This window comes from Lissotriton helveticus, chromosome 10, assembly GCF_964261635.1.
Source record: "Lissotriton helveticus chromosome 10, aLisHel1.1, whole genome shotgun sequence".
Taxonomy (NCBI): Eukaryota; Metazoa; Chordata; class Amphibia; order Caudata; family Salamandridae; genus Lissotriton; species Lissotriton helveticus.
Window position 1 is genome coordinate 894014907 of NC_136071.1, and position 144179 is coordinate 894159085.

A 144179-nucleotide genomic window follows, 5' to 3' on the forward strand; every position below is an offset into this window, starting at 1 on the left:
TTAAGTATGGCATGGGCAGCATCAATGCTTTACCTTGGAGTTCTAAATACTGAAGTCTATCTCTTGTTCGCTTTTACTTCCTTCTCTCAACAGGCTCTGCATGATCAGGCAATTAATTTTAGTCCTGATGATGATCCTTTACCTCACATAGGATGGAAACGCCGTCGACTGTTTTTGTAGTAACACAATAATTTAAATTGTAATGTGCAAACTACATGAGGTCAGCTTGCTGTAATCGTTCTGACTAATGCTAGCGCCTCCTTCTTTTGAATTGCCTGTAAAACATTATTTTCCCCTGTTCGTATGTTATGTTACTTGTACTGGATAAAGGACTGTATCCCACTTTGTATTTGTTTGCTTTAATATCCTTTTGTCACCTTCCATTGATTAAATTAGTGTCCGGCTGGACACGTGCTTCCTTATAGTAGAGACTGTTGTCTATAATTGTATATTTTGTTTAACTACCGTATATTAAGGACCACTGTTGCTTTATATACTATACCCCAGGTCCTTGATTACCTTTAGGGTTCCCTTGTTTCTTAAAACTGTGTGCCTTGTTTATTGGAAACATATTTTTCTAAGAAGATGACTTTCTAGCAGACACGTTCCCTATTTAGAAAGAACACCTACTCTAATATCCTTCAAAATATTCCCATATTCAATGTTAAATGCTTGCTCCATATTCCTAAATAATTGTTTGCATTGATAGTTGAACCACATATTGAATTGAATTCAGAATTTCATTGTGGAGCAGTGTTTTACACACAGGCGGTCCTTTTACAGGTGTAAGTTGCAGTAGATCTCCAAAAGCAATCAAGTATTTCCCTCTAAATAGGACATCGTAGTCTGTTTTATAATCTGTTCCATTCTTAAATGTACAAAGGGAAGCATTAAGTTTGAGACCATGCTCACCTCATCAATGATTGAAAGCTTTAAAGTTTTTAGCACTCTCAACACTAGGCCTGGGCGGTGAACTCCACTCCATTCATGGAATTTTCTGCACTCCATGCTCCATGGAGCTCGTGGAGTACTGAAAACTCTACTCTACATAGTGCAGCAGAGTTTTTTCCCCGCTTGCTCTCGCCAATAGTAAGTTGGCAAGCACAAGCTGCCGCTCATGTAGAATTTCTACCCAAGCGGCATGAAAATCAGTGCAAATGGCAGTTCACAATGCACTCCGCCGCGTGTGGAACTCCGCAAACTCCCCCAGGCCTGCTCAACACTTCATGACAAGATTCACCAGATACATTTTGGTATTCTTCATTGTTTTCATGCTCTACAGGCAGCATCAAAAGTCGATGTAGAGTAATTTCTTTGATATTTTACGCAGCTATTCCAGTGGGTGCTGTTACTACACATGACAAATTACACTCTGTAGTCTTCCTTCAGAGAGCAATGAGAACCTGTATCAAACAGCCTTTCCGGTGCCAGCTTGACCACTGACTACAATAGTATAGGCTTAAATAATGTGCATACTTATGAAGTAATCCATGCTCAACTTTGTCTTTCACCTCCATATATAATTGTATTTGCTCATCATTTAATTGTGCAACTAACTGTTCCAAATCAATAGTTTGCTGTCTTGCTAGTTTCATTACAGTCTCCACCTCATTCATTGCACAGACACCTTCATTTTCAATTAATGACTGTCCAAGAGGATCTTGACTTAGAGGACCTGAACTTTGGCTGCTTTTAGAACTCTCCATAGCTATCTCAGCAGCAATTGTTTCTTCCTATTCAATTTCATCATGTAACATTTTCAAATAGTTAGTAAATACTGAAGACTGAATACTATCCTTTGCAGCATTGAAAGAGTCTTCATAGCAGTCAAACTCTCTTAGCAATTCTGATACTGAACACCGAGGCTTAAAGAGCTGTAGAAGTGCCAAATAGAAAACTCTCTTTTTTCAGAAGTCTGGCGCTCAATATTATATGATTAATAGGACTACCTTTGTTATGTCGTGCCAAACAACCATCACAACCAACTACTGCATATTTACCCACATTATTTCTATATCTGTAGTATTGGAATATGTTATACAGACATACATGTTCAAGATGTGGACTCCTTTTTTTGAATAGTAGGTGTCCAGAATGTTTGTTTTCACAGTATAGGTCCTTTCAGGGTCAAATTCTGCAAGGTACTGAATTTAGGAAAAGACTTCAACACTCTGCTTAGCGTGCATGCTAGGCCTAGACTCACCCAAACAATTCCTCTCGACTTAGAATATAAACTAGCTGAACTCAACCAATCACTGCATTGATAATATCTAATTTCCCTGTGTGACGGCATCTTCAAACTGAAGCTGTACAGTTTCTGTGTCAGGGGTCTTTCAGCAGAAATCTCTTCCCAAATAGCCTTCATCTCTGTCTTTTCAGATTTTGTGATGTATAAATCAACATAACAAGCAACAGCTATGGCGTTGTATGTCACAAACTGAATTTTCATATGGGCAGTCCACATTTTGGGAATGACAGCATTGTAGTTGTTGATATCTTTTAAAGCTTCTGTTCTCCTAAGGTTGTTGGTTTTTTCGGGTAATTTTCAAGTAAGTGTATGTCTGACTGCAGACAAAAAACGGTTGACTCTTTCTTTGGAAATAACTGGCTTTGGAAATCCAAAACAACATTTAGTATGAAATTTTCTTTTTGCTCTGTACTTCCGCTGACAGTACTTCCCACATTTATGTGACTGAAAACACAGAACTTGCTGTTTTAGACCTTTTCCATCACTGTCTTTTGGGATGTTACCTATAACATACTGCTGAATGAAAGAAAGTACGGAATCACTTGAGTCTGTCCAAATTTTGGTGCATCTTTAATCCACAACAATATCTGAATATGAGGAGCACCTCTTGATTGCTACTCTTTATGCCTAAAGAAATCAGTGACTTCTACAAGAGGTGGAATGTTTTGTTGCAGATGAAGGTGAGCATTGCTTGAAATATGTGGTTAAAATATCTACAAACCTTTGCAGGATCCGAAGAATAAAGTTATCCTGGTGTCACCAGATGGATGGCCTTAAAACTATAGTTGGCTTCTCTCAAAAAGTAATGTAAGTCATCCCATGCATACTCTGCACAACTGAGGATCACAAACCAAGTTGGTGCACCTAAATTTTGCAACATACATTTTAATTCACCATGACGATGATACCAATATTCATTGGTGCCAAATTGACATGCCATCAAATTTATCAAAATACATGCCAACTTCTCATCTTTTCCGTGAATGTTGTCAGCAATTTCCCTTCTGTAAATATTTTGTAGATTAACTCCTGTCTTGAGAATATGGTTAACAGCGTATGGTAGTCCAAACAAATCACTTTAAAATAACAGATGGAATATAGATGGAATACTTTCACGAAATCTAGGGTCCTCTGAATGTAATCTGGTTGATCTATACTCAGCGGTGGCATTTGCATTGGGCCGTCATCATACTGTCAACCAACTCCAGTAGGAAATAGTTGTGGAAAACAGTGAGCGTCTAAACTTTCTTCCCAGATGCTCATTGAGCTCTGTTAGCTGGTTTCATCTGGTACAGTTCAATCGCATGCCCCATAACTTGTATTGAATGCAGTGGATGCATACTATAGTGCTCATAGATTTCTTCAGATTTAGGACCTCATTACGAGTTTGGCAGTCCGACTGCTGAAGGACCGTGTTTGTGACTGTTAAGAGACCGCTGCGCCTGTGGTCTTCTGACCACTCTATTCCGAGTTTATCAAGGTGCCGGCAGTGTGGCTGTGGTGGTCTTGTGATGGACAATGTATTTCCATATATATCGATGCCTGTGTGTACATTTTGACTGCATACGTATCGAATGCACACATATCCATGATGTATGTGGAAAAATACCACCTACCCATTGCCAGAATCTGACCCATAAGTAGGCAGTCCCGGTAATGGGTACATGGTACCAAAGGAATTAACTGAATTTTGCCAAAGACTAGGTTGTATTCCTTGGAGTTAAGATTGTCCTGTGTAGGGGGACCTGGAGAAGGGGATCCACATTTAAATCTGCTCAGGAGAAATGGAAAGGGGTGAGTGTGCACCCCAATTCTTTCATCTCTGCTGACTTTTAGGCAGCGCTCCAACTGACAGTGTTCGCTCGCTGGGAGGCCAACTTGTAGTAAAGACGGCGGTGTTGCACCTCTGTACTGCACAATGGAATCTGCCTTCACCCAACCGTGACCGAGGTGGTCGGCGGTGTGCTGGCAGTGCCGGCAGTCTAGTCATGGTCTTTGCAAAGGCAATCTGCCCAACTCGTAATATGGCGGGCGGTTCACCACCATCAGACCACCACAGCAGCAGCAGTCCACAGACCGCTGAATTCGTAATAAGCCCCTTTGTTCTATCCACTTTTTCTATCTGTGCACTTGAAGGTAACCTTTCTTCCTCCATGTAACTTCCATCTGTGAAAACATCTATATATCTGTAACACACATTATTCAGTTTCAGCTAGATTGTAACATTCTTCACCTTATTTATATCCACTACTTCTTGTAATTTTATTTGTTTCTGTGGGCATACCATTCACTAGAATAATAAGCAGTTCATCTATATCTCTCTCTCTACACCCACAGTTTCAACATTACATTTAAAATGGAAAGGTAAGTACACAACTCTATCTTTAAGATCTTTTTGTAGCTCAGTCGGTGGCAGTTTCCCTATCTTTGGTTCCATATGAACTATTACTTGAAATGAGTGTATAGATTGTATCAATATTGTTTCATAAACATTTAGACGTTGAAGTTCCTCTGGAATTTCAACCACCTTTATCTTATTATGTATTGCTCTTGAAGGCATTTTGTTGTCCGCAAATTCGTCATAGCAATACTTACACATGATCTGCCATGTCAACAAATCGAACTGTTCCTCCACAAATAAATACACAGCATATTTTAGATTCTTTTTTCTGTTTTCCTAGTCACTTTTTTGAGGGCACAACAACATTTGGTATTTGGCCTTTGTAGTGAGTGTGCCGACAATATATACAAACATTGGTTGGATTTTCTGTAGAAACTGCATGAAACTTTACTATTTCTCATTCAAAGTTATCATTACTAACATCTGTGTTCTCTTCCTCTACACCTAGACATACCAACTACTCATTTTCCCAGACTTTATTTCTGGGCCAAAGAAACGGAATTGCATATAATCACAACCTTTTCAACCTCTTAAGTTTGAAAAATAATTGTATTAGTCATAAAACAAGGTATCAGTATACAATTATTGAATAAATAAGGAGGAAACAAAAGAAGGAAAAAGAAAACAAGGGTAATCAGGGAGGATAATACAGCGAAGTCAATGACACAAACTAATCATGGGCAATACAATGAGCAAAAAGCAATACAATGGCGATATATACGTTCGGGTAAGAATAGTAATAAAGCAGATAATAATGAAGAAAGAGGAAATGCAAAGGGTAATCAAGGTGGTTTAGGAACTTCCTGTTGGGCAGGCTGTGGGCGGAAGGAATGCCTAGCACAATTATCCAGGTAAACCGTAATAGGAAGCCATAATTCTGTGTGTTTCACAGCCATTTGGATAGGGAAAACAAAAGTAGTGTTCAGCCTGTGGTTGTGACAAACGTTGTACCACCATGCTTTGAAGGAGATGTTAGATGAAGCCTTCCAATTAACAGTAATTTGCTGAAAAGCAACAGCCAACAACATGTCAACAATACGGACATCAGTTTTGACATTTACCCAACAAGGCGAGAGGCTTCCCAGGAAGATATGAGCATGAGAGAAGGGAATGCAAGTACGAAAGATTACATTGATTTGAGCCCACTCCTGTATCCAAAAGTCATATATGGATTTGCAGAAAAAACAACATATGGAATAAGGTTGCTTGTGGGGAGGAACAAGACCAACACGTATCCGGAGTGGTGGGAAAGTTCTTATTAATGGTAGAAGGTGTATGGAGCAACCTATTGTAAATGAAAAACAGAGATTGCGTGAGGGTTGCCGCTCTGGACGATTTACGAATCTTAGTCCAAATCTTGTCCCAAAGAGAGGTTGACCAAGTTGTGATAAGATCTCGCTCCCACTGCTCCTCCACCTTGGACTTGGGTCGGACAGAATTGTGGGCATGGAGGTGTTTGTAGAGAGTAGAAGCCTTGGGATTATTGCGAAGGAGAGAGTGAAGTCCTGCAATGGGGGAGGGGGAAGAAGAAGGTGGTTGTGCTTGTAAAAGCTGGGTATATGTAGCCATCACCACTGTTTTGAGTAAAAGGTATTTGGCAGCAGAGGATGCAGGTAAATCAAAGGAAGATCGAAGAGTCGAGAAGGGTAGAAAGGTAGAATGGGAGAATAATTGTGAAACCCAGATTAATCCCTTATGTCTCCAGGATTTCCAATAGAAAGGCTTATTGTGAATTAGGAGATATGCGTTATGCCAAATGGTGGAAGAGAGGTGGGTCCAGATTAAGCCCCTCCCCTATTCCTATAGCGGAAGAGGTATGGACCACTTACATCCGGGACCTTTATGCAGGGAACTGTACTTCTGATACTATCGCCTCTGATGATATTTTAGGTGATGTTAGTACTATTGGTCTGATTGCGGATGGCCTTACGAACTATCCTTCAGTAAAGGAAATTGAGATGGCCATAAAAAATATGCGTGTCTCTGGGGCAATGGGACCAGATGAACTCCCCATGACGGTCCTTAAACAGGACCCGCTCGGGTGGAGTAAAATTTTGTACCCCTTGTTTAAAGTATGTTTCATGTCTAAAAAGGTACCCGCCTCGTGGAGGGGGAGTATCCTGGTCCCCATTTTTAAGAAGGGAACTAGGGATTGCCCAAGTAACTATCGCTTGATTGCTCTCCTCGACTCAATCGGGAAGGTCTTTGCGAAATGCCTTCTAGGATTCCTCTCTGCTTGGGTTGAGGAGAACAATATCCTGCCGTTTGCACAGACTGGTTTCCGCAGGAATCACGGAACCCTGGATAATCTTACTGCTCTACATGTGGTTACGGACAAATATGTACAGGTGAGACGGGGGACGGTGTATGCAGCTTTTATTGACTTCTCCACCGCATTCGATAAAGTGGACCGTGGAATGCTGTGGAGAAAATTGGCTGCGCTTGGTCTCCCGTCTCACCTGTTGGAGTTGGTGCGGGCCCTCCATACAGAGACCTGGTGTAGGGTCCTGTTGGGGGGTGAAGGGGGGCTTTCTGACCCAATTCCATCGGGTAATGGCCTTAAACAAGGCTGTTTATTGGCTCCCCTCTTATTCTCCCTATATACGGCTGATTTGCCCGCCGCTTTGTCTGCCACAGAGGGCATCGCCCCCTTGGTGGGGGGGACCCCTTTATCTTGTTTGATGTATGCCGATGATGTCCTCATTCTTGATCTAACTCCTAAAGGACTCTCAAATCGGCTACATGCTCTCCATAGTTACGCTGTGGCTCATTGCATGAAGATTAACATAACCAAGAGTAAAGTCATGTGTATAGTAGGTAAAAAGAGGTGTCGAGCTGCAGATTTTGGTTGGTGTATCGGGGGGCAAAAATTGGAGGTTGTAAAGTCATATATTTTTTTGGGGAAAATCGTTACGGCTAATCTGAGTGAGAAGCCCCATATAGAGCATTGCTCTCGCAAAGCTCTTGCCCATGGCAAAGGTTTAAACTTACTATACCATGCAACGGGGAAACGGCACTTTCCGATTTTATTGGAGGTGTACAGATCTAAAATCCCCGCAACAATTCTGTATGGCATAGAGTTAATAGAGGTGAAAAAGTGGGACTTCTGCCACAGGATTGAGGGGAAACTCTTAAGATCTCTCTCTTCACTAAATACTGCCTGCTCTCTGGCCGCCTGTAGGCTCGAATTCGGTCTAAGGAGCAGTTGGGTACAGGGACTCTGTGCCCTAGTAAGATGGGTGGCCTGTCTTGCAAGAGCGGAAGTTGGGACACTGAGAGCACTCCTTAAAAGTGAACTATTAGGTAATTTCAATGAGTTCTCTCAACTTGTTCGTAATTTCAGAAAAGCCGTAACTCTTTTAAAATTAGATGAAACTATTCTTTTTGTGTATTCCCCTACACAGTTAAAACTTGTTTTAAAAACAGCCTCCTGGGACCTCTGCTTTCAATCGGATAAAAAATTAATTCATGGGAAAAGGAATGTAGATATCTTTCTTGACACTTATCTGATGAAGCAGCCACAACCTTATGTGCGATGGTCCCTCCCACACGGTATACGTAGATTTTGGTTCCTGCTACGCTACGATTTAATACCTTTAAATCTCCTGTTATCTAAATGGTATGGTTCCACCTCTTTGTGTAATCTATGTAATCTGAATATTCAGGATTGTACGCATGTTCTACTGATTTGCCCGGCACTATGTAAATTGCGCTCTAGATGGATAAAAGTTATTTGTCTCCGTCTCGGCATTTTAACCCTGAAAGACTTTTTTCTTGCACTTTATTGTCCCCCCAATGAAATGTTCTGCTTCCACATTTTTAACTTTTTTAAAGGTTTTTTAGCTATTTATTAATATTCCATGGAGATCCTCTTTTGACTTGCCAATTTTCTATTGCTGTGGTGTGTAAGTTAGTTTGTATGTAATTTAGGTACCTCTTGGGCGGACATTTGCCAGCATTTGTATTGCTTTGTACTGTATTTCTGTATATTTTATGTGGCCCTCTGTTGAGAGCCAAAACATAATAAATACAATTGTGGAAGAGAGAAAGTCAGCAATGGTAGCAGGGGGAGGAGGATTGGAGGAGAGGAGGAGTTTGGTGGTATATTTGTGAATAGGAGTGGGAATCGAAGAGGGTTTACCGGAAAAAGAGATGTATTCAGCAAAAGAGAAGGGGGAGAGGAAAAGGCGCTCGACCTTAGCCCATAGAGGACATGGAGAAATGGGTTCCTGCAACCAAAAGGAAGCTTGCTTCAGCAGTAAGGCTTTTTGGTAGGCTGGAAAATCAGGGAAGTTGACTCCACCTTCTGATGGAGGACGGATCAGTCTAGCAAGGGACATCCTGGGTTTTTTGTTATTCCATAGAAAGGAAGACAAGATCGAATTAATTTTCTTAAAGAATTTGGAGGGGATGGGCACAGGGATGTTGGAAATTGTGTAAAGAATTATGGGGGATAACATCATCTTAATGGTGTCGAGGCGACCCCACCAAGATAAGTAAAGAGGGTGCCACCTGGTCGCAAGGTCCGATATTTTTTGAGTACATTTGTTGAGGCAAAGGGAAACAGTGTCAGAAATAGAGGGGTTGATGTGCAGGCCTAAGTACTTAATATGAGAGGGGCTCCAAGTGAAGTTGGAAGCACTGAAATCAGGCTTAAATGTGTACTTCGTCAGGGGCAGAATCTTGCATTTATCATTGTTGAGTTTATAGCCAGAGATCTGAGAATAGCTCCGTACCTCCTCCAGGAAAGCCGGAATGGAATCTGTAGGATTGGAGAGGAAGAGCAAAATATCGTCCGCGTAAGCTGCGAGCTTAATGTGGGAATTCTCGGTCTGAAAACCATGAATGTTGGGATTTTGGCGAAGTTTGGACAAAAAGGGTTCCAAAGCCAAGTTGAAAAGAAAAGGGGAAAGGGGACAGCCTTGGCGTACACCCCTACCCAGGTCAAAAAAGGAGGAAACATGGCCATTCGCACAAACTGCTGCATGTGAACGGGAGTATAAGAGGGAAATCAGGGAAATACATTTCGTACCAAAGCCAAACCAATCTAGGGTGTGGAATAGGTAAGACCATTCAACCCTGTCAAATGCCTTTTCGGCATCTAGGGCAATCGCAGTTAGAGGGTGTTGTAGGCGAGGGGATTTTGAAAGGATATTAAACAGTAATCTGGTGTTGTCAGTGATAAACTAGCCCTTCACAAAACCAGATTGCTCCTCACCTAAGAGGTCAGGAAGTAGAAGGTCCAACCGTGCCGCAAGGGATTTGGCAAATATTTTGTAATCAATATTTACTAGGGAGATGGGTCTGTAATTCTTACAATACTTGGCATCCTTGCCTTCTTTAGGGATCAAGCAAATATGAGCATCGGAGAAGGACCCAGAAGAGCTTCCCAGGGCAACGAACATACCTAGAAGGGAATGAAGTTTTTAAATGAGAAACTTGGAGAAATGAAGGTAAAATTCAACAGTAAACCCGTCCGGTCCAGGAGCTTTGTTCAGTTTGAGGTGTTGAAGTGCAGTCAGTAGTTCTCTCTGAGAGATGTCAGATTCTAGATGGGAGAGGTCTAGAGGAAAGTGTTCAGGTTTCTGGATGGTGGAAAAGAAATGTGTGAGAGAGTGAGGAGGAAGCTGAGTTTCAGAGGCATATAAGGTCTGGTAAAAGAGGGAGAACTCATTGAGAATATCAACATCCCTGTGTTTGAAATCAGAGTTGGTATCGTAGATAGACTCAATGTTCATCTTATTGTGCTTGACCTTGAGATAATTGGCGAGACGTTTCCCAGCCTTGTTTCTTCCACCATAGAACTTAGCACTAGACTTCAGCAAATATAAAGAGGCATCCTCTGTGGATTTTTTGTTAAACTGCATTTTAGCGGCCACAAGAGCAGTTAAACTATCCTGCGAGTGAGAGGTAAAGTAGGCGTGCTCCAATCTCTTAATGTTACAAGGAAGGTCCGCAGTGAATCTACGAGCGACTTTACGCTTCCTTGCCACAAAATTAATAATAAAGTCTCGAGCTGCAGCCTTAAATGCGTCCCAAATAGTGTGTTCTGGGATAGAGGGAGTATCATTAAGCAAGAAAAATTCGTCAAAAAAAGTGGTGAAGGAAGTGGTGAACTTGGGATCCAAGAGAAGAGCGTTGTTGAAACGCCACCTTCTAGGCCCGGTAGATTTAGGGAGAACATCAATGCTGACCAAAACAGGGGCGTGGCCTGAGAGTAAAATCGGACCAATGTCAGCGGTAGTAAGGGTTTGAGCAAGATCACGGGAAGCAAAAATGTAGTCAATCCGTGATTGAGAACGGTGGGAGGGGGAATAAAAAGTGAACTCCCTTAGAGTCGGATTACAAAGGCGCCATGCATCAACAAGCTTATGCTGGGAAATGGCTTGGGCAAAGAGCTTATGAGATTTGTTAGGAACGTAGCGGGCATCAGAGTTCCTGTCAACAAAAGGATCCAAGGGATGATTGCAATCACCAGCCAAGATGAAGTTATCATCCATGAAACGGGTAATATGTTGAGAGAGTTCAGCCCAAAAGAGAGGCTCACCCACAGTGGGAGCATAGACATTGAGGAAAGAGATTGGAACACCCCTAATAGAAAGCTTGACATATGTCCATCTGCCGTTGGCATCCGACTCTTGAGAAATAGGTGAAAGGAGAAGAGATTTGCGACACAAGATTGCTACACCATTACGCTTACCATCGCCCTGGGAGTAAAAAACCTCACCCACCCCTCCTCTCTTAAGTTTTACAGACAGAAGTGAGACAAAATGCGTTGACGTTTGATCGGAGAGTTAATACCGTTAACATTCCACGAAACTATATTCAATGACATATCATACAAAATAATCTGTAGAAACAGATAGCAGCCAAATCATAAAAGAAGCCCAAAATAAAGTATGAAAATAAAAGAAGAAAAGGAATACTCAACAGAAGTAAGGAATACAGAAAGAAAGAAGAGGACACCAGGTATATGATGAAGGTAGGGTAAAAGAAGTAGGATAGGAACAAAGAAGAGAAAGAAGAACATTGGAATATAAGAAGCAAAGATGAAAAAATGAAAAGAACCTGAGAAAAGAAATGTGTCACACATGCGAAAACGAGGAAGAAGAGGAAGAAGAAACAACACAAAGGGAAAAACGTGAAACGAGAAGGGAAACAGGGGAAGAAAAAGGAGAAGAACGTACCTATGGGAGGAGAGAATGAGAAGGAACTGAAGGAACTGAAGGAACGGAGGGGGGATGGGACCACACGGGTGAGGCAACACATCCGAGGTCAGCTAGGCGAGGAACCAGGGAGACATCATCAAGCGGGGAAGGGTTCCTGTGGAGATGAAGAAGGAGAACAAGGGATTAGGAGACGAACAGAAGTGAATCTTGAACAGAGATAACAGTAAACGGCAATACAATTTAAGAAGGTAGGAGGAAAAACATTAAAACTTGACCAAGAGTAAGAGAGGCAAAATGCAACGTCACAATAACTGTGATGAAACTACAGCTCAGCCAGGAGCAAAAGATGAAGGTCCGGAGGAGTCCATGGTGGAGGTCATGTGCGCATTGATAAAGCTCTGCAAGCGGACTGGGTCTTGGTAGGTGGTTGTCTTGTTGTTGTAGGTGACTTTAAACAGGCAAGGATGATAAAGACCATATCTTGCTCCCATGGAACGAAGGGCATCTCTCATGCCTAGGAATGCCTTGCGGCGATTGGCAGTAGCTTTTGCGTAGTCCTGGGCAAAGAACAAAGAGGAGCCAGACCATGTCAGCTTGGGAGAGGATTTAGCAGCTGTCAAGACCATCAGAAGATCAGTGTACTCCAAAAAATAAAGAATGACACCTCTAGGTCTCTGCACGGGAGAAAGGGAAGTAGATGGACGCCCCAGTCTATGAGTGCGTTGAATATTGAGAGTTGTACCCTCTGGCAGGCGAAGTAACTTGGGAAGGAACGATTTAAAAAAGGCGAGTGAATCTGAGCCCTCAAGTCCCTCTGCCAGACCATAAATGCGGAGATTTTTCCGCCTATTTCTGTTTTCCAAATCCTCCACTTGCCGCTGAAGAGTAGATACTTGAGAATGCAGATGGGACACTGTGGAGCAGGTTTCCTGAAGAGACGTGATTGAATGTTCAACAGAGGACACCCTAGTTTCCATTTGCGACCAGTGGTCCATGAGAGCCTGAAGTTTGACGTTAGTTTCTTCCATAAAAGGACGGAGTGACCTAATTTCTTCCAGTAATAACTCCATAGAAACAGGCGTAGACTGTTTGAGTGGCGAAGGGGGATCTTTTTTCAGTATCTTGGGATTGGGATTGGTTTTCCCCAGTGCAGGTATTGCGGTATCCGGACCAGACGAAGTGAGGGAATCCTCTAGTTTAGAAAGAGCATAGAAGACTTTAGAATTCTTAACAAAAGCAGTTTTTGTTGTATGGGGTAGGTGCGTCATGGATTTAAGCCGACCCATAGAGCACACACTGCAACGTGGCAGTCACGCAGGATGCACGGAATGCGTGGAGAAGTAAATGATGTCACATAGGAAGTCCAGCAGTAGCAAGGAGAGTATCTTAAAAGGAAAGGAAGTCAAATATAGCAAAATGAGAACACATGTATTGGAGGAGACGTCAAGCGTGTACTACCGGCAGGACATCCATCAAGCTGAGGAATTCACATGTGGCACAGTCTAAAATAAGGCTGAATACATCTTCAAAAAGCAACAAGGACAGCGTAGAAAGATGTTGAGGGGCAAAATTAGTATTCATTATGTCATCAACATGTCTAAGGCATTACGAGCCAATAAGAAATATTGAAGAGAACAACTGCCATCACCCAAAAATTGCCAATACCATAAAAACAGTGAGGAAACACAGGAGGTGCCCCAGGGCAATAACAGCAATAACACTAGGGCAACATGTATTCTGTTGCAATCACCTGGCTGAGGAGAAAGGCTTGAAATTTTGAGGTGTTAGTGAGGAAAGCTCTTGTGCTACGGTAGAAAAGCTGTGAAGAAGGCAGACTGCAGCGTCATGGAGACTCCGTGCGTCGGTGACAGGGGAGAAGAAAGAGAGAAGTGTGCAACGGGTAGAAAATGGCAGCCGCGAGAGTAGCAGACTCGTCAAAAACTCACTGCCACAAGAAGCATCGTTTGTTGAACTCACAGGAGGTTTCCAAGTGTCTGTGAAACATCCGCCGTTGTTGCATCCCACATATGGCTCCGTGCGCAAGTGAGGAAAGTGAAGTGCACCAGCTCGTATTCAGCATAAAATGGTGGCCGCACTGACAGCGGGGCCGCCGGAGCACACCACAGCGAAGTGCTTCGTCCTTCAGGTGCAGGGAGAGGTCTCAAGAATCACAAAGCCATCCGGAAATGTTCCGATGTCAAAGCATCACCTCGGAACAGGAATAGAGCGTCTTGAAGCAAGAGTCTTCTGGAACCTCAGCGGAGCCTCACACGGACGCTGCCATCACCTCGGGCGCCAAGCCACGCCCCCACCTTTTCAACCTCTGATACTGCAACAAACAAACATGCTTTGTTTATTTCTCTTAAGCACAATGCTGAACTTTTTAAAAAGTTAAGTCTTCTAACGTAATTTCAGCCAACATTCGGTAATGATGAAAGCTGCTTGTGCACATTTTCTTGGACAGACACACCTTCCTTATTTTTCACAGATCTAAACCTTGCAATATTTCAATTTTCCACTTCACATATTTACCTGGAAAATGATGTAGAAATGTTTTAATATATTTATTGATTCCTGGCAAACACTAAAAATACTGCTACATTCCCATTTATACACAGGGGCATGTCAGTGCCTTCCTTGTCCCTATTCAGCCTTCTCTTCCTCTACACTTCAAGGAATCAGCTCTTATTTGGCAATGGGAGTACCATCATTTTACCTCATAGCATTGACCAGTTGTTTCAACTGCATGCACAAATATATTGTCTTGCAAGCAGCTTTCTTCATTGAAGAAAGACTCAGTATTAAACGTATGCTTCCATTCTATTCTGAAAACTTTACAAACTTTACAAAAATTACTTCTATTAATACGTCTTTTTTTCTGGCTGGCTTTTTCTCTTCATAGACAACACTATTTTGTCCAGTGTTCTCATTCTCTTCAGTATCAAAATACATAGTTTCCACTTCTTTAGTGTTTCCCTTCTCCTCTTACACTGCTTCATGTTTTGTACCAAATTCTGTTTTTCCCATCTACGAACCATTCTCACTCTTATTTCCTTAAATTGATCCTGTCTCCTTGTTGAACTAGTTATTTTCTTATAAGATTCCTCACTTTGAATATAACTTTCTCCATCACTTATTATTAGCATGTTTTTGTACATTTTCCATTTTTCCACATACTAGTTTTAGAAACTTTTTTGTTTTCTTATCAGCAGCTCTTTTCTCTTTAACCACATTTACAACATTATGTCCCTTTTCACCATCAGTTGTGACAGATAGTACTGTTTCCCTTGTTGTTTTCTTGTTTCTGGCTTTGTTTTCAGCATTGATAATCTTCCTTTCTAAATGCAAGTAGATGTATGAAAAGCAAATAAACAATACATTTACTTTTACATTACACACTATTAAATTACATACTACTAGCAATTAACTACATACATAAGTAGTTATATCAGTATGTAATAGACAGTGTAAGTCTACCACTTTGGATGTATAATTACATTTATTAGTTAGTGTATGGATGAGTGATTTGCCGGCTGTGATAGAGTATGTAAATGTGTGTGCAACTGTCTGGTTTACTGCGGTTTACAGAAGTGCTGTGTTGTGTGTGTGTGTGAGACTGAATATGTAACTGCCTCTATCACTGTCTGAGTGGCAGTGTGAATGGCTGCATGCTGTTCTACACAGGAATGTGAGTCACGGTATGGGTGGGAGACTTAATGTGTAACTGAACCTATGGGTCTGTAATTGCACGTGTGACTCACTAAAACTTCTCTTACCTTTTAAACACATAGCACCCTGCCATATGGCCTACCTACGTCCTAACTTAGGGGTGACTTATATGTAGAAAAAGGGGAGTTTAAGTCTTGTCAAGGGGTTTTAAAGGCCAATTCTACCTGATGGTAAAACTGCACACACAGGCCCTGCAGTAGTAGGCCCAAGACATGTTTAAAGGGCTACATGTATGATGGATGGGTCCCTTTATAGTGTCAGATCCTCAGTACACATCTGAATGAGTGTGTCATTCCCTGTGTGGGTGTGTTAGTGAGTATTGGGGTATGTAACTGTGTGTGCAACTGGCTCTGTTACTGCTGGATACATAAGTGCTGTTTGGGTATGTGAGTGAATGTTTAAGTGCCTCTGTCAGTGTCTGACTGGGTATGTTAATGGTTCTATCCCTTTGTACATATGTATGTGAGTTGTAGTATGGGCGGGGGACTGGATATATAACTCGGTGTGTTGTCTGTAAGGGTGCGTGTAACATAACTCACTGAAACTTTGCAGTACGTATCTTACCTTTTAAGCAAATAGCACCCTCCCCTATGCCCTACCTACAATGTACATTAGGGGTGACATATGTAGTACAAGGGGAGTTTAAGGCTTGGCAAGGGGTTTTAAATGCCAAGGTGGCCTGGCAGTAAAACTGCACACACAGGCTTTACAATAGCAGGTCTGGGACATGTTTAAAGGGCTCCTTGTCTAAATGGATAACTAGGAGTCTCAAGTTGATTACATATGAGAGTGATGGTATCAGATCCTGTGTGGGTGTGTCATTGGATGTGTAAGAAACTATGTCGCAATATGACTTGCACTCTTGGTAAATCTATGGGTCTGTAAATGTGTATGTAAGTGGTTGTATGGATTGCTTACTGGCTGTGTTAGTGAGTACTGGGGTATGTAACTGTGTGTGGAACTGGCTCTGTTACTGCTGAATACATAAGTGCAATGTGGGTGTGTGAGTGAATGTGGAGCTGCCTCTGCCGTTGTCTTACTGGGAGTTTTGTGGTTCTATGCTTTTGTTCCAAGGTATATGAGTTGCAGTATGGGTGGGAGACTGAAACTTCAAAGTACCTGTCTTGCCTTTGAAGCACATAGCACCCTGCCCTATGGTCTACCTATGGCCTACCTTAGGGCTTACTTATATGCAGCAGAAGGGGAGGTTAAGGTTTGGAAGGAGTTTTACATGCCAAGCTGACCTGGCAGTAAAACTGTATACACAGACTCTGCAGTAGCAGGCCTGAGACATGTTTCAAGCGCTACTTGCCTGGATGGGTGACTTGGCAGTGTCAGTTCTTCAGTACATATTTGAAAGAGTGTAACAGTCCCTCTGTGGGCATGTCATTTGCTATATAATTAACTATGTGAGCATTTGTCTGGCTCTCTTAGTAACTCTATGGGTCTGTAAATGTGTATGTAAGTGATTGTATGGATTGAATATTCTTACTCTGTTAGTGAGTATTGGGCTATATAAATGTGTGTGCAATTGCCTAAGTTACTTCTGGATACATAAATGCTGAATGTGTGTGAGTGAGTGAATGTGTAAGTGCCTCGGATGCTGTCTGACTGGCTGTATGAGTAGCTCCATGCTTTTGTACATAGGTATGTTAGTCAAAGTACATGTCTTACCTTTCAGGCACCTAGCACCCTGCCCTTTGGCCTACCTACAGCCTACCTTAGGGGTGACTAATATGTAGCAGAAGGGGAGTTTAAGGCATAGCAAGGGGGTTTAGATGCCAAGTCTGCCTGGCAGTAATACTGCACACTCAGGTTGTGCAGTAGTAGGCCCGAAACATGTTTAAATGGCTACTTTGCTGGATGAGTGACTTGGTAGTGTTAGTTTTTCAGTACATTTCTGAATGAGTGTATTAATCCCTCTGTGGGTGTGTCATTGGATATGTAGGTAACTATGGGCCATATGTATCAAGCCTTTTTCACTTTTGCAAACAGGCCAATTCTCAGAATCGGCCAGTTTGCGAATTGGAAAAAGCCTTTTGGGATGTATCATCCCAAAAGGCCATCACAAAATAGAGAATTGCAAAATTTGCGATTCTCTATTTTGTGAATGCAATTAAGGAATTGCAAATTGCAATTCCTTAAATACAATTCTGGAAGCACCAGAAATTTGCTATTTGGCCTTAAGGAATTGCAAATTACCACCAACTTCAAGTTGGTGGTAATTTGCAATTTTATTAAAAAAAACACTTTTTAGATTTTTTTAAAGTGCCATATGTCGCACATACATGCCCTTAGGGCATGTATGTGCGCAAAATGTGCACACATGCATATTTCAGGGGTGCAACAGGGTGTCCTTTTGGCACTCTTGCAACCTTGAAATCTCATTCTCAATTTGCGATTCTCTAATTGGTAATCGCAAATTGAGAATGTCTTCCCATTCATTCCTATGGGCCTCCTAGCCCATAGGAATAAATGTAAAGGTATTCCTGAATTGCGAATTGCAATTTGCGATTTGCAAATAAGGAATAGAGTGGATTTGCAAAATGTTTAGCAAATCGTCCATACATTGCATTTTGCGATTCTCTACTTGCGATTCGCAAAAAAAACGTTATTTGAGAATCGCAAGACACTTTTTTGATACATATGGCCCAATGTCACCAAATGACTGGCTCTCTTAGTAACTCTATGGGTCTGTAAAAGTGGCTGCAAGTTGCTGTATCATTTGCTTACTGGTTGTATTAGTGAGTTTTGGGGTATGCAACTATGTGAGTGAATGTGTAAGAGTGTCTGTCGCTGTCTGACTGGGTGTGCGAATGACTTTATGGTATTGTAAATAGGTATATGATTGGCTGTGTTGGAGACGAATGCATATTTAACTGGGTGCATGGCTCTGTACAACTCTCTCTAACTGAGTGAGAAATGGGTACATGAAAAGCTTCAAATGTATCTGAAAGGAGATGACAGTGCCTGCATATCTGTGAGAATGAGTATGTAAGTAGATATGTAGGTGAATAAATGGTTATGTCAATGATTTTTTTATGTCCCTCTCCGTGTGTCAGTGTCTGTCTATATGGATGGTGCATACACAACTACCTTCTTGGCACTGTAACTAACTGTATGAGTGCCTACCTCATTGTGTGTGTGGGTGCAAATTATATGCTATCAAATTACATAATGTAATTGTTAGACCTGGTATCATTGGCGTGAGTCTCCCTCCCATTTTGACGGATTGTCTCCTCTGTTTTGATATGTTTTTGCTGGATTTATGCTTTGGGCACTGTGCCACTACTAATCAGTGCCACTGTGCAAGTGCTCCCTATGTTAAATTGATGTACTAATTGGTTACTCCATGATTGGTCATTTGATTTATCTGTCAGCCCCTAGTACAGTGCACCATGTGTGCCCAGGGCTTGTAAATCAAATGCTGCTGGTGGGCCTGCAGGACTGGTTGTGCCACCCACAGAAGCAGCTTGTAAAGTGTGTCCCAGGCCTGCCATTGCAAGGCCTGTGTGCAGTCTAGCACTGCATTGTCGACTTGGCCAAGTGCACCCACTTGCCAGTCCCTAAACCTTCCCTTTGCTTTATATTAGACACCCCTATGGTAGGCCCAAGGGCAGGGTGCATTGTAAGTATAAGGGAGGACATGCTCTGATGTGTGTAGCATGTTCTAATAGTGAATTACAGCCATTTTCGTTTCTCACTATTGAAGGCTACCTGTTCTCATAGGCCAGAATGGGCAGTTCGATTATAACATTCTTATAATCCTAACTGACTCAGGGAACACAGTAGAAATTCAAATTTATTATGCCTGAACTCAGAATAATAAAATACATATTTTAGTAAAGTTTATTTTAATATTCTGTGTTTGCAAATACCACTTTTGAAAAGCAGGTATTTGCTTGCCTAACCATTTGAGCCTGCCTCTGTTGGGTTGTGTATTCCTTGTCTGGGTTTGTGAGTGACAGGGCTGGGGATTCCAGGAGACAGGCTGGGGCAGCCCAGTGGTCATTAGAGAGATCTGCATCTATATGGGAGGCAGGAGTGGCACCTGGGACCTGAATAGGGCTGGGCCTTCCATCTACAATGCTGGCTCCACCCCCTGTGGCTTGTCTGATGTCTCTGCCCTGCACTGTGAAAGGAGAGGAGGAATCATGTCAACAGAGTGCTCCAGAGCTGTATCGTCCCTCCCATGTGCTGGCTCCACCTCCTGTGGGGTGGCTGATGTCTCTGCCCTGCACAGTGAAAGGAAGAAGAGAGTCATGTAAACAAAGTGCTCAGGAACTGGTTTGGACTAGGCAGAACCCTCTCTTCCTTCAGAGAACAAAGGATTTTGGGGTATAAATATTGGGACCCTGATCCCAAGAAATTAGATCACTTCTGGAACAAGAAACCTTTTTGCCAAGGAGAAGAACCAAGGAAGCTGCAGGAGTTTGGACTGCCCCTCTGCCAGTGTGCTGTTTGCTGGGTTGGCCTGCAGTGGTTGCTTCATTGCCAAGGGAAAGGAGAAGGAACTTTGTAAGGACTTTCATCTACAGAATATTCTCCAAGGGCTTGAACTGTGCTTGCCTCCTGCTGAAGTCTCACGGACAAAAGACTTCACCTCCAGCTCCCTCCTGAATTTCCTTGCTGGGAATTCTGACTCCAGTCACTTGTGTGCCGCTGGGAGCTGGAAGCGTGACACATCGAGAAGAATCGTGTCGCCACCGCAGCTGAAATCATCGCAACACCGGAGAAGCGAGCCTTTGTCGCATGACCCTGGAAGTGTGTGTTCATCGAACCTGCCTGCTGTTGCATCACCGGAGAAGCGGGACGCCATCGAGAGATTCGCGATCCCATCACCGGAGAAGCGTGGTCCAGGGCCTGTCGCGGTGTCGTCGCAAGGCTGCCAGGTAAGGCTCACGACAACAGGACGCAACCATTCCTCCCGGTTCACGGAACCGACACAGCTCCCCTTTTGCGAGCCTTTTGTTTACTTTGCGTATTGCATCCAGGTACTTTGTTGAGAACCTTGTCGCATTTACGAGCATCTTGAACTAAGAGACTTTAATCATCTTTTAAGTAATCTTAATAGGCCCACAAGCCGAGAACCTACGCATCACCTTCACTCCGGTAAGACTCACGACGAGTCCCCTACTCTGCGCAAGCAATGAGGCAGGACGCAATCGTTCCCCCGGAACACATCTCCCCTTTTGCGAGCCTTTTGTTTACTTTGTGTATCGCATCTAGGTACTTTGTTGAGAACTTTGTTGCATTTACCAACAACTTGAACTAAGACACTTTAAACATCTTTTAAGTAATCTTAAGTGTAGTATTGAGGATTTTTGTCGTTTGTGGTCTTGTGTTTAAGTCTATATAAAGAATGCTTATTTTTATAAAACCTGTGTTGTGTCCATCTGTAGTGTTATCACTGTATTACTGTGTATATTTACAAATGCTTAACACACTGCCTCTGAGATAAGCCTGTCTGCTCGTGCCAAGCTACCAAGGGGGTGAGCAGGGCTTTTAGGGAGTGTAATCCCCTTATCCTGACTTAGAAGTAAGGGTCCCTATTTGGAGAAAGGTGAATACTATTGCCAACTAGAGACCCCCAGATCTAACAGTAATAAATCACCCACATCTACTTGCAAACACATTCATTCATTGGAGCTTAACAATATAACTATATTTTCTCCCCAGATATTGTATTCCTCCTTTGCTGTTCCCTATGGTTTTCCTTAATATCATTATCTACCCTCCCTTTTTATTGAAGTGTATAACGTTCATAGTTCATTGCACCTTATATACACTCATAGCTTTTATTTCGTATGAAAATATTCCAGTTGGAGTGTATTCTTAAGATCTGGGCAAGTGTGAGGAACACAAATACAAGGCCAGTCTGGCAGTGGAGATCTGCACCACCCGTAAAGAAAGGAGGGTCTGCAGGTTTGGAAAACCTTCCAAGCCTAACAGCGGCACAGAGATGCAAGATTTCAAAATCGTCCAGTTTTTTGGAGGCCCACTGGAGGACTGTGAATATATTAAAGAACTGTCAGAATACGGACCCCACTGAAGGGGTAGAATTGAAAACTCCAACTCCCAACATGCAATGGACCACGTGAAACCGACCCGATGGTAAATATGGTAAATAGGGGAAGAATGTTGGAGTGTGCCATTGCCTGCCAGTTTCTTTTCCTATGATTAAGAAGCATGTTGCTTCGAAACGAGTCAGGATTAAATATTTGGAGCAGGAGTGCCAAATTTGCTGAATACATTTTTCAGATGAAAACATCCCTGTTGGAGGGCGTTATTAAGATCCAGGCATGTGTGAGGATCATAGCTTTTAATTTACATATTCTTTTTAAAAGTGCACCCCAATTGACATACCTGTGAAATGGCTTTGCTGTTCTCCAACTTTTCTCTCACTATCAGTGAGAATCTTTTGTCGGTGAAAATGTAAAGCCAGAAGTACAGGAATGGTATACCATTCTCAGTACAAAGGAAAAAATAATGGCAACCCTTCCCACTCTGTTTTCAGTGATACTGATGTTGTAATCAAATCACAATCTTCTTTTCCTATTTTACTTTTGAATCAGCAGTGTTTTTTAACCCTTTGTAAGACTTCTGTTAAGATGCCTAATTAGGTAATGGCTTTGAGCGGATTCACAAATCCGCTGCAGCACCCAGCGCGACCCTCCATGTAACATCACGGCGGGTTTGGTGAATCCACACGGGTGCCCGTAAACCCACTTAACAATCTGTTGTTAAAGAATGGCATTTATAGTTTTCTTTGTAAAAAGTACTAAATTAAAATCCATACACTCCCTAATGAGCAATATTTTGAAACCACTTTTCTTGTCAGATTTACAATCTACAGTTTTTAGATCCTTTCTCCAGCACGTTTGGCTCCATTTTCATGGAACCATATTTAGAACACTGATCAGTAGCACAAGGTTACATTTTCATAACCTTTTTTGTGAGCACCATACAATTCAAATTGAAGCAGGTGTGGTTGACTGTTGAAAATTATAAGCGTATCCCAAACAGCATACCTTTTTTTTCCAGAGCAAATTACAGACAGAATTACTTTTTCATCAAACTAACTACCTACTTTTAGCTACCTACATATTAATAGCATCCAATAAAATATGTTCTTTTTTAATTTAGGTGCTGTCCTCGATTTTAACTGCTTTCATTTTCAAACTGTCACTTTCAGCTGTAGCCTTCTCCTGTGTTCTAATCCAGCTTACCTCCAAAATGGTTAGAGTGTGGAATGTTGGCCATAGTTTTGTGTTTTGGGCCAGAGAGAGTGCTAGGAAGAGTTGAATTGACTGAGACATGAGTTTTACCTATTGTAGACGTTACTTGGTTTGGCCAGATAGTATTACAGTAGCATCAATTGCTGCCTTTTGGATAAAAGCATTTTGGATTGCCAACATCCAGACCTCTTTATTGTGCACTGCGGTGGCAAGTACATAGACGCACATACTGGGTTGGACTGGAAAATAAATCCTAATGAAGCATACCTTTGGTAAACTAATGTTATTTTTTCCACACACTGTCCTGGTGTTCTCCAAAAATTGCCAAAGGCAGAAGTGGAATTGGTCAAACCAATTCTGTATACAGATAGACAAATACAGGAAACATGTCAATAAAATAGTTTCTGCATTCCTCAGTTACCACAAAACTGATTCCATATACCACAACAATTTATGCTTTGATTAGGATGGTGTATATATAGAAATGATAGAGTTAATTTCGCAGACAAAGGCAGCAGGGTAGCTTGAAGGACTGCAGCTATCATGTACACACCATAAACACAAAGGCTCTTTTTAGAGCCACCCTTTTTCCCAAACCCTGGTCATCTTCTTTTTAAATTTTTCTTTTTACATTTTTACTTGACTCCACAGATCAGCCGAGGCTCCACAAACCAAATGCATACATTTAATACAAAGCAGCATATTTAGGATTTGCTTGTCCAGATCTGTGAGTGGATGTATGACTGTTCGTGTGGATCTGTGAGTGGGTGTGTCAGTGCCTGTGTGAGCCTGTGAGTGGTTGTATGAGTGTCTCTGTGGATTTGTGACTGGGTGTATCAGTCTGGGAGTGGGTCTGTTTGTACCAGTATTGGTCTGTGAGTGTATTTGTAAGTGACTGCATGGATATGTGAGTGGATGTATGAGTGCCTATGTGGCTTTCTCAATGGGTCCGTGACTGCCTGTGTTATTCTGTAAGATTGCCTGTGTGGGTCTATGTGTGAGTGTGTGGGTTAGTCTCCGAGTGGGTATGTGGATATCTTAGTGGGTCAGTGAGTGGGTGTGCGAGTGTCTGTGTGGGTCTTGAGTGGGTGCATGATTGGGTGTGTGAGTTTCTGAGTGGGTCTGTGAGTTGGTATATGTGTCTGTATGGGTCTGTGAATGAGCATGTGAGTGGTTTTGTGGGTGTATGAGATTCTGTGTGGCATTTTGAGTGTGTCTGTTAGTGCCTGCATAGCTTTATGAGTGGGTCTGTGAATGCCAGGGTGTTCCTGTAAGTGGGTGTGTAAGTGGATGCATGAGTCTGTAAGTATGTGAATACCTGTATGGGTATGGGGCTCGGATAGAGCGTATACCCGACATGACGGTATAACCGCTCCTTCTACCAGATCAATGTCAGGGCTTGACTGGTGTGCCTACCTGGATGTAATACAGGCCAGACTACATCTCACAGAAGGCCATCCTTCTGGGAGGAACGGAAACATATTTAGTCACGTGACACGCGGTGAGCATTGTACGTGATTCTTGTCTGCTGGGGTCTCCTGTGGATGCGGACGCCCTGTTCTCGCGGATTTGTTCGTGTTTCAGGACGGTGTTCTCGGACGAGACGCCAGGTCTTTTGGAGGTACTGCGGTCCTTTTTCGGACTGTTTACGCGCGTTCCGCTCGGCTGAGCGTGAACGCGGTGTCTGCCTTTTTCCTTTCTCCCGTTTCTCGGCGGCGCTGGGAGAAGCTTGGGATTGCCCCCTCCCGTGACCCGTCGAGGGAACGCTGTGTGCCATTCAGGGATATCGCTCGGCTGAGCGGGTATTCCCTTCTTTGTTTTGCCTCGGGTTCACAGCTTACAGATCTGGGAGCCGTTTCTGATAGCCTTTGGCTCCTGTGAAAACTTTTAAGGAAGCTTGTCCAGGTGTTCTCTCTAAGGCACGGGGAGTTGCTTTTCCTGGAGTCTTGGTAAGATCAGCATCATTCCGGTGTGGATGGTCTGATTTGAGACTTGTTTACTTTTACTTTTCTCAGTCATTCATCCAGGGTATTCAAACTGTAGGCTGGGTCAGCTGAAATTATCCTGGATTATAATTTCCCCTTCTTTCTGGAACCAGATAAACTTAGCACATTAAATCAGCCCATGCCTTATCCTATGGGAAGGTTCTGATGTTCAAGCACCTGAACTATCTGATAATTGATTTCCCTTTTTCTGGTGCTGGAGTTGGCTTTTTGTTTATATAAATCAGACAATGTTGCCAAACAGTATTAACGGTGTACTTTGACTTATAAGTGAGTCCTTTTCTGCGGTGAGAGAAGCATCTTGTCGTAGTGAAATGAGAGGAAGGGTTCATCTCCTGATTCATCTACAGGGTATGGATAGACTGATAGCGAGAACTATATGAGAGTAGTTAGGTATTTACATCTTGTTAATGTGTTGTTTCTTTTGTTGCAGGAATCCCTTTTCCACCTCTGTTCCCATCCTAACCCTATCCCTTGCTTGATTACTTCTATACCCTGTATATATCTACATATAAGCCAGAGTACGGGGAAATCAGGAGGTGGACCTCTTTGAGCATCATCCTGACCCTGAGGAGCTCGATCATCGTGACAATCAATGCGATAGTCGTATTCACGGTGTGGTGGTAGAATCTCAGCCTTGATTTCACTGAACACCTCCCCATACTCTACATAGTCTAAAGGCAAGTCAACCTCTTTCTCAGATGCTGTGGCTTCCTGAAAGATGTGTGCTAAGGCTAAGGTGCGTGAGCCAGTGTTTTTCATGCAATTAGTTTGACATTCTGTGGAGAGGAAACTGATGGTTTTGAGCCTCCAATCCATCATGGGATTGTGTTGCCATAGCCATGGCAAGCCCAAGATGACCTCGTATTGAGGTGCCTCAATTATGCCCAGAACAATGTACTCCTCACGTTCCTGTGGATTACCTTTGAGGACCAACTCCACTATCTCGGTGTGTTCGGTTATCGGGACGGATTTTAATGGGGTGCCATCAACCGCCAACACCTTCTCGGGTTTGTGGTTAGGGACTCTACCCAGTCCCAAACGACGCACCAACCCATAGTCTATGAAATTTCCGGTGGCTCCTGAGTCAATCATTCTCCACACTGGATATTGTTGTTGTCTTGTCCGGAGTATCATAGACAAGAGAATGTGTGCCTCTGTGTTTTTGGAGTCGGTGACCGCTAAAGATGGCAACCTCCATTCCTTCTCTTCAGGACCATTCCCAGAATCACTGTTATATTTTTTATCGGGTTTTTCTACAGATGTGATTGCTACCTGTTTACCAGCATAAAAGGTGTTTAGTTTGTTAGGTTTCTGGGTACACTCCTTCACATAGTGCCCCTTCTTTCCACAGTACATACAGAGTCCCAGAGCCCTACGATTTTCCCTCTCTGCTCTGGATAAAGGAAACCTGATAGCTCCTACATCCATGGGCTCCGGGGGGGCTTCTCTTGAGGAGGGAGGAGAACGTGTTTCATGCTCCAGTCCCCCTGAACTTCTTTCGCTCCTTCTACGGTCTCCTCCTCGCTCTGCGAGTCTATTATCTAACGTTAAAGTCAGATTAATCAAGTCTGTACACAAGGTGGGCTACGGATCTACTTGTGCTAGCACGTTTTTAATGTCATCTTTCAACCCCTGATAATAAATCGCCATTCTTTTTTCTTCTGGCCAGGCGGTCTCAACCACTAACCGGTTGAAAGTGGTCATGTAAGTAACTAGATCTTTCTTGCCCTGGCGTAATTCAAGGAGTTCTCTGTCGGCACTGAGTGTGGTAGCCCTATGATCGAACACCCTTTCGAATTCTCTCCGAAAAGACGCCCAATTGGATAGCAAAGGATCATCATTCCTGACCAGAGGGGCCGCCCAATTGGCAGCATCCCCTGTCAGGTAAGAAATGGCAAAGGCTACTCTTGACAAATTCGTCGGAAGTGAAGCAGGTCTGCAAGAGAAGTGCAGCGTAATTTGTGTCAGAAAAGTCTGTATTTTATGAGGGACTCCAGAATACCTTTCTGGGCTAGCCAACGGTATGGGTGGTGGAACCGTTACCTGAATTTGCTGAGCGCCAGCTGAAGCGTCAAAAGGATTCCTTGTTTGCCTATCCGATCGCTCCTTAAGAGCAGCTGTCTCAGTACGTGAAGTGGTTAATTCTTGTTGGACTAGGACCAGGACCTGTAATACATCATCTAAAGTAGCCATCTCTGAGGATATCCCTGACCAGGAGGAGAAGATTTTGTGGGTACGTGATTCTGTCACGATGATCGAGCTCCTCAGGGTCAGGATGATGCTCAAAAGGGTTCACCTCCTGATTTCCCCGTACTCTGGCTAATATGTAGATATATACAGAGTATAGAAGTAATCAAGCGAGGGATAGGGTTAGGATGAGAACAGCGGTGGAAAAGGGATTCCTGCAACAAAAGAAACAACACATTAACAAGATGTAAATACCTAACTACTCTCATATAGTTCTCGCTATGAGTGTATCCAAACCCTGTAGATGAATCAGGAGATGAACCCTTCCTCTTAGTTCACTACGACAAGATGCTTCTCTGACCGCAGAAAAGGACTCACCTATAATACTGTTTGGCAACATTGTCTGATTTATATAAACCTGCCCTCAATCCACATACGTACCATCTGTCATCCACCCTAGGATTTAAACAAAAAGCCAACTCCAGCACCAGGAAAAGGGAAATCAATTATCAGATAGTTCAGGTGCTTGGACGTCAGAACCTTCCCATAGGATAAGGCATGGGCTGATTTAATGTTCTGAGTTTATCTGGTTCAAGAAAGACAGGGAAATTATAATCCAGGAATATTTCAGCTGACCCAGCCTACAGTTTGAATACCCTGGATGAATGACTGAGAAAATTCAAAGTAAACAAGTCTCGAATCAGACCATCCACACCAGAATGATGCTGATCTTACCAGGACTCCAGGAACAGCAACTCTGCTTGCCTTAGAGAGAACACATGGACAAGCTTCCTTAAAAGTTTTCACAGGAGCCAAAGTTTATCAGAAACGGCTCCCAGATCCATCAGCCGTGAACCTGAGGCAAAACAAAGAAGGGAATACCCGTTCAGCTGAGGGATAGCCCTGAATGGCACACAGCGTTCCCTCGACGGAAGGGGCAATCCCAAGTGTCTTCCCGCGCCGCCCAGAAACGAGAGAAAGGAAAAAGGCAGACCTCGTTCATGCTCAACCAAGCGGAACGCGCGTAGGCAGTCCTGTAAAGGACCGCAGTACCTCCAAAAGACCTGGCGTCTCATCCGAGAACGCCGTCCTGAAACACGAACAAATCCGCGGGAACAGGGCGTCCGCATCCACAGGAGACCCCAGCAGACAAGAATCACGTACAACGCTCACCGCGTGTCACGTGACTAAATACGTTTCCGTTCCTCCCAGAAAGATGGCCTTCTGGGAGATGTAGTTGGGCCTGTATTACATCCAGGTAGGCACGCCAGTCAAGCCCTGACATATTGTACTGTATAATGTCATCTATTGTATCCCCTCCATGTGATGTACAATTCATATAAGATGGTGTGGGACCACGAGTTGGGTTGGTATTAGTACATAGTGACAAAATCTGATGTGTCCTCTAACATTTCAGTGTTTGAAAATGCAGTGGATTGTTCTAAATCAGACAACATAATATTTACAGTTTCAAAATCCCAATCATCAGAATTTGTACAGGAGGTAAGGACATCATTTAGAGACATTTGAAATAAATGTGGAATTTTCAAAAGTTCATTGGGGCCAAATACATCATAATCAACATTGTCCCAAATTATACCATCAGGAATTTGAACAGCAGTAATGTTTAGAAAGGACATGTCTCTTTGTTCACGATGAGATAACGTATGAGGTTTTCAAGACCAAGTTCACTTTGGAAACTGCAGAGCGTTCTGGGAGATAATTTCCATTCATGAGTAAGCAAAAAAAAGTACGTAGGCCAATCCAGAACAGAAAGAACAATATTCCAGATATTATCCTGGGTTGGTGACATAGTGATACTAGATAAGTCTTTTTTAGAAAAGTGTAGAACTCACAAATGTGTTGCTTACGGGAAAGAGGAGCTGGTGTTGTCTCAGGTGCACTGGGATCAAGAGAGAAGGTATCAAAATCAATGAAGTAGCCAGATGCAGTTTGATCTATTTTTGGTATCTCAGCAGGTTCTGGCAGACATCTTTTGAAGAGGCATATTGATGTAGACATCGGTTGAAGGCCGAATTGATATTTGGCTTCCATTTTGTTGTGATGTTCTGTTTCCAGAGGAACGAGTTCCATTTCGTTGTTGGAAATTCCTTTAAGGTATTTGTGCCTCTCCAAATGTTATGAGTCTTTCTGTCTCAACTTCCTGTATGGTAGTGAGAGGAGAGCATTAGTTACTCAGGAGCCCACAAGGCCTGCCTTTTAGTATCAGCCACATAGTGTAGTTTGATCAGATCAATGGAGACAAATCTCTTTTCTTTTTTGCCGGCAAGAAGTGGAAGAAAGTACCGTTCTTGTTCCTTCAACAGCCAAGATAGGGACTGGCTTTCCGTATGATGGTACAAGCATCAAGGAGCCAAAGGGGGATTTGGACAAGGGTCCAGGCTGCCCCCCACTCACTAGACTCCTCAAACCACTGTGCCTGCCCTTACAAATAGGTGAACACTACCACCTCTTCGTTATTTATGTTGTTCTCAGTAGTGGGTATGTCTATCTCCTACTACCTGCTTCATTGTCTCACATCACTCTCTGTGTGGATATTCATGTATAAAATCAAATGTGTGTGTGAAAGCTGGTTCCCTGCGCTGCTCTAATGACCTTCTCTACCCTTCTCTAGTGGAAAAAAGGGGAGGGGGGTTGGCAACGCCTCACGGAAGTAGCCACCAGGGGGATGTGTCAAACTGGTACTCGCTTGACTCCCCACTATATCATCATCAGCAGATGCCAACCATGAAAATAAAGGGGATGAAACTGTGCACAAATGAAAAAACTCTGTGTAGTTACGTGACTGACCCTCTGAGCAATAGGACCTTTCCTCCGAAATATGAGTTATAGGACCTCCTCAATTAAAAAGAACTGGGCTCCACTAGCACTTCCAACTTTATTCTTTGCCGTGTGCCTGTTCTAATAAAAACCAACATGTTTCATCGCCGCGTTTATACATTACCGGCGATTTCATCAGGGTTATTCTGGGTCAGCGTGATTCTTGCACTTATCTTTTAATTTTCTCCCTTTATTGTACCTAAATGCACATATGGAAACAAAAAGGTGTAACACACACACATATATATTAATTCAGCCTTGGTGTCTCAAGTGGGTAAGTTCTGCCACCATTGCGGATATCTTGCTTATATACATTACCAGGTCGCCTTATGTTATGGTGCGTACCAGGCTCCCGTAGAAGAAAAATGATTTTAAGAGAACCCCTTTTATCCGTATGTGGGTTCTTGTGTCCGCCCTTTGGTCGATATCTAAAAAATCAAGTAAAATATATACATTTTTGTTGTTTTGTGTTCATTGCATTGTTTTTCATAGGTTCCCTTGCTGTTAATTATTTCGTGAATGTTCCTCTCGATATTTGTCAATTGCACCTTTTGATGTTTATCTCTATGATGATCACATCTCTAGTTATCGTGAAGCCCCTGCCCCTCGAGGTGCCTGTTGTTCTGTGTCACAAGCGCGTGTTACTTTTAGCACCCGCTGTTACTTGTTATCTGACAAGACCATCGAAAAACATCGATGCGTGCCCGCCGGCACACTCGGCGTTCTACAGTATTGTTGCCCATTCAGACTTCCTCACGTATATCTCTCTGTCTCACCCATGTCGCCTGCGTGCTCCTTTCCGTTTGTGCAGTCAGTTGTGGCCTCCGCTCACCCTGCTCGTTCACGTTAGTCGTAGGTATTTCTGTTTTTAGACGAAACCGGCGGAACTTCCTGGTCACGTGTCTAATGTGTTTCCTGGAAGTGACGTGATTTTCTATACTGTGATGTCGGCCATCTTTGAATGGGTCCCTGGCTACAGTATTTACCTGGAGTTCATGACGATATCAGGTTTATAATATTATTAAACCGTGATACTGTGGGGGACATATGGATTTCTTGTGAGTTAATGGGTCAGTCGTTCACTTTTGCGTCATAGTTTGTAATTAGTCGTAGAATAAAATCATTCAATAGCCCGCCCTGGTGTTCTATGTAGTGGGTGCATCTGGCTCTTACTATTGTTAATATTGACCTCATAATTTGTGATGGTTTAGATTTTGTCTGCCTCCATTGGTGATAAACACACAATATGTGCGTATCTCCTTCACAGTTTTTCATTTGTTTTCCATTATCTCCTGGTACATTTATGCAATGTATACTGCCATAGCTATTTTAATCAGGTTTAGGGGAACTTATGCCATTCAATAGTATCATTCAACCCTTGTTGGTCCGTAGATTCTTCAAAAATCCAGCAGGCTTCTTTTTTGTGGAGTATACTGTCCATGTTGTGCTGGTCCCCCCGTACTGTTTCAATTACTATCCAACGCAGATCCCTGGGTTGGTGTTTCTGATTCACGAAGTGCTGTACCAGCTTGGTCGTCAGTTTTGCAGCTTTCAGGGTGCTAAGATGCTCCTGAATCCTGATCTTTATTTTTCTAGAGGTGAGTCCAATGTAATGTAAATTACATGGACAAGTAAGTCTGTAAATCACATTGGTTGTGTTGCAGTTGCTAAAAGTGTTCAAATGCCATGCCCTGCCACTGGCTCTGGTAAATGATTTCACTTTACTTGTAATTCCGCAGACTGTGCAGCTCCCACACGGGTAGTGCCCCGGTGGAATATTAGTTTCTTTTACCACTGGGACTGGGCGTGAGTGGACCAGACGGTCTCTCAAGCTGGAAGCTCTTTTGAAAGCAAACCTAGGTTGTGGCATCTGCTTGAGGTTGGTATCTAGTATGTGCCAATGTTTCTTAATTATTTGGCGAATCTTAGTTGATTGCGGACCAAAAGTAGTGACAACCGGTATACATTCTTTCTTTTCTCTGGTTTGTTTCATAAGTAAAGCTTCCCTTGGGGTGTTCAATGCCTGTTTACGTGCTTGTTTCACTATTTTGGCGGGATAAGCACGGGAAGTTAGTTTTGCTGCCAGATCTTCTGTCTGTTCAAGGTAGCTGGCTGTCGTTGTGCAGTTCCTCCGGTACCTCATAAACTGTCCTACCGGGAGGTTATCCCGGAGGGCCCTTGGATGAAAGGATCTGTAATGCAACAATGAATTCTTATCCGTGGGCTTTTGATGGACCGTCGTGATCAATGTATTCTCTGTTGCGTGTATGTCCAGATCTAAATATGTAGCCTTCCGTCGGTCTATGTTCCATGTGAATCGCAAGCACCGGTCCAGATTATTAAGCCAGATTAAAAACTGGTCCAGTGTATCCGCAGTACCTCTCCATATACATAAAATGTCATCGATGTATCTCTTCCAGAGGACAATGTTCCTCTGGATGAGATTCGATTCATGATGGATGTAGTTTGTCTCGAATTGCCCGACGTAAATACACGCCAGGCTCGGGGCAAAAGTGGCTCCCATCAATGTCCCCGATGTTTGGAGGTACAGTTGGTCCTTGTAAGCGAAGAAGTTGCGGGTTAGTGCAAGCTCTATGCACTGAAGCACGAAGGTTGGTGCCGTGTCATAAAACCATTCACATTGCCCCAGGGCACGAGCTGCTGCCACCAGCGTCGCCTCCTGGGGTATGCTGGTGTAAAGTGACTCTATGTCAATCGTCACCAAGAACTGTTCCTCCGTGTTGTAAGTTATTGTTTCCAGATGCCGCAGGATGTCCGTAGTATCTTGTACATAGGAAGGTTGTGTTACCACGCACTCTCGTAAGAAAAAGTCTGCAAACTGCGATAGTGGCTCGAGTATCGAATTTATACCCGAGACTATCGGGCGCCCAGGAGGTGGTCGCTGAGCTTTATGGATTTTTGGCACTATATAGAAGGCCGGAACCCTGGGGGATGGATTAATCAGGAATTCCGCTTCTTTTGCCGTTATCCATTTCTTCTCTTTTGCCGTTGTGACCAGTTTTTGAATAATTGTTTTCAGCTCTTCTGTTGGATCTCTTTGGAGGGGTTGGTAATGTTCCCTTACCCCTAGCAATCTGTTGATTTCAATCTCATAATCTGTAATATTCATCACCACCACCGCTCCGCCCTTATCCACGGGTTTGATGATGATGTTCCATGTGATGTACAATTCATATAAGATGGTGTGGGACCACGAGTTGGGTTGGTATTAGTACATAGTGTCAAAATCTGATGTGTCCTCTAACATTTCAGTGTTTGAAAATGCAGTGGATTGTTCTAAATCAGACAACATAATATTTACAGTTTCAAAATCCCAATCATCCGAATTTGTACAGGAGGTAAGGACATCATTTAGAGACATTTGAAATAAATGTGGAATTTTCAAAAGTTCATTGGGGCCAAATACATCATAATCAACATTGTCCCAAATTATACCATCAGGAATTTGAACAGCAGTAATGTTTAGAAAGGACATGTCTCTTTGTTCACGATGAGATAACGTATGAGGTTTTCAAGACCAAGTTCACTTTGGAAACTGCAGAGCGTTCTGGGAGATAATTTCCATTCATGAGTAAGCAAAAAAAAGTACGTAGGCCAATCCAGAACAGAAAGAACAATATTCCAGATATTATCCTGGGTTGGTGACATAGTGATACTAGATAAGTCTTTTTTAGAAAAGTGTAGAACTCACAAATGTGTTGCTTACGGGAAAGAGGAGCTGGTGTTGTCTCAGGTGCACTGGGATCAAGAGAGAAGGTATCAAAATCAATGAAGTAGCCAGATGCAGTTTGATCTATTTTTGGTATCTCAGCAGGTTCTGGCAGACATCTTTTGAAGAGGCATATTGATGTAGACATCGGTTGAAGGCCGAATTGATATTTGGCTTCCATTTTGTTGTGATGTTCTGTTTCCAGAGGAACGAGTTCCATTTCGTTGTTGGAAATTCCTTTAAGGTATTTGTGCCTCTCCAAATGTTATGAGTCTTTCTGTCTCAACTTCCTGTATGGTAGTGAGAGGAGAGCATTAGTTACTCAGGAGCCCACAAGGCCTGCCTTTTAGTATCAGCCACATAGTGTAGTTTGATCAGATCAATGGAGACAAATCTCTTTTCTTTTTTGCCGGCAAGAAGTGGAAGAAAGTACCGTTCTTGTTCCTTCAACAGCCAAGATAGGGACTGGCTTTCCGTATGATGGTACAAGCATCAAGGAGCCAAAGGGGGATTTGGACAAGGGTCCAGGCTGCCCCCCACTCACTAGACTCCTCAAACCACTGTGCCTGCCCTTACAAATAGGTGAACACTACCACCTCTTCGTTATTTATGTTGTTCTCAGTAGTGGGTATGTCTATCTCCTACTACCTGCTTCATTGTCTCACATCACTCTCTGTGTGGATATTCATGTATAAAATCAAATGTGTGTGTGAAAGCTGGTTCCCTGCGCTGCTCTAATGACCTTCTCTACCCTTCTCTAGTGGAAAAAAGGGGAGGGGGGTTGGCAATGCCTCACGGAAGTAGCCACCAGGGGGATGTGTCAAACTGGTACTCGCTTGACTCCCCACTATATCATCATCAGCAGATGCCAACCATGAAAATAAAGGGGATAAAACTGTGCACAAATGAAAAAACTCTGTGTAGTTACGTGACTGACCCTCTGAGCAATAGGACCTTTCCTCCGAAATATGAGTTATAGGACCTCCTCAATTAAAAAGAACTGGGCTCCACTAGCACTTCCAACTTTATTCTTTGCCGTGTGCCTGTTCTAATAAAAACCAACATGTTTCATCGCCGCGTTTATACATTACCGGCGATTTCATCAGGGTTATTCTGGGTCAGCGTGATTCTTGCACTTATCTTTTAATTTTCTCCCTTTATTGTACCTAAATGCACATATGGAAACAAAAAGGTGTAACACACACACATATATATTAATTCAGCCTTGGTGTCTCAAGTGGGTAAGTTCTGCCACCATTGCGGATATCTTGCTTATATACATTACCAGGTCGCCTTATGTTATGGTGCGTACCAGGCTCCCGTAGAAGAAAAATGATTTTAAGAGAACCCCTTTTATCCGTATGTGGGTTCTTGTGTCCGCCCTTTGGTCGATATCTAAAAAATCAAGTAAAATATATACATTTTTGTTGTTTTGTGTTCATTGCATTGTTTTTCATAGGTTCCCTTGCTGTTAATTATTTCGTGAATGTTCCTCTCGATATTTGTCAATTGCACCTTTTGATGTTTATCTCTATGATGTTCACATCTCTAGTTATCGTGAAGCCCCTGCCCCTCGAGGTGCCTGTTGTTCTGTGTCACAAGCGCGTGTTACTTTTAGCACCCGCTGTTACTTGTTATCTGACAAGACCATCGAAAAACATCGATGCGTGCCCGCCGGCACACTCGGCGTTCTACAGTATTGTTGCCCATTCAGACTTCCTCACGTATATCTCTCTGTCTCACCCATGTCGCCTGCGTGCTCCTTTCCGTTTGTGCAGTCAGTTGTGGCCTCCGCTCACCCTGCTCGTTCACGTTAGTCGTAGGTATTTCTGTTTTTAGACGAAACCGGCGGAACTTCCTGGTCACGTGTCTAATGTGTTTCCTGGAAGTGACGTGATTTTCTATACTGTGATGTCGGCCATCTTTGAATGGGTCCCTGGCTACAGTATTTACCTGGAGTTCATGACGATATCAGGTTTATAATATTATTAAACCGTGATACTGTGGGGGACATATGGATTTCTTGTGAGTTAATGGGTCAGTCGTTCACTTTTGCGTCATAGTTTGTAATTAGTCGTAGAATAAAACATTCAATAGCCCGCCCTGGTGTTCTATGTAGTGGGTGCATCTGGCTCTTACTATTGTTAATATTGACCTCATAATTTGTGATGGTTTAGATTTTGTCTGCCTCCATTGGTGATAAACACACAATATGTGCGTATCTCCTTCACAGTTTTTCATTTGTTTTCCATTATCTCCTGGTACATTTATGCAATGTATACTGCCATAGCTATTTTAATCAGGTTGAGGGGAACTTATGCCATTCAATAGTATCATTCAACCCTTGTTGGTCCGTAGATTCTTCAAAAATCCAGCAGGCTTCTTTTTTGTGGAGTATACTGTCCATGTTGTGCTGGTCCCCCCGTACTGTTTCAATTACTATCCAACGCAGATCCCTGGGTTGGTGTTTCTGATTCACGAAGTGCTGTACCAGCTTGGTCGTCAGTTTTGCAGCTTTCAGGGTGCTAAGATGCTCCTGAATCCTGATCTTTATTTTTCTAGAGGTGAGTCCAATGTAATGTAAATTACATGGACAAGTAAGTCTGTAAATCACATTGGTTGTGTTGCAGTTGCTAAAAGTGTTCAAATGCCATGCCCTGCCACTGGCTCTGGTAAATGATTTCACTTTACTTGTAATTCCGCAGACTGTGCAGCTCCCACACGGGTAGTGCCCCGGTGGAATATTAGTTTCTTTTACCACTGGGACTGGGCGTGAGTGGACCAGACGGTCTCTCAAGCTGGAAGCTCTTTTGAAAGCAAACCTAGGTTGTGGCATCTGCTTGAGGTTGGTATCTAGTATGTGCCAATGTTTCTTAATTATTTGGCGAATCTTAGTTGATTGCGGACCAAAAGTAGTGACAACCGGTATACATTCTTTCTTTTCTCTGGTTTGTTTCATAAGTAAAGCTTCCCTTGGGGTGTTCAATGCCCGTTTACGTGCTTGTTTCACTATTTTGGCGGGATAAGCACGGGAAGTTAGTTTTGCTGCCAGATCTTCTGTCTGTTCAAGGTAGCTGGCTGTCGTTGTGCAGTTCCTCCGGTACCTCATAAACTGTCCTACCGGGAGGTTATCCCGGAGGGCCCTTGGATGAAAGGATCTGTAATGCAACAATGAATTCTTATCCGTGGGCTTTTGATGGACCGTCGTGATCAATGTATTCTCTGTTGCGTGTATGTCCAGATCTAAATATGTAGCCTTCCGTCGGTCTATGTTCCATGTGAATCGCAAGCACCGGTCCAGATTATTAAGCCAGATTAAAAACTGGTCCAGTGTATCCGCAGTACCTCTCCATATACATAAAATGTCATCGATGTATCTCTTCCAGAGGACAATGTTCCTCTGGAAGAGATTCGATTCATGATGGATGTAGTTTGTCTCGAATTGCCCGACGTAAATACACGCCAGGCTCGGGGCAAAAGTGGCTCCCATCGATGTCCCCGATGTTTGGAGGTACAGTTGGTCCTTGTAAGCGAAGAAGTTGCGGGTTAGTGCAAGCTCTATGCACTGAAGCACGAAGGTTGGTGCCGTGTCATAAAACCATTCACATTGCCCCAGGGCACGAGCTGCTGCCACCAGCGTCGCCTCCTGGGGTATGCTGGTGTAAATTGACTCTATGTCAATCGTCACCAAGAACTGTTCCTCCGTGTTGTAAGTTATTGTTTCCAGATGCCGCAGGATGTCCGTAGTATCTTGTACATAGGAAGGTTGTGTTACCACGCACTCTCGTAAGAAAAAGTCTGCAAACTGCGATAGTGGCTCGAGTATCGAATTTATACCCGAGACTATCGGGCGCCCAGGAGGTGGTCGCTGAGCTTTATGGATTTTTGGCACTATATAGAAGGCCGGAACCCTGGGGGATGGATTAATCAGGAATTCCGCTTCTTTTGCCGTTATCCATTTCTTCTCTTTTGCCGTTGTGACCAGTTTTTGAATAATTGTTTTCAGCTCTTCTGTTGGATCTCTTTGGAGGGGTTGGTAATGTTCCCTTACCCCTAGCAATCTGTTGATTTCAATCTCATAATCTGTAATATTCATCACCACCACCGCTCCGCCCTTATCCACGGGTTTGATGATGATGGAGCTGTTATTCTGGAGTGATTTGATGGCCATCCAGTCTGTTTGTGACATATTACTGTGGGTCAGCTTGAGTTGTTTTTGTTCCAGTTCTGTAATATCCTTGAGAACTTTTTGTTCAAATACTGTGACCTCAGGTCCTACTTGATGATTCAGGGGTGTAAAAGTTGATGGGCGACGTAGATCTGTACTAAAAGATTCAGAACAGCTCCATCATCATCAATCCGGCGGATAAGGGCGGAGCGGTGGTGGGGATGAATATTACAGATTATGAGATTAAAATCAACAGATTGCTAGGGGAAAGGGAACATTACCAACCCCTCCAAAGAGATCCAACAGAAGAGCTGAAAACAATTATTCAAAAACTGGTCACAACGGCAAAAGAGAAGAAATGGATAACGGCAAAAGAAGCGGAATTCCTGATTAATCCATCCCCCAGGGTTCCAGCCTTCTATATAGTGCCAAAAATCCATAAAGCTCAGCGACCACCTCCTGGGCGCCCGATAGTCTCGGGTATAAATTCGATACTCGAGCCACTATCGCAGTTTGCAGACTTTTTCTTACGAGAGTGCGTGGTAACACAACCTTCCTATGTACAAGATACTACGGACATCCTGCGGCATCTGGAAACAATAACTTACAACCCGGAGGAACAGTTCTTGGTGACGATTGACATAGAGTCACTTTACACCAACATACCCCAGGAGGCGACGCTGGTGGCAGCAGCTCGTGCCCTGGGGCAATGTGAATGGTTTTATGACACGGCACCATCCTTCGTGCTTCAGTGCATAGAGCTTGCACTAACCCGCAACTTCTTCGCTTACAAGGACCAACTGTACCGCCAAACATCGGGGACATCGATGGGAGCCACTTTTGCCCCGAGCCTGGCGTGTATTTACGTCGGGCAATTCGAGACAAACTACATCCATCATGAATCGAATCTCATCCAGAGGAACATTGTCCTCTGGAAGAGATACATCGATGACATTTTATGTATATGGAGAGGTACTGCGGATACACTGGACCAGTTTTTAATCTGGCTTAATAATCTGGACCGGTGCTTGCGATTCACATGGAACATAGACCGACGGAAGGCTACATATTTAGATCTGGACATACACGCAACAGAGAATACATTGATCACGACGGTCCATCAAAAGCCCACGGATAAGAATTCATTGCTGCATTACAGATCCTTTCATCCAAGGGCCCTCCGGGATAACCTCCCGGTAGGACAGTTTATGAGGTACCGGAGGAACTGCACAACGACAGCCAGCTACCTTGAACAGACAGAAGATCTGGCAGCAAAACTAACTTCCCGTGCTTATCCCGCCAAAATAGTGAAACAAGCACGTAAACGGGCATTGAACACCCCAAGGGAAGCTTTACTTATGAAACAAACCAGAGAAAAGAAAGAATGTATACCGGTTGTCACTACTTTTGGTCCGCAATCAACTAAGATTCGCCAAATAATTAAGAAACATTGGCACATACTAGATACCAACCTCAAGCAGATGCCACAACCTAGGTTTGCTTTCAAAAGAGCTTCTAGCTTGAGAGACCGTCTGGTCCACTCATGCCCAGTCCCAGTGGTAAAAGAAACTAATATTCCACCGGGGCACTACCCGTGTGGGAGCTGCACAGTCTGCGGAATTACAAGTAAAGTGAAATCATTTACCAGAGCCAGTGGCAGGGCATGGCATTTGAACACTTTTAGCAACTGCAACACAACCAATGTGATTTACAGACTTACTTGTCCATGTAATTTACATTACATTGGACTCACCTCTAGAAAAATAAAGATCAGGATTCAGGAGCATCTTAGCACCCTGAAAGCTGCAAAACTGACGACCAAGCTGGTACAGCACTTCGTGAATCAGAAACACCAACCCAGGGATCTGCGTTGGATAGTAATTGAACAGTACGGGGGGACCAGCACAACATGGACAGTATACTCCACAAAAAAAGAAGCCCGCTGGATTTTTGAAGAATCTATGGACCAACAAGGGTTGAATGATACTATTGAATGGCATAAGTTCCCCTCAACCTGATTAAAATAGCTATGGCAGTATACATTGCATAAATGTACCAGGAGATAATGGAAAACAAATGAAAAACTGTGAAGGAGATACGCACATATTGTGTGTTTATCACCAATGGAGGCAGACAAAATCTAAACCATCACAAATTATGAGGTCAATATTAACAATAGTAAGAGCCAGATGCACCCACTACATAGAACACCAGGGCGGGCTATTGAAAGATTTTATTCTACGACTAATTACAAACTATGACGCAAAAGTGAACGACTGACCCATTAACTCACAAGAAATCCATATGTCCCCAACAGTATCACGGTTTAATAATATTATAAACCTGATATCGTCATGAACTCCAGGTAAATACTGTAGCCAGGGACCCATTCAAAGATGGCCGACATGACAGTATAGAAAATCACGTCACTTCCAGGAAACACATTAGACACGTGACCAGGAAGTTCCGCCGGTTTCGTCTAAAAACAGAAATACCGACGACTAACGTGAACAAGCAGGGTGAGCGGAGGCCACAACTGACTGCACAAACGGTAAGGAGCACGCAGGCGACATGGGTGAGACAGAGAGATATACGTGAGGAAGTCTGAATGGGCAACAATACTGTAGAATGCCGAGTGTGCCGGCGGGCACGCATCGATGTTTTTCGATGGTCTTGTCAGATAACAAGTAACAGCGGGTGCTAAAAGTAACACGCGCTTGTGACACAGAACAACAGGCACCTCGAGGGGCAGGGGCTTCACGATAACTAGGGATGTGAACATCATAGAGATAAACATCAAAAGGTGCAATTGACAAATATCGAGAGGAACATTCACGAAATAATTAACAGCAAGGGAACCTATGAAAAACAATGCAATGAACACAAAACAACAAAAATTTATATATTTTACTTGATTTTTTAGATATCGACCAAAGGGCGGACACAAGAACCCACATACGGATAAAAGGGGTTCTCTTAAAATCATTTTTCTTCTACAGGAGCCTTGTACGCACCATAACATAAGGCGACCTGGTAATGTATATAAGCAAGATATCCGCAATGGTGGCAGAACTTACCCACTTGAGACACCAAGGCTGAATTAATATATATGTGTGTGTGTTACACCTTTTTGTTTCCATATGTGCATTTAGGTTCAATAAAGGGAGAAAATTAAAAGATAAGTGCAAGAATCACGCTGACCCAGAATAACCCTGATGAAATCGCCGGTAATGTATAAACGCGGCGATGAAACATGTTGGTTTTTATTAGAACAGGCACACGGCAAAGAATAAAGTTGGAAGTGCTAGTGGAGCCCAGTTCTTTTTAATTGAGTAGGTCCTATAACTCATATTTCGGAGGAAAGGTCCTATTGCTCAGAGGGTCACTCATGTAACTACACAGAGTTGTTTCATTTGTGCACAGTTTTATCCCCTTTATTTTCATGGTTGGCATCTGCTGATGATGATATAGTGGGGAGTCAAGCGAGTACCAGTTTGACACATCCCCCTGGTGGCTACTTCCGTGAGGCGTTGCCAACCCCCCTCCCCTTTTTTCCACTAGAGAAGGGTAGAGAAGGTCATTAGAGCAGCGCAGGGAACTAGCTTTCACACACACATTTGATTTTATACATGACTATCCACACAGAGAGTGATGTGAGACAATGAAGCAGGTAGTAGGAGATAGACATACCCACTACTGAGAACAACATAAATAACGAAGAGGTGGTAGTGTTCACCTATTTGTAAGGGCAGGCACAGTGGTTTGAGGTTTCGGTATGATGGCCCAAATTCATTTTTGTCCACAATATTTTCTCTGACCAGATCCAAGACTTTTGGGACCTAGGCAGGTGTTGCTGTGACTGATTTGACTTCCCCAGTGGTGGTGCATTTTAATTGCACATCGCTTAGAGCCTGTGATACATTCAGATCCTGTAAAACAACCAAAAGTTCATTGATGTCAAATGGTTTTTCATCCACCTCTGTGCTTTCACAAGTGAGATCAGGTACCCACATTCTTGTCCTAAATAGGAACTTGTAAGGAGTGACACCTCCTAGGGAATTTCTTGGCATTTAATAAGGGCTCGTTGGACCCCGTATAAATGATTGACCCAACTACCACCCAAACCGAATACCCTTGCTGTTAAAGATTGCTTTAAGCCTCGGTTTTTCCTTTCCAAAACAAAATTTCCGTTGGGATGGAACAGAGAGAAGTACCGCAATGCTACACCCAATATGCCAACTGCGTATGTCCCTATGAAGACTGGCAAATCTTTTATACTAGTTCGAGCGTCAGCCGAGTGCTGAGGACATACCCATAGGAATCTAGAGCATGAATCCACTGCCTCCAAGATATACTTGTAAGTCCCATCCGATTGTAGGGGGCTGCATTGGTCCAATTAGATACAAGCGAGTGGTCTGTCTGATATTAGTAATGGTGTCTGCGCTGGACGGGCTACAGTGGAACCCTTCCTCTGCTGGCAGATGTTGCCATTTAGGACACAATTCTTTGCCTGTTTAGTTAACCCAGGCCACTATTAGTGCTGTTTCAATAATGAATCCTTTACAGTAATCCCTGCGTGTGCAGAACCTAGACCCTCGTGTGCAGCTAGAATTAAACCCAATCTGTGATCCATGTCTGGTATTACTCTATCCACCACTATTGGAATTTGAGTATACAGAATGTTATTTGCATCTAACTTGTAGGAGTACTTGAGTGGAAAACCTTTTGGGAAGGTTGTGCCGTTTTTGTGTGAAGCAATGACAGCTACCATTATCTGTCTGTCTAATCTTGCTTTTGAACAAGTGATTGCAGCTACAGCATTAGTGCCTACTGCCTCCTTCACAGCTTCTTCAGCCAAGAATTCCCTTCAACTTGAACGCCATCACATTGATGACTCAGCGTGTGTATCATGTGATCTCTTGGTAATTCGTTTTTCAACACGGCTACTTGTTCCCATAGCATTTTATTCTTAATAGTGCCACATTTTGAATCTTTAAACCCATTTTGACCCCAGTAGTGAAGATACTCATTGTATGACTGGACACAATAAAAAGAATCACACACAATTAGTGTGGGGAATTCTCGATCCGTATTTATTAGTGCCAGTAATAGGGCTTTCAGTTCTGCCAGCTGAGCCATGCAGTCTCCTAGAGACTGTGTCTTTGTACTGCTAGGATGGAACTTGCCATCCTGCATACGACCCTTCATAATTGCACGTGTGTTGCTGTATTGCTGTTTACTTCCTACGGCCAGCTGAGCAGATCTGTCAGTGTAAATAATGTATTCATACTGATCCAGAGGAATTATTTCATTTGGGGGAAGATATTCTTGTTCATATTGCAGGAATGCTTGTGTTTTTAGACTAGAGTCATATGTGTATTTTACATCTGTTGCAGTGAGAAAACTAGCCCATTGTATCCATCTTGGATGTAAGGCTTTAGCATTAAGAACGCTTGCCTTTGTAGCAGCCTCTAAGGCTGATACCGGAGATACGACAATTATTCATTTCCCCTGAGCCAGTGCTCTTTCTCTTACTACAGCGGTCTGTACTGCTGTCAGTATTTTTTCTGTAGAAGCAAAGCGCATTTCGGCGTTTGTGTACAAGTGTGATTTTTTATGCTAAGGGTACCGTTTCTCCTTCATTGAAGGTTAGGTAAGTGTACCCAGATTGAACCGCTATAACATGGAACACCAAGTTGCAGACATTTATGCGTGGTGGCAAGTGTTTTGAAGCTATCATGATTCAAAGAGGTGAGCAACCCAGTTACACCCTTGAGGGCTTGGGTAATTAAATGAAAAGGTAAGGAGGCCTTCAAGGGATATATTTCAGGAGAACAATCAGTTATTCAATGTCAATTGCGGAGAAATTAATTCACCAAATGTGTAAATCATATAATCAAAATATAAACACATTGAAACATATAAACATATAAACAACAAAACACAGAGGTGTATATAAAAATAATTTTATCAAAAAGTTCATTAAATCAGCAATAAATCAAAAAAGCAGGTAGGGAAATGCTGGTATAAATGACGTGATAGTACAATAATCAATACCACAGCAAAACCTAAAAAGAACATCTATCTCAAAAAACAAGGTGAATCAAACACTGTAGAGATAAGATGAAGGTCGACGTTTCGGTCTCTTTACAATAAATTTATCGAGACCATCCTCAGGACTGATGTCATTAAAACACTGCTGTAAGCTGTGCTGTAATCGAATGGACTGAGATACCACAGTGTTGGTCTCAAAAGGTATTTTATCGTTGTACCCCGGTAAATGCCTATATATAGAGCATGGCCGTCGCTCAGGCTAGAACGCTGAGAGTGTAGTGATCAGTCGATTAGAGATGGCTGAGGGCTCACAGGAATGGATGCTCCGTGATGTGCAAGCCAGGGATCTGAGATTCTCTTATTGTGCAATATCTGTGTCCACGAACACGTAGTCTTTTAGGTTGAATCAGTTGTCCAACTGGTAACAACAGAGCGCTCCCGTGTTTCCAGCCAAATTAAGTTTGACCGTGTTCCATACTCCAGCAACCCCAGCAACTAAGTGACCTAGCGCTCTGTTGTTACCAGTTGGACAACTGATTCAACCTAAAAGACTACGTGTTCGTGGACACAGATATTGCACAATAAGAGAATCTCAGATCCCTGGCTTGCACATCACGGAACATCCATTCCTGTGAGCCCTCAGCCATCTCTAATCGACTGATCACTACACTCTCAGCGTTCTAGCCTGAGCGACGGCCATGCTCTATATATAGGCATTTACCGGGGTACAACGATAAAATACCTTTTGAGACCAACACTGTGGTATCTCAGTCCATTCGATTACAGCACAGCTTACAGCAGTGTTTTAATGACATCAGTCCTGAGGATGGTCTCGATAAATTTATTGTAAAGAGACCGAAACGTCGACCTTCATCTTATCTCTACAGTGTTTGATTCACCTTGTTTTTTGAGATAGATGTTCTTTTTAGGTTTTGCTGTGGTATTGATTATTGTACTATCACGTCATTTATACCAGCATTTCCCTACCTGCTTTTTTGATTTATTGCTGATTTAATGAACTTTTTGATAAAATTCTTTTTATATACACCTCTGTGTTTTGTTGTTTATATGTTTATATGTTTCAATGTGTTTATATTTTGATTATATGATTTACACATTTGGTGAATTAATTTCTCCGCAATTGACATTGAATAACTGATTGTTCTCCTGAAATATATCCCTTGAAGGCCTCCTTACCTTTTCCTTGAAGCTATCATGTCAGCTTGTAGGGAAAAAAGGATGTCTGTGTTATATTAAGAAAAGAGATGTAGTAGTGTTCCCTTATACAGAGGTAAGAGATGGAATCGCACATCTAGTGATCAGTTGCAGTCAACAATTCACAGTGTGAGAACAAGAAGTATTTATCAACATGAAATTTTCTACTGTTATCGGGGTGCTATTCTGATCTTTCTGGCACCCACTACCCAAAAAGTACCATTGGTTACAACAAACAAGTTGTGTACACAAATTTATAAATATTAGAAAGACATTTGCAGCACACCCTTATGTTTTCAAGAACGGCCAATTTAGGAGCCTTAGATTCATGAAGTCAATATTTCAGGTACTCATCTCTCTGCACAAAAATTTTCTTTCTGATGACCAAGTAAGTTTAACTCAAAAAGCAGAGTCCACATCAATAAGTATCTTCAAATGACGTTATTCGTTTATTTTTATTTTCTCTTTTGATATTCAATCCAGACAAAACTGCCAACACGTGTTTCGTCTTCCCATAGACTTTGTCAAGGCATGGATCAAAACAAGTGCCAAGTGTCATGTAGGACTAGGATGACGGAAGGAATGACCCTTATACATAGTTATTATGCAGGAGATGGTGTCCTGCTGTGTCCTGCTGTGATTCCAAGAATCCTCATGCATAATGAATGAGGCTAATTTTCAGTGAAAAACCCTATGTTTTAGGCATTACTGTAACTAGTTAAAAGGTCAGTGCTACAACTATTATGTAGTGTAATGGAAGGGGAAATATAGGTGAAAGGTTGGGTTGCTACATGAGCCTATATTGGGCACCTGTATGAAACTTAACACCTGCATATCTCTGTGAGTGTGTATGCGAGTGCCTACACAGGTATGTGAGTGAGTCTGTGAGTGCCTTCATGGATCTGTGAGTTGGAGTGTCAATGCCTGCATACATCTGAGTGGCTGTGTGAGGGCCTATGTGGGTCTGTGAGTGAGTCTAAGAGTGCCTGCCTGGCTCTGTGAGTAGGTGTGTGAAGGCCTGTGCAGGTCTGTGAGTGGGTGCATGACTGCCTGGGTGGGTCTGTGAATGGGTGTGAAAGTACCTGTGTGGGTGTCTGTGTAGGTCTGAAAGTGTTTTTTATCTTTTTCGAAGTGAATCAAGATTTTAGGCTCTGTTTTAGATAAACACGTGGGGCCACACTGAGCCCCTCAGTGAATCTGCAGATTTACGAAGTAGAGAAAAAAATGATATAACTCAATTTTGTACCCAACATAGGTCCCTTCCACACTCCTCTAACACACTCATGGGGTCTACCCTAACCCCTTTAATCATTTTGCAAATATATTTTAAGTTCGCCGATACTTAAAATGGCAGTCACAACCTCCCAGTCAGGTTGTGGTCACTCATTCACATCGTTGCTGGTGGCACATGACTTCGCGAATCCAACCCTGGAATTCACGGAGCGTCCTCATCCCTAGATATACAAATTTGTGTTAATAATTCTGCAACTACTGAAATGATTTACACCAAATCACAAAAAGGGCTCTTTCTGGATCAACAGCTACCTCTCTGCAAATGTGGTGTAATTCTGTCCAGTAGTTCGGGCTGTAGCCATGTTCATAACCCCTATGGGAAGTTGCAAGGAAAATACACATTCCCCCCCCTTCTCTGCCCCCACTTGATGTATCGCTTTAAAACTTTCCTTGCAGAACTAGTCAATGTGGGCCACTTTTTTAGGAGAATTTCGTAAAGATTCAGTGCCAAAATAATAAACATGACAAATGTTTTTCCTTTGGAAACTAGGTCCTAACTGTTACTACCTACTGATGACCGCCAGTAGGTAATATCTATCTATCTATCTGTCTGTCTGTCTATCTGTCTGTCTATCTGTCTGTCTGTCTGGCTGTCTGTCTGTCTGGCTGTCTGTCTGTCTGTCTGTCTGTCTATATATCCATTTTATATGTATACACACACATATATTCCAATTTATTCACAAACATATATGTGAGGAAATGAAAAGTTGTCTTGGGGAGGGGCAAAAACACAAGAAAATAGAACCTTACATCAGTACATCGGAACGGGAAAGGTTACTTGGAGGTGGTTGGTCTAATAAAAAAAACATCAGGAAATGTCATGAGGTACAGTCTATATACAAACAGGGAAAACAAAGTCCATAGTTATAAAAAAGTGTAAAATCAACAATCCACTGTGCTAAGTAATAGCAAAGTCATTCTCTTAATAAGTGGGGTGTTATGAATCATGCTCATTTCCTGGGACCAATAGGTCCTGGCCATCCTCGCTTTCTTCTTTGACAACAACATTGAAACCCTTCTCAGACGTGGACATCACATGGCTGGGCATGGTAGGACTAGACATTCCACAAGAAGTATAAAATACAGAAGTAGCAGGGGAAATAGGGATCACAGATGAACTGGGAGATGGGAAAACAGGAGGCATGATGAGAAGGCAGGCGCAACTTTAAACCTGCTATCAAGGAGGTCAAGAGGCTGCATAACATTCAGGGCTGTTCAGTGACCATCTCTCCGAGTATCTAGACCTTAAAAGCATAGTCCCAGATAGCCATAGAGATCTCTCCCTCAACCTCTCTGATAGTAGGAATATAATATCTTCATCCTGGCTGGTGATGTCCACATTTCCCGCTTGCCCAGTTTGCTCATCCTATTATTCTGCCAGTGGGCGCAATATCCCTCCATGTGGTTGCTTCCTACTTCTCACGTTTGTCAGAAAGTCTTTGTGCTCACCTCACAGTTGAGAGCCTTGTTTCTTGCCAAAGGTCCTGCTAGGATGCTCTTTGGCCAGCGGATTATCCACTGTAAAGGAATGAGAAAACCAAAAGAGCCATTTGAATTCATTGGGTCAATGATGCATATCTACATAACTTTTGATAAAAGAGATATTTTTTTCTATAAGTGCTGACACCGAGACGTCTTTAACAAACTTGTTGCTGTCGCTGCTTCCATATTCATTTTATTTCTAATTACAAATAGCTAAAACTGAAAAATAACAAAATACTCGTAACATCAAACATTCGAAAAAAGGGATGGTGTTCTTTAAAGGGCTAATTTCTGTAAATAATTTACTTTAAAATGTTGACATTTTTGATTTTCAACATGTTCAACACATTGCTGATCTAAGTGGAGAGAGTTTTAAGCCACACCAACAATGCATTGCAAAGGATGCTGAACTGGTCCATATTTTTTGGAAGACATATTCCACATATTTATAATTGGTTGTACGAAATTGTAAAGTATAAAGTAATGATTATATGTGGGTAGGATGTATGATAGAGGTATACAATGTTTGCATCACATACATTTTAAATTGGCAAAATAGAAATGGTGCTGATTTTAAATGTATAATTTTCCTTAAATCTTTCATGTTGACAAAAATTCAGATTTTTTTAATGCATTTCCATCATGTCAAAATGTGTTGCTTAGTCAATCCAACCTAAACATGTAATAAGCATACATATTAACAATGTTTAACTTTGAAACCTTTATAGCATAAAAACAACCTGCGACTTATAACATGGAAGGTTCTAACAAAGCTCAAAGTGGCCACATGACTGGACATCACTCTCAAAACACATGTGCACTTAAGTGATTATACACAATGACAATATACACTTTTGGTGTAGTCCCTATAGAAAATATACAGGATCTGCGCGTTTAGACAACATCTACTGTAGGATTGGTGTCAGACGAACTCTGATCACCCCCACCGGGTATGTTGGCCCTTTTTGTACCAACTAGATCACAGTGCCACTATACTCTCTTCTTACCAAGGAGGGAATAGTTCTTGGCAGTCATCGAACATGACAACCCTGATCCATCAGGACAGTGGAAACAATGTACTACCTTTCGCTCAGTCACTTGTGCTTACTTAGTCTGTCTCAGAGAGATACACTGACTTAAACAAGCTGGGTGTTTTCAATAATCATTTTTTGAACAGTTGTTATGCTGGTGTAGAATAGATGTGCTTCAACAACCGTTAGACAGTATAAGATATAAATGATTAACAGTACTATAAAGGTAAACGGCTGGTATAGTTCTACCATCTTACTAAAATCATGAATATATTCAAGTATATAAAACACATGATAAAAGATGCATACTCCTACGATGCCTCCCTAACTAGATGTACCTTAGTGAACCTAGTATGGGTGTAGGTGTTAAGCCAAGAATTTCTCTAGGATTCAGTCAACCCCATTACCTGAAGTGATACTATGGGACCCCATCCTGGTCTCGAGTTGGACACCCCGTGAGGAATGTTAGACCACTGCGAGCTGGGGTATCTGCATGCAGGAACCTTAGCCTTTCTGTTCAGTGTGTCTGCCGGGAGGTCTCAATCTCCTCTACATATCTTAGCAAGAGGTGATGCATATATACCCATAGGTCTCTCCAGGGGCCCTACCTTGCTGTATTACTGTGTTGGCTTAGGGATGACATCAGGCATGAACTTTGTAGATAGATTTTTTACATGAGATGGCAGTCCTGCTGTGTTTCCAATAACCCTCATGCATAATATATGAGATTTCAAACTGGAAAAAAACAGCGTTCTGAATGCAGTGTAATAGCTAGGTAAAAGGTTAGTCATTGTAAACCGTGACAAGTGTAATGTTGGGAGAGAATATAGGTGAAGGGTCACAAGTTTTCCGAGGCCTATATTATAGTACCTATATGGAATCTAACACACTTACCATCTTTCGCTGCTCAGACTCTTCCAGCTTAACATGGAGGGTTGGGCCAGTCAGCTCTCTGGACCCTCCGGTACAGTGGTGTCATGTGGAGTGAGGAGAATGTGGCTTAGAGAACAAATCCATAATGTTCTGGGCCTTGATTCAGGCCCAGTACATATGACAGAGATTCCCCTACCAAGTGTGGACACCCACTGCACTGCCGCACATGAAAATATACTACCAAATTTCAGCCTGCACTGCATTTCTCAGTTGGGTCTCTGGACCCCATAAAGCTGAGGGTACTTATTGACCACTTCCTGGCCGATAATGTGTAATTGAGCCTCAAAAAAGTTGGGGAGGCCTTCTCATGAAAGTCCATCAGCCATATTGGGGCAAAGGATAATGCAAGTAGCATCAGAAAGGTAGAGGATGCTGTAGCTGCAAAGAAAGCATTGCTCAGAATGATCACAAAGTTTTTGACCTCCTCTTTCTGTATGCCATTTTCTGTTTGCTGCAATAGGTAGAGGATACTGCCTTAAATGCAGTCTCCACTCTGCATGTAGGGTGGAGACTCTGCGCCGGGTCAGAGCACTCTGTCTATGGGAGGGAACCCACGCATGCAGAGTGGACCCAACACACCTGGGATGGGACCCTACACAAATGGAAGGGAACAGTCCACATGCAGAAGAGATATCAGCACATGCAGGAGGAAGATCCCTGCAGGTAGCAAAGTGACTACTTTTTGGAAATGAAAAATACATATTTTATTTTACCTAAAGTATATACATTAATGATTTTAGTATGTTTGACCTTGATCTCCAGTGTTGTAGGTGAGATGTTGTGCCTATGTGTTGTTAATGATTTATATTAAAAAGTTCCAAGAAAATGGTGAGTCAGCTATTTATCCCAAGAAACATTGCATGTTAGTTGATGACATCTTGTGAAATTTGTTTCTGGATGGCATGTATGGACAGTGTGTTATTAGTCCACCATTCATCATTGACAATAGACCATTCAACCCCATAACTGCAGCAACCAAACTAGCTGTTCAAGAAAAGAGCAAAATAGCTAATCCACACAGATCTATATTCTGTACCCGAATCAAGGTAGCTGGATGTAAGTATAGAACAGCTTTAAGGACTATATGTAACCTTTAAAAAAGTTATGTTTTAATGGGGAAACCTGATAGACCACTGGACCCGGGTAAATTCATGTAAGCTTCATCATATTGCGATTAGAGATTGGTGGAATTTTTAATTCCGCCGGCAGAATTGGAGTAATTTCGTAATTCTGAGTTACTCTTGTAATACAGAATTACTAATAATCTCTGCTGCTCCGCTAGAAGAATTAATCTGTAGTATTTGGTTTTTAAACAGGCCTGGAAGAGGGAGCAATCATTCTATGTTTAAAAAACACCACAGAATAAACTTTAATCTGCAGTGGTTTTGTAAGCATAGAGGGACAGCTCCCTCTTTTGCCCTGTTTAAAAACCACTGACTGCACTGATGTGCATGCCCCTTGGCACCCTTACACACTCAAAGTATATAAGGTTTTTTATATTCTGAGTATGTAAGGGCACTGAGGGGTATGCACTTGGTATTTAGCAGCGCTATTTCTTAGCGCAAAATTCATCCTCACATTCATTTTTGGATGCAAGGGTGCCTTTTGCATTATGAAAATATCACCAAATGCCCACTCTGCCATGTGACGGGATTCTGCGGAATCTTGAGGAATTTTAATGTCATTGAAATCAAATTCTGCCCACTTCTACTGCCGAAGTTCTGCAACATGCAACAAGCTACAGAAAGCTTATGCACAACTACTGGTGATTACACCTGCAGCTTCCTTTTTTAATTTAAATATTTTTATTAAGTATACCTGGTACAATTCATCATTAGTACAATACAATAATAATACTATACAATAAAAATAAGTAAAAAAAACAGACGTAGATTCAGATTCCAAAAAAGTGCAAATACATAAATAGCGCTTAGTTTCATCATGATCAAAGAGCAAAGAAGATCATACCAAATAACACAACAAAGTACCCCAGCAGTGCACTATAATCAGGAATCTCTCCATTTTTTAAGCTGGCCCAGAGGTTCTGCCCTAGTTCTCTCATTCTCCTGCCTCTCCCCATATATAGGGCAGATTCGACATTATGAATCCCAAGCAGAGAGAGCCACATCTGGAAGGAGGGGACCGTACTATCCTTCCAACCTGCCGCCAAAATAATCCGGAGGATTGCTACGCACATAAAAACAAATGCTTCTTCTTCATATTTAGATTTAAATCACCATCGTGCCCTAAAATCATAAGGGTAGGGGATAGGTTGATCTTAATACCTAGCAGCCCCTCCCAAAATTTCTGGATATTAATAAACATCTCAGATAGCTTATTACAATGATAAAACATATGCACGAGATTAGCAGCACCCTCAGTGCATCTTGGACATTTATCGTCTTCCCTCTTACCCCACCCATATAAATTAGCTGGTGTAAAATATAAGTTAAATACCGTCTTATAATGTTGGGCTCTCAGATTCATAGAGCAAAACCATTTCCCTGCTAATTGTAGCGCTTCATCCAGGTTTGCATCCAGGTCCCCTAATTTCCTCATCCATATCGTTTCAATTTTATCCAGATCATTTTGGAGTGTTGAGGTTAATACATTATACATCAAATAAATTTGACTACCCCCCCAAGACATACTCAATCACATTAATTTTACCCCCAGGAATAATGCATGGTCTGATCCTTGATAGTGTTTGGTGTATTTGTAGAAATGTAAAGCCTTGATTAACTGGTATTCCATAATATCGCTGTATCTCCTTAAAACTCATCAACGAATTTCCACCAAACAGATCCCCCATTCTTCTAATTCCTTGATCCTCCCATGCTCTCCATAGCCTATCAGTGCTAAAATGGGGGAACAAAGCAGAATTCCAAAGTGGGGTATAATAATTAACCTTTGGGATTGCCAAATGCTTCTGGATAAATTTACAGAACTTCCAGGCACTATCCAACACTTTATATCGTTTTTTTATTATAGAAGCATCTGTCAGTTTTACGCAGCAAAACTCCAACAGCTTATTGACCTAGCAACAACTCAAAAATAGAAGTAGGATATCTATTCCCTAAAGAGGACTCAGTCACATTTGATGCACAATCTAGCAATATAGCCATCTGCCTAAAGAGACAGGCCATTTGATAAAATCTTATGTTAGGAGCCGCTAGCCCCCGTTGTCTACCGGCAGTGAGAGATATTTCAGAGACCGTCTAATTTTACCATATTGCCAGATGTATTTCGCAAAGACTGCCTCAATAGATTTCAGCACGTCTTCTCTCACCACCAGCGGGATGGTAAAAAAGAGATACACAATTTTGGGGAACATGGCCATCTTAAGTACGTTGACTCTGCCTATTGCAGTTAAGTGTAAAACAATCTATTCTTTTTAGCTCTGCCGTAAACGACTTAAGTAAAGGTGTGAAATTTTCTTTAACGATAGTATCAATAGTAGAGCTAATCCTCACCCCCAGATACACGGATGAATCCACATATCTATCATCCCGCTTAAGAATATTATTTGAGCAGATTATCTGAGTCTTGCATTCGTTAAGGTGATACCCCGAATATTGACCAAATTCCATAGTAATCCCTCTGAGAGCAGCCATGGCCGACTCTGGCTCAGATGTAATTATGTGGTACAAATGGGGGTGGTGATGGACGGAGCATCTGAATCAATCAAACACTCACACCCAGTCAACAGATCTGGGTTTAATCCATCACCGTTCTTTAGCCCACTCTGCCACCCCAGTTCAGACATGGCCATATGCAAATCAGTCTGACACTGTGCCTCATGGGAACAGTCCAGCCCGAACTGCCAAGCCATGCCTTCCCTGGACTGGAAACAAGCTTCCGAGGACCGGTTTCTGGCATGTCAGCCGTCTTCAGCCCGGCTTGCTTGAATCCAGTGGCAAAGTGAACAAGGGACTCACGTCTGAGCATACCCTGCCAACTTATGGCGAACAAAGTTATACAAAAGGGGGTGGTGATGGACGGAGCATCTGAACCAATCAATCACTCACACCCAGTCAACAGATCTGGGTTTAATCCATCACCGTTCTTTATCCCACTCTGCCACCCCAGTTCAGACATGGCCATATGCAAATCAGTCTGACCCTGTGCCTCATGGGAACAGTCCAGCCCGAACTATGTGGGAAGGGTATGCCCAGATGTGGGTCCCTTGCTCACTAGGCCACTGGAGTCAAGCTATCCTGGCTGAAGATGGCTGATAGCCAGAAACCGGTCCTAGGATGCTTGATTCTGGTCCAGGGAAGTTATGGCTTGGCAGTTCGGGCTGGACTGTTCCCATGAGGCACAGGGTCAAGACTGATTTGCATATGGCCTTGTCTGAACTGGGGTGGCATGGTGAGTAAAATAACGATGGATTAAACCCAGATCTATGACTGGGGGTGAATGTTTTGCCATTGTGCAACATTCCATCCATCATCTTGTGTGTTTTGCTGTTCACCCTATGTGGGAAGGGTATGCGCAGACGTGGGTCCCTTGCTCACTAGGCCACTCGAGTCAAGCTATCCTGGCTGAAGACGGCTGATAGCCAGAAACCGGTCCTAGGATGCTTGATTCTGGTCCAGGGAAGACATGGCTTGGCAGTTCGGGCTGGACTGTTCCCATGAGGCACAGGGTCAAGACTGATTTGCATATGGCCTTGTCTGAACTGGGGTGGCTTGGTGAGTAAAATAACGATGGATTAAACCCAGATCTATGACTGGGGGTGAATGTCTTGCCATTGTGCAACATTCCATCCATCATCTTGTGTGTTTTGCTGTTCACTCAGATGTAATTATGGACAAATCGTCTGCATACGCCATCATTTTTGTCTCAAGACCAATGCACATCACTGGCTTAATACTCTCACAGTCTAGAATCCTTCTGACCAAAGGGTCAATGTACAAGGCAAATAAAATCAGCGAGCAGGGACACCTCTGTTGGGTCCCTCGAGAGATAACAATTTCCTCTGAGCTACCACCCATTAACTGAATTCTTGCTATTGGATCGACGTACATAGCTTTTATAGCCCTCATTATATTAGGGCCAAAGCCCCTCAGCTCCAATATCCCCCATAAATACTTCCACGTGACACAATCGAAGGCCTTTTCCACGTCCAGAAGGATCATGGCGATCCGCCCCCCCCCCACTACAGCCTGTACATCAAATAGCGAAATAGCCTGCCTGATGTGGTCCGTTGCATCCCGACCTGGTATAAACCCGTGCTGCCATGGGGAGACTAGACCGCCAATGATCCCTCTCAGCCTCGTGGCCAAGACCTTCGCATAGATTTTGGTGTCCGTATTTATGAGGGATATTGGGCGGTATGAGCCTGCATCTTCTATGGTCTTACCCTTTTTGTGAAAGACAACAATATTTGTACTTTTCCAAGACTCTGGGACCTTTCCAGGGCACATTACACCACTAAATAAGTCCAACAAAAAGGGAGCTAACACATCTTGCCAGCCTTTATATACCTCAATAGGTATATTATCAGGTCCTGTGGCCTTCCCAGCCACCAATTCCTGCAAGGCTTCTTCCACTTCACTCAGAGTCAAATCACTATCGAGTGTTATTTTATCCTGCTCCGACAGCTTATGGCCGATATTATCAAGGCCCCCACTAGCTGACCCTACCCTAACGTCCTCCCTATAAAGTTGTTGGTAAAAGTTCTTAAACACCTTGAGAATATCAGCTGGCTCTAGAAACTCCTGATCCCGTTCATAGATTTTAGATATTAAATTCCTACTAAATCCCTGCCTAATTTTTAGCCCCAAGAGCTTCTCAGCCTTCTCCCCCGTTTCATACATCTCACCCATATGCGACTGATAATCATCAGCATTTTTTTGTGCTATACATTTATTCAGTTTAGCCTTGATAGACAACATTTTATATGGCTTTCATCGGTCTCATTCCCCCCTAAAATATCCCTCACATGCTGCTCCTCCACCTCGATTAGTTGCCCCATCAATTTCTCGTGTTCTTCCCGAGCTTCTTTCCTCTGTCTAACAGAGAAGCTAATCGTCTCCCCCTTAATGCCACCTTAAAGAAGGCACAGACACAGTTGCGCGAAGCACTAAACCTGTTTGCATCAAAAAAATTTACATCACATTTCTTTAAATGATCAACAAACGTGGGGTTCGCCAACAACCTCCTCTCAAATGTCCATCTAGAACTAGCCTTAGGAGTTTAATCTAACGGATTATGATCCGAAATCAATTTTGGAAGTTTTTTAATACCAAACCTTGCCGCTACCGAAGAAGAGATAAGAAAATAGTCCAATTTAGTATATTACTGATGCGGGTATGAAAAATAAGTAAACCCTGGGTTATGCTGCTCTTTATATCCCCAAACATCTAGCAAGCTGTAAGACGTAATAAGAGAGCACAGAGCTCTATATACCCTTGGTTTACTTCCCCCATAGTTAATAGTCCCATCAATATCAGTAAGATCTGTAAAAATATTGAAATCCCCACAGCAAATGAGGGGGGATGGCTAATTCACTAATTCTATTTCTAGATTGTCAAACAGCTCTAGCTCATCCTGATTGGAACCATAGATGGTGCACAGTGTGACCCCGACCTTAAGTTCCACGATTACCCACTTGCCCCAGGAATCTGCCAGACAACGACCAGTAACGCCCAGAATTGATTTACCCAAAATTGCCACCCCTCTTACAGTTGATGTCTGAGTGGAGCATCCCCCAAAAATAGCAGCTACACTATATCAGACCCATATATCTACCAAAGGAAATAAAAACACACCAATTTAGCAACCCCACCAAACATTCCTTATTGTAGAACCTACTCCCTACCCTATCAACCCCCCCATTTCCCTCCCCCCCACATCCAAAGGACACAAAAACTAATACAGCATTTTTTATTTGTCCAGGGAGTCCAAGTATTCTTTGGCTTTTATCTCTGATGAAAAATAATGTGATGCCATGGTTGATTACTTTCAATTGAGCTGGATTAACCAGATAAACCCGAATTTTTCTGTCTTGGAAAGGTTTTATAAGTTGCCTAAGCCTCCAGCGCCTCTCGACTGTAACATGGCAGAAGTCAGGCCGGACGAAAAAAGAGACCCCACCACATGATCTTTTAGCATCAGGTCTTGCTTTATCATAGATGGCCTGTCACAAGAGGAAGTTTCCAAAGAAAGCTAATATAGCCCGGGGCCTGTCCCCATCTTTTGCCGGTGCGAGATGTTTTAGTGGGATACGGTGTGCTCTTTGGATCTCTGCTGACCAGTTCCATTCTGAGAGCTCTGGGAAGGCTACTTTAAAAAGATTGATTATATACCTCCTAGCATCTGACCCTTCTAGGCTCTCCTGTACCCCCAACACACGAAGATTGTTACGCCTCTGCCTGTTCTCGAATTCTTCGAGTTTCCATTGCAAGTCTTTAATTTGGGCACCCTGCGCCTCCGTCATGGCTACAGCGCTAGATGCCTCAGCTTCCGTTGCCACTATTCTTTCCTCTATATTAGTGACTCTTTCACACATGTTTGAGAATGCCTTGGAGAGCTTCCTGACAACCCCCTGCATTTTCCTCATGCCCGCCTGTGCTTTCCGACTATCTTGTCGGGTTTCTGCTCTGTGTGCGAGGATGGCTTGATGTATTATATCCAATGTGGGGGGGTACTGTCCTCTACCATGGGTGCCTTGCTTACAGAGCCTGTAAGTGGTGTGACTGCTGAGTGATCCCAGGCCAGTTCTTTTCTGCCCCTATTATGACTCCCCTGACTGTGGGTCCCATTCTGCTGCGTCACTTTTACAGCTGTTAGGGGAAGCTCCGGGTCACTGTCTTCCAGATCTGACTCTAAGCTGCTAGCCCCTTGTGAAGTGCTGAGAATGTCATCTGACCACTCTGCGCCTTCAGACACGGAAAAAAAAACAATTGCTTGGTTCTTTTTCCGCTTCGCTTTTATCCTTCTCCCCTGCAAGATCAGCTGCAAGGCTCGCCATTGACCCGAACACGGGCTGACTCTGGTTCTCCTGGCCCATACTCTGAACATCTAGCCCATTGCTCTCAGTGTTCCCCGGGCTCCAGTCTTTATTCACTTTTTCTGAGCTTTTATCAGAGCTTTCTAGTATCCTTACAGTCTTCGTTTGCTCATTAGGGGGCTCAACAGGGGGCAGAACAGCGGTACCAGCAAAGGTGCTCCCGGGAGGAAGCAGTCCACCACCCATCGCACCATCCTTTGCCCCAGCGTTACCCTCGACCGCTTCACCACCAGCGGCAGTCTGGGAGTCTATATGCCTGAATACCTTATTTTTATTTTTTATTTTATGTAGTTTATAAAGCGCACAGCTACCCCCGAAGGGGTGTCCCGGCGCTAGAACCTAAGTCTCAGAGGAGAGGAAAGGAGCAAGAAGGGGAAGTAGCGTAGTAAATCAGAGTCCAGAAAAGAGCCAAGTTTTGACTCTGGCCCGGAAGATGGATTCAGAGGGACAGAATCTAAGATCGACTGGCAGCGCGTTCCATAGTTTTGCCGCAATGACACTAAACCCTCTGCCACCCATTCTGGATAGTCTGAAACGGGGAGAGATTAGAAGGCATAGGTCATTGGATCTCAGAGATCTGATGGAGCGGGATATTGAAACCCGTTTTTTCAAATAGTTTGGTCCACGATCGTTGATGGCTCGGTAAGTCAGAGTGAGGATCTTAAACTGGATGCGGCTGGCCACAGGTAGCCAGTGCAGTTCCTTACGATATGCGGCGACTGATTGACGATAGGGAATATTGCCAATCAGCCTTGCCGCCGCATTCTGAACAATCTGTAGCCGGTCAATCAAGTATTGGGGGGCTCCAGCATAGAGGCTATTAGCATAATCCAGATGGGACGTAATGAGGGCATGGGTAACTGTACGGCGGGAGTCCAGAGGGAGATAGGGGAGGATTTTTCGAATCATGCGCAACTTCAGGAAGCAGGCAGAGGTCACTTTGTTAATCTGAGTCTTGCATGAAAGAGAGTCGTCAAACTGGAAGCCCAGGTTACGGGCCGAGTGGACGGGAGAGGGAGCGGGATCAAGTGCCGTGGGCCACCACCAGGAGGAAGGGATGGAGTTTTTCTGATTAAAAAACAGCACCTCTGTTTTGTCTGCATTGAGTCTTAGATGGTTTTCAGACATCCAACCACTGATGTTGTTGAGGCACAGGCGGAAGTTGGAGAATGCGGAGTCAGAGTGGCCTCTGAAGGAAAACACTAGCTGGGTATCATCAGCATAGGAGACCACCCTGACTCCGCAAGACTCCACCACGCCGGCCAGTGGGGCAAGATAGATGTTAAAAAACAGAGGGCTGAGGGCCGAGCCCTGTGGCACACCGCAAAACAGGGGTTTTTCCTCCGATTTAAAAGGCCGCAACAATACTCTCTGACTTCTTCCTGATAGGAAGGACTCGATCCAGTTAAAGGCAGTGCCGCCAATGCCAGTCTGTTTTAGTCTGTCAAGGAGGATGGGATGAGATACCGTATCGAATGCAGCGGACAGGTCGAGGAGGACTAACATGGCCTCCTCGCCCCTGTCCACGCACTCTCGGATAGTCTCCGAGACTTCCAGCAGAGCCGTCTCTGTGCTGTATCCCGCCCGAAATCCGGATTGTGAGTCGTGCAGTAGTGAGTTGCTTTCCAAATACTCCGTGAGCTGTAGCTGCACGGCTTTTTCCAAAACCTTTGCAGGTTTGGGGAGAAGGGAAATGGGGCGGTAGTTGGAGAACACCGAGGGATCAGCATCTGCCTTTTTTAGAATGGGGATCACCAAGGCCTCTTTCCAAGTGGTAGGGAAGAGGCCATGGTGCAGGGAGGCATTCCAGATGGAGAGGAAAGAGTCAGCCATCAAGGGGGCCAGTTCACCCATAAGTTTGGCAGGGACAGGGTCAGAGGGTGCACCAGATTTGCAATGGATAAGTAGTCTGATAGCATCCTCCTGAGTGAGTTTATTAAAGGCAAGAAGGGACGGTAAAGCAGGGGGACTTGTTGACGGAGGCCGGGGTATTGGCCCTTTAGGGAAGGAGATGCAAAGCTTGTTAATTTTTTCGAGGAAGAAGTCCGAAAGTCCTTCGCACAGGGTCTGACTAGCTGAGTTCTGAGTGGTCCTGGCCGGAGGATTAATAAAATCTTTAACGATGGAGAAGAGGGATTTTGAAGAGTTTTTGGCTTTGGCAATTTGGAGCGAGAAATGATCTTTCATGGCGATTTTTTTATGTTTGAGAAATTTTTTCAGGGCAGCTTTGTAGGCAAGCTTAGCTTCAGGGTCGTAGTTTAGTCTCCACTTCCGTTCGAGTGCTTTGCAGCTGCTTTTTTCCTCACGGAGCGAAGTGGAGAACCAAGGAGCGGAGGGGCGGGATCTAGTGGAGGCAATGATTTTCTGGGGAGCAATGTGGTCGATAGCATTGATGAGGGCGGTATTGAGCCTGGCGATATTAGCGTCGATATCAGGGGATAGATGATCCGTCTGGAAGTGGAATACCGGGTCCAGGGTTGCGCATGTGACTTTGTGCCACTTCCTTCCCATCTCTTTCCTGGGTGCAGGAGGGACAGATTTCCGGTCAAAGGCCAAAGAAAAGGGGATGAGGTAGTGGTCGGACCACGTAAGGGGAAGGGAAGGGGAGACAGTAATAGTGGAAAAATTAGCGAAAATAAGATCTAAGGTGTGACCAGCCATATGAGTAGGACCGGTGACTAGTTGAGTGAAGTTAAGACTGTCCATGATTTCCAGTAGATTATTCGCTTTTGCGCAGAGGGGGTTGTCAACGTGAAGGTTAAAATCACCTAAAACTAGAAAGCATTGATGTTTAAGGGATAGCTCAGCCAACTGGTGGGTGAGAGCGGTAAGAGAAAGGGAAGCAGCAGTGGGGGGATTATAGATTAGTGAACCAGCCAGTATAACAGCCGCAGAGTCGGATACAGAGAAGTATAGGGCTTCAATGATACCAATGTTGGTAAGTTTGGTGGTGGTCAGCTGAAGATGAGATTTAAAGATGACTGCTAGTCCGCCTCCCGATTTGCCCCCAGCCCGGTTAATACATTTTATATCATAGCCTGAAGGGATGGCTAGATAGATGTCCGGAGAGGAGGAGTCAGTTATCCAAGACTCAGTGAGAAATAAAATATCCCACTCCTCGGAGGCAATCGACATCCAGATGTCGTTGGCATGACGGGGGAGAGACCGGCAGTTGACCAAGCCTGCTTTCAGCATCCGGTGGTTAGGTGTGGGATAAGAAAGCAAATGGGAAGGGTAGGGCGGGAGAGTAAAGTTGCATTGAGGGCAATGAAAAGGGGCGGATTCTAAGTGGTTAGGGTTGCAGGGGGTTGTGGCCGCGCAGAGGGAGGGATTGAGTGAATGAAGTTGGGAATTGGTCCAGCAAGTGCGAGCGGAATCAGCGGCACAGACAGGGGGACTGGCCCTGGACCCGGTCCAGGCCCGGAAGGGCCCAGACGGGCTTGCCTTTGGCGCGCCTTCGGCGCGCTGACGGCGCGCCCGCTGCGCCCGTCCGCTGCGCTTCCTAGCGAGGCACATAGTTTATGCCAGAGGGGGAGGGCGTCGAGGGGGCGTGACCAGCTGAGGTGGGCGTGTCTAAGGACGCGCCTCGCCCTCGGTGATGGCGAAGATGGAAATCGTTGCAGCGCTGAAGACGCTGTTCGAGAGCAGGGGTGAGTAGGTAAAAACAAAGTGAAGCACAATCAATTTTAAAAGAGCATTAGAGAGACGCTTGTATTCAGCGTCTATATAGCGCGCTGGAAGGGGGCGAGGTCTCGGAGGGGGGGCGTGGCCTCGGCGCTCGCCCGAGTGGCGGGAAGGGGAAAAAGGTGATCGGTTACCTCCCGCCACAGCGTTGAGTCGGCTGTGCGGGGAACCGGAATCCCAAGGAAAGGTCGGTATTTTAAAATCAATATACACAGGTTTAAAACAGCAATTTCAGAAGTGCAATTTTTAAAGCAATAAGTCCGCAATTTCAGAGGTGCAATTCTTAAAAACAATAAGTCCGCTCCCGGCTTCCGCCTCAGGAGGACTCAGGTAGCATTAGAGAGACGCTTGTATTCAGCGTCTATATAGCGCGCTGGAAGGGGGCGTGGCCTCGGAGGGGGGGCGTGGCCTCGGCGCTCGCCCGAGTGGCGGGAAGGGGAAAAAGGTGATCGGTTACCTCCCGCCACAGCGTTGAGTCGGCTGTGCGGGGAACCGGAATCCCAAGGAAAGGTCGGTATTTTAAAATCAATATACACAAGTTTAAAACAGCAATTTCAGAAGTGCAATTTTTAAAGCAATAAGTCCGCAATTTCAGAGGTGCAATTCTTAAAAACAATAAGTCCGCTCCCGGCTTCCGCCTCAGGAGGACTCAGGTAGCAATACCTGGCACACCTCCTCCTCCTGTATCCCGGTTCCAGCCCTCACCGCGTCAGCCACAGTACCGGCCGTCACCACAGGAGTCCCCGTGTCGACAGACGCCTCCTTTGGCCGCTGCAGCAGTTCAACAACCGAAGGCCCAGACCAGCGATTTTTTGGCCGATACTCCGCCCCTTCCTCTCCTAGGTACCGGCGGTTCCGGGGACAGAACCTGGCCCGATTGCGGCGGAGGAGTCCCGCTCCCAGCTGCCGGCTCCAGCGCGCTTTCTGTGCGAGTCTTGCGGGCAGCTGCCACCGCCGCTGCCTTGGAAGCAGCTGCCGCCGACACCACTTTCGGCGCCATCCACCTGCAGCTTCTGTATGTTTACGACATCTGACTTGCTACTTAAGGGTCTAAAAACACATCCAAAAGTCTCTTTTGTATGTATTTGTTTCCTAATGTACCTTTGTTGAGGCAATGTGATTGGATGCCAGTAGGGCATGAAGAGAAGGAGGGAGAAAAATTGTTTAAAAAGGGACCTCTATCTTACATGTAATACACCATGCCTGTAAACATGCAGGGGATGTGAGAGTAGTGTGTTTGTATTGTGTTGTTGTGATGAATAAGTTTGTTAAAGATGGCTTACCACTAGATGCACATGTGGCCCCAGTATGAAGTGCTGCTACTCACCATTTAGCCATATGTCACTGACATCCCCAGCAACCAGCAACGTTGAATAGGTGACTGTCGAAAGAGGTAGTTGTCATATGTGCTTCAAGGAAAAGCAGCATACACATCAATAAATTTGCATCATGTGTGCAGTCAATGGCACCTAACATACAAGGAAACGTGGGAAAAGGTATAAAATTCTCTTGCCTCCCTTTGCCTTTCTGCAGGTGAGTATGGCACAGCGCTAAACTGATGCATTCTTCTATTGATGCATCTCAGGCCATGATGCAAGCATTGGGACTGACTTAGCTGTGAGATGAAATGGTTGTCTGAGCTAACCATCTGGAGAGATCCAGAAGCCATAATAAAGAAGTGCATGCAGCAAGGATTTTGACATGGGCATGAAAAGCCTGGGAGTTGCTGTAAGGGAATCAAGCTCTTGCTCCCAGTCTGCAACTATGTCAAGGGTCACATAAGGTGAGAAGTGGTGTCTGGCAACAACAGGTCACCTGGTCATGCCAAAGATGTTGATCCTTTCCCTGCAAACTGTCTCTCCTCCTCATATAACTATTCCTAAAAAATGAGGAGCAAATCAACCATGTTCATTGACTTAGCAAAGGCAGCCAAAGAGGCGTGGTGTGTGTGTGTTCCTTTTTTATGTGTCAGCCTGGCTGTGATAGGTTAGTGCTGAAATGTGTTTCAGCTGGAGATGAGTGGTGGCATTCAGATCAATCACTCAATTTATTTCAGGTGTGTTGCTAGTATTGCAAACCGTATAAAAATCAGAAGCTTTTGCTTCCAAGAGGAGAAAATTATTAAACATTATCCTTCTCCTAACAATAAACAGACGTAGGTGTAAAAAAGAGTTTACCCCAAATATTTCCCCATGATAAATAGATCTACAGTATTTCCATAATAAAAAAGAAAAATATTTAAGATGAAGGAAATATGTATTAGCACTATTCTCAGATTTAACCAATTGTGATATTTAAAAGGTGCAAACTTAAAAATACATGTTTCCTAATATATTTCTCCATTTATTTGTTAGCTCTCTTCTTTTGTATGGAAGGATGTTACAGTAGCTGACACTGACCATGTGCATTGCTGTACTTGCTCCAGCTCCATTGTAGAGTACATTTACTACTGTTTTCTGTCGTTTTTTGGAAGTAGTAACTATAGAAAAGTAGATTGCTTATAGGAGTGGGCTTAGTCTTTTGTGCACAGATGCATGCCCTTCCCTAGCCCCTCTCTTCTAGTCCCATAATTCCTCTTTACTCATCCCTTAACCCCTCCCCTTTATTAGTAATCATTACCCATTCTCCAACCACTTTCCCCATCCCACGCATCCCTAAAATATATACGCTTGTGAGCTGAATCTCCATATGTAGATAGGACACGTGGAGTCGCAGACTTCCACACCTACATTGTGAATAGCAAGGGACACTGCACATGCATTATTCCCACAATGAACACATATAACACCCCCTCACCTCGGGCAGTAAGAGAAATCACAAACAATTCTTTCAACAACAAATGTTCGACTGACCCAACTCTAAAGCAGTGTTTCAGATTACACCATAGACAGCTCACAGTATGTAAAAAACGTCCTACGGACAGTTATGCGTTATATAAATACCAAAAACACAACATAACAGGTTTACTAGCACAGGATCACATTTTACAACATTATCAGCCTGATTCATGAAGCTAAATTGCGGGCGCAATAGCTGCGAAAATGCCATTGCGCCCGCAATTTCCCAAATCGGCATTCATGAAGAAAATAACCAAAGCGCTAACCAAAGATTGCGAATTCGCTAATATATTCTCAGAATCCCTGTAGGTTTGCGCCAAAGCACGGAATTAGAGAATAAATTTAGCGAATCCGCAATACAAGCGCAATCGGAATACATGAAAATTCTCTAATAGCAAAAAAACTCAAAATCACCATTAGCGCCGCGCAAATTAAGGACAACCCAAAGCAGGTGGTAACCATAAAAGTGATTAGCGAAAATTTTGAAAAACAGTTGGCCAATCAGGAACAGGGAAAGGGCTGACCAAACACACATAAGGAGATGCAGCAGCAGCAGTTGGTGTCTCACAATGCCAGGAATGTACATGGTGGTCAGGCGGCGAAGGCTACAGCGAGCAGCACGGAGGAGACGCAGAATACAGGAGAGGATATTCCGCCAGCGGATCACCCTGCTGGGACAAACCAGGGAGCAGATCTATGCGAAGTACCGGCTAAATGGGGCCATGATAATTCAACTCATACACGACCTTGACCCCTTGATGCAGCACCCAACAAGGCGGACCAATGCTGTGCCTACACATGTACAGGTATTGTGTAGCCTGCACCTCCTGGCCTCTGGGAGCTTCCAGGGGATAGTAGCGGCTGCAGGGGGGATATCCCAGCCCACCATGTCACGCTGCCTCCGGAGTTTTGTTGACGCAATGCTCACCCAGCTACACCGACACATCAAATTCCCCACCAGCCAACAGGAACTGGACTTGACAAAGTTAAACTTCGACAATGTGGCCCATTTCCCATCTGTGATAGGATGCATAGACTGCACCCACATTGCCATCTGCCCACCAGCTGCGACGGAGTACATGTACCGGAATCGGAAGTCATACCACTCCCTTAACATACAGATGGTCTGCAATGCCAAGACTATCATAACTGACATCGTGGCCCAGTACCCAGGGAGTACCCATGACTCTTTTATATTCCGGAACAGCGGCCTCCACACACGACTGGCCAGGGGAGAATTTGGGGAAGGACACCTACTTAGTAAGTACACATTGTCAACAATTACACATTGCAATGATGTAGCTGCGCAGCACAGGCACTCACCCTCTGCTCCTCTCATTCAGGTGACAGTGGCTACGCCCTCAGGGAATACCTCCTCACCCCATACCTCAACCCGGCTACACCACAGCAACGGCGGTACAATGTTTCTCACATACGGACAAGGAATTGTATCGAACGGACATTCGGCCTACTCAAGAGCCGGTTCCGCATACTGCACAAGACAGGTGGGGCCATGTACTACAGTCCTGATGTGTGCTGCCGCATTGTGGCTGTCTGCGCAATGTTACACAACATTGCAACCAAGCGCTGGATACCAGTAGAGATCTCTGGCAGTGAGTCTGAAGGGGACGACCGTCCACCAGCACATGTGCGTCATGCACGCGGGGAGAACCCTGCTGAAGGACACAGACGGCGCAACCACATCACTATGAACAGTTTCTGAAGCCCACAATCCACTCACCCAACAATCACTCCTGCATGGCAATGTAAATAATGACAGGAGGCCCATGTATGTTGCATGAATAAATATTATTGTTAAATCCACAATAATAACGTAATGTCTACATTCATAATATTGCAGCAGTATTGCGCCATACTGCTCCTAACTAGCCACTGGACATGCTTGTATCATCAGCATTATCTAGGAAATGTTCTAGTAACTCAATTGCGCCTCCGGCGCGCAGCCCCCAAACGACGCTCTGGCTCTTCCTCTGGGACGGCACGTGTCCCTGCAGTGGGCCTGGTGCTGCGGCGTAACACGCCAACAATTGAGGCAGACAGGCTGCTGACACTGGAGGCGCACTTACTGGTGTCGTCCCTCCCCACATTGCCTTCATCAGTAGGATGGAGTGCCAGTACGGCAGTGGTGACCTGCTCCAGCACCCGTCCAACATCCTCGACACATTGTATTAGCTGCTGCTGCTGCGCCAGGCACCGTCGTGAGAGCTGGGAGGTGGCATTCCCCATTATGTAGTTTGAGCGGGTGTAGGCTGTCAGGCGCGTAAGGAGCTGCCGGTGGCGTCGGCGGGCGGAGTTGCGCTGCGATATGAGTGCAGCAGTGTTGGCCTCCATGGCTGCCATCATGCGCTCAATCCTATCACCCACATTGGCCACATTGCGGCCAATTTTGTGTAGCTGCAGCTGAATGGCCCCTTGCCGTCGTGCCTGCTGTTGGTGAATGCGTAGCATCCGGCGCTCAGTGCTCATGCCTGGCATGCGCACAGCCATCCCCCTCCTGCCGCTGTGTGATGTGCCATGGTGGCGAGCCCTGACATGCCTGCTCTGCTGGCTGCCCACAGTGGGTGTGTGCACAGTCACCACAGTTGATGCACCAGAAGTAGATGGTGCCGCTGGTGGTGGAGTTGTGGTTGGCAAAGGTGCAGCACCTGATGGTGCTGAAGCTGTTGGTCTTGCCCTGGCTGCAGGGTTAGGTGCTGCCGATGATGGTGCTGGTGCTGTTGGTGTTGCCCTGCCTGCAGGGTTAGGTGCTGCGCCGGATGGTGCTAGCGCTGTTTGTCTTGCCATGGCTGCAGGGTTAGGTGCTGCGCCGGATGGTGCTGGCGCTGTTTGTCTTGCCCTGGCTGCAGGGTTAGGTGCTGCCAATGATGGTGCTGGCGCTGTTTGTGTTGCCCTGGCTGCAGGGTTAGGTGCTGCCAATGATGGTGCTGGAGCTGTTGGTGTTGGCCTGGCTGCGGTGTGTGGTGCTACGCCTGATGGTGCAGGAGGTGTTGGTGTTGGCACCTCCTCCGCATCCTCTACTGACTCATCGATCTGCAGCATGTCGCTGTCGCTGCTGTAGTCGGCGCCACCTGTGAGGGGAATTGGACTTACATTAATAGCATGTATCTGTCACACGTACAGTTGCTACATGCATGCCGGTTGACATTCCCTGCCTGGCTTAGCGATAGCTTATTTTGGGATACGTGAGGCTGCATTGGGGTTCTTTTACATTATGGGCAGACTACATGTCCCACAATGCTTGTGGCCATGATCTAATGTGCATAGTTTGTATGACTTGGAATGTATATGGGAGGCTATAGGGCCATGACCATTGGTAGGGGACAGGGTCGCAGTCGCATGCCACTTACCTTGGCTGTCTTGGCTGGGTCGGGATGAGTCCAGGTTGGTGACACCTATGCACGCCTCTGTCTCAAGGGTGTCCTCCACGCGGTCCTCCATGGGGGTATTGGGAGGGACAGTAGGTTCTCCGCCCCCAGTACCAGATGTCTCGCCCAGCCTCTCTGCCACCCTCTCCTTGGCACGACCTCGGAGGTCATACCACCTCTTCTTGAGCTCGTCCAGTGACCTGTGTGTCACGCCCACAGCGTTCACTTTGGCTGAGATTCCTAGCCAGATGCGACGTCTCTCCATCTCTGGCACCCTCCGGGAGTCCTTTCCAAAGAGTTTTGCGTGGTTTTCAACCACTCCCTCGATGAGCTGCTCCAACTCCTGCTCGGAAAACTTGAGCTTTCTCTTGCGCCCGGTGTCACTGGGCCCTGGTGCAGACTCCTCTGACATTGCTACTGTCGCTAATGGGTGAATTGCGCAACTTTGGAGGTGTCCCGGTAGGAGCTCTCTGTTTAGCTGCAGCCTCGCGATCAGCCTCGCAGTTCAGAATGGGGGTGGGAACTGCCTGCTTCCTGGTTGTGACGTCATCACGGCGCTCGAAATGCGACTTCCCGTTGGTGCGATCTCGCTACTGGCGAGATGTCACTAATGGGGATTTGCGTGGCGCTAAATAGAGACGGAATATCTGGGTAATAGCGAATTTTCTGCGATTTTATTTTCTCGCTATCGATTTTTGCGCCCGTGTGCGATTCGCTTTAATTACTCGCTAACTATGATGAATTCCGATCTGCGCCTTTCCATTTGCGATTCGCTGTGAATCGCTAGTTGAGAGTCGCAGTTTCCTTTCTTGATGAATCAGGCTGTATATGCTAACGAAAAGCAGGCAGCACATAGGCACTGCATTACATTGAAGTGTTTGTATTGCGACTTCTTTCTTAAGTACTTCCCTCTCCTACTTCCATAAACAGCCACTGTTTCTACTTGTAAAAATGTCACAACCCAGTTCATACCTAATTAATTATTTTTTTTCGAAAAGAGGGGGGTGTTCTGCATTTCTTCAAATATCATAAATCACTTTGCATCGTATTAAATATGCCTCTGCGTGATGTACAATATTTTGACCATCCCTATATGTATACGAATGTACTGCTCTTTCAAAAGTAAAGCCACCATTGGATACTAAGTTAGTGGATTTAGAACTTTAAGTATGGTGTTTCAACTTTATAGAGAACATTTCTTAACTATTTTGATTACACTTCGAACGGGGAACATTATAGTAGGCAGCAATTCGGATATCACAACATTAATTCATTTCACTGCCTTTGTCTTTGGAGCAACCGTTATGTTATTGTGTGTATCCATACTATGATTACCTCTTTACTGCGTTATTTGATTTAGATTAATGTTGCAAGACTTTTCATCCATATCTTATTATGTTCAGAATGATTCTTCCATTTCTGACTCGAACTAATTTATTTGATTAATGAAATGAACGCAACTGGCATACCGCCCATACATCACAAGGTTACAGCCACTAATGACAGATCAGTGTGTTTTTCTAAATAAACATATATACACTTAAAAAAACAAAGATAACCAAATTCAGTAAACGTGACTCTACTTGAGGTTACATGAATATAATATTTAAGAGACCGTTTTCAGAGACCTAACACTTTTGACTCTGTTATCCAATCCACCTAGCATTTGTCAAATCAAAGATGTGGTCTTTTCCGAATATGTCTGTGGACCTTGGTAAAAAAGGGCATAATTCATAGAGGGTTTATATAAAATGCGTTTTTGTAACATTCTCTTGTATTTCTCTTCTATCTCTTCTTTCTTCTATTTCTATTCTACTCCTTTACTTCTTCTATTCTAGAACTCTGATTCTTATTTCTTCTCCACTCTTTCACTGAGTGGCGCTGCTCTGCTGTGGGTCCATATATTGAAATACTTAAGACTTTAAATAAATTTCATTACAAGACAGGAGGCTACATTATGCATTAATCTTTTTAATGCAGCTCACAGCCGCTTACATCACAAAGGTTAAGAATAGAACTAAATGACATAACAGTGTCCATAAAAGGCGTGTGCCAAGATAAATCAGCCTCTTTTGAATGCGGCTCACAACAGATAAGTAACTCCTCCCATTCCTTACTGTTGTTTTATCCAGTTTAGCCTTGTACCTTTATATGATGCCTATATCTCGATATAATGTACCTTTGCTTTAATTCTACGCTTTATTGTCATGCTTACTTACGCTTACTGGTGTTTTTCACGATTTTGTCACCTTCCTGAATTCACGGTGTGACTCCCCCACCCTCCCCTCGATCGCTGCCACTCCCCGCGATCCCCCCCTCCCACCCTCCCTCGACTTCCAATTTATGGTTGTCGATCGCGCCCCCGTCTCGGTGCGCGTCGACCCCTTTCCTTTTCGCGCGTCACGCACGCTCTCCTACCTCATCTACTGAGGCTCCCCCCCTGCTCCCACTCCGAGCGGTCCCCTGTACCTTCGGCGGCATACCGCCTTTCCACTCGTCGGACCGGCAAGCCCCGCCATCGGTCCTCGCACAATTTCACTGGCGAGGAATGGACCTTGGCAACAGCAACGCTACGCTGTGTATCTGCCCGGGTCCATTCCTCATTCTCAACTTTACAGCTCGAGCGCATCGGTTGCCGTTTTAAGGCTTTACCGACTGCGCTCCTACACGCCAACTGCTCCCTGTCTCGAATATCGCTCGCAATTCAGGTTTGGCTTAATCTTAAGTCCCCAAACCTGGCGATTGACTCTTTGGCGATTATTATTTATAATACCCTATTTAGTTAGACTAATTTAGGTCTTTGGCAAAAAATACATAGTTAGTTTAGGTCCCTGATAAAAAAAAAAAAAAAAAAAAAAAGAGAGGTGATTTATTAACTAACTCTCTAATTCTACTTAAGGGAGCTAATTCCAAACCCTGTAATCCTACTTACCTGTCATGTCCGATCTAGAATCAGACGACGCCATGGCAAGCTCCCCCAACCATAGCTCTGATAATCTCAAATCCTTCCTTCAAAAGGAGATGAGGACCTGCATGTTAAACACATTCCGTGAACTTATGTCCAATAAAAGGTCCCTCTTACCTGATGATGACACTCCAGACCTGGAAGCTGATCACTCCAAATCTACCAAAAAAATTAAACACTGTATGAATACCAGTGGAGGTCGCGCTACCTCATCCGAGATGGGAGGTCCAAGCACCTCAAAGGGCATGGGAGGTCCAAGCACCTCAAAAGGCATGGGAGGTCCAAGCACCTCAAAAGGCATGGGAGGTCCAAGCACCTCAAAGGGCATGGGAGGCCTAAGCGCCCCAAAAGGTAACGTTGCCCATAGCGGCACGGATTTAACAAGCGCCAACTCTAGTTCAGAGGAAGACGAATTCTTCCTGGATCCTGAGGACGAATTTGTCCTAGACCTTGACGAGCAGAACACCGATGAATGGGATTTTAACCCTCCCTCAGAGGCGAACTCCTCCTAATGTTAGCCTCCGTGTCTTTAATGAAATCCAGATTCTCTGGTCATGTTAATAGGAGAATCGCAAGTCTCAACCTTGGTCAAGGCTTCCTGTTTCCGTCCTCTCATTCCTCGGTACATATTGCCATGTCATCACTCTGTTGCACCATGTTTTAGCTCTTCTCTTTTTGACCTTAGATTGTGACATTTTAGCAATGTTTTCTGTGGCCAGTGAACCATCGACTTATCTTGGGGTGGTATGTCCTATTGGCACGCAGTGAAATTATTGGAAAACTTCATGAGTGACTCTTGAGGTCTGATGACTTTTTATTTAAGTTATATTGACGGTGTGCAGTAAAATGTACTAAAGCTATTTTTTTCAACATTTTCAAATTATATGCGTCCTGTACACTTGACATGTACACTTGACAACTTTAAAATACACCAGTCATGACTGTCCAGCACCTGTATTACCTTCTTCATATCATCCAAACACAATGAGAAGCCAGAATCCACCAGATTCAATGTAGCTAAATGTGTGCATGGCTTCCAGTCACAAATCTCTGCCTGAAGCTCAAGCAGTCTACTTAGGATTAGCCTGAGTGCAGCTGGCCTTTCATTGCTGCCTTAGGTGAAGTGTGAAAAACTGATCTCAGAGCAGAGGCCATGGCTTTGGGCTAGGAGGATAGTCTGGGTGAGGGACATGAACCAACTTAACCCAAGACGGGCAGCTGAGGAAGCAAATAATGCAGACAAATGTGTGCACTACCTACAGTCACCAGCACATCCACTCACACCCCAGTTTTGCCCACCTACAACTACCATTTTTTCTTCATTACTCAGGATTGGGAGCAAATCACAATCCTGTTCATAGCTGCCAGACACTGTAAGTCGGCCAGTGCCTGAATGAGAGACTTTTTTCATGAGCTTTCATGGTCAGTTTTATGGACAGAAAATGCCTTTTATTTCGTGGTCACTCCCATTTTTTGATGACTAGTTTTGTTAGTTTTTAATTCTGCACACTAGGGCACTGCTATTTAGTCCCCAGTGTATACGCTCTGACCTCAAAAAACATGATAACATTTGCTAATTGGGAAAGTTGGCCTGTTAGTGCTGCCTCTGCTAAAACGTGAAAAGCTGCTTCCAGAGCAGAGCCCATGGCTTGGGCTTGGAAGGATGGCCTAGGGAAATAATGCGACCCTGCTTATCACAAGCAGGGCAGTTGAGGGTGGTGCAGGAATTTCACTAACTTAATAGGAACCAAGGGGAGGGGTGTTCTTTTCTATTTTAGTGATAGGTGATACCTGGAGAAGAGAACTGTTTTGATCCAAGGATGCACTCCATAGAAAAGAGTTTAACTGTGTTGAATAGTTCCCTGTGGAATACTTTGGTTTATAGCAAACAGGACATGCTACAAGCCTGTAGAGGATTTACTTGTCAACTTTTTATTTATTGGTCAGGGGGTATCTAGGAATCACCCCTACCCACTGACTTGTGAACTGAAAGAAATTTGCAACTCCCCCCCTCCCAGCAAATTAGATAACACATCTAAACCTGTAGACACAGAGAAGAGGAATGAAACTGAACATGTGACCTGTGGAGAACCCAGAATGACTAGAATTGAACCCATCTCTACACAGGACTGAGAAGAGGACTCCATGGATCAATTTGCTGACCTCCTGGGTCGCTACAGGGACACTAACGTTTTGCAAGATGCCCTTTACTGGAGTATGCAGTTGGCCACTGGCAAGTGGAGTTGGACATAACTGTGCGGGTGCCCTCTGCTTGAGGAGATCCTGGACACTGAGTGATGACTCTGAGTACCTGTGAGCCTTAGAAGTGACCAAGAGGAGCTACTCCAAAATGTTTGAAAAGTTAGGACAAGAAAGATATTTGACCTCCAGAGGATTGGGACTAACTATCAAACCCTATTTGCCCACGTTTTGACCTCAGCTGGCAAGAAAATCAGGTAGGTCCTACTCAGAGCTGTATGATGTCCAAATAAAGTTTTGAGCGGTGGCTCATAACTGAGATATTCAGCTTTGGCTAGATACTGCTTCCAGGCCTATCCTCCTGGATATTTTCAAACTTAGCATTTGGCAGAAGAAGTAGTGTTTGCCGGGATGGTGGAGAGCAGTACTTTTGACATCTCGATGATACTCTGCCCACCAAATTTCTAAATGACTGTTGCCCCAGCATTCATATTTGTGCATTACAAGGACCCACTATCACAGAGGCTCTGTTCAATGTACCTAAGGTATGGTGGATGGCTGTGATCAGTTTTGACTGGGAGAATCTATCTGAACCAGGAGCTTTCCCTTTTTTTAATCAAATTCATAGTGTTTAGAAGTTTATTTGCAGTAATCTCTTCCTGCAAAAGAGATAAACCAAAAGATGTATAATCTTCCTTTTGAATCAGAGAGAAATGCTGTATAGGAGAATCAGAAGTAGAAAATAATTAATTATCAAATTTAGAATAATATTTTTTAAAACATCTAAGCTCTCAGTACCCTTAGAAAGGGCTATATTATTATCTTTTACAATAGTTTTAATTCTAATCCTTTATTTTGTAATCCTAAAATAGTGGGCTAAAGGGTTTGCCTGACTTATTTGGGCCTTCACAATATTTGCCACTAGATGTAAGCAAATAAGATGTCTCGTTCTCTACAGAGACCTCATTAAATTGAAATGTAGCCTTTAATTAACTCATCAAGACTAGACTTGGATATAGTAATATATATTTGTTCCAGTTCATTTATATTTTTTAGGATATCAAATGCTTTTTGGTTATTCAGATTATGTTATTTGGAAACATTCAAGACCTTTTAATCCCTGGCTGTTACTTTAAAAGAATCCCAAGGAATTTAGGTGAGGTGTCAGAAGTATCATTTAGAAAAAAAGTCTTGAACAAAAGTTTGAAAATGATGCGTAAACTGGGTTAATAGTTACATTAATTAACTGTGATTACAACATTTTCGCAAAAATCCTTGCCTCAAGCCTAGATGATGTTATACCCCTGCTTATTAAACCTGATCAGTCTGGTTTTATTTAGGTAGGCTTACCTCAGATAATGTTAGTATGTTCTTCCATATTCTTGCATCAGGGAAAAGATATCCTGATCCTCTGGTTGCATGATCTCTTGATGCTGAAAAAGCATTTGTTTGTATAAATTGGCAATATATGCTCAAAATCCTTCATTGGCTTGGATTCGGCCCTAAACCTATTTCGTTCATCAAGCTACTGTATTCAGGACCATGTCATTGTCTTTCTATTAATGTTTTTTTATCCCCGTACTTTAATTTGCACAGCGGTACCAGGCAAGGTTGTACCCTTTCTCCTCTTTTATTTCTTCTGTGTCTCAAACCCTTTCTTGAGTTAAATTATCAGCTTATGCAGATGATATTTTGGTCTACCTTTCGAAACCCTCAACCTCAATACCTCCCTTTTTGCAGGAGATTCATATATACTCTACAATAGCTGGCTATAAATTGAATTGCTCTAAACTGAGATTTTACCTTTAAATTCCTTATGTTACCAATTTATGTTCTCTGACACCAATTTTAAGTGGTGTCCATCTAAAATTAAATACCTAGGTGTCTGGTTCTTGCCTCCCATCCTGCAGACTCTCACCCACAATTTTAGTGCACTAAACATTTTAAGATTCAAAACAAACTCTCTTCATGATCTCCTCTCCATTTATCCTGGTGAGGTAGATTGGATCCTATAAAAATGATGAAAGTGCCTCTTATTCTTGTCTTGCTTTCTATGTTACCTTTTAAATCCCCAATTACTATTTTTACCAAATTAATTTTCTCTGTACTTAATTTCCCTGGAATAACAAACCTGCCTGTATTGCCTTATCTAAACTAATTAAACCAAAAAACGAAGGGGTTGTAGGGTTTCCTAATTTTAAACTATATCATACTGCCTTTTTAATTAGACAAATGTATGCATTAGAAAGACAAGATTCACCATACCAAGTTGGATCAATTTTGAACATTCTCTATTACATTAATTCTTTTTTTATGATATTTGTTTTATGTCCAATTGCACTTTTATTTCTAAACATCCTATCTTAAAATACCCCCAATACCCGATACATTACTATTCACAGAGGGCTCTAGTTTTATCAAACTTTTCTTGCCTCTTCTATCTGGTATCATAAATTCCTTAAGTTTCACCTTAAATCATTCAATTTCAAACACTAGAATGAGAAGGATATTCTATATGTTCACCAACTAGTATCCCATAAGATTGTTATACCCTTTACTACATTACAAGAACGCTACAAATGTATCTTCTTCTTGCTTACCCCATTACTCCCAACTATCACAGGAACTTCAATCATTCTTAATAACCAAAAACATTCCTGTGGATTCCATTCTATTTACTCCCTTGACTCCAGTATACAATTTCTCCTCTAATTCTAACCCTAAAGCTTCTTTCATATATAAACTTGTATCTGCTCCTATCTCTGATATACCAATATCCTTGATTTGAACAGCCTGGGAACAAGACCTTTCAATGTCCCTTTCGACTCCACAATGGGATGAATTATGGCACATCATTTTTACCACCTCCAGAGCTGCCAATATCATGCAATCCCTATTTTTCTTATTCAATAGAGTAGTTCATACACCTGTTTTTATCCATCAAATTAATCCCTCTACTTCTCCTCTTTGCTGTTCATGTCTTATCTCTAATGGCCCATTACGTCATCTACTATATTACTGTCCTAATGTTTTTTAAGTTTTAGAAATCTGTTTGGTCTAAATGTTCTAAGATATTTCAATGTTCAATTCATTAATCAATTCAAAATGTTTTACTTGGATCCATGTCTGTTGATGTTTATGACACCCCCTTGAAGTTGAGATCATTTGACATTTTTATTGCTCTTGCATTTAAAGTTATTCTTACTTGCTGGAAAGATAATTCTAAAGTATGTACGTTAACATGGTGAAAGGGTAAGCCCGGAAAACAATTGTTAACAGTAAAGGTAAGAAGGCACCGGGCCCGGATGGATTTCCTTTGGGTTTATTCAAGGAAGACCCAGTATTCTGGTCCACGGTACTTACTGTTGTTTTTAACTCAGTTTGCAGAGAAGGAGTCCCAAAAGCCTGGTGTTCATCTGTGATAGTGCCTGTTTTTAAAAAGGGTGATGTGAATGATCCTAGATGCTATCACCCAATATCTCCTTTGTCCTCTTCGGCCATAGTAATCGGGAGAGTTGTACTAGACCGTCTCCTGGACTGGATAAATGCAATCCAGTGGCCAAGTGAACAAGGGACTCACGTCTGAGCATACCCTGCCACACTTAGGGCGAACAAAGCGATACAAAAGGGGATGATGGACGGAGCGTTTGAACATATCAAACACTCACCCCCAGTCAACTGATCTGGGTTTAATCCATCACCATTCTTTAGTTCACTCAGCCACCCCAGTTCAGACATGGCTATATGCAAATCAGTCTGACCCTGTGCCTTGTGGGAACAGTCCAGCCCGAACTGCCAAGCCATGTCTTCCCTGGACCGGAAACAAGTATCCTGGGACCGGTTTCGGATTCACAATCCTCATCAGCCAGGCTATCTTGAATCCAGTGGCCAAGTGAACAAGGGACTCACGTCTGAGCATACCCTGCCACACTTAGGGCGAACAAAGCGATACAAAAGGGGATGATGGATGGAGCGTTTGAACAAATCAAACGCTCACCCCCAGTCAACTGATCTGGGTTTAATCCATCACCATTCTCACCACGTCTGAGCATACCCTGCCACACTTAGGGCGAACAAAGCCGGTCCAGGGAAGACATGGCTTGGCAGTTCGGGCTGGACTGTTCCCATGAGGCAACAGGGTCAGACTGATTTGCATATAGCCATGTCTGAACTGGGGTGGCTGAGTGAACTAAAGAATGGTGATGGATTAAACCCAGATCAGTTGACTGGGGGTGAGTGTTTGATTTGTTCAAACGCTCTGTCCATCATCCCCTTTTGTATCGCAATGAAATACATTTAACCTTGGAATTACAATGAAGGAACAGGCCCATGACAAGGTTTCAATCAACTCCAAAAATCAAATTATCATCTGAAAATGACATTCATTTATGTGAAATGTCTACCAAAAAATACATCAGGTTGAGTAGGTGCATAAATGTTAAAAATAGTGAAAATTATTTTAATAATTGTTAATTTTACAATAAGCTAATTCCTTTCCATATCCTAATCTTGATATGCTAGACAAACTTCTAAAGATTTTCAACAAAGAATACCAACTTGTCAGGAGGCTAAGGTCACAAGTGGCGGTAATTACACACAAGAATTACAGCAGCCCAATGCTAGATCAATACGAGAGTACATGGAACGAGAGGGTGCGAACATGGAGCTCCAAAAGGGCCGTTAGGCTGGAGTCCAGGTTCGCTGTCTAGTGTTTCAGAGTGACATCATCAGCCGAGCTCTGGTGGAGCGCACGCTGATAGAATCCTGCGCACTTCACCTGAGAACATACGGCGAAGAAGTGAATATTCCCGTCTCCTGAGTGAAATTCCTGAAGAAAATCGTAGTTTGTATCAGTGTACCAGAAGTTATTACAGAGTGTGAACCAGTCGAAGGAAAGGGCTGTAGTTATTACTGAAAGTCCGCGAGTGATAAAACGCTCGCTGTTCTGAGAGTTAGCCCCCTTTGAAGCGACCGCGGGTAATAAAAGCGGCTCGCGTTTCTGTCCGTATTACTCGCTAAGTCAGAGAGGGAGAGATAGCGAGTTTCCAGTTACCCGTTCCAAGTTCGTAGTGAGCAAATTCTGACCAAAGTCCTAGTGTTCAGAGACAAGTTTCATCGACCATTTACCAAGAGTCTGAAGAGGTCGACAACACAGTTCTAATTCGTAAGGAAGACGCCTGCAGAACGAAGAAACATGATAAGTGAACCTGAATTCTTGTTATGTCATTTTAAGGACTAAGTAATTGAAGTTGAATGATACTTACCCTAAACAGATGGCAGATGAATTCCTAGGTGCATAGTAAAGGCCGAAGAGACTTCTAAAAAGACGCATCTGAAAAGAAAAGAAAAACAAGGAATAGTTAAAGGTTTAAAGAGAGAATAATCGTAAAGGCAGAGAGCTAGCACACTATCAAGTAAGTTAAGGTTACTAGTGACATAATAGTGAGACCATGACAGGAAGAAGCGCAGATTTATGATAACAGTGTAATTACACTCTTCCAGATAAGCTAGACGATAACAAACCACCAAGAAAGACCTGAGATAGGAAGAAGAGGAGGACAGAAACAAAGTGAGTAAGAGAATAGGATAAATAGGAGTTTGAGTCTTAGATTTAACTACATATACACTAATACGATAAAACACGTTTCTATATTGCAGGGAAAAACATTAAGAGTTCTGTCAACCCAGCCTAGTTAAGAAGCTAAGAAGAGAAGGCAAATTCTTGGAAAATATATGGTAGGTGAGAGTACAGGAGGGAGGTCCAGGTCACAGGAAAAGAGTAGAACTAGAGTTAGCGTTAATTGTGCTTCTCATTACAGGGTTCTAATCTAAGATGGTCTGTCGGTCGGACTGACGAGAGTAATCCAGCCAAGAAAATCTCTTCTCTTGTTGTTTATTATTTTATCCACTCCCCCTTCTCTTTTGGGCAACGGTTTTGGAGACTAGAAAATACTGGCTCTGGATTGTTGCTCAGGGGGAATTCGGGAATCAGCATCTCTGTTCCTGTGCAGCTTCAAAGAGGTATCCTTTAACGAATCTGACACAACTCGATTTTTTTATCTGTAGCTGGAGAAGAAAATATATTTCCTGCACAATTGCGCACATGTTTTGTAGTTTCAGATTACATCAAATGGGATTCTTGTAACAGATCAGTTTTAAACTCATCCAAATGTGATAGAACTCTCTGTCATTTAATATAACCTAGTCTTTTAACATTCCATGAAATTGCAAACAAAGACATTCACATGTATACACATTATTGATTGTACCGTTAAATGCTGTATTATGATAATGAACAAAATGCTGAAATTTTAGATAATTCTAAAAGTTATGCAGATAATGAGAATAGACAGGAAGGTAGTGAAGGATCATAGAGGAAAAGATATAAGGGGAAAATAATTCAATTGAAATGATGGGAAAAATAGAGAAACATGGAGGGGAATAAACATGTAAAAAACAGTTACACTAAAAAAAATACCTACTAACAAACAAGTAAGTAGGGATGGTGGAACCACAAGAAGAGGATGCCATCACCAGGGTCCCGGCAGGTCTCGATGGGATAATGAACCAAACAACAATAAACTGGATGATATCAATACATGAAGAGCTATATCTGAGGGGGGATAACAGAAATCTATTAGTTGCTGAATAAGTTACTTAGTTGCTAAAATGATAGATAATGTGTTAATTAGTAATGCAATTAATAAATAAGAAAGAACACATCAGTCTAAATACTAAGATTGAATCTTTGATTAGATGAAAACCTCAAAATGTTCATTCAGTCTTCTCTACAGTTAACAAAAAATTATTGTAATTATCTGGATCCAGCATTTAAGATCTAAACGCAGCATGCTCTACAAGGAACAATTTTTTTTACAACCCTCAGTTGATTTGACCAGTCTTGGTAAAAGTATAAATTGGAGCCTTTACTTTTATCAGCTCTCATGACTTTGAGCAAATCTCTGCATTCTACAAAAATATTTGTGTTTCCTCTGGGTTTCCAAGAAAAAGATGAGATTTTAGAACTGTGTCCCAGGCTATGAGCTCACTGTATGTTAAGAGAACTAGAGTCTGGCAAATCAAGAATTTTAGGAAGAAAGGATTGAGAAAATGTTATGGGATCTGAAACTTCAATACCTTCTGCTAGACCATTAATGCAAAGATTGTTTCTGCAATTGCATTTTTGCGGTCCTCAGCAAGCTGCTTGAGTTGTGCAGCCTTGAACTGAAGGATCTTAATATTATTTATTTTCTCATATCACCTCAAATAAGTAAGCCCCCACCTTCCCGCCGCTGCCTCCCTGCGGCCCGTCCCCCGTGAGACCATTTGACGCCCCGCTCCCGCCTCCCAGCTGCTCCGCCCTCGCTCCGCCCCCCACTCTCCACATATGGCAGAGTGGCAAACGCGCAGCGTTGACGCGCAGCGGGCGCGCCAAAAGTAAGCCCGTCTGCGCCCGTCCGCGCCTGGACCGCGCCCAGTGCCAGGACCCCTGGCCCCCGACGACGCCAGCCCACACGACGGACCTACGACGCCGCAACTCTCAACGCACTCAATGCCGGCCGAAACCACGCCTGCTGCCGAGCCACCCCGAGACGCACCCACGGACCCTTCACCTGCCTCACCTGCAAGTTCACCTGCCTCCGAACCTGCCCCGCACCCGCCAAGCCAAGCACCAGCAGCAACCACCTCAAGTGCATCCTGATCAACACCCGCTCCATCCACAGACACGCCGTGGAACTCTGGAACCTCCTCGACGCTACATCACCGGACGTCGCCTTCCTCACGTAAACCTGGATGAACGCCTCCTCAGCGCCCGACATCGCCATCGCCATCCCAGACGGGTACAAGATCATCAGACGGGACCGCGTCAACCAGACCGGAGGAGGCATCGCCATCGTCCACAGAAACACCACCCGCATCACGACCGACTCCAACGACACCTTCGCCGCAGCCGAACATCTCCACTTCCAGATCCACACCGACCCAAAGACGACCCTCAGAGGCACCCTCGTCTACAGACCCCCGGGACCACGCACACAATTCAGCGAAGACATCACAGACTTCATCAGCCCGCACGACCTCCCCTCCGCTGACTACATCCTCCTCGGAGACCTCAACTTTCACCTGGAGAACAACAAGGACCGCAAGAACGCCGCCCTGCTGGACAACCTCGCCAACCTCGGACTCAAGCAACTGGTCAACACCCCCACCCACTACGCCGGCCACACGCTTGATCCCGTCTTCTCATCCAGCAAGCACATCACCTTCAGCCACTCCACCGGACTCCACTGGACCGACCACAGCTGCGTCCACTTCAGCTTCAGAAGAACCACAACCCACCACCACCCGCTTCAGATCCCCCACAGAAGCTGGAGTAAGATCACCTGCGAGCAGCTCACCACCTCTCTCAGCCAGAACCCACCCGCCAGCACAACGGACCCCAACGAAGCAGCCCGGGACTTCACACAGTGGCTGACCGCCTGCGCTGAGGACCTCGCACCACTGAAGAACCCTCCCAGCAGACCCAGAAGCAAGAAGGCATCCTGGTTCACCGACGAACTCAAGGACTCCAAGAAGACCTGCCGCACCCTCGAGAAAGCCTGGCTCCTCGACCGGACCACCGACAACATGACCGCCCTCAAACACGCTACCCGCAAGCACCACCAGCTTATCCGCACCACCAAGAAGAAATCCCTGAAGGAACGACTGGACAACAACACCCACAACAGCAAGGAACTCTTCAGCATCGTCAAGGAGTTCTCCAACCCCAGCACCGGCAACAACGACATCACTCCGTCACAAGACCTCTGCGACTCCCTCGCCTCGTTCTTCCACCGCAAGATCGCCGACATGCACAACAGCTTCGGCGCACCATCCACGCACCCAACCACAGAACCAACGCACCCCAGCGCCACCCTCCGCACCTGGACCACGGTGACCACCGAAGACACAGCCCGCACGATGAACACCATCCACTCCGGATCACCAATCGACCCCTGCCCACACCACGTCTTCAACAAGGCCGACTCCACCATCGCACCCCATCTCCGGAACATCATCAACACCTCCTTCAACACCGCCACCTTCCCGGAGAGCTGGAAGCACGCCGAGCTCAGCGCCCTCCTGAAGAAACCAACAGCGGACCCCACCGACCTCAAAAACTTCCGCCCCATCTCGCTCCTCCCTTTTCCTGCTAAAGTCATCGAGAAGATCGTCAACAGACAGCTGGCCGCCTTCCTCGAGACGAACGGATCCCTCGACCACTCGCAGTCCGGCTTCAGAGCCAACCACAGCACCGAGACCGCCCTCATTGCAGCCACCGACGACATCCGGACCCTGCTCGACAAGGGGGAAACAGTGGCCCTCATCCTCCTGGACCTCTCCGCTGCTTTCGACACTGTCTGCCACCGCACCCTAGTCCAGCGCCTCAGCAATATCGGTATCCAAGAGAAGGCACTGGAGTGGATCATCTCGTTCCTCGCCGGAAGAACACAAAGAGTCCGCCTCCCCCCGTTTCGCTCCGAGGCCACCGAAGTCATCTGCGGCGTTCCGCAAGGATCTTCACTCAGCCCCACCCTGTTCAACGTCTACATGAGACCTCTTGCAGCCATCGCACGCCAGCACAACCCCAACATCATCTCCTACGCCGACGACACCCAGCTGATCCTCTCCCTCACCAGAGACCCAGACATCGCCAGAACCTGCCTACACGAAGGGATGAAAGACGTCGCCGAGTGGATGAAGGACAGCCGCCTCAAACTGAACTCGGACAAGACGGAAGTCCTCATCCTGGGATCTTCGCCCTCCACCTGGGACGACTCCTGGTGGCCCCCAGCCCTGGGCACCGCACCCAAGCCAACCGACTACGCACGCAACCTGGGCTTCATCCTGGACTCCTCCCTCTCGATGACCAGACAAGTCAACGCCGTCTCCTCATTGTGCTTCAACACCCTGCGTATGCTTCGCAAGATCTTCCGCTGGATCCCGACCGAGACCAGGAAGACAGTCACCCAGGCACTCGTCACCAGCCGACTGGACTACGGAAACGCCCTCTACGCCGGAACCACAGCCAAGCTACAGAAAAGACTCCAGCGCATCCAGAACGCCTCTGCCCGACTCATCCTGGATGTCCCCCGATGCAGCCACATCTCCAGCCACCTGAGGAACCTGCACTGGCTCCCCGTCGACAAAAGGATCACGTTCCGGCTCCTCAATCACGCACACAAGTCTCTCCACGACCTGGGCCCCAAGTACCTCAACGACCGCATGACCTTCTACACGCCCACCCGCCAGCTACGGTCCACCAGCCTCGCCCTCGCAGCCGTACCACGCATCCGAAGAGCCACCGCCGGAGGAAGATCCTTCTCTTACCTGGCGGCCAAGACATGGAACTCCCTCCCCATCCACCTTCGGCTGACCCAGGACCATCTCACCTTCAGGAGACAACTCAAGACCTGGCTGTTCGAGCAGTAGCATACCCCTTCCCCAAGCGCCTTGAGACCCTCCCGGGTGAGTAGTGCGCTATACAAATGGTATGATTGCTTGATTGATTGATTGATGGATCTTAATATTTTGAGAGACATCTTTCAAATCTCCAACTTTTCGCTCCAGTTCCGTAACTCTTTTGGATATTAATGACTATTTGTCATAGAGGCTCTAACATCGCAGACTTTATTTTTCCATGTAAGGTTTAAGAGCCCTACATTTCATCCAGTAGAATTTCCATGGAAATTGGAGAAAGGGATTTTGCAGGCGGAGATTGGTCTTTCTTAACTCCCTTATAAGTTGAAGTGACTGGAGATGCATTGCTGTCCAAACCAGTTTTAGAACCTCCCATATTTATAGGCATTGTTGTTCATGCAGGGAATAATGCAATAGAATGCTGCTGAATGGGTGTCATATCCACTAAATGTACCATATCGGAATTATTGAGGGACTGGGCTGAGAGCGACCCATTTTTAGTATGAGATTTGAACTAAAACTTCAAGTTTCAGGTTCTTTCCATTGAAAAATCAGTAACAATATATATATATATGTGAAAAAGCAGGTGAGTATTACAATATACTGGAAATAAAATGTTTGGAATCCAGTAGAAGAATAGTAAAGCAGTGTTCAATCAATGTTACTTTTTTGGGCTTGTAAGAACCATAAAAGTAGTACATTCATAAACAAGTTAAAAAACTAAATTACATAAAAATCAGTTCTCAATGCTAAAAAAACATTAATAAGAGGGAAAACATCATAGGAATACATCATTTAAAGTTACAGGAATATAAACTCTAGAGTGCAATTACAGCATACGGAGGAAAGAGCATGCATCAGGCTTAAGTCCCCAATTTGACCCATCAAGCCTCTTTTGCAAGCTTGCCAAATCTAATTATCCATGCCCAGAGTAAAAACCTAGAGGTAGCAAAAACTATTTCCTCCTTTGTATCACAACTAAGGAGCCTAAGGGCTTCCCACTAGTGTATTGCACCCATTAGTTTGCAAATTGGGACAATCCACCTTCTTTGAGGTAGCAAATAAGATGGACAAGGGCAATTAGTAAATGGCATAGTGCTCTTTTCCCATTTACATATAAAGGATTTGAGCAGTAAGTTACCAATTCCGGATTTAATGTACAGACCTTTAGGTTTCATGAGCCTAATCCTATCCGGATAGGACTTATAGCTGGGAATACATTTGTGCTAGAGGGAGTTTTCAGTAATACCCTCATTATTTTGATCATTCCATGTTCTAAATATTATAAATTCCCAGAAAGTTTTTTCTTTACGTTAATGACTATGTCTTTGCCCATTAGAGGTGAGGATTGCCATACCGCCTCCATTTTAATAGCTACACATCTTCTTAAGTCATGGGGTACTTGCACTTTTGCCTATATTGATGAGTTCAACTAGGGCATTCTGATAAGGGTCCAAACCAATGTTGTCCAAAGATGTATCCTATACATCAAAGTTTTCAAGAGTACCACAGAGTGTACCTTGCTTAGTGCTAAATTGAGGTGTAAGGGTATCATAGGTGAACTTGAAGGCAGACCAAGCAGTGACCCAATTAATGTATTTTCAGTTAAAACTAAGGAGGCCAGGTCAGCACACCACACCTCTGCTCCATAGGTAGCCCCAGCAGTGGTGGTAGCTCTGTAAACTTCGAAAGCTGGGGAGTCCATTAGACTAGAAGTGCCATTTTATTTTTTGCCTACAGCCATTGCTGTATGCTGCAATATAACTCTGTTTTTTTTCTATCTGGGAAGCCCAAGACAAACTATCGGCTAGTCTAACACCCAAATAATCAACATTTCTCACTTGTTCCAAGGGTGCCCCCTTCATTAACATGCTACCTTTAAAGGATTGATGGGGATTCAATGCCATACATGTTGATTTTGTAGGATTTATCCCAAGGCATCTAGATAAGCAGAAAGTTGTAAAATGGTACAAAAGGGACTGGAGACCTAGCAGGGCCCTAGAACGCAGCAGTTTATCATCCACAAACATGAGGAAACGAATGCTAATGCCTGCAGATTGTGGTGCATCATGATTGCAATTTGCCAGACACTCAACTATGCAATTGATATAAAGACTAAACAGTGTGGGGGCAATACCACAGCCCTGCCTTACACCTCTGTTTTTCAATATTCTAGGCGTAATATCCCCACCCATATTTCACATGACCAGAGCAAAAGTCTCCAAATGCAGGATTTTCAAGACCTTTAAGAGGTCACCGAGAATGTCCACCGTTCCATGCCCATAGCCCATGTGTGGCTGTCAAGTCAACTAACTGATCGGCAACTTTTGTTTGCCTTTGGCCTGAATAAACAACAAAGGACGACGTCCCCACAGGTTTGCAGCCCTCATCAGTCAGGGATAAGAGTGAAGCCCCCTCCCCACCTGGTGTATTATAATCACCTGCTATCATGCTGGGGAAATGGTGGTGCATCTGATTGATCACATAAGACAGTTGGACAATGGTAGCTGACTGTGAGTTAACAGGGAGGGAGTGTATGTAGATGTTTATAATGGCAGCGGGCCTGCATTCACATTGGCTACCTGTGGAAATGACTACACCCAATATATTTTTACAGAAAGTTGACATTTGTTGATTTTGGCAAACATATCAATTTTTATCCAAATCAACAAGCAAGCAGAGGCTTTACCTACTGCTGATGGTATAGCATTGATTGAAATGAGATGTACCGTGTCTCGTCCTAAAAACTGGCTCTATTGCCCAGGTCTCCAGGAGTAGCAGACTTTGGTGGTGACCTATAAAAGAACCCCATTCAGGGTCAGGTAATTTAGCTTTTACCCCTGCTACATTTCAGGATAATAATCTTATGAAATTAGTTGAAAAAGAGTTACACCTTTAGGTATGATCAGATAGATCTCTACACTAAATCACTTCTGTCTCCAGAAATAACGAGACAGCTGAAGATAATAGAGCCTTTTCCCTGTTCATAAGGGCTGGGCATGTGTCTGCAACCAAGGGTGTTTGAACTGCTTGAGAGTATTTATGTTGTAAAAATGATATATCACCTTTACTCTGGTTTTTCGGGTAGCCAATCTGCTTCTGAGAGATTTGTTGAATGAGGAGGGGGTTCTGGAGCTGATTGTGGACAGATGCAGTGTTCATGCAGATGTTGGAATATCACAGAAGGTACTTTCTTCTTGGAGGACTAATGATCAGTTGAAGGTATACAATTTAGACACGCTTACTCAGTCTTAAAAATTGCAATAAAAGTACTTTACTTTCCATTAAGTATCCTATTCATGTTTCTCTCATGAGGACCGTTGTGTGTGGAATCATGGGTGCTATGACATTAATTTAATCGTGTAAAGACTTTGTAGGATGGAAGTCCTTTCTCTGCTTTCATAGCACCTAGGTAAAATGTATGACGGATGCAGGCACTGTGAAGCCCCCGTGGATGGGCAGCTGGTTGCAGCCTAGGGGGAGTCCAGTTTGTGGCTGTGGTGGGGGAAGGGACGCCTTCTCTGGTGGCAGATGTTTGCAGTTTGTGGTGAACAGAGCAGTTTCCACTCTTTCAAGTGATAGAGGGCTGTGCAATTTCACTGGACAGTTTACTGCTTTTGATACTGTGTGCAGCTTTGGGAGTAAGGAGGAGTTTATACTCCATGTCATACAAGGTGACTGTGTGCACTCTATGTTGGAACAGAGGCAGCATGTTTCCTGGCAAGAGGAGGGGGCAGTTTGCAGTTTGCTTGCTGAGTGGTTTCGGACTGCTGCAAGGGGGCAGTGCACAGCCTTGTGGGACTTTGTGCGTCTTGAGGGAAGGACCGTAGAGGAGAGGCACTGTGCGGCAGATGGAGTAGATGTGAGACTAGGTATTAGGTGCAGGTGGATAATCTACACTATGTGTCAGACGGGGTGATTTTTCAGCACTGGATAACAGGCTAGTTTGCATCATAGGGAGGCAGTCTGAAGTCAAAGGACAAGACCAGCTTGCAGTCTGTCTAGGAAGTAGTTTACAACCTGTGTTACTATAATTAATGTATGTTACTAAGGGGGCAGTTTGCAGCTTTATTATGCAGCAATTTGCCAGAAGAACATTGAGCTATTTTTTGGCTAGGATTTGGGACATGAGGGCAGTCTGTAACCGGTTATAGAGGCATTGTTAAAAGACTAATGTGGGATGCAGGGGTAATTTTGAAGCCTGTTGAAATGGAGGCAGTTTGAGCCTAGGCATTGGGAGCAAGTGGAACCGCTGTTCCTTTTTTTGATCTGTCCAGCTTCTCCTACACGTAGCTTGTGAGTAGCTCTCCCTGTAAGTAGCTCTCCTATGTACAGCCCACCCTACTTAATTAGAACGTTTTACTTGGTTCAATTATTATATGTATACCAAATTCGGGAGTGTTTATTGCAGATGAAAATGACTTCATTTTCTGAACTCGTGAACTGATATTTGAGGAAAAACAGCTGTATTTAAAGCTTATATTTGAGTAAAATCAGATGGCATTGAGGTGAAATAGTCTGCCATTATTTTTTTCTGGAAATTTGAACTTACTGTTTTTATGGACTGTATATTTTTTAGACCGTGGTTCATCTGATAACTCGTATTTTTATGATGATTGTATGTATGTTATTGCTTTTAAGATACTTGTTATCGAATAAAGCTATTTTTGACTTGACTTGACATTGAAGTGACTTTTTACAAATGTTATAACCTTGGTATCAGGGGCATTGCTGCTATGGCTGTTATGTATTACACATGTAGAGGCATTCCATATTGACAAAGCCTTTATTTAAAATACATTACTGCTGGCAACCATACCAGATGCGCTGAGGGGATCACTGGTAGTCAACTTGCACATGGTGGCCACTGATGTAACATTGTCTGATGTGGACAGTTTTACAATACTAGTCATTTTGGAAGCTCCGGGTGAGTTTCATTGAACATAAGTAGCTCGCATTACAGAAAAAGTTGGGGACCTCTGAGGCTGCACTTTGGAGGGGGAAATGTCCCAAAAAGAAATTTGTAAGTAATATGTTTTCTTTTGTATTTTTTGGATCCATTTCACTGGGGAACGAATGAAGGAAAAAAGGGGATAAAGAGGGTAAGAGTCATTTCTTGAAGTCACGGTTTACAGCAAGTGAGGAGGAGCGAGACAAAGATAGAATGAGGGACAGAAAGAGAGGGAGGGAACTGCCAGTGGCCTCAGTGCCAAAACCAAAATATGAGTGCAATAACTTGTCTCAAAACATTGTCCATGCAATCTTTAAAACAAAATATGTTTGGGAAGAGGCTTGCTCTCAAACTGAACCTGTATTCTTAGCTCCAGCATCAACAATTCATATTCACATGTAAGGAAGAGCCTGTCAAATGACCAGTTCATTCACTGTCATTGAAATAAGAGCTGTTTTTTTATTTTGCTTTCATAAGGAAATAAGCATGTAAAATAATCCAACTGGGCTGCTAAAAATGATTGCATGTACAAATGTAATGCCTTAGCAGAGAAAATATAAAATGCACATTACAACAATACCCTGGTGACAACAACACATTATTAGGTCTGATTTTGAAAATGACATGTAAGAAGTGGAGCTGCTGTCTTTGATGTTGGGGGAGCTGTTGGCTATGAGCTTCAGAACAGATTTTGCTTTCTTCACTGTATTCTATAGACACCACTTTCTGTTTTATCTGTTTTTAGTGAGTGGTGCTAGTGTAAAACAAATTAGCAAACCTTTGTAAACTTTTACTTGCAACTAGTGAGAAAAAAGTCTTCAGCCACCTAACATCCGCTAAGCACCTTGTAAATAGGTTCCTTTACGTAACATCTTTATGTGTTGTGTGTTTGGGTCCATGTCTGTTGTTCATAGCAACTGGGTGCTGAATGTCCTTTATGTTCTCAAAGATCCTAGCATACAGCACACAATGGTGGTCCCATGTCAGTTATCCTATCTCTGGAGCAGCTCCTGAAGTGCACCTTAGATACCAGGTTGACATTTCACTTTTTCTGGTGTTTTTATGCTTTTATAATTCATTGTTTGCTACCCCTGCCAAATATCTCATACAGAGCTATACAAGAATCCTTTAAAAAACAAAATATCAACAATGCAGTGAAGATGCAAATTTAAAAAACAAATAAAGTCACATAAATGTCCTTGGAGCCCCAAACTCTTGGTGTACTACAAGTCAAATAAAGGAATGTGTCCATGTGTGAACCCAAGCAAGTAAGTGGGCAGGTGAAAAAGAAGTGGAAGGGAAATCTAGGGTAATCGCAGGGCACCTGTTGAAAAATCGTGAGTTTTACTTTTGCACATAGCGGCAACATCAAAACGTGTTGTGCTACAACAGATGGCTCTGGGGCTTGAAACCGATAGCCCCAAGTCAGCACAATGTCACAGATAACAAGATGACTAGCAACCCAGTGCTATTGTGCTTTGCTTAACCTATAATCCAGAATGTTACCACTAAGGAGAATATAGCAAACAAACACTCTCAGACACTTTAAACTTGCCTAGTTCAAAGTGGGATACTCACCTAAAACAGTTTCCATGATTAAAGGCTGAAAAGGAACGATTACAAGTAAACTAAAGTGCCGCAAAAATGCCACAAAATTTCTATTTTAGTGCCGCAATATTTGCACGTAAAGCCAACCATAATGTTGATGTCTCTCATATTCAGGATAGATGGTGAACACATTTGCCGATACCACTCACAGATAGTGAGTGGAAAAGAGCATTCGCATAGCTGCGAGACTTTGACAGCAACTCCAGCTTCAAGCTCATACAATTTCACTATCTGCACTGCACTTATATGACTCCTCTCAGGCTGGCACGCATCAATACTGCACGCTCTCAATGAGACATTGAACTGGCAGCTTTCGCACATATTACATTGGATTGCCCCAGACTTCAGCAGCATTGGGAGGGGGTATTGCAGAAACTTAGAGAGGTGACGGCCTCCACGTTGAGAGCACCATTAGGCACTGTCTCCTAGGGGTCCTGCTGACTCCAAAGATGAATAACAAAATGGAACATAGGTTTGCAAACTTAGGATTGGTACTTGCCAGATGCCGGATAGCGATACACTGAATACAGGCTGCACCACCCATGGTAAATAAGTGGATGACAGATATGCGGGAATGGGGGGTGGCAGAGGAGAGATGGTTAGGGATAGTGTGCACAGTGAGAATGGCGAAAGAGATTTGGAGACATGGGGGCTATTGCTGATTAACTTACAACCTCAGAGTCAAGTAGCAGAGGAGACTGGTTTCCCCGCTAGGCCAGGTACCATGTCTCCACGGCCAAGAGGTATACTACACCTGATTGGGGTGGATAGACATGCACACAGAGCAGAGGGGTGGGTGTGGACCACCTGGGAGGAAGATCCCCAGCACAGAGGGGTTCCATGAGAGCCGCACGATGCTTGGCGACCTGATGCCCCATTTGCCACAAAGCATACCACATGTCTGGGGAACGGAAAAATACATAGTCCTGAAACTAACTATTATGCCACATCTGTCCTCGATGACAAGGGATATACTAGAAACTGCGAAGTTAAATGCTGCCCAATTTTAGTTTTGAACTTGTTATTCTTTCATATAGCTAGTTATGATTATTTATTGCATTGCATACAAAAAGGAAATCGGGATACGTAATCTCTGTCAGTTACACCTATGTTGCATGCATCTTGGCATATGGTGCAAGTTAATACTATCGTAATATGACAACTATAAGTGTATATTAAAATGCTAAATGTATGCTCAAGTTGTAAACGAACACCATGGAAATCCTGAAATAAAAATGTAATTGCAAAAAATGTACCACAGGATACAGCATCCAAAATAGCGACCACAATTCTCCACACACGCGTATATGCTGTCATATATTTTAACTCTGTGTCATGTCATGTCTATGGTATTAAAAGTTTCAGCCAATGAAGCCAACGTCCATAGAGCTCCATCAGCGAGTGGTTATCTGCAATTGGCACCAAGCCACACCCTTGAATTTGTTGGCATACATAAACTTGACTCCAACCGCTTGCCACCCTTAAAATGGTTTAAGATTTACTCCAGGAAAGGGCCAGATCAACTCCAGTGTGGGAAGAGAAACAGAACACCCCCACTGCTTAAGGGGGTGGAGGCGAAGGGCTTCCTCGATGGGGAAAATGTTTTGCCTGTGGAGATAAAAGGCTATCTTTATCCTGCAGGTGCCAAGGTATGGAGGACACAATTTCAGTCACTTTACTCCAGGGTAGAGGGCACTCCTGAGCAAGCTGAAACCCACATCTCCCTCCCACACCCAGCCAGCTCGGAAACTCTGGCAATTTCTCTAAAAGAGGTAACGGCTGAAATTGCCCGAGTAATGGGGCTAGACAAGATCCCTGGCGACCTCTATCGCACTGAACCCCAGCATTTGGGCTCCTTATCTTTGGAGCATTTTTGACACTCTTCTACAGGGAATGGAGATCCCCATAACATGGCTAGGGGCGGAAAGTATCCCTATCTTCAAGAAGGGTTCACACCTCCATCCTGCAAACTATCGGCCCATTAGCCTTATCTATGTTGCACAATAATTCTTTGCCCAAGTGCTTCTGGACCGATTGCAGAACTGGATGGAGGAATTTTCCATTCTCACCCCCTATCAGGCCAGCTTTCAAACAAAAACATCCATAATTGATCAAGTTTTTAGATTGCAATTATTGGACTGGAAAACAGTGATTGTGGAGGGTGGCAGCCTCTACATGATCTTTGTGGACTTAAAAATCGGCCTTTGATCTAGTCCCAAGGGAAAAGTTATGGGCTATTTTATCTGACTTAGGGGCGCCTCCATATATATGTGAGATATTGAAAAGATTGCATGTGAACAAATATGCTCAAATTAGAATTGGGAAGAATGGAGACCTCACTGACCACATACCCATAGAGAGAGGTGTAAGACAGGGGTGTGTTCTGGTCCCAACCCTATTTTCTATCTTTATTAATGGCCTAGTCGGAGGATTGGCAACGGGAGGGGATATAGATGCTCGAAAACTAGCGGGCCGCAAGGTACCTGCCTTGATGTTCGCAGATGATACCCTCCTGCTGTCAAGATCACCGATGGGTAATCAAAGGGTTCTGGATAGTTTTTATCTATTCTGTAAGAATAGGGGCCTGGAAATAAACACCCAGAAAACAAAATATATGGTGTTCAAGGCAGGTCAGTAAAAACGTCCCAACCCACAACTAGCTAGGGAATGTTTAGAGAAAGTCCCTCAACGAGAGAATGGAGTGGGGTGATCAAATCAGGAAGGCCTGTCTCAAGCTGACGCAAACATCAGGGGGCCTTGCGAAACAGCAGTGTGTACTCTAGATGCTGGGGTGTTGGAAATGTATAAGGCGCAAGTTAGAGGGGCTACCCTATATGGAGCTGAACTATTGGGTCATAGGCCACCCGAACAAATAGCAAGGATCCAAAACTCAGTCCTTAGACAGCTGGTGGGACTTCCCAATAGTACCCCTTTAACTCCGCTCCGAATGGATTTGGGGGTCAGTCCAATGGCACTGTTGGTTGCTCTCAGACCCCTACTTTACTGGCGCCGCCAATCGAGTACCCCAGAGTTATCCATGAACAAGGAGGAATTGAGGGAGGTGGCCAACCTCAGGGGGGCAAGCATAATATCCTGGCTCACCTATATTAAGAGTTCTTTCTCAGCCATTGGAATGGGAGACTTATGGGATAGCCCGGAAGAAAGCTCGTTGGCAACACCAAGAAAAGTCTTGATACAATTTTTTATGTATCACCATCTAAATCTACAACTGAGGGGCTCCAGGACAGGCACACTTACAACTTCCTTTTTAGATGTTAAACTGCAATACCTCCCAGAATCTAGCATTGATGACATACATCCTTCCCTTGCTAAAAAACTTTACATGCAGTTCAGGTATTGTGCACTCTCCTTATGTGCGGTTACCTATAAGTGGGGGGGGGGGGGGTAGTCCTACGAAAGATTGTCCGACTTGCAAATACTGTATGGAGACTGACTTGCATGTGCTTTTTTTTGCCCCACCTACAAGACTATAAGGGCTTGTTGGTTCCTCCAGCTTTGTAGGAACCTCAGAATCTCCCATTGCCTACAGGCTTACAGGATCCTGAAATATGACACTGGTAGGCCAATTGTTTACTCAGTCTCCCACTACCTGTACTCAATGTAGTGTGCTCGTCGTGCAGTTCTAAAGAAAGCTCAAGTCTAAACTGCCCACCCTCTGCAGTTACTATGATTTGGGACTCTGTATTCTAATCCGTTCTACTTTCCAATACATACGATTTCATAGTTTATGAATGACAACAAATTTTCTTATATTTTTTATGTGTAGATGAAAACTTTTATATTGATAAATTGTAACGAACCTTCAACTGTTTTATCTGTGCTTTTAAGGTATCTTCTGACTGACTGACAAATAGTGACTAGATGTCACATGACATTCCCAGCAGAATGATGAAATGCTGCGACTGGTGAAGCTTCCAGCGTACTTTTGGGAATGTTAGAGTATTACCGCAAGTCACATATTTAAACATTTGCGCTTGAGTATTTATATAATCTAAATGTACAGACTTTTCTGTGAGCAGAGGCCAAGATATTTGGCAAATATAGGTGCATATTTACAAGGCAATGGCGGAGTGAAGTGTTAGCCGTCCTGGCTTAATGCCTCACTCCGCCACTTCAGAATGCAGGGCTGCACCATATTTACAAGAATATGGTGCAGCCCTGCATTTCATCCTGCGCTGCTGCTAAACTTATCTGCCTAGTACCAACGCAGGCACCCTTGCACCATAGTGCAAGGGTGTCTGCGTGCAAGGGAAGATTGTTTATGTGCAGGAAGGTCCCCCTTTCAGCACATAAACAATCTTTTAATGCCGTTTTGTAACTTTTATGTATGCTGTTTAATGCAGCACACATAGAAGTTCCAAAACATCATTTTTTAACAATGATTATTTATGTGCAGGAAGGGGTGCCTTCCTGTACATAAACAATCATTGGCGTTTTTCTATTTCCATGTGTGCTGCACAACACAGCACACATGAAAACAGCAAAAACAAGAAGAAATGAAACATTTCTCCTCATCGCGTCACGGTAAGACCAGGTTTGTCCTGGTTTTAATTCTGGAGCCGCCTCCTATTTACTCCTTCCTTGTGAATAGGGGGCTGCGTCACAATCAATGGGTGTTACGGTGGAACACCCACAGCAAAACCCATTGCCTTCCCCATTCAAGCTAAGAATAGCGTGAAAGGGGGCCTTACTTACAAGGCAGAGTTAAGTGGCTTAATGCTGCCTTGTAAATAAGGCGAAGCCCCTATCGTCGCAGAAACATCATAAGAAGTGACATTCCTGTGGCGATAGGGGTTTGTAAATATGACCCATAATTCTTAAAGTGATAACTAGTATTCTGTACTTGTTAGAACCAAATTACATATGCACATACTAAATAAAATAATGCTAAGCATGCATGCTTTCAATGGACCCTGTAGTTCAGTAAATGTTGAAAACGTTGATTGATTACTTGATCTATTACAGCTGTGTATCTCACAGAAACGAAAAATTGCACCTTATTAGGTCGATGTAATATAAATGACTCTTTCTTTCAGCTACGCTCCTAATATTGAAGACCCATACAGCAATTGCTTTGCATTAAATAATTTAAGTTTCATCTTGATGCAGTCTTCCCTCTTCATTTAGCGATGCCATTACTCATTGCCATCACCATGAATTAAATTTATCTCAGTCTTCAGCGCTGTCAAGGTACTGTGAAAAATAGTCACTGTGTACCACTGCACCACAGGATTCGGGATGGCTCGATTTAATGATTCAGTTTCTTACTAATTCCCTTTCTTTACCCCATTCTTAAGTTTTTGTTTTGACACTATTTAACCCCTCCCCCTTGGGGCATATTCCCCCGCTGTGCTGGGAGGAGGGGGGCGCGCGCAGCACCCTGATGCTCATCACGAGCTCAGCTCGTCATGAGCCACGGTGGTCGTGTGCTCATGATGAGCTGAGCTCGTCATTGTCACACCCGTTTCTTTAGAACGCTCGCACAGCAGGGGAATTTGCCCAGTGTGCGAGCGTTCTAACGGTCATGACGAGCTGCTCGTCATGAGCACACGAGCACCGTGGCTCATGACAAGCTGAGCTCGTCATGAGCATGGAAGGTGTAAAAGTGATGCGTACAATTCAATTTCAAAGTGTATTTTGATTTAGGATTAAAATTTGTTCCCATAATCAATTATGCTGTGTACAAAAATATATTCCAATATGGACAGACAAACCAAGGATAACGACAATGATGTGAGACATAACCCTACTTTTTGTTGTGACTCCTGTTCCTATCTAGTAACTTGCAACAGTTAGGGAGTGTGTGTGATACCATAACATTTTTATTTTGACTATGACAAAAATATAAGGAATTTAGGGCCAGATGTGTGACCGTCTTTAGCGGTTGCAAATAGGAAATCGGCCTGTTTGCGACTGCAAAATAAGTCTTCCCCATGCACAAACCCTATTTTGTGAGTCAGTAACCTATAACTGACTTGCAAAATGGGGTATGCGACTCGCTATTAGGAAGGGGCATGCCAAGGGCATCCCTTCCTAATAGCGAGTTGTACTTAAATGTACGAATGTTTGGCGACCGCAATTGCAGTCACAAAATACTTGCAGTTTACCTTTTGTGACTGGTAGCGAAAATATTTTTTAAGAGCTGGCAGTGGTCCCACAGACCACTGCCTACTCTTAAAAAATAAAACAGACAGTTTCTGTCCTCTTTTTTAAAAGCATCCCGTTTTCTTATCAGGAAAACGGGCTGCATTTTTTTTAAAAACTGCTTTTTTAAAAAGCAGATGTAAAAGAAACAATTGATGGACAGAATGCTGGGCAATGCAAACATCCCCCCCAGTCACAAGGATCTGGGTTTAATCCATCATTCTTTTGCTTTATTTAAAAAGCAGTCACAGACATGGTGGTGTGCTGACCCCAGCAGTCCACCATCCCTGAGAGTGCTAGCCCTTCCCAATGGGCAAAGGATAGCACTTCCCCATTGAACACTGTTTTAAATTCTATTTTGCAAGTTGCAAAATACCGCAATTAGCGACTCTCAAATTGGAAGGGTCGTACATCTGGCCCCAAGTGCCTTTTGTAACAAGTCTATTTGCAAAAAGTAGTCGTACATTAGATATTGTGAGTGGATTCTGATTTTGTTAACCAACCAATGTTATATTAGGTCGATTCCCTACATCACAATCAACAGATGTCTCCGAATTACCTGCAAAATTACTATTAATGAGGAAAGTCACGATTTGCAGCTCTTCTGTGACTGGCTAAAAAGAGGATCATGGTGATTTGCAAGGGACTGCAGGCTTCCATCACCGTGTTTGCATTCTCATCACAAACCATTGAAAAATATCATACCGAAATGCAATTTCGAAGGAATGCCCTTTTCACAAACCTTCCAAATTGCATGAAAGGTGTTGCACAGTTTGTTTCACAGCTTGTGTAAGTGGAATGTGATGGCTTCCTTTCAGGGAGGGGGCCTCTGTTGCACCTGCTCTGAGTAGGGCTGGATCACAGCACACATACCCGTGATACTAACTAAACACCTAGGGCCTTATTTATGAAGGCCTTGCGCCGCCGGTGCGTTACTTTTTCCCATTTTAAAAGTGACGCACCGGCGGCGCAAGGCCTTCATAAATAAGGCCCCTAGAATAAAGCAGCAAGAAGTTTGTCTTACTTAATGCAATGTTTACCCATTCTCCATGGTTAGAGAATGGATATTCAGCATGCATACCTAGAATATGCAGGGCTGCCTTGACCTAGGAGATGCCCCATAAACAATTTCACATGCCCTGTACGCCAGAATTTCTTAGCTACTCCTGCAATAAACTTCCAACCATCAAGAACGCAGCTGCAAGACTCATACTAAGCCTTCGTAACTGCACCTACATCTCACCTCACCTCTGGGAGCTTCACTAGCTCCCTCGTTACGAATTCAGCCAATTCAAATTCCTCACACATACCTACAAAGGCCTAGGCTGTTCGGAACCCACGTACCTCAACAGCCAAACACATTTTCATAGCCCATCAACACATCCATGCTCATTGTTGTGTTCACTCTCACTCACTCCCCAATATTTCCAGAGTCAGAACAGGAGGTCGCTTGTTCTCTTACATAGCACCCAAAACATGGAACGACCTCCCCAGCACATAGAAGCCTCCTCCTCATTACTTGAACTTCTCAAGTAGCTGAAGACCACATGCATACACACCTACTAAAGTGCCTGGATACCCTAACGGCTGAGTACTGTGCTCGACATATTGATATAACGTAACGTAATATAACATAACACAACATAGCAGAGAATAGCATAACATAACATAACACAATTTACCTGCAGGCAAGGCTAGTGCCAGGAAGTGCACACTGCTCTTTGGGAAATATGTACCTTAATCTCTTGCTTTATGTGATGTCACATATTTCCAGGTTTCAAATATAGTACATCTGAGCAGATTTACTCCCAAATATAAATAAAACCAGTTTGTTAGGTATAGGTAGCATTGAGGTATAGGTAGCATACTCTGAACCCCAGCGCCCAGATGGATAAGCAAATCCCCATCCTCCCTAAGCGCTATGAGACCCTCTCAGGTGATTAGTCAGGTTATAAAAACCCTGATTGATTGATTGATGCTACTCCATGTACTGAAGGGCCAGATACACATATTTACAAAGCTATTTTGTGTGGCAAATCCTGTGATTTGCAAAATCAGAGCATTTGCTAGCGCACAGTGCCCTTTTGGTATTTTATATACCAATTGTTTTAATCAGAAAAGGATTTCCAACTTTTAAAATAAGTTTGCATACATATTCCAAATCATTCATAGAAAGGGCTGTTAAAGTGGTGTCTCAGTCTAATTGCGATTTGAATGGGATGTGTCAATGGCTTGAGACTACATTTTGTTAAAAAGTTACCAACTCCTCATGGGAGGTGGTAACAGATTCGCCAAGGAGAAACTGCCACTGTTGAGCAGGTTCTCCTTTGGCAACTATGTTGGGTGGCCACAAACATACTGGGCCTGCTTCACAAAGCCACTTTCGTTGTAAACATACAAGATGGCTACATGTATGCCTCTCACAAATTCACGGATGGATAAATGGTATTACAACAGTGGATTTGTCTGCCATGAGTGCTAAAAAATCTGCAGCGGTAAATAATAGGCAAAATGTGAGGAATGAGCAGACCAAAGAATTGGTTTGCTAGAAAATGTATTACAGGCAACACACATTGTGAGAGACCTCACTTATCTGATAAGGAAATTCTGTGCTTCACGAGCTGGAAAGAAAGTCCAATCGGAGGACTAGAAATAGCAAAAGAGCAGCATCAGGATGAAAGAAAACTAGAAGACTAGAAAATAAATGAAAGACGTAAGAGGGGAAAGGACCAGTGAAACTGAGTTTCCAAAATAGAAAATAAGAAGCAATGCAAAAGTGTCAGAGAGAGGAAGAGAGGGACAGAAGCCCCACACATGGAAAGTGAGAGCAACAAAGAACCTTCCAAGCAGCACAGGGGAGTGTGACACTGCTGCCAAGTAACCAAGTTACACCTGACTGATGAGCCCCAATCAGGGCAAAAACGGTCTTGAGTTCCTTCTGTTCTAGTTCAGGGAGGACCTGCCAATTTGGGCTGGACTGTTCCTATTAAAGAATGCTACCCAGAGCGATTACCAGTGGGTAAACAAAGTGCAAGCATTTCTCCTCTTAATGTTTATGTGTTTGATGTACCACCCTAAGTGGCAAGGGCATACCTTTGTAAGGGTCCTGTGTGCACTGTGCCAAAGGGTGAAACTTTTCTTGAGTTGCTTGTGTTCTTGTTCAGGGAGGACTTGACTTGGTAGTTCAGGATGGACTGTTGCTATTGGAGCAGGGTCAAGACTGGTTTGCCAGTAAATTCACAAAAGCATGCTAACGTATACCCCTCTCATATTCTTCAATAATGCAATGGTAACCTAACTCATACTGGACTTAATTGCACATCCTCTAGCAAAACTAAAAATGACAAGAGGCCTCTCAATAGCATATCTTCCAAGTTAATAAATAAACAGTGTGAAATACTGACCAGCTTCCTATAAACATGACCAAAGCCCTGAAACACACCCTAGCTCCAATCTGGTGCAAAATCATCAACAGCTCGCTGAGCTCAGGAACTATCCCAGACTGCCTCAAGGTCGGCCAAATCACGCCGCTACTAAAAAAACCAGGGTTAGAAACAGAAGATATGAACAACTTTAGACCCGTGTCAAATCTCCCTCTGTTATCCAAAACACTAGAAAAATGTGTGCTCCCACAGCTAACCCAACACTTAGAGAACATCAAGCTCCTTGACCCCCACCAATCGGGTTTCAGAAAAGGATGCAGTACTGAAACTGCCATCCTAAACGTCATAGACGATCTCCACAAATCACTTGACTCTGACCAATGCTGCCTTCTCATTCTCCTTGACCTTTCGGCCGCCTTTGATACTGTTGATCACACGCTGCTCCTAAAAGCCCTTCAAGATAGAGCAGGCCTGGAATTGACGGTATTGAATTGGTTCTCCTCCTTTCTACACAATCGCTACCAAAGAGTAAAAATCAAAAACTTTGAATCCGACCCCCTACCCGTCAGTAGAGGTGTCCCTCAAGGGTCAGTACTCTCCCCCCAACTCTTCAATATCTACATGGAACCGCTTACCACAATACTCAGGAATTCCAACATCCCCTTCCACCTTCACGCTGATGACACACAACTCTATCTGGAAACCACCTGTATGGATGGCATTCTCCAACTCAACGACACGCTCAAAGACGTTTAACAATGGCTCTCACAAAATCACTTAAAGCTCAATCAAGAAAAAACTGAAGTTCTTCTCATCTCCAACAGAGACGAAAACCCCCAAATTGAAGAATGGCTCAAAGCCATCGACGCCATCAATGGCACTCTCAAGCCAAAAGACTCGGTCAAATCCCTAGGAATCACCTTAGACCCCAAACTAAACATGAAAAAACACATTGCTAACTCCGCCAAAAGCGCTTTCCTCAATCTGAAACTTCTCTACAAAATAAAACCATTCCTGCCTCCCAAGGACCTCCAACAGGCCACTCAAGCTCTGGTGCTCTCCAGAATTGACTATGGAATCGCAACCCTGACCGGCTCAGCCAAATCACACCTAGGCCCCCTGAAAACCACCCTCAATGCCGCGGCTAGAATGGTCACAGGAACCAAGAAATTTGACCACATTTCCCCCGCGCTCAAGGATCTGAAATGGCTCCCTATTGAACAACGAGCAAACTTTCGAACAGCATGCCTTACACACAAAGCCCTCCACACAGGCAAACCAGAATACCTGGCTGCGAAACTCAAAAGGGCTGGCCAGTCCAGGACCCTCAGAAGTTCCAACACGCTTCTTCTCATCCCGTTGAAATCGCGGAAACGCAAAACTTTAAGGAAATGCTTTGCAGGTAATGCTCCCAGGATATGGAACGCCATCCCTCCCCACATCAGAATGACTTCCCACTTCCAAAAATTCAAGACTTTACTCAAAGCCCTCTTCCTGGAGGCCACCTGAACTGTAAGGGGATGCTCATAGTTCCCCTAACCCTTGTAGTCATTTTGATCTGTATGTTCTTGTTTTTTGTTATCCTCTTGAACTGTACAGTTATCATTCTTTCATCGCCGTTAAGGCACATTGTTATACCTGATGTGAAGCGCTCTGATACCCTCGGGTCCAGCTAGCGCTATACAAAACTTATAATAAATAAATAAATAAATAAATGAATACTGACAACCACCAAGTCAAAATAGGGGAAGCAGCGGAGCGCGTGCCGGCAGCAATCAAGATGTCTGCCTGCTTACTTTCCTCTGCGGGATGCGAGGAATCTTCATGATACTGTTGGGCGGTTTTGTTACTAATTAGCATATTGGCTACATAAATAGTCATTGAAAATGGCAGGGAGCAGTTTGGTAAGCTTTTAAGCTTGTAAATCAGTCTTTCTCATGAGCTTTGCCTACCTCTCCTGCCTGTCAGGATTACAGCTGCCATTTTGTTTCTAAATGATCCTCTGCCTGCCTCATTAAACACAATGGCATGTTTTCCCCTATTAAATCTTCCTTTTCTCTCTGCTAAAGGCATACACGCCCACTATTACTATTTTTTTCTTTTTTCACCTTTTTTTGTTTTTCTTTGAGAGATATCTCAATCTCCCACTCTCCGTGAATCTTCAACTGCATTGCCATTATTTTTGGACACTTCCAGTGCTGGTCGCATTTCGTTACCTGACCCACTGAACCTCGCTGGACAAATCTACGCCACCAAGCTTCAGTATGGATACTGCGCATTCTTCCAAGTCTGTGGCTTCTTCTGTTTCCGGTGCTCGGAAGAAGTCTGGGGGTGGTGCAAATAAAAGAGTAGAGAAAGTTCCTTCTTCACTTACAAAATCTCCATTACCCTTGACTCTGGAGGATATTATTGATGAGTTAAAAAATATGAAACTTTTCATGGTGGAGACAAATGCGACTTTACAACAGATAGAGGATAAGTGGTCCGTTCTTGACTCAAGACTCACTGAGGTGGAACAACGGGTTAGTGACACTCAAGATGTTACGGCCAAGGTTTCCTATTTAACTAAGGAGGTTACACAGCTTAAAAGACTGGCTGAGGATTCGGAGAATCGTAATCCTCTCATTAACCTATGAATTTATGGTATCCCAGATGGATCAGATGGTTGGGATATGATTACATTTCTCAATTTGCATATCCCCAAAATTGTGGGGTTGAAATCTTCTGTGAATTTGAACATTCAAAGAGCTCATAGGATTGTTTTTTCTCCTTCTGTATTTTCTAATAGGCCTAGAGGAATTATTGCTCTGTTTTTACAATCCTTGATCTTATGGACGTTCTTATGATAGCCAAACAATCCAAGCAGGTGCTCTGGCCAGGGCACAAAGTCTTTTTCAGTCAGGATGTAGCCAAGGTCACTGTAGAGAGGAGAAAAGTTTTTAGACTTGAGACCAGTTTTGAGATCTATGAATGCATGGTTCGGGCTTCTTCATCCATGTTTCTTCAATGTCACCTACAAGGACAGAGGCTCATCCTCAAAGACCCTAAAGATCTTAATTAATTCGTCCATGAACACCAAGGAGAAGAAATGTAACTGAGTAAAACTTGATTTGTGCAAATCCTTTTCCTGTGTTCCTATTATTTCTTTTTGTTGTTTTGTACAGGTTCTGCATTCCTCTGGGCTGTTGAATCATGCGGTGACGGTTGTTGTCGTCTTCCCACTTCCAGTCTTCATGTTTTCGTGTATGCTGTATCAAGTATTTTATCACATAGCAGGTCTGTCTGGTGTTTCCCTGTCTATTTGAATATGTTATATTCTATCCTTTCTCATTCCTGTAACAAGTGTCCGTTCCTAACTTCATATATTTGTTTCTTATTTTCCTTATGGTCTCCTTTCGGGTTGGACTTCTTGTCTTGCCTCCTCGCTCCCAACAAGTATCCTTTCATTCCTTATTCTCTTGGATGATATGACTGAAGTCCTTCGACTTTTTGTCATCTTTCCACTTTTCTATACACTGGGGAGATATTTTCCTCACTCCCCACTGTCCCCTGTTCCCTTTTAATTTCTATTTCATTTTTCTCTTTCTTTTCACTATATTTTCTTTACACCTATTTGTGGCTCTCTAGCTTTTACTCATCTTTTTATATATCTGTTTATTCCATCAGTCTATTGTACTTTATATTCATTTGGTGCAAAGCTCATTCTTATCTCTCTAGTTAACATTTATTGTATACGTTATTTAATGGCTCAATTGAGTATTGTTTCCTGGAATTTAAAAGGACTTCACAATGCTGTCAAAAAAAGGAGGGTGTTAACTCAACTTTCCAAGTTGAATTGCCAGATTGTTTTTTTACAGGAGTTACATCTTAAAGATATCAACATTGATTGTATGCATAGGCAATGGGTAGTTTCTGTTTTCAGTTCTTTTGCTGTCAATAATAGGAACAGTGTTTTAATTTTATTTCCTAAATCTCTGCATATTCAAGTGATAAAGGAAACCAAAGATGATGCCGGGAGGTGGTTATTTCAAAATGTCAAGATTAATGACACTCTTTTCTCACTTTGTAATATTATTGCTCTACAGGCGTAGATTTACAATTTTGAGAATGATTCTCTACTATTCTATCTGAATGCTCTTCAGATAATTTTATAGGGGGGGGGGTAAGGAGGGCCCCCCCCCGGGGGTAGGTCGTTAAGCGGTCCGGGGAAGGTTAAGACTGCCAGACCCTGATGCAGAGGTCTGGCCCGGGACCAGGGTTCAATTCCCGACGCGGCAGGGTCCTGAGCCCAAAATGTCCACGGACTCAATAATTCTCGCCTCGGTGCCTATTCTAATCATGGGGTTCCACGCTGCAACTCTGGGCAATAGTTGCTTAATCTCCACTACGGCGGCCCACCCGCTGCGGGATACCTGGCTTTCACTCTGGGGATACCCAGTAGGGGTTATCTCACAGGGAAAAGCCAGGACGGGTTCCCAAGGCAAGCGCCTTGATGCCTTCGGGTGATACGTGCGCTATATAAGTCGCAATATATTTACATTTACATTTACATCCCTTTAGAGATTGGCGTTTTCAAGTTAGCTACATCCCAAATAAAATGCAAAAGTCTCTCCCGAGGGTTATTTCCTCAAGAGGTTTAATTGATGCATGGCAAACTGTTCACCCAGACCTGTTGGAATTTACGTATTTTTCTCTTGTACATGCCCCATGATCCAGAATAGATTATTTGTTTGTCAAACAAAATGTTTTCCACTCGATTTTAAATGTTGACATTTGCTCCATTCTGATTTCAGATCATTCCCCTGTTATTTTAGACCTAGATATTCATAACAACAATTCACGGCGAAAAAGGTGGAGATTTAATAATGTATTATAACAAGATAAACAGTTTACTAATGTATTTTCTGATTTTACAACCATTTTTTTTCCTTTAAATCTTCCTGTTGATTCACAGATGAATTACATATGGAATGCATAACACAAATTGACTCCGCACACTTAAGTAATAGATATCACAAAATCATTAATGTTATCCACAACGGTCCAGTATCTCTTCAGTCATTCTCCCAAGAATTCCAAAGTCAGGTAATCTTCAGTAGAAAAATTCTTTATTTTCACAAACACTTTTAAGAGCAATAGCCAACGCGTTTCGTCCGTATCGGCGTTCCATGAAGCATGCGGTCGTCAGGTGCCAGACGACCGCATGCTTCATGGAACGCCGATACTTTATTCGCGGCTTATAATAAAACTTTGCCTATTTCAAAATAAACATATACTGGAAGTCAACTGACCAGGATCTTAATAACAAGTTGACATATGGAAAATATTTACTTCTCAAGCTAGAAGACCATTGTACAGCATCACAAATAAGAGAATTCGAGATAAAAGCCCTGAAGAAGTCCGGTCACGGACGAAACGCGTTGGCTATTGCTCTTAAAAGTGTTTGTGAAAATAAAGAATTTTTCTACTGAAGATTACCTGACTTTGGAATTCTTGGGAGAATGACTGAAGAGATACTGGACCGTTGTGGATAACATTAATGATTTTGTGATATCTATTACTTAAGTGTGCGGAGTCAATTTGTGTTAATCTTTGATTTGTAAAACAATTTCTTGTTTTTCGAAAATTGGGATCTAGGGGGTTGTATCCCAGACTACCTGCACCTAAACACCTATATACAACATTAGGGATTTTATCACCAGTGCGGGCAAAATAGCCTCAATCCCCTGTTCTGGCGTGACTTTTTTTTACATATGGAATGCATATAAAGCAACTGCCAGGGGTTTTATTATTGATTATGTTGCAGGGAAGAAGAAGATATAAATCCAAAAGTTGGAGCATGATTACTTTTCCTCTAAAAAAGCAGACACTTTGCCTGAATTAATCCAAATTGCAATACAACTAACAATCTAGTATTGATGCATGTGGTACTTTACTTAAAATCCATGCACAAATGTTTGGAGGCCATAATGAAGCTGGGAGAATGTGTGCCAATTATTTGAAAATTAAAAAACAAAAATCTAAAATACATGCCATCACAGACACAGTATATGTCACACTAAAGACATATAAATCCTAGAATGCTTTACACAGTATTACACTTACCTATATGCAGCAGAGTTTTCCCCAACGCCTAACCAATTAGGACCTTTTTTCGATCTTTCCCCAAACTGACGGTGAACGCATCAGATCTTTCTGTCCAAGATGCTGACATAGCTGAGACAGAGCTAAAACATGCTGTTCTTCAACTTCCTAAGGATAAAGCTCCCGGTCCTGATGGTTTTTCTGTTCAGTTTTACTCCCACATTGCTCATCTCTTACTTCCATTACTAACTCTTTTCATTTCCCATTATTTCTCCCAGGAATGCACACAAGAACCCTTTTCACAGACAATGCTTTGCCTGCTTCCCAAGAGGGCTAAGGTCTTATGGAAGTATGGCAATCATAGGCCCATTTCTCTCATTAACACAGACTGCAAAGTATTTGCTAAGGCCCTTGCATTATGCAGGTCATTCCAGATTTAATAGACATCCATTAATTAGGATTTGTGACACGACGTTTTATTGCAGATAACTTTGGAGCCTTTGATTGTGTTAATTGAGATTTTATGTATGGTGCATTAAAGTGGCATGGTTTTAGTCCCCATGTTCTTACACACAGTCATCTTCTAAATTCTTTGTTAATGGCTCTCAATTCTCATATGTCCCTCTCTTCCGAGGCACCAGACAAGGTTGCCCTCTGTCCCCTCTTCTTTCTTTTTTCTTTTTTAAACATTTCCTAGAGAAAATTCGAAGATCATCAGCTTTTTCTGGATTTAAACATAAGCAAGTGGAAATTAAATTCCCTGCTTATGCAGATGATGTGTTATTATATTTGCCTAATCTACTAAATGTGCTTCCTGCTTTTATCTGTTTATTAAATAAATATTCCCTGGTATCTGGATTTAAACCCATTATAAAGAAATCAGAGATACTGCCATTAAATAAATATTGTCTCTCTGATTTGTGTAAGGATACTGGTTCTACATGGACTTCTAAACCCATCACATTTTTAGGCTTTCTATACTCTAACACCCTTAAAGAAGTCATTCAAATACATTTAGAGTAGGTAAAGTTAAAGATTTATAATATGTCACTTGCTTGGACCTGTCTTTTCTTATCTTGGTGGGGGATATTAGCTACGATTAAAATGATGATGTTATCGATAGATAATTTTTATTTGTCCATGCTCCCTGTCAAACTTCCTCTTACTTTTTTCAAATCAGTTAATTGTCTGCTTTTCTCTACTTTATGGAACAAATGTAAATCAAGAATATCTTTTTGAAATGCTTGAACAGGCTAGGAATAATGGAGGAGTAAATTTTCCCCTTGATTAGCTGTTATCACTCCGCTTTTTCTCTCAAGCAAATTTGTTCCCCTCTTTCAGTTCCTTCTCGGGATGAATGTACAGGCCATTTGGAACACGCTTGTATTGCCCCCTTTTCACTTATGGATATGGCTTATATATCTCAGGCTCCTAGGACTCTCCTTTTGCCCCTACTTCCCCATTATCTCTCAGTTTTGACACCTTTACTCCTTAAGACGAATTCTCTACTAGAGACCCGATATGGTACAACAAGCCCATTAAACTAAATAATTGGCATACTATTGGAAGGAATGGATAGATAAAGGAATTTTAGTATTTGGCCATACAATTTCAAATGATTCTGTGTTAGAATTTAGGGACATTCAACTTAAAAACAATGGGGCATATTACCAAGCAATAGCGATAATTATCGCTATTGCTTGGTTAGAGAGAAAAATTTACCGCAGAGCTGCGGCGATTTTTATCGCAGATAAACCTTGGTATTACCAAGGTTTATCGCAAATGCGATAAAAAACGGCCGCAATGCATGAATATCGCTGAAAAGTCAGCGATATTCATGCATTACCGAGCTAATGCTCTTAGCCATGTTATCCAACTCCCATTGGATAACATGGCTAAGAACTGCTCAGGGGCAGGTGTTAGCTTTTGGAGATATTCACGCTTAGCGCGAATATCTCCAAAAGTTGGTAATAGGAGATAGCGATGTTAGCGACTGTTTCCAGTTGCTAACATCTTGGAACGCCCACTTTGCATGTCATTGGTGATAAATATCACTGACATGCAAAGTGGGGCCCAAGATGGTTGCTATCTCCTACTAGCTGTCGCTAACTGGTGTCAGCGACAGCAGGTAATAGGGAGATCATTTTATCTCCGCTTTCTTGGCTTTTAAAGCCAAAAAAGCGGAGATAAACCCCCTTGATAATATGCCCCAATATTTAATCCATTTATATGGTTCAATATGACCATATTAGACCAACCATTCTACAGCTTTTGTCTTAAACCTCCTCTTCATCAAGTCTTCCATTGTCTCTCTGTCCTTCCACTGATTTTGTCTCAAAGGTGAAATCTGCCTATGCATACAAGCTTTTATGTCTTCCGCCTAAGAAGAGACCTAAATCAAAAATTGAGTTACGTTGGGAACTAGACTTCAATCAAGAAATTTCTCAATACACTGTGGAAACAATTTGGGCTAAAATATATACTACTTCCTACTCTACTGCCACAACCCAGACTTTATTTTATTTCAATAATAAACTGTATCACACTCCAACTAACTTCCATCAGTTTCATTGAATTAATGACACCAAATGTTGGTCTTGTGCCCAAGAAAACTGCATTTGTTTTTTGATTGTCCCTGAGTTTTAAGTTTTTGGTTGTTAATATGGGACAAACGTAATAACATATTGTCTACGGATTACATGTTTAACATCGTTCATCTGTTTTTGGGTAGTCCTCTATGGCTTTCTCGCAAGACAATTGGGAAATAAATGGATTCGATGATAGCCCTGACTTTACAAATTATCACATCCAAGTGGAAAGACACTTCAAAAAGCACTTTTATTGCCTGGTGGAATTTACTATGTCATCATCACAGGTTAGACAGAGCCCATGCTTCTACAGTACTGTTAATGATTAAAATAGATCTGATCTGGCTTCCTCTAATATCATACCTATCAAGAATTGTTACCCCTGCTAGACCCGTATTCACCAGTTTGGACCTCCATGAATAGTCATATTTCGCTTTGTTTTCTGGTGATAACAGAAGATTGATTTTTTTTATTGTTTGTTTTTCCAAAATACAAACACAAATCAGTGCATCGATAGCATCTTGCAATTGCCAATTATTCTACAGTACAGAATCTTCAATATAAAGGCTCTGGACAGAGTTTTGCCCGTCAGTTCATCTGTCAGGCTCAACACTCCCTCGCATCTGTTCCTGCCCATTCCTATGTGTCATCGTTCAACGATCATACACTTCACTCATCCTCAGAGCTTAACATCTTGCACATGTGTGTTGTTTGTGTCCCTCCCCGGCATTGAACCACATCTCATGCTAGACTCTGTTTGCTCCCTCTTCCTGTCAGTGGACTCAAGGTGGGTGCATTACCAAATATGTTTTCAAGAGGTCCCATATATCCTTTGGTCTAGAGGTGGGTGGGAGGAGCTCTGCATAAGTAATGGATTTCTCCTGCCATAATATTAGGTCTTGTAACCAGATCTTGAATTTAGGTGCTCGGCCCTTTTCCCATCTGCAGGCAACCCTTCTTTTAGCTAATAAGAGCCCCGGTGATATGAATTTCCTATATGCCACCTCTATTTCCGCAGTATAACCTAGCAGTGCTATGAGCTGTGGTGCAGAAATAGGAGCTCCTATTATTTCTCCTACTGCCTTCAAAACCCGTTGCCAGTACGCCTTTGCAGATTCACATTCACAGGCCATGTGTAGGAAATCTGCATCTGTCTGTCTGCATCTATTGCATTTGCTATCTTCCCATATACGATATCTATGCAGTCTAGCCGGTGTATGATAAATGCTGTGAAGAAATGTATAATGAATAATGCACAGACTGCTATTAGCCGATATGTGTCTTGTCTGATCAAAGCTATATCTCCATTATTGATCTGTGAGAGATTTGCCTAGGTCTGTCTCCCAAATGGGGGTGGTGATGGCCGGAGCATCTGAATCAATCAAACACTCACACCCAGTCAAAAGATTTGGTTTTAATCCATCACCGTTCTTTAGCCCACTCTGCCACCCCAGTTCAGACATGGCTATACGCAAATCAGTCTGACCCTGTGCCTCATGGGAACAGTCCAGCCCGAACTGCCAAGCCATGTCTTCCCTGGAAAGGAAACAAGCTTCCGAGGACCGGTTTCTGGCATTCCAGCCGTCTTCAGCCCGTCTTGTTTGAATCCAGTGGCAAAGTGAGCAAGGGACTCACGTCTGAGCATACCCTGCCACACTTATGGCGGCCAAAAGCGGTACAAAAGGGAGTGGTGCTGGACGGAGCATCTGAATCAATCAAACACTCACACCCAGTCAAAAGATCTGGGTTTAATCCATCACCGTTCTTTAGCCCACTCTGCCACCCCAGTTCAGACATGGATATATGCAAATCAGTCTGACCCTGTGCCTCATGGGAACAAACCAGCCCGAACTGCAAAGCCATTTCTTCACTGGACTGGAAACAAGCTTCCGAGGACCGGTTTCTGGCATTCCAGCCGTCTTCAGCCTGGCTTGCTTGAATCCAGTGGCAAAGTGAGCAAGGGACTCAAGTTTGAGCATACCCTGTCACACTTATGGCGGCCAAAAGCGGTACAAAAGGGGGTGGTGACAGACGGAGCATCTGAATCAATCAAACACTCACACCCAGTCAATAGATCTGGGTTTAATCCATCACCGTTCTTTAGCCCACTCTGCCACCCCAGTTCAGACATGGCTATATGAAAATCAGTCTGACCCTGTGCCTCATGTGAACAGTCCAGCCCGAACTGCCAAGCCATGTCTTCCCTGGACCGGAAAAGAGCTTCCGAGGACCGGTTTCTGGCATTCCAGCCGTCTTCAGCCCGGCTTGCTTGAATCCAGTGGCAAAGTGAGCAAGGGACTCACGTCTGAGCATATCCTGCCACACTTATGGCGGCCAAAAGCGGTACAAAAGGGGGTGTTGATGGACAGAGCATCTGAATCAATCAAACACTCACACCCAGTCAAAAGATCTGGGTTTAATCCATCACCGTTCTTTAGCCCACTCTGCCACCCCAGTTCAGACATGGCTATATGCAAATCAGTCTGACCCTGTGCCTCATGGGAACAGTCCAGCCCGAACTGCCAAGCCATGTCTTCCCTGGACCGGAAACAAGCTTCTGAGGACCGGTTTCTGGCATTCCAGCCGTCTTCAGCCCGGCTTGCTTGAATCCAGTGGCAAAGTGAGCAAGGGACTCACGTCTGAGCATACCCTGCCACACTTATGGCGGCCAAAAGCGGTACAAAAGGGGGTGGTGACGGACGGAGCATCTGAATCAATCAAACACTCACACCCAGTCAATAGATCTGGGTTTAATCCATCACCGTTCTTTAGCCCACTCTGCCACCCCAGTTCAGACATGGCTATATGAAAATCAGTCTGACCCTGTGCCTCATGGGAACAGTCCAGCCCGAACTGCCAAGCCATGTCTTCCCTGGTTCGGAAAAGAGCTTCCGAGGACCGGTTTCTGGCATTCCAGCCGTCTTCAGCCCGGCTTGCTTGAATCCAGTGGCAAAGTGAGCAAGGGACTCACGTCTGAGCATACCCTGCCACACTTATGGCGGCCAAAAGCGGTACAAAAGGGGGTGTTGATAGACAGAGCATCTGAATCAATCAAACACTCACACCCAGTCAAAAGATCTGGGTTTAATCCATCACCGTTCTTTAGCCCACTCTGCCACCCCAGTTCAGATATGGCTATATGCAAATCAGTCTGACCCTGTGCCTCATGGGAACTGTCCAGCCCGAATTTCCAAGCCATGTCTTCCCTGGACCGGAAACAAGCTTCCGAGGACCAGTTTCTGGCATTCCAGCCGTCTTCAGCCCGGCTTGCTTGAATCCAGTGGCAAAGTGAGCAAGGGACTCACGTCTGAGCATACCCTGCCACACTTATGATGGCCAAAAGCAGTATAAAAGTGGGTGGTGATGGATGGAGCATCTGAATCAATCAAACACTCACACCCAGTGAAAAGATATGGGTTTAATCCATCATCATTCTTTAGCCCACTCTGCCACGCCAGTTCAGACATGGCTATATGCAAATCAGTCTGACCCTGTGCCTCATGGGAACAGTCCAGCCCGAACTGCCAAGCCATGTCTTCCCTGGACCGGAAACAAGCTTCCGAGGACCGGTTTCTGGCATTCCAGCCGTCTTCAGACCGGCTTGCTTGAATCCAGTGGCAAAGTGAGCAAGGGACTCACGTCTGAGCATACCCTGCCACACTTATGGCGGCCAAAAGCGGTACAAAAGGGGGTGGTGATGGACGGAGCATCTGAATCAATCAAACACTCACACCCAGTCAAAAGATCTGGGTTTAATCCATCACCGTTCTTTAGCCCACTCTGCCACCCCAGTTCAGACATGGCTATATGCAAATCAGTCTGACCCTGTGCCTCATGGGAACAGTCCAGCCCGAACTGCCAAGCCATGTCTTCCCTGGACCGGAAACAAGCTTCCGAGGACCGGTGTCTGGCATTCCAGCCGTCTTCAGCCCGGCTTGCTTGAATCCAGTGGCAAAGTGAGCAAGGGACTCACGTCTGAGCATACCCTGCCACACTTATGGCGGCCAAAAGCGGTACAAAAGGGGGTGGTGACGGACGGAGCATCTGAATCAATCAAACACTCACACCCAGTCAATAGATCTGGGTTTAATCCATCACCGTTCTTTAGCCCACTCTGCCACCCCAGTTCAGACATGGCTATATGAAAATCAGTCTGACCCTGTGCCTCATGTGAACAGTCTAGCCCGAACTGCCAAGCCATGTCTTCCCTGGACCGGAAAAGAGCTTCCGAGGACCGGTTTCTGGCATTCCAGCCGTCTTCAGCCCGGCTTGCTTTAATCCAGTGGCAAAGTGAGCAAGGGACTCACGTCTGAGCATACCCTGCCACACTTATGGCGGCCAAAAGCGGTACAAAAGGGGGTGTTGATGGACAGAGCATCTGAATCAATCAAACACTCACACCCAGTCAAAAGATCTGGGTTTAATCCATCACCGTTCTTTAGCCCACTCTGCCACCCCAGTTCAGACATGGCTATATGCAAATCAGTCTGACCCTGTGCCTCATGGGAACAGTCCAGCCCGAACTGCCAAGCCATGTCTTCCCTGGACCGGAAACAAGCTTCCGAGGACCGGTTTCTGGCATTCCAGCCGTCTTCAGCCCGTCTTGTTTGAATCCAGTGGCAAAGTGAGCAAGGGACTCACGTCTGAGCATACCCTGCCACACTTATGGCGGCCAAAAGCGGTACAAAAGGGAGTGGTGCTGGACGGAGCATCTGAATCAATCAAACACTCACACCCAGTCAAAAGATCTGGGTTTAATCCATCACCGTTCTTTAGCCCACTCTGCCACCCCAGTTCAGACATGGATATATGCAAATCAGTCTGACCCTGTGCCTCATGGGAACAAACCAGCCCGAACTGCAAAGCCATTTCTTCACTGGACCGGAAACAAGCTTCCGAGGACCGGTTTCTGGCATTCCAGCCGTCTTCAGCCTGGCTTGCTTGAATCCAGTGGCAAAGTGAGCAAGGGACTCACGTCTGAGCATACCCTGCCACACTTATGGCGGCCAAGAGCGGTACAAAAGTGGGTTGTGATGGACGGAGCATCTGAATCAATCAAACACTCACACCTAGTCAATAGATCTGGGTTTAATCCATCACCGTTCTTTAGCCCACTCTGCCACCCCAGTTCAGACATGGCTATATGCAAATCAGTCTGACCCTGTGCCTCATGGGTAAAGTCCAGCCCGAACTGCCAAGCCATGTCTTCCCTGGACCGGAAACAAGCTTCCGAGGACCGGTTTCTGGCATTCCAGCCGTCTTCAGACCGGCTTGCTTGAATCCAGTGGCAAAGTGAGCAAGGGACTCACGTCTGAGCATACCCTGCCACACTTATGGCGGCCAAAAGTGGTACAAAAGGGGGTGGTGATGGACGGAGCATCTGAATCAATCAAACACTCACACCCAGTCAAAAGATCTGGGTTTAATCCATCACCGTTCTTTAGCTCACTCTGCCACCCCAGTTCAGACATGGCTATATGAAAATCAGTCTGACCCTGTGCCTCATGTGAACAGTCCAGCCCGAACTGCCAAGCCATGTCTTCCCTGGACCGGAAAAGAGCTTCCGAGGACCGGTTTCTGGCATTCCAGCCGTCTTCAGCCCGGCTTGCTTGAATCCAGTGGCAAAGTGAGCAAGGGACTCACGTTTGAGCATACCCTGTCACACTTATGGCGGCCAAAAGCGGTACAAAAGGGGGTGGTGACAGACGGAGCATCTGAATCAATCAAACACTCACACCCAGTCAATAGATCTGGGTTTAATCCATCACCGTTCTTTAGCCCACTCTGCCACCCCAGTTCAGACATGGCTATATGAAAATCAGTCTGACCCTGTGCCTCATGTGAACAGTCCAGCCCGAACTGCCAAGCCATGTCTTCCCTGGACCGGAAAAGAGCTTCCGAGGACCGGTTTCTGGCATTCCAGCCGTCTTCAGCCCGGCTTGCTTGAATCCAGTGGCAAAGTGAGCAAGGGACTCACGTCTGAGCATATCCTGCCACCCTTATGGCGGCCAAAAGCGGTACAAAAGGGGGTGTTGATGGACAGAGCATCTGAATTAATCAAACACTCACACCCAGTCAAAAGATCTGGGTTTAATCCATCACCGTTCTTTAGCCCACTCTGCCACCCCAGTTCAGACATGGCTATATGCAAATCAGTCTGACCCTGTGCCTCATGGGAACAGTCCAGCCCGAACTGCCAAGCCATGTCTTCCCTGGACCGGAAACAAGCTTCCGAGGACCGGTTTCTGGCATTCCAGCCGTCTTCAGCCCGGCTTGCTTGAATCCAGTGGCAAAGTGAGCAAGGGACTCACGTCTGAGCATACCCTGCCACACTTATGGCGGCCAAAAGTGGTACAAAAGGGGGTGGTGACGGACGGAGCATCTGAATCAATCAAACAATCACACCAAGTCAATAGATCTGGGTTTAATCCATCACCGTTCTTTAGCCCACTCTGCCACCCCAGTTCAGACATGGCTATATGAAAATCAGTCTGACCCTGTGCCTCATGGGAACAGTCCAGCCCGAACTGCCAAGCCATGTCTTCCCTGGTTCGGAAAAGAGCTTCCGAGGACCGGTTTCTGGCATTCCAGCCGTCTTCAGCCCGGCTTGCTTGAATCCAGTGGCAAAGTGAGCAAGGGACTCACGTCTGAGCATACCGTGCCACACTTATGGCGGCCAAAAGCGGTACAAAAGGGGGTGTTGATGGACAGAGCATCTGAATCAATCAAACACTCACACCCAGTCAAAAGATCTGGGTTTAATCCATCACCGTTCTTTAGCCCACTCTGCCACCCCAGTTCAGATATGGCTATATGCAAATCAGTCTGACCCTGTGCCTCATGGGAACTGTCCAGCCCGAATTTCCAAGCCATGTCTTCCCTGGACCGGAAACAAGCTTCCGAGGACCAGTTTCTGGCATTCCAGCCGTCTTCAGCCCGGCTTGCTTGAATCCAGTGGCAAAGTGAGCAAGGGACTCACGTCTGAGCATACCCTGCCACACTTATGATGGCCAAAAGCAGTATAAAAGTGGGTGGTGATGGATGGAGCATCTGAATCAATCAAACACTCACACCCAGTGAAAAGATATGGGTTTAATCCATCATCATTCTTTAGCCCACTCTGCCACCCCAGTTCAGACATGGCTATATGCAAATCAGTCTGACCCTGTGCCTCATGAGAACAGTCCAGCCCGAACTGCCAAGCCATGTCTTCCCTGGACCGGAAACAAGCTTCCGAGGACCGGTTTCTGGCATTCCAGCCGTCTTCAGACCGGCTTGCTTGAATCCAGTGGCAAAGTGAGCAAGGGACTCACGTCTGAGCATACCCTGCCACACTTATGGCGGCCAAAAGCGGTACAAAAGGGGGTGGTGATGGACGGAGCATCTGAATCAATCAAACACTCACACCCAGTCAAAAGATCTGGGTTTAATCCATCACCGTTCCTTAGCCCACTCTGCCACCCCAGTTCAGACATGGCTATATGCAAATCAGTCTGACCCTGTGCCTCATGGGAACAGTCCAGCCCGAACTGCCAAGCCATGTCTTCCCTGGACCGGAAACAAGCTTCCGAGGACCGGTGTCTGGCATTCCAGCCGTCTTCAGCCCGGCTTGCTTGAATCCAGTGGCAAAGTGACCAAGGGACTCACGTCTGAGCATACCCTGCCACACTTATGGCGGCCAAAAGCGGTACAAAAGGGGGTGGTGATGGACGAAGCATCTGAATCAATCAAACACTCACACCCAGTCAATAGATCTGGGTTTAATCCATCACCGTTCTTTAGCCCACTCTGCCACCCCAGTTCAGACATGGCTATATGAAAATCAGTCTGACCCTGTGCCTCATGTGAACAGTCTAGCCCGAACTGCCAAGCCATGTCTTCCCTGGACCGGAAAAGAGCTTCCGAGGACCGGTTTCTGGCATTCCAGCCGTCTTCAGCCCGGCTTGCTTGAATCCAGTGGCAAAGTGAGCAAGGGACTCACGTCTGAGCATACCCTGCCACACTTATGGCGGCCAAAAGCGGTACAAAAGGGGGTGTTGATGGACAGAGCATCTGAATCAATCAAACACTCACACCCAGTCAAAAGATCTGGGTTTAATCCATCACCGTTCTTTAGCCCACTCTGCCACCCCAGTTCAGACATGGCTATATGCAAATCAGTCTGACCCTGTGCCTCATGGGAACAGTCCAGCCCGAACTGCCAAGCCATGTCTTCCCTGGACCGGAAACAAGCTTCCGAGGACCGGTTTCTGGCATTCCAGCCGTCTTCAGCCCGGCTTGCTTGAATCCAGTGGCAAAGTGAGCAAGGGACTCACGTCTGAGCATACCCTGCCACACTTATGGTGGCCAAAAGCGGTACAAAAGGGGGTGGTGACGGACGGAGCATCTGAATCAATCAAACACTCACACCCAGTCAATAGATCTGGGTTTAATCCATCACCGTTCTTTAGCCCACTCTGCCACCCCAGTTCAGACATGGCTATATGAAAATCAGTCTGACCCTGTGCCTCATGGGAACAGTCCAGCCCGAACTGCCAAGCCATGTCTTCCCTGGTTCGGAAAAGAGATTCCGAGGACCAGTTTCTGGCATTCCAGCCGTCTTCAGCCCGGCTTGCTTGAATCCAGTGGCAAAGTGAGCAAGGGACTCACGTCTGAGCATACCCTGCCACACTTATGGCGGCCAAAAGCGGTACAAAAGGGGGTGGTGATGGACGGAGCATCTGAATCAATCAAACACTCACACCCAGTCAATTAATCTGGGTTTAATCCATCACCGTTCTTTAGCCCACTCTGCCAACCCAGTTCAGACATGGCTATATGCAAATCAGTCTGATCCTGTGCCTCATGGGAACAGTCCAGCCTGAACTGCCAAGCCATGTCTTCACTGGACCGGAAAAGAGCTTCCGAGGACCGGTTTCTGGCATTCCAGCCGTCTTCAGCCTGGCTTGCTTGAATCCAGTGGCAAAGTGAGCAAGGGACTCACGTCTGAGCATACCCTGCCACACTTATGGCGGCCAAAAGCGATACAAAAGCGGGTGGTGATGGATGGAGCATCTGAATCAATCAAACACTCACACCCAGTCAAAAGATCTGGGTTTAATCCATCACGTTCTTTAGCCCACTCTGTCTCCCCAGTTCAGACATGGCTATATGCAAATCAGTCTGAATCTGTGCCTCATGGGAACATTGGCCGCCATAAGTGTGGCAGGGTATGCTCTGATGTGAGTGGGCTAAAGAAAGATGATGGATTAAACCCAGATCTTTTGACTGGGTGTGAGGGTTTGATTGGTTCAGATGCTCCGTTCATCACCACCCCCTTTTGTACTGCTGCTTTTGTCCGCCATAAGTGTGGTAGGGTATTGTTAGAACCGGGGTCTCTAGTTGGCAGGGGTATGCACCCTAGTCCAAGTAGGGACCACCGCTTCCGACCTGGTAGCTTGGCGCAGAGCAGCAAAGGCGTAACTTCAGAGGCAATGTGCGAAGTATTTGTGCAACACACAACGGCGATGGCACAGTAAAACACTCACAAAAGGAACACCACACCAGTTTTGTATAAGAATAAGAATTCCTTTATCTAAAAGATATGCGAGAACCAAAAGCAGGTAAATCCAGCTCCAGGCAAGATCAATAATAAAAAGGATTCCAGTTTCCAAGCAAGATCAATAATCAATGAGAACGAATCCAGTTCCCAGGCCTGATCAATAATAAAAAGGATTCCAGTTTCCAAGCAAGATCAATAATCAATAAGAATGAATCCAGTTCCCAGGCCTGATCAAATCACCAAAAGCTCATGTATGCCAAGGGCTCCTGCTGGTAATGTCTTTCTCACAGTGTCCTTGGATGGCAAAAGTTCACTTGAGGTAGGTACTTATGGTCAAAATTCACTGGGGGAAGGTTCTTAGGCCAAAGTTCCCTTGTAGCGTAATAAGTGTGCCTCTCATAGAAATGATGCTCCCAGTGCAGGAAGTGCGGCTGCCCAGGCGCTGCTGGTAATGCTAAAAAAATGCCCCAGTGTCAATTACCAAGTAATTATGCCCCCGTAGGCCGGACAGTGAAGGACGGTTCCCAGCCAAGCACAAAGCTTACACTCCAGGTACCCGGCCAACCCGCACCCCGCCCCCTCGCAGCAGCCTGGTTGCACTAAGGCGTTACCTGGGGTGGTGGTTGCGGGCGTGGGTGCGAGGCTCCTCTCCCCCTGGGGCCTCGGGCTCAGCAGGCGCTGCACGGGTGGGGGTCACGGCCACACAGCGCTCCTTTAGCACAGCGCTTAACAGTGCCTCCAAGTCCGGGGCAACGACGGAGCCTCCTGCCACACAGTGCTTCGCTTCTCAGCGCCACACAGCGCGCTCCGGTCCCAGTGGCAGTGACCTCAGGGCCAGTTTCAGACGGCTTGCGCCAGAAGCAGAGGCAATCAGAGAGCCCTCGGGAGGATCACGGGGCAAGTAGTGCTGAGGGCAGGCACAGCGTTGCAAGGCTAATCTTGAGAGTGTTGTTGCTGTTCCAAAGGGCAGTCTTTAAAACACTGTGGTCCAAGGACAGGTAGTTTCCTTTAGCTTAAAAAGGGTGCAGTCCCAAAAAGGCAATCTTTAAAAGGTGGTTCAAAGAAAAGTAGTTCCTTTGGGATGTTGTGGAGACACTCTGGTGGTGATGTTGCAGTCTCCCCTGCAGGGCAGGATCAGCAGACAGTAGGGCAGCTCATCAGGTTGTGGGGCAGCAGTTCCTTGGAGCAGTCAGCCTCCTTCCCAGTGGCAATCCTCTTGCGCAGCAGTCCTCACTCCAGCAGGGATTCTTCCAGGTCCAGCAGTGTAACAAGAATGTGAGGCCAGGACCCTCCCTTATATATCTTTTTAGTCTAGGGGCTAGAAAGTGGTGGAAGTCTCTGGAAGGGTCTGGGGGCAGGGGCTTCTGGAAGAGTCCAGGGAGTTCTGGTATGTTCCCTGCCTTCCCTGACCTAGCTGTCACAGTGACGAGAGACAGGCCGTTAAGGCTACAGTGGGCAGCCCATCACAGCTCATCCCAGGGAAGAAGGTGTGAATCACCACTCCCACCTCCCAACCCAGGCAGGCTATCAGTATGCAGAGGGGAGGGGGGAGTCTGCAGAGCCTAATCTAAGTGTAGGCAGGAAAAGGTCCCCTTTATAAAAGTGGGATCTCTAGCGTAGTAATGTCCAAACCCTATATATCATTGGAAAGGGTTCCCCGCCCCGAGTCCAACAAGACCAAACATGACAGACTTATTAGGTCCCTGTCAGAAGTTATCCCATAAGGAGAGGTTCCCAATATTATCCTATGGAGGATTAGCCTTACTGCAGTAGCAGGGGCTTGTGGCAGATATGCCAGCCTCACAATGTTTTAGGGGAGAACACCTGCACCTCAGCACTGTTTAGCAGTGGTGAGGCGCCCAGAGTCCTAAGTCCAACAAAATGTAAGGTAAAAATGGGAGGCAAAAAGGGCAAAAATGTAGGTGAGACCACCCTAAGGCTGACAGGTCTAACAGGTATGCTCAGACGTGAGTCCCTTGCTCACTTTGCCACTGGATTCAAGCAAGCCGGGCTGAAGAAGGCTGCACTGCCAGAAACCGGTCCTCGGAAGCTTGTTTCCGGTCCAGGGAAGGCATGGTTTGGCAGTTCGGGCTGGACTGTTCCCATGAGGCACAGGGTCAGACTGATTTGCATATAGCCATGTCTGAACTGGGGTGGCAGAGTGGGCTAAAAGAACGGTGATGGATTAAACCCAGATCTTTTGACTGGGTGTGAGTGTTTGATTGGTTCAGATGCTGCGTCCATCACCACCCCCTTTTGTACCGCTTTTGGCCGCCATAAGTGTGGCAGGGTATGCTCAGACGTGAGTCCCTTGCTCACTTTGCAACTGGATTCAAGCAAGCCGGGCTGAAGAAGGCTGCAATGCCAGAAACCGGTCCTCGGAAGCTTATTTCCGGTCCAGGGAAGGCATGGCTTGGCAGTTCGGGCTGGACTGTTACCATGAGTCACAGGGTCAGACTGATTTGCATATAGCCATGTCTGAACTGGGGTGGCAGAGTGGGCTAAAGAACGGTGATGGATTAAACCCAGATCTTTTGACTGGGTGTGAGTGTTTGATTGGTTCAGATGCTCCGTCCATCAGCACCCCCTTTTGTACCGCTTTTGGCCGCCATAAGTGTGGCAGGGTATGCTCAGACGTGAGTCCCATGCCCACTTTGCCACTGGATTCAAGCAAGCCGGGCTGAAGAAGGCTGCAATGCCAGAAACCGGTCCTCGGAAGCTTGTTTCCGGTCCAGGGAAGGCATGGCTTGGCAGTTCAAGCTGGACTGTTCCCATGAGGCACAGGGTTAGACTGATTTGCATATAGCCATGTCTGAACTGGGGTGGCAGAGTGGGCTAAAGAACGGTGATGGATTAAACCCAGATCTTTTGACTGGGTGTGAGTGTTTGATTGATTCAGATGCTCCGTCCATCACCACCCCTATTGTACCGCTTTTGGCCGCCAAAAGTGTGGCAGTGTATGCTCAGACGTGAGTCCCTTGCTCACTTTGCCACTGGATTCAAGCAAGCCGGGCTGAAGACGGCTGGAATGCCAGAAACCGGTCCTCGGAAGCTTGTTTCCGGTCCAGAGAAGACATGGCTTGGCAGTTCGAGCTGGACTGTTCCCATGAGGCACAGGGTCAGACTGATTTGCATATAGCCATGTCTGAACTGGGGTGGCAGAGTGGGCTAAAGAACGGTGATGGATTTAATCCAGATCTTTTGACTGGGTGTGAGTGTTTGATTGATTCAGATGCTCCGTCCATCACCACCCCTTTTGTACCGATTTTGGCCGCCATAAGTGTGGCAGGGTATGCTCAGACGTGAGTCCCTTGCTCACTTTGCCACTGGATTCATGCAAGCCGGGCTGAAGACGGCTGGAATGCCAGAAACCCGTCCTCAGAAGCTTGTTTCCGGTCCAGAGAAGACATGGCTTGGCAGTTCGGGCTGGACTGTTCCCATGAGGCACAGGGTCAGACTGATTTGCATATAGCCATGTCTGAACTGGGGTGGCAGAGTGGGCTAAAGAATGGTGATGGATTAAACCCAGATCTTTTGACTGGGTGTGAGTGTTTGATTGATTCAGATGCTCCGTCCATCACCACCCATTTTGTACCGCTTTTGGCCGCCATAAGTGTGGCAGGGTATGCTCAGACGTGAGTCCCTTGCTCACTTTGCCACTGGATTCAAGCATCTGAATCAATCAAACACTCACACCCAGTCAAAAGATCTGGGTTTAATCCATCACCGTTCTTTAGCCCACTCTGCTTGAATCCAGTGGCAAAGTGAGCAAGGGACTCACGTCTGAGCATACCCTGCCACACTTATGGCGGCCAAAAGCGGTACAAAATGGGTGGTGATGGACGGAGCATCTGAATCAATCAAACACTCACACCCAGTCAAAAGATCTGGGTTTAATCCATCACCATTCTTTAGCCCACTCTGCCACCCCAGTTCAGACATGGCTATATGCAAATCAGTCTGACCCTGTGCCTCATGGGAACAGTCCAGCCCGAACTGCCAAGCCATGTCTTCTCTGGACCGGAAACAAGCTTCTGAGGACGGGTTTCTGGCATTCCAGCCGTCTTCAGCCCGGCTTGCATGAATCCAGTGGCAAAGTGAGCAAGGGACTCACGTCTGAGCATACCCTGCCACACTTATGGCGGCCAAAATCGGTACAAAAGGGGTGGTGATGGACGGAGCATCTGAATCAATCAAACACTCACACCCAGTCAAAAGATCTGGATTAAATCCATCACCGTTCTTTAGCCCACTCTGCCACCCCAGTTCAGACATGGCTATATGCAAATCAGTCTGACCCTGTGCCTCATGGGACGGCTGGAATGCCAGAAACCGGTCCTCGGAAGCTTTTTTCCGGTCTAGGGAAGACATGGCTTGGCAGTTCGGGCTGGACTGTTCCCATGAGGCACAGGGCCAGACTGATTTGCATATACCCATGTCTGAACTGGGGTGGAAGAGTGGGCTCAAGAACGGTGATGGATTAAACCCAGATCTTTTGACTGGGTGTGAGTGTTTGATTGATTCAGATGCTCCGTCCATCACCACCCCTTTTGTACCGCTTTTGGCCACCAAAAGTGTGGCAGTGTATGCTCAGACGTGAGTCCCTTGCTCACTTTGCCACTGGATTCAAGCAAGCCGGGCTGAAGACGGCTGGAAAGCCAGAAACCGGTCCTTGGAAGCTTGTTTCTGGTCCAGGAAAGACATGGCTTGGCAGTTCGGGCTGGATTGTTCCCATGAGGCACAGGGTCAGACTGATTTGCATATAGCCATGTCTGAACTGGGGTGGCAGAGTGGGCTAAAGAACGGTGATGGATTAAACCCAGATCTTTTGACTGGGTGTGAGTGTTTGATTGATTCAGATGCTCCGTCCATCACCACCCCTTTTGTACCAGGTTCCAGAATCAAGCTGTCCCACAATGGGTGTCAATTGCTGCAGTGTCAGTTTCCGGATTTGTCCCAACAAGCCTTGGCAAGAGCAACCCACACAAAAAGCAGAGATTGGCTTCGTTGCAGACCAGCAAGGTCTGAGAGACTCACCACTTGGTAGGGATTCAGGGCACGTCTTGAGCAACCAGAGAAGCCCAAGGAAAAGCAGAGTTACCTTCATGGAGACCCACCAGTTCACGGACCAGGGATTGCAAAGGAGCCTTGAGCGGAAATGCAAGAAGCGGGCTCACGGAACACTCGTAGAGTTCAGGCCCACAATCTTTGGCGCAGATGGTGCTCGGGGCTGGGGTTACAAGAAACCCAATGCACAACTTCAGGAACACTCGAGAAGTCAATGCACTAGCAAATATTTACAGTGTCCAGGAGTTCTGGTTCAACGTCACTCGTGAGGACTGCGGGTCTCAGCTTTGCTGGGGACTCGAGGCAACCTTCGAGAAGTCTGGAATGCAGATACTTTGGAGTATGGCTGGTGTTTTAGAGATGCAGAACGGCAAATGCTTTGTTGGTTCCTGTTTGAACAGGGGAGTCACTTCTTGACCACATGGGAGATTCTTCTGTCCTCTAATCATTAGTAGAGTGTTGAAGTTCCAGGATTCAGTTTCTGAGTTTCATCCAGGTGTAATCTAAAGTCCTGTTGCCAGGGTTCCCTTACTTATAGTAAGAAAAGGGATTGGACATACTCTAGGGACCCACCTATGAGAGGCTTTGGAAAGAGGGATGGCTACACCCATTTCCTTTGTTCAGTTTCATACCAGAGCAGGGGCTGGTAGCCCCTGCAACCGGTTTGAACTGGGCTATGCACAGGGACACAAAATCCGCCCCCAGTGCTGACTTCAAAGCACTCTGAGTGCACCCACCCAGCCCCAATACACAAAAGCCTGTCTGGGTGGTTATACCTCCCTGTGACAGGAAACCTATTGTCCAGGCCTCCCCTGCTGGAGTTTCGTCCAGCAGCAGGACGCCAGACTCGTGTCTGTGGCTGCAGCATCCATTTTGTGATGCCAGGGCTCTTTTAAACTATTACCGGTCAGAACAGTGTGTACATGTCTCTTTCTCTAGAACGGTGGAATTCTACCCCGGCCACAGGGGGTGGGGGGGGGGGGGGGGGTAGGATTCCAAAGTGTTTGACACCAAACATGACATGTTTCCATGCAGACATTCCAAAGTTAGCATTTACCGCAAGGTTATAATGCACTTAAGAGTATATGGTCTGGCTGCATCACAGAACAGCCTCAGAGAATAGGCTCCGAAAGCTGCAGAGAGGCCCAGCTCATGCATGGGCACCCTCTCACACAAAACCAAGCACTCAGCCTTCAGGATGGATAAGGCCTGCCATAGGAGTGACTGATAGGCTTATATGTGTCAGTGATTAAAGGTAGATATAGGTAACCTATATCTTAGTAAGGGGTGCATGTTATTTTGGAAGGCTTCCCTGGGGTGGCATAATACATGCTTCAGCCCCTGGTAAGCTTCTGGGGTACCTATGCCCTGAGTACCTGGTGTACCATATACTAGGGACTCACAAGGGTAACCCAGTAACCAATCTGGAGTGTACCTAATATACATGCAATCAATTTAGAGAGGAAGCAGCTAGGCTGGGATCCTGGATAGCAGGGCCCTAGCCAGACTAAAGTTGAAAAACAGTGAAACACCAGCAAAAAGTGGGGGCACCCATAGTAAGCAGATCCTACTCTCCTACACACCTTACCCCAAAGGCCATCTTGCATGCATGCCTCCTAGCGCCCCCCAATAACAGATCATTGTTAACTATGTTAGTTTAACCTTGTGTTTATATTCTTCTTTCTTCCTTCTCCCTTTCTTTTTCTTTTCTTTCTTTTCTCTTTCTCTCTTTTCTTCTTTCATCTCCGTTCTTAAAAAGTTCAGAAAATGCAACACTTTTATATTAGTATTGTTCTTTCAACTCTAGGCATTATGTTTCCTTTCAATATTTATCTCTTAGTTGGTATTCCTTTTAGGATATAAATTTCCACAGTTTTATATATTAAGCTTACATTAAGATTACATGCTGGAGTAGATGTATCTAATTTTACTATGTAATGTTTTACAAATTCATTCAACAAAGCATTTCTAACTGAAAAAATAACTAGAGGAAGCATTTTCTAGAAGACACTCACTGAACTCAAGCTAAAAGTAAAACATACAAAGAGCAAGTTTAAAAAGAGAAATCTTTTTCTGTGCAAAGAAGACTCTATAAACCAAATCATCACCAAATGAGCTATTCAACAATCAAAACCAACTGCCTGGATACAGATGTCAGGTATTTACCAATTATATTCTGAATATGATTTTTTTCAAAGAATTAGAATGACACTTGTTCCCCAGACTCTGATTATCTGTCCACTAAGCTTTAAAATGCTGTCAGGCGAGTGGAGAACCTATATTTCCACCAATCTGGATACTATCAAGAAAACTCTTTCTTAGGTTGGACCGCCTTCTTCACCCCAGGCTAACTTGCATTAAGGCCTCTAACAAGGAATTGCTCTTGATCCTCATAGAAATTTTACAGGTGGCCCTTTTTCTAGAAATTCCATGACAATCCTAGCTTAATTGAACATTTTACACACATTAAAAACGACCTAAACCAAGATACAATAGGTGAGAAGTCTGTGGCCGTTGCTCTAAAGAACATATCACCAAACATATACTCTTAAGCCCTTTCCAATCAGGTTTTAGATTTAGGCAAAATGTTGTATTGTATTGTAAGTGTAATTGCATTTATAAAGCTCTTACTACCCCTGACGAGGCGTTGAAGCACGTGGAAACAAGCCTCCTTCAGTAGTTGATGACACTTTCCAGCTCCTTGATGAAGTATATGTCTATTAGTGCTACTGGATAGAATTGATCATTACATTCTCCTCATATTCCTTGATGATGAAATAATTTTGAAGGCACTGTAGTTAACTGGTGCAATTCATAGATCACAAATGGTTAGAGATTCACTAGGCAATCTGCATGTTACAAGGCTAGGTCTTGACCTCTCTACCCTCCAACTATTACATTGAGCCACTAGGTGGATTTATGAATTAATTAAGAACCTCATTCGATCAATATGTGGATGACACACATTTTTCCGAGAATGGACTGTGTTTATATTCTCCACATACTGACCAGAGGCATCTTTGAAGTACAAATATGGATGAAACATTTTAAATTAAAGCTCAATTCACAACAAATTAGATTCACCATTCTCACTCTGAAGCAAAATCACCTGCTTTCCATGAATGTTCTGATAACATAAAAAAACATGTAATTCACAACAAAACATTATCACAGCATATTTGACTCCAAGCCAATACTTGATACTCATACCAAGCACATAGTTAAATGTCACAACGATGATCAATACATTAGACACTTCCTCATCATAGCAGATCTGTTGGAAAGAGTCAAAACTATGGATGGCTCAAGAACACAATATGGGCATATATTAATCAATGGATGTCTCAAGACCTACTGCTATACTCAAAGAGTCTGGCATTTTGCTGTCTGGGTTATTAGGTTTGTGGATGAAACACAACTATTGTAGGACATCAGCGTAGAAGTGGTTTTTGGAATCTGTTCATTGATGAATGAATTTCAATTAGCTCAAATGAAATCCCTCCAAGACTGAAATTCTAATTATCCACAAAAGGCTCAATCATTGGCGTTAAATCTTATGGTCATCCTCTAAGGGTGCATGTCAAAGCCACGGGCAGTAGTAAGATATTTGGGAGTCATGGTTTCCTCTAATCTACTTTTAGTCAATTATGTGTTAACAGTGTCTAAGAACTTCCGTTTTATTTAGGAGCCCTTTCCAGGATTTTTTTCCTTTCTGACTTTTAACCCGAGCCACTAGAGGTTGAATGCATTTTTGCATTCCCATCTCAGTGCTGGCTTTTCTGCCTACAATAGACTACAAAGTAAAACCTTAGAAATTATGCAATACATTACAAATGTGGCTATTCAAACTCTGGTTGGACTTAGCAGATATGAGGCAGTTTCCTGTCAGCAAAAGAGTCCTGCGCCGGGCATTCCACATTATTCATTGCATCTATAATACTTGCAAGCTTGTTCTTGTTTTATAGCCAATGAGATGCAGCATTATCTGCCACCATGAAATTTGCACTCTGCAGCCTTTCTCAGTGCAAAATGTAGGCTCAAGATGGGGTAGCAAATCTTCTTTAAGAGACAGGGCCAGACAATCAGAATCATATTGACATTTTGCAGTTTACAATCCAGGGATGTAGAACTGTTGTCCCTCACCAGCCTCAATTTTCTAACCCTTTCAGTATGAATCCCAAAGAGAATGCTGATTCTTTAAGAGATAATCCTAACAGAATTCCACGTTGCACTGCAGCAGATCTGTAAATCCAGAGCAGAGCAAATTTGTGCCTGGAGGCAAACTAGTTGATTTTAAGTTTTACAGGAATTCAGTACAGTATCTGATTTTTTGTTTTATCATCCTCAGCATTAATTCAGAGTCACCATTTGTAATTCCACTATAATAACTAATTTATGATTCCAACAGGACTTCTGCGTCCACCTTCTGACCACAGTCTTCTCCTACACTACCCCTGTGCTAACCTCATTCTTTACATGTTCATAAAACATCAGTTGAACTCGAACCTGTTGATTAGTAACAGACATTATTCAAATGAATGGGCAGTGGCCGGGATAGACAGCTAATATAGAAAAGACAGATATTCTAAATATTAATTTTAAATATGAAATGACAGATACGTGACTTTAGTTGACTTGACTGCAAAGTATATCGGCAATCAGACAAAAAAAATATTGCCAATGCAACAAACATTTCTAGTCACATATTCAAAATAGATTTGTTTATTAAATCCATTCAGACAGATAAAATTACATTACTCAGAATCTAAATGTAATGCATGCCTACTGTAGGATCAGAGCCTAAAACTTATAGCACATCATTCCGATTTAGGGCCTCAATACGATGTCGACACCGTAGCGGTCTGGAACAGCCCGACCTTAGGTTGGCAGTTCCATCCTCAGTATTAATATGCAACCGCACTATGGACGGTTGGAAACATCTATTTTATAAAGGCAGCTTGTGCATGGGTGGAAAAGGCTCACAGCACAAGCTCCCATTATAAAATGGATGTTTTTAAACATCCCTGCACTGTGTGGCAGGCACCTATATGCACAAAATTCATGCTGACCCACACTAAATTGGTATAATCTTCATCCTTCATAGCCGACTTATCCTTAAAAGGTTATGATTGACATAGACCACAAAAGAAAAAGAAGAGAGCAGTGGTTAATCTGTCATTTAAACACAGTAGAGAGGGGTTTAAACTCGAGGGAAGACTGGGTCAAAATTATACAGATGTAAACAAACCTAGAGATAGGCAGGTGTAGAAAGATACAGAGTGTGTGTATTTGAAACAGAAGATGTGTTGCAGCCATCAGGTTATTAACATAGGGCAAATAGTAAATTGTTGAGGTTTTTAGGCGCGATTGCGACAATTTTGGGCTGTTTAATGGATCGAGTATTCTCGAGACGATTGACTATATACCAATAGGTCACACCGGCATCTACATAAGAGGGGAAACAATGTCATGGGTTGTTATAGCAACGGATATAATAAAATTATATTGAAAGTGCAACCAGTGTGGAGTACCTCAACAAATCACTGTGCAATACCTGAACCAAACGCCCCAGGAACCAATTAGAAAGCTTGTATCAGCTTAGTCCCTACACGTAATACACACGTGGGTGGGATATCCAATGACCGGACATGAAACATGGGAGGAAGCGTAGAGGCCAACAGAGACGGGGATCACGTGAAATGGAGGTCCAATAAGAGCGGGGTAGATATAAATCGTAGCCTCAGGGAGGGGTGACTCTATCGAGAAAGCCCGAGTGAGAACAGTGACGTGCAGGAGCATCGGGTCCTTAAACAAGGTAAGCATAGATCCACGATTGTGCTGTTGAGAAGGGCGAGCGGCAAGGTGTCGTAATATAAAACTTATCGAATCCCTCTTTACATTTAGAAAAGCCCGTCAATCTGAGCAACGCGAACTTCAGGGCACAAGAAAAATTAGAAACCTACTTGAAAAACAGGACAGCCAAACATTTTAAAAGGTAAAAAAAAACACAATTGGGGGTGATTGTACATTAAAATGTCCCGCAATAACAGCAGTATAAGTTATATTTTACTGTTTATATTTACACAGCACTACATTGTGAACAGGAAGGTTTAGTCAGGGGCGGTAGTAGTAAAACCACGTTTCCTCGCAATACAAATCATAAATGAGCGAACACCCGGATGCCCGACTTTAAGGTAAATGAAATAAAACCTGCCATAGAACTCGATAATACTGATGTAAATGAAACTAATCAGCGAAGGTCCACTTAATGTAAAGCCTCTGAATTCACATCTCATATAGGGGGGCCCTACGTCTAATCAAACAAACATTCCTGGATATTGAGCAGGAATTACGAAGAGGACTGAATATACGGCAGAAACAGCAAAAAGTGCCACCGTCAGGGCAATAAAGACTTCCACACAAGGGTGAGCAGGGGCACATATAATCTAATAAGCTACAAGGGCAATGAGTAGACCCGCAAATTAAAGCGAGGAGAGGCATTGGGTCAGTTGTAAATTTATGCTGAGCAAACCCAGCTAAGAGTTAGCATTGATTTAATAGAAGTACTTAAATGAGAGTACAGCACTAGATACGACAATGCAAATTCGTACTAGAAACAGATAGGCAGGACCAGACACATACAGGAATTAGCAAGGTGTCGGATGAATACCATAAGATGTGGTTAGGGTCTGATACTGTAGAGCCAGAATGATAAGAATGGCTTAGGTTAAAGTGTGTAATAAAGGAAGAACGTATACATGAGGACAAAAGTTACTATATAGTGTTGGGGTTTCAATGTCACTACGTATACAGTCGTGCTGAACATATGAAATCAGAATAGGATGATATGCTGTTCTTGATAAAAACTTTGTTCTATTGTGGGGAACCATTGATGAAATGGAAGAGTGCTAGCATTGAGCAATAGATCTGGGCAGCACAACTTGTTATTGTATACAGTAAAAAGAATATATAATGAAATGATTGAATGTATTTATATTTGTTTTTAGGATAAATCAGAGAACACATTGGGGACAACCAAATTAATTATTTGTCTTGAAAAAGGTGGTATCAAATTAGGAGAAACCGCCGAAACGCGTCGACGCTTAAGGACAGCACAATTGAAAAAGAGCCAAAAGAAGGGTACAAATATTATGTTTCAAGTATTGACCGTTGGCTATCGATATCAATGTGCAAATTAATTAGACAATGTTGAGGTCTTTTTTATGTCTTTTCGTTGTCCAGATTATGCAGGGCATAATCCACGTACATTTGAATGTTAAAGAGGCGAAATACTTGTGTACTTGAAGGTTTTAATTTCTTGTGAAATAATTGTTTATGCAAATGTAATTTTGTTTTAAAATTTGTTGTTATACATGTATGTTTTTTTATAAGAAGCCATATTTTTATTAGAAATGCCAATGGCATACAAATAAAGACATATGTTTTTTAACTAAAAATATTCCTTTTTATTGGTGTGCTAACATTGTATATTAAGTTGATCACTGTGTGTTTGAGGTTCAAATTATTGAGCAATTGAGATAGCACAGTGACCTTTTCAATCAAGGGAACCTCCTTTTTTGTGTATGATTATAAGAAGGACATGATTGATTTGAAATCAAGATGGGGTACCAAAGATTGGCTGGTGCAGGGAACTGAATCATTACATTGTGCGAGTTTAATATCATCTCAGCTGATATTTTAAAATCACACTGTTCTACAGACTTTTTCCTTACAGGGGAGGATTGTGATTCTACAGTGTGACACTCCCTGGTCTGTAAACAAGTGTAGCTTCATGGTGCGTGTAATGTTTCTTCCCCTAAATTGGCTTGTTTTTTAAAAGGTATCCCAGTACTGGCTGTTATTCCCACACTCACTCTGCTTTCTAACAGCAGTTATCTTATCTTAAATAACCACAACTGCTGTGGCTTACTGGCTGGCAAGCATTCCGTATATAGTAACAGTTTCACAATGTGTTACATGTTGTAGCAATGATCTTTTTCCACCCCCACATGGGATTGCACATAGTTCGCTGTGGCCTTCCATTCCAACTTTAAAACCAGATTTCAATAAACTAAACAGACTCAAAGCCCTATTGTTTCAACAAGAAGTCACTCTCACATCAGCTTGTGAAACCTTCGCGTTGCAGGTGGTGAGAACATCCAGTAACATCATGTAAGATTCAGTCACTGTTGAACACGAGCACAAATCTCCCACTAGATTTTGGAGAGTTAATTCTGTAAAAGGTGAGGCAGGTTTCAATTGATGAATACCCAAGTATTGCCCGGCGTTAATCGCCTCTCAAACCACTCGAAATTATCAAACAAAGAGGCAGGCGCTGGACACTGGAAGGCAGGAAACAGAGGTTGATTCCGGCGGAGCAGAACACGTCAAATCAGACAACAGGGTATCTTCTCGAGGTGCTCTGGCCGCATCTTTGAGGCCTGGCCTCTTATACACAAGTTTATGACTTTATTGCATGAAACACATTCCGGTTAATGCTTTGAAGTACGGAAAGACATATTTGAAATCCCCGCTTCATGCCCGTTCCCACACACATTTACAGTAGAAGTCCCCACCCCGATCTCAGCAGGTGATGACTGTCGCGCAGCTGGGTATTCCGTCGATTCCCGGAATGTGTGCGGCTGATCGGATCTCATGGGGTGGGGGGTTTCGATTAGTCTTAGATCCTTCGAAGAGGGGCAGCTGCCTACTGTATGGGCAATAAACTGCATCTGCAGGGCTAGGTGACGGCCTGGGATCGGGCCGGACAATCGGGCACAGAGGATGGGGATCCATCAAAGGATGCGTGCATCAAAGGGACGGAGGGAGGTGTTGGCTGGGTACGGGATGTGGTTCCGAGGCAGGGTCGCGCTAAAAGAGGTGGTTTATGGCCCGAGAGTGTGAGAGCGGGGGCTGTCAATGCGCGGGGGATGTTTGCGAGGTCGAGAGAGGGAGAGAGAAAGACGCGCTGGCTATCGGCAGTGGGCAGAGAGGCCATGGCATTCAAAATGGCTGCTGCTTACGCGCACATATGAGTCTGAAAGGGACAAGATGGCGCCGATAATGTTTAAGTCGCAATCTAGATTTTAGCAGTCCTCCCTTTTCAACATATCTAGCCAGCTTGTCAGTCTATGTCTATCCCCATCATGTTACGGATCTCTACATCATACAATGCTTTCATGCGTTCAGTTTCAAAGTCTAGAGTCTTAGGGCAAATGCAGTTGGCACAAAGTGAGCACAGGGGTGGCAAGCATTGAATACCCAGGCAGAATCCACATATTACAATAATCGGTATCAAGATGATCATGAACAACCTCCACCCCCAGTCCTTTACAGTATTCCAAAACCAACTCTCAAACGACCATTCTTCTTGTTCCTGATGAACTTCTGAGGAGAGTCTATGGAGATGTTCAATGGCCTTGTAGACTGAGGGCGAATTGTCTGGTATGAAGGTGCAGCAGCTGGACCCGATGATACGGCATGCTCCTCCACGATCCGCGAGAACCACATCCAGAACAAGGCGGTTCTGAAGGGCCACCAGGCGGACCGCCTGAAGCTCGGCTGTATTGTTTGTGAGGATGCCAGCTGTAATGTTCATTGTCGTTTCGACTGCCTGGGTCAAATGTCGGATGGCACGGCTGTTCGCCATCGGGCCCCAGAGTGTAACAAGTCCCTTTATTGCATCCAGGAATTGTGCTCTGGTGGAGTCGGCTTGTTCAATGTCTCTCGCTCGCTTTTGTCGGTGATGGTTTGCTGGAGCCACATAGGTGGGAGGAAGGACGAAGGCGATGTAGCAGGTACCTCTCCAACCCTTTGGGAGCCAAGTGTAGGCTTTTGTACCACAGACAAAGTACATGTTCGGAGAGGTGACGAAAGAGGGTGGATCAGTTGAGTCCAAAGTTCTAGTGATGCGGCAAGTGCTGTGGCTCACCAACTGCGTCCCGAGACCTTCGATGCATACAAGGCCCGAGATGTTGACGACAGACAGGGCTACAGTCAGGGTGGCAGCTGCTCGTTTTTGGAGGTAAGAGAAGGTGGGTCTGGTTGGGTTGTTGAACACCTGCATTTCAATCCGTTCTTCGGCCGGAATGTCCATGTGAACTGAGGTATTGGTTGTCAGCGGGCAGAAGGGAGCAGCAGTTCTGCCTGTTTTGTTCAGCCAGACTCCATGATAAAAGTGCGACATGGTCTTTCCAGAGGTGGCATTATCCCTGTAACTCTCTTGCAAGAAGATCAGCCAAGCAAGGCAGGAACCATGGACAGAGAAAGGTGAAGGGATGAAGGGGATGGAATGTCCAGTGGCTTGTGGCAACAGCCCACAGATCCAGCAATTTGTGGCATTGGCGGTAAGGTTGTGTTGGTGTAGCAACTGCCAAAAGAGTTGTTCCAAAACTCCTTACGTCTCTCTCGGAGTTGAGGTGAAAGAGAGATCAGATGGTGTTCTTTCATGGTGGTAGGCTGTGCAGTGGTTAGAAATACCTCACGAGCTGGTACACTTTCTTCCACGATCCAGAGGGTGGTCACGAGGAGGAGGCAAAAGAGAAGGGTGATAAAGAGTGCAATAGTCTTTGAGCTGTGTAACCTGTCAGTTTTTGGGTTTCTGTAGTGGGTCTTCGGATATCCGGTTGCTTCCATCATCTTCATGTCGGGCGCTTCCACCATTTTCAAGGGGCTCGGTAGCGGGCAGAACCACAAACTTCGTTTGGCTTCTCTCCTGGCAGCCTTAGTAGTGTTAGGCCACAGCTCTGAGAATTGTAACTTAGTCAGTGGTCTACTTAGCCGAAGCTCCCTCCTTTCGTCGCAGGCTATACCCTTCTCTGGATGGCACAGTGGGATCGGGAAATTCTGCCAATTCAAGTGTCTCTGTATCGGGGTAACAGCTCAGGGATGGTCAGTCTTTGTTCAGGAGCTCTTCTTGGGTAGCCGCGTCTTCGGTCGTCGCCAGTGTTGAGGAGATTTTCTTGCAGTGGTGTGCGTGCAGCCAATTCCGTTTCCCTTCCACTCGAAGAGCTGTTCGGGTGGTGATCAAGACTTGCCAGGGGCCCGTCCACCGAGGTTCCAGACTCTTTGCTCGCTGTAAATTCCGGACCAATACGAAATCACCGGGTTGGATGTCGTGTCCGAAGCCCCTGGAAGTATCGGGGATGGCCTGCATCACCTGTTGATGGATAATAGACAGTGTTTTGGTCAAAGTGTACAGATAGTCAGACATGAGGACGTCCGGGACGTCATGAATGGATGTCGGTTTCGGTGCAGACCAGATGCTCATAGGTCTGCCAAAAACGATCTCGTAAGGGGTCAAGTGGTGTTTGGTGGGGGTGGAACACATTGACAGAAATGCCAATGGGAGAGCGTCTGGCCATTTCAGTCCTGTGGTGGCCACTATCTTTGCTAGTTTGAGCTTCAGTGTGGCATTATGTCGCTCAACCAGCCCAGCAGATTGGGGGTGGAAGACTGCGTGGAACTTTTGCTTTACACCCAACCCCTTCAAGATGAGTTGGATAACCTCGGCTACGAAGTGGGGTCCATTGTCGCTCCACAAAATTCAACAAAGGCCGTAGCGAGGGAAGAATTCTTTCAGTAAGACCTTCGCAGTAGCAATGGCAGTGTTGTCGCGAGTTGGATAGGCTTCCACCCACTTGCTAAATGCGCACACGACAACAAGTACATACTTTAGGCCTTGGCATCTCTCTAGCTGGATGTAGTCCATCTGCAGGACTTCAAATGGATGATTAGGGACCACAAACCCTCCCCGGGGTACGACAGTTCCTTTCCCAGGGTTGTGCTGCAGGCATATCAGGCATTGTTGGACCAGGCGTTTGGCTGAGTTTGTGATCTTGTCATTGTGCCAAACTTTGGAGACAAGTTCGGCCATAGGGGCAGATCCTATGTGTGCAGGGGAGTGTGCCATGGTCAGTATGGGGATCAAGTATGAGTTGGGTAGCAACCATTTATTCGTGTCTTTTGTCCGCCAGCAACCTTCATCGTCTTTCAGTCCCACCCATGCCCATTCAGTCAGTTCGTGGGGTGAGCTCGCCATCTGGATGTCCCTAATGGTTTCCCTAGCGTCCTTCCATTTTTCTGTTTGTGACCTGGTCACATACATGCGTGTCGTTGTCCTATTCTCAGCTCTGGTCCGGGCAGTGATGTCAGCCAGTGCATTCCCCTGCCCAATGATGTCCGTAACCTTTTTGTGTGCCTGGCATTTGATTACAGCAAGTTGTTTGGGGAGGAGGACTGCTTCAGTCAGAGCGGAGACTAGATCTCCGTGTAGGATGGGTGTGCCGTGTGAGGTCAGGAATCCCCTCTCCTTCCACAAGAACCCAAAATGGTGAACCACCCCGAAGGCGTACTGGCTGTCTGTGTAAATATTCGCTGTTGTCCCGGCTGCTAGGATACATGCTCGTGTGAGGGCAATCAGTTCCGCTGCCTGTGCAGATCGTTGTGTGATGCGGGCTGTCTCAACTACAGTTCGGGCTGTGGTAACTGCATAAGCGGCTGAGGTAGTGCCATCGGGGAGTTTGATACAAGAGCCATCTACCCATAGCTCTCCGTCAGGATCTGGAAAAGCAGTGTCTCGGAGATCAACTCTGCTCCGGGTCTGTTCGTCCGTGAGGGTCACACAGTCATGTATCGGGGGGACATTGGGGTCGTTCTCAGGTAGGGGCAACAAAGTGGCTGGATTCAGTGTGGTGCATCTTTTCAGAGTGATATGGGGTGCAAGCAGAGTCAGTTCGTACCCAGTTAGTCGTGCACTAGTCAGATGCTGCGTCTTAGTCTGGTTTAGGAGGGTGTCAACCGCATGGGGTACTAACACCGTAAGGGAATTCGAGAGTACGATCCCCTCCCTCTGTCGGATAGAGATAGCAGCGGCAGCTACAGCTCGAAGGCAGGCATGCAAAGCTCTGGCTACAGGGTCAAGAGTGGCAGGGAAGTAGGCACATGGGCGTTGTTTGGGGCCAATGGACTGAGTCAGGACAGACAAAGCGCACCCCTCCCTTTCGTGAGTGTAGAGGGAGAAGGGCTTTGTGTAATCGGGGGTTCCTAAGACTGGTGCGGAACAAAAGGGCGTCTCGTAGTTCTTTGAAGGAGGATTGGCATTCGGGGGTCCAAGGGAGCGGGAAGGGGACATCTTTAGCCAGCAGGGAAAGTAGTGGCTTCACAATGAGGCTGAAGTTTGGTAACCACTGTCGACAGAAGGAGGTGAGGCCTACTAGGGAGCTGACTTGTTTCTGTGTCTTAGGGACAGGGGTGTCTAGGATGGTCTGAATTCGGTCGGGCGTAAGCTTTCTCCCGTCTTTGGACAAGAGATGGCCTAGGTAAGTGACCTGGGGTTGGCAGAATTGTAACTTCTTTTTGGAGACCTTGTGGCCATTCTCCGTGAGGAAGTGCAGGAGTTGGATGGTGGCAGTGACTGCAAGTGAAGTGGTGTCGGCCGCCAAAAGGATATCATCGACGTACTGCATCAACACCACTCCATCCGGTAACTGGACTGCGTCAAGCTGTCTCTTGAGGGCCTGGCTGTAGATGCTGGGACTTTCAGTGTAGCCTTGGGGTGCTCTGCAAAATCTATATGAGCGGGATTTTAAGGTGAAGCCGAAAAGGTAGCGGCTGTCGGGGTGGATAGGGATAGAGAAGAAGGCGTTCTTGAGGTCGATCACCGTGAAGGTGGTAGCAGTGGAAGGAATCAGAGTCAGAATGGTGGTGATGTCTGAGACTACGGGGTACTGAGGTACAACTACTTTGTTGACCTCTCGCAGGTCGATGATGAAGCGGTACGCCTTTTCATCTCCCTCACCCTGCTTCTTTACAATGGGTAGGATAGGGCTGTTGCAAACATTGCTAACTACTTCCTCTACCACTCCTGCATCTATCAGGGACTGGATGATCTTTACCAATGCCTTCTCGCCCTCGGGCGATATCCGATATTGTGGAAGTTTCGGGAGCACTGCGTCCTGTCGAACAGTTATGTGTACCGGGTCTATCATCATGCGTCCTACGTCCGAGTCAGTCTTGGCCCATAGGTACAGAGGTAGAGTGTCGAGTAGGGACAAGTCAGCGTCAGTGATGGAAAACATGCGTGGAGTGGGACAGGATCTAAGCATAGCCGGATTGTCGTACAGAATGACTCGAACCCCATCTTGTGAACACCTAATAGTAGCTCGGAAATGCTTCAATAAGTCAAGTCCCATAATAGCATCAGGGGTGTTGGATGAAAGTAAAAACGTGGTGTCAGTGGTGTTATTTTCCAAGTCAAAGGAGATCATTGCGGACAAGGGGTTAGTGCAGGCCGTTCCATCAAAACCTATCGATGTTACATGTGAGCCAGACAAGGGTGCCCTCGGAATCAGTCATTTAGATAACGCGCTGCGTGTTGCGCCAGTGTCTACCAAAAATGGAGACTTCGTACCCAGGACCTTAGCAGTGACATAAGGACCTTGCTGGTCAACATGGAGCTCGACTGGATCCCTCCCTTGCCCTTGGCGGTCCTATGCGAAGTCGCGGGCATTGTCGTAGTCAGACTGATGGTACTGGTTCTGTCGGGGACGGTCAAACGTATTCGGTCTGCCTGATCTGTCGTTATTGGTGTTGTTTGTGTTCCCTCGTCCCTGTCCTCTATTTCTTGGCTCACTTGCTATGTCTCTCGTGTCCCTATTTTTGATTTCTTCCAGCCGAACCGGACACTGGGATTTCCAATGACCAAATCCCTTGCAAAACGCACACTGGTTCTCGTCGATGTCTGTTCGTGGAGTGTAGGGTGCGGGTGTACGGTCTCTAGGGGGTGGATTTCTAGGAGCATTCGATTGGTAGCTTCCTTTGTACTGTTCTCTTCCACTAGTCACCCCTTGCAACTGAGCAATCATCACCCTTTCCTTCAGGTCCTTTTTCTTTTTCTCAGTCACTCTATCGTGCTCATTCTTTTGATGTTCGTAGTACTGGGCCATCTGAAGGATAGCCGCGGGTTTGGAGGCTGCCCAGCTACTCTCGCTAGTCTGTAGTTTCTGTGAGACCTCCTGCGACAGACCTTTGACATAATTCTGGACAAACAGATGATGTCCGGTTGCAGTGGTCATGTCCTGGCCGCTGTAATCGGAGAACACCGTTTCAAACCGGGAGAAGTATTCTGATACATCTTCCTGGGGTTTCTGTTGGCAGGCCGTTACTATCGACCAATCCACTTCTTTTCTGGGATTAGGGTTTTCAATTTCTGGACGATCTTGTCTGGGAGGTCTAGAATGGATTTTAAAGGTTTCTGCCCAGGCTCTCGTTGCCTATCTATGCCATCGAGTTGTGACCAGGTATGTCCGAACAGCTCAAGGTGGTCGACTTTCCGGATTTGCTTCCACACATCAGCTGGCAGACATAGCCCGAAAAACAAATCGATGTCCGCTAGGGTCATAATCTTCGAACCCAAGGCTGTGCCTAATTCAGTATAAAAGGCGGTGGGGTTCTTTCGTAAATCAGGCAATGATTTTCGGAACGTCAAAATGTCTTGCCGATCCCAAGGTTGGTAGACCCAGTTATAAGCAACTCTCCCTCTTGCATCTTGGTGGTTAATGTCATCATGTGTTCCCTGTCCTCTTGGGGGAACCCAGTAGGGGGCGGCCTCCTTTATAGGCATCATTGTATTAGCCTTTTCTGTTTGGGGTTCGGTCGCTACAGGAGTCGCAGCGCTAGTTTCTGGTCTATGTTCAGTGAGGTGGCGGAAGACTTCAAGCGTACGCGTGAAGAGGTTCGTCACATCACACTCGCCTTCATCCCCAATGTCAACTTTCCTATAGAGAGTCGTTAACCTCTCAGGACCTTTATCTTGGTACCGATCCTCATAGGCATTGAGGGTGTGATAACAAAATCGCACAACAAAGTGTCGTCTGTGGCTATTGGCATATGAAGTGTACATATCTGTTACGTATTCCTCGCTCTCTTTTCGTTCCACCAGTGTCTTCACTATCTTATCAATCCCTATTCGTTCATCTTTGCTCAATCGGTTCATTTTAGCGGAATCTTTCCTTCTAGTTTCAGGGTCATCTAGCGCTACTGCTTGTGCTGCATTGAGTACAAGGGGTTCGTCCGGCGCGGAGGCCGTGAGGACCGAGGTCTTGGCACTATTCTCACCCGTACTTGGGGGCTGCGGGTGTTGTACTAAGGTTTGGGAAAGGGCGTATGGGGGAGGCATGTAGATGATTGGGGGACCTAGTAATAAATCATCGTTCGCTCGTTCTTTCGAGGGTATCTCAGGGTAGAGCATAGAGGGTGTTCTGACGGGACACTGGCCCGATGTTTCGGACTCTTGCTTCTGTTTGGCGTTCTCCCTCTCCTTTATCTCTTCCTCTAACTTTCTAGCAGCTAGGTGAGCTGCTTTTTGTAGCTCTTTCTCTAATCTGACTTCGTTTCTCTTTTTCCGTTGTTCTGCTTCTTTTCGCCACATGCCGAGGCTGTCGAGCATAGTGGGCGTTGCCTTATTGTTACGAAGGGCTGTTTCCAACACGTTTATTTTATCATCATCAAAGGATCCTATCAGTGGCCACTGACTTTCCTGATCCTTTCTTGTATATTTATGCCATAATTTACTATAAGCTATGGCGACTAGTCCGTACTTAGTGAACATGTCCTTATTAGGGGTGCCTTCCAGTGGAGCTGGATGGTTCATCTCCAATAAGCGGTCCGGGTTGAACCAACTACTAATCAGTGGGGAGAAGATAGGCATGACAGATTACAGAGGGGGACAAAGGTCCGCACTACCTATCTTTTCACTATTTGCAAAGACTAGACAGAATATTTCTATTCTACGTTATTTGCAAACAGAGAATACCTCAAAAAGAACCAGCTTCGAACAACCAATGTTCGAACAATCAATCAGTCAGTGGGGAGAAAAATAGGCACGACAGATTACAGCGGGGGACAAAGGTCCGCGTTACCTACCCTTCACTATCTGCAAAGGAAGAGAGAATATTTCTATTCTCCCCCGTTTGCAGGCAGAGAATATCTCAAAAATAATCAGAGAGCAATACTAGTATTTTCAGACAGTCAGGCAATTGTTTCGCAATTTGTCGTGTTTACACAACCTTACCCGGACCGCAAGGACAGTTTCTCGTCTTCCGCTTCCAGCGCCCGATCGTCCTCTATTCTCCGTAATCGCTGCGGCACTCCTGATGGTTCCCAGTCAGGACCGTAGATCACTCGAGAGAGGTCTGTTCGGAACCGGTGAAGTTCGGATGATCGGCTGCCAGACGAGGGTCTATCGGGCAGGTGCACTTCCCGATCGTTGCAGTCGTTCACTCTGTCGTCAGGACCTCTCCCACTGGATCCACGTGTCGCTGATGGGCCCCACGTTTGGGTCGCCAATTGTAAAAGGTGAGGCAGGTTTCAATCGATGAATACCCAAGTATTGCCCGGCGTTAGTCGCCTCTCAAACCACTCGAAATTATCAAACAAAGAGGCAGGCGCTGGACACGGGAAGGCAGGAAACAGAGGTTGATTCCGGCGGAGCAGAACACGTCAAATCAGACAACAGGGTATCTTCTCGAGGTGCTCTGGCCGCATCTCTGAGGCCTGGCCTCTTATACACAAGTTTATGACTTTATTGCATGAAACACATTCCGGTTAATGCTTTGAAGTACGGAAAGACATCTTTGAAATCCCTGCTTCATGCCCGTTCCCACACACATTTACAGTAGAAGTCCCCACCCCGATCTCAGCAGGTGATGACTGTCGTGCAGCTGGATATTCCGTCGATTCCCGGAATGTGTGCGGCTGATCGGATCTCATGGGGGGGGGGTTTCGATTAGTCTTAGATCCTTCGAAGAGGGGCAGCTGCCTACTGTATGGGCAATAAACTGTATCCGCAGGGCTAGGTGACGGCCTGGGATCGGGCCGGACAATCGGGCACAGAGGATGGGGGTCAATCAAAGGATGCGTGCATCAAAGGGACGGAGGGAGGTGTTGGCTGGGTACGGGATGTGGTTCCGAGGCAGGGTCGCGCTAAAAGAGGTGGTTTATAGCCTGAGCGTGTGAGAGCGGGGGCTGTCAATGCACGGGGGATGTTTGCGAGGTCGAGAGAGGGAGAGAGAAAGACGCGCTGGCTATCGGCAGTGGGCAGAGAGGCCATGGCATTCAAAATGGCTGCTGCTTACGCGCACATATGAGTCTAAAAGGGACAAGATGGCGCCGATAATGTTTAAGTCGCAATCTAGATTTTAACAATTCATCAAATATTTGATGCGTCTGATGCCGAGGGTCTGGCCCACTTTTTTAAACTTGTGCGATCTGGCCTCGTTTCTTAATTTCAGAATATTTTGGGAGTAATCGCAGCCCTTAATCATTCTATTTTTATGGTGCCTTCGGAGGGTTTCCCTTGCTACTTCTTTTAGTTGCGGAGTACCTGTACTTCTTTTACTACTCCGTAATGGCTGCCCGAACTGTGGTTCTGCCCAGCCAAGACCAATTGCAGCTGTACTGTGAACGGATGCGGCAACTTTTTTGGTCTAATGCCATTGTCAGCACTTTGCATCGGCTATAGGCTTACATTCCGCTACACCTACTTCAACTGCATACAGCCTGTGTTCTCCTGCCTCCGGTGCCCCTATGAATGGGATATATTTATAAAGAATCAGGGTCAAAGCTTTTAAATGTTCCAGCACCAGTCTTCACTATTAAGTAGGCCTATTCAGTTAGTTCCTAACCTCGGTGCATTGAGTTTACATCTATGGCCTAGGAACTAATGATGATCAAATAAGACTATGATACTAATACTCAGCACTGTCTGTACCATATAAACTAATAAGGCCGCCCGGAACTTTGATATAGCCAATATATAAAAGTAAGATGTGCAAAGTAGCTGTGCTCTATTCCGTGTTTATAAAACACGAATGTGTTGAACCTTAATACATACAATGTATCTCTTAGATCAGGGGATCAACTTAGGGGGTCATTAGGATGACGGGCGGACTTTGCCCACCCGCCATCCTCACGGGGATTGGGACCGCCCGCCATAAGCGCGGGGGTCCCGTGGTGGGGATTAGGATGTGCCCGCCACAGTGGCGGGTGCATCCCTCATTTTTAACATTTTAGAGGGCGGTGCACTCAGCGCCGCCCGCCACAATGCTAAAAATGGATGTATGCATTTGCATACACAAAGCGACAGGCACCGCACGGTGCCTGCCGTTTCGTGTATGCAAATGTTGGGGTGTACCACAGATACTCCCCGTGTGCATCCACACCTCTCCTTCACTCTGTGAGTGCAGACCGCATGTCTCTATGCCACCACGGAAAGGCATCTAACTAAGCCCAATGTAACATGGCTGGCGGTGTCTAATAGACACCGCCACCATATTAAACCTTTTCCGCCCCGGCCGCAAGGCGACCAGGGTGGAAAAGCGGCGGACGGTCTTTCCGTCTGTCGCGGTCCCCCCGCCATACTAATATGGCAGAGGGTCATTTAGCTGAGGATGGCGGGCGGATTGCCCCTGCCAGGCCGGCGGTGGCTACCGCCAGCCCGGCGGGGGCAATCCGCCCGCCATCCTATTGACCCCCTTAGACTTCTTTGAGAAGATTAGCTGTTCATCCCTTTATTGGATTTTATCTCAGAGGTTAACATCCTGGTCCTATTGGCACTAGATTATGGAAATGCTCTTCACATATTCGTATACATAAGAAAGAGCATGCCTCTCTTAAGACAGCCCATCATGCTGCAGCTCAGTTGGTATTGGAAGTTAACCACTTCAAGCACTTCCCCATACTATTCGACCAGGATATTGGGTTTTAAAAATTGTCCTGCAAGAATTTTGTTGCCGGAATATTGAATACCACAATATTTTGAAGTAAGTATATAAAGGTATCAACAGATTTACTACTCTCAATTAACGTCTATGTAACTTAAGGCTATACACATATGCAAAATGTTATCAAATAAATGTTTTAAAGTTAGTAAGGAGTTTACCTCTACAATATCAAAAGCACAGGCAACAGAGTGAAAGCAAATATTTTACATGGTTTTATTCCTTGCCAAATATTATGTGACACAAGTTTTAGAAGTTTTTTAAAAATGTATTGGAAAATGTACATGCAGTAACTTCAATAAATGAAAAAACATAAGCATCAATCATCCAACTCCAAGCATGATTGTTCTCCCTTCCTGAACCACTTACTAAAATATTAACTCTGGGTTAAGATTTATAAAACTTAGAAATCAGCAGAGATATTAAATATTGTTCAAGGGTTCAATGAGCCTCTTTGACAGTGCAGTGCATATTTCTACACACACACATATATATATTCACTGAAAAAACCATAGGTTATAGACCATATATAGTTAGGAATCAGCATTTACAAAACCTTATTTTACTCACACAAAACCATTGAAATTCCATATATAGTTAGTTGCACTAACTATATATCGCGCACCCACAATCCACTGCTGATGATGTCACATATTACATCATTCATGACATGGTCAGTGACATCACTGATGACATCACTGATGACATCTCAAATGACATCACTGATGACATCACTGATGACATCTCATTTGACATCAATGGTCACATCACTGATGATATCATTCATGTGACAATACAATGCATCTCCTCACACTTCAATATAACCTCTGTTACACCCAGTGTTAAATACAGAATATAATTTTTTAAACCATTGACACACCAATACTAGTTACTACATACGCACTCACTGATTCCTATGTCTACACACACATTCACTCATTCACCCATACAATCATTCATACATACAATCACTCATCTTTACAACACTATCATATGCACTCATACACCTATACAGACACTCACACTCTGCCACTCATCCATGGAGTTACTCATACACCTAGTCAGTCCTGTAAATAATCAATCACACTTCCATTTTCTAATCTATACAGTTACACATAGAGTACCTTACATTTTCAAACATATACTAACACATACTTACTCTCTTATACAATCATTGATACAAGTACACATTGATCTGCACAGAGTCACACATCTCCCAGCCAGACACACACACACTCAGTCTCCCATACAAATACTTGGACAATCAATCAATAACCCATATAGTTACTCATATAGCTACTGATCAACACATGCAGCAGTTTACAGAACAACGGACATAATGATGCACAAATTAAGACAGTTTAGTCACTAACTCATGCACTCAGTGAGACACATTTAATCACTCACTCATACAGTCAGTCACGCACCTACTAAATCCTTCATCCAGACACTTATACATCTACTCATTCTTCAATATGTAAAACATATTTAAACTTTACAGAAACACACAGTCACTGGATGATGTCATCAGTGATGTCATCAGTGATGTCATTTGAGATGTCATCAGTGATGTCACTGACCATGTCATGAATGATGTAATATGTGACATCATCAGCAGTGGATTGCAGGTGCGCGATATATAGTTAGTGCAACTATCTATATATGGAATTTCAATGGTTTTCTGTGAGTAAAATAAGGTTTTGTAAATGCTAATTCCTAACTATATATGGTCTATAACCT

General features: G+C 44.5%; 1 long non-coding RNA gene across 1 annotated transcript; it reads right to left on the bottom strand.

Moving 5' to 3' along the window:
* Window positions 1–27041: 27041 nt before the first annotated feature.
* LOC144785534 (uncharacterized) lies at window positions 27042–79429 on the bottom strand. The gene is made up of 4 exons (XR_013601948.1): window positions 79300–79429; window positions 78078–78145; window positions 47729–47797; window positions 27042–27193 (listed from the first exon to the last, which is right to left on the bottom strand). It is a non-coding gene; the product is annotated as an uncharacterized LOC144785534 (long non-coding RNA).
* Between the last annotated feature and the right edge of the window lie 64750 nt (window positions 79430–144179).